Source organism: Cyrtonyx montezumae, unplaced genomic scaffold, assembly GCF_038088225.1.
Source record: "Cyrtonyx montezumae isolate F1298 unplaced genomic scaffold, pur_monq_1.0 scaffold_29, whole genome shotgun sequence".
Classification (NCBI taxonomy): domain Eukaryota; kingdom Metazoa; phylum Chordata; class Aves; order Galliformes; family Odontophoridae; genus Cyrtonyx; species Cyrtonyx montezumae.
The window spans coordinates 2,596,896-2,728,143 of record NW_027072033.1 but is presented as its reverse complement, the minus strand read 5'-3'; the positions used below and the strand labels follow the sequence as shown (position 1 = coordinate 2,728,143).

The following is a 131,248-nucleotide window of genomic DNA, read 5'->3' as shown; positions in this document are numbered from 1 at the left end:
AAGGCAAACAATTGTTCTCAATGCAGAATTTCTGAGAAAAACAAGACTGTTTACCCACTAAAGCTGAAACTGCAAGTTTTACCACTACCACTAATGGACTCCTTTTGCTAAACTAATACATTGGTTCTTAAACTAATGTACTAATCCCTATTGCTAAGCAAGCCAACATATATCATAACCACAGTTCTTTGTTTCCACAATGTGAGCTGTATTGATACAAAAGGCTGAAACAGTTAGCATTTAATGAATAGACCCCCTGATGCTCCAGACAGACAGAACACTGAGCAACCTGGTCTAGTACCAGATATGGAGGCTGGTGGCCCTGCCTGTGGCAGGGGAGTTGGAACTTGATGATCCTTGGGGTCCTTTCCAACAGGGAAGGCACCTAAGAGATATAAGAGATCGAAGTGCCAAAGATATAAGAGACAGAGGAGTGCCAAATGACAGCCTACAGGACTAGGTGACAAAGAGCTATCTGTGTACCACCTCATCAGTACCATCTTTGAACAAAATGAAAGGCCTCTTGCAAGAATCCTTCAACTGACAAATGCAGGTGCACCATTAGATTTAGTATGCATGAACTAGGTGGGAACTTTGTAGAAACAGTATGAATATTCATATGTTAAATATATATAATGAGGGTGATTTGGCTCTGAGTTATGGATGCTTTGTAGTGAGATCCCCGTGTGAACAGAGCTGTAACAAACCACAGTTGGCTTTCTGAACTATCATTTGGTTTGGAGAATTTTCTTGGTTACAGTTTTCAGTAAGGGTATCATGGGTGAATGTCTTCAGGGGGGTTGTGAGGAAGGCTGTTATGGTTCCTATCTGCTGGTTATACTGATCTCCCTTCTGTCCTTTTCATATTTGATAGGCAAACAAACAACAACCATAGCAACTCTCAATTTATATATGAAAGTAGCGTTTTTTAAAACATGTGTTATTGCAATATTTATGCTGGATGTTAAACCACCTAGCTTTAAAAGGCAGAGGACACATGCACATGTATCTTCCATTGACTTTCAAGAGAGATAGATGCCGTTATCTGATTCTGAACTGTGACAGATAAAAGTAGCTTGAGGATGCCCTTGCAAATAAGATCATTTACACAGAGGCTCACAAACAAGATGCCCTTGCTAATAGCATCGTTTACATAGAGACTTGTGAACGAGATGCCCTTGTATGCAAGTTGTGGTGCAGAAGCTTGCAATTTCCTTTCCACTTGACTTATGTACACTCCTGTCTTACAAAGGTCTATAAACAACTTGAACTTAGGAACTTTGGATTTACTGCAGGCCTAACAGGTCACATTCAAGGGGAAATGTATTTTAGGTGAACTGGGAACTCTATAATCTCTGAGTACCTCAACCAGTGAGGAAGGGAGGAAGGGACAATGCAATCAGGAAGTTAAGAGAAAAGGGAATGTGTGAAGTCCATTACTTTGAGACACTCCTCAGGGGTAAGTCACAGTGGACTCTCCCTTTATTTGAATAAAGAAACCTAAAGGCTGTGTCTTCTGGGGAATAAAGATAATCAAGCAAGCAAAACTTTCCCAACAATGACTGTTGCATTTGACTGATGTTTAAAGTGTTCCAAAAGATTGTTTTTGTGTATTATTTAGTAGTGTGTTATTTAGTCTGTTATATTACTCTGATGATTTTGTAGTGGGTTTTATGTGTCTTCATTCCATTCAAACGAATCAGCTCTAAATCTTGCAGAATCTTAGAGATTTAAGGCTCTAGTGAAATGTTTCATGCTCACAGAGGAGCTCTTGAAGGCCAGCAGAATAATGTAAAATCAGCTATGTAGGTGTGCTCTCAGAACTAAAATTTAAATGTGTATTAATACAGCTACATGGAAAACCTCAAATCTACATATGTGCATGATGCTTGATTATTCCTGTTAATCCCAATGTAACTGATTACTTAAACAGCAATTAAGTGAAATGGTGTACCATGTTACACATTGGTTACACATTCAAGTCATGCACATTAGTGAAAAGTAATCTTCTCAACATCCTGAAAGTTGTTCTGAAGTTACTGATGCACTTATAACTGTCATGAGTAGTTATTTAGGATAATGCAATCAACTGGCAATATACAGTAGGTGACCATACTTTTTGAAGAGGACTGAATATTGAAATGCTACTCTTATTCAAATATCACAATGAAATGTATTTTAATTGTGTAATTTAGGTGCTTATACACATTTTCAAAGTTTATAAGGCAGATTTAGGTATTAATTTTGCACATGATTTTACGCAGTAGCTTTCAGGAGTGTTCCCTAAGTTGAAAGTGAAGCATACTTGATTCAATTTGAGGGCAATTGTAATAAATGATTTCAGAAATTATTTCAGTCTTGCTAAATTTGATGTAGGGCAAATTAGTAAGCTGTAGAAACTATGCCATTACGAGATGATCTAGAAGTTTATGTACCTTTTCCAAAGCAAAGAAATTTCCTTGGATAGTTCAGGGATATAGATTACATTATGTGACTATATTGGGCAAGGTGTCAAAAATTTTGGAAATACTTTGATTGAGGTAATGCTTCTATGATGAGGACAGAGTAACATGTTTCTGTAGCTATCTAAAGTGATATAACAAACCTGTTCTATAAAGCTTGTATGAATGACTAAACACCATAAACTTTCAACTGAGATGCAATTAACCAGGTGTGAAATGAAACTAAGATCTTCATAGTCAGCTTTGCAGAATATGCCTGATGATCTTGGTTCATTTCTATGACCCTCAACTATTGTAACTTGTTATAGCTTTATAAGCAAGTTAAATCATAAAATGTCTTCGACAGGACCTTAAAGATCATCCATTTCATCATCCATTTCTTTGTTGTGCTGGGGTCCCCACACCTGGATGCAGTACTCCAGATGGGGCCTCACAGGAGAAAAGCAGAGGTGGATAGTCACTTCTTTCGCCCTGCTGGCCACCCCTCTTTTGATGCAGCCCAGGATACAATTGGCATTCACGGCTGCAAACGCATACCACTGGCTCATCACAGCTTTTCATCTACCAAGACCCCGAAGGCTGGGGGCTGATCTCAGTGAATTCTTCTACCTGAATGTACTCACATTTGTGATTGCCCCAACCTGGGCATCACCTTACACTTGGCCTTGCTGAACTTCATTTCGTTCGAGGTCCTGCATCTCCAGCTTGTCCATGTCCCTTTGGATGGTGTCTCTTAATTCTGTTGTATCCACTGCATAAATCAATAGCATTAATGCAAATTGAAGTATAATAGTTTGCATTAAAACCCCTCACAGTTGATACTAATTCTGTTTTGAGAGGCAGAACACAAGAGCACAGGAAAAAAATGAGTACAATAATCTTAGTGATGTTCCATTACTTAAGATGATTATTCTATGTAGATCATATTGCGCAGCCAATAGGAAAACAATTGCATCAACCCTGTCCTTGCTTTGCTTTTATTACACTGATCATTTCAAAATTTGATAGCCATGCAGAAATCAGACCATGTTTTTTTCAGAATGCAACAGAAAGTCATCCATCTTCAGATTTCTCAGTAATTTTCCCAATGTCAAAAAATGTGATCTGTGCATAGTTTATGCCTAGCAGTTATGCACACATAACTATGCCTGAAAAACACACATTTGTTTTTCAGGCAAGCAAGCAAAGATTCTAACTGTGTTACTTTAATACTCAGATATTGACATTTACTTCTTGTTTTGTTGCAAGGAAACTAATTCATATGAAAAAATTATCATAATGTATTGACTCAAAATTTTATCTGCCAGTACAAGGCTTCTACTACAATAAATTTCTCCATCATCTAACACCTCCAGAAATCAGTACAGTATTTAACTATAATCAGAAAAATAAAATAATAAAACTTCAAAGGATTCTGCAATTGCTTGTACTGCATTATTAGTGCTGCTGTCCAGTGCACCTTTCAAATGGTACTGAGAATGGCAGAATTTAGCAGCATCATTGCAGATTCTTCATCTAGTTCTGTGAAGCTTAAGTTCCATTTTAACTGAAAGAAAAAAGCAATTTGGGAAAAAGAATAGTATCTGAAGTTATTTGAAATACTGTTAGTACTTAATCTGTTTTCTTACTTAATCTGTTTTTAATCTGATTTCTCTGTAAATGCTAACCTCTGTTTTATGAAAGGTTCAGAATTATATATAGTAATTATATTATATATTACTGTAATATATAGTAATTATAAAGAGCTGTAATTGAGCTGCTGACTTCAGTCATTTGTAAAAGTTTACAAACATACAGAAATTGCAAGAAAACTTAAAACTATCCTCTCAGCAGTTTAACTGAGGCTTGCAATATTCATATTGTTAAAAAAGTTTCCGTGTACATTTAAAAAGTGTAATTTAATTCTGAAAACAGAGATAACAACTTAATGACAGAAAGTGTCATTCTTCCCTAGAGATCAAATTCTAGTGTGTATTTATAGCTTTACCCAAGCAGTTTATGCTACCCAGTAAGTTTATACTATTTATTTATTTATTTATTTTTGCTTGTTAACACTTCAGATCAAATGCAAGAAAGAAGGAAAAACAGAAGGAAGTAGAATTTTCTTTATGTAAGGGATCTCTCCAGGTGTTTAGCTTAGGGGATCTTATTACATGGCTGATGCTTCCCAGTTGCCATGGGAGAATGGTACCTGCCACTCACAGCAGTGAGACAGGGAAGGTGATCATTTGCCCTTCAGAGTTGATGATGGAAGTTCTATTATGCTCAAAAATAAAATCAAGATGACTCACAGCTGCATTGTAGTGATCAGGAAAAAAAAATTCATTGTTTTTATAGATTTTATCCAGAGATACTTAGGAAATGTCATACTTCCCTATGTTGTGCTAGCTCCGGCTCTGCTGATGTTCCAGCACTGTGCTGTGCCAGATCATAGGATTTTCCTTTGTGCTGAGGAGGGGCTTCCAGTGTGAGTCCCAGGCAGTTGTGGGACTGCAGCCTTCTGCAGCAGGCAGGAGAGTTGCACCCACTAGCTGCAAGGCTTTGGGCAGCAGTGCTACATCTGTGCTACATACAGGATGCTCTGGCTTCTTTTGAATTCATAAGGCTTGCTCTTGCTGGGAGAGTGGCTGGGGAATGGGTTAAGGTTGAGGGTGCTTGAGTGGCTCATCAAATACACTTGTTTTTGCAAATCTATGTCCAAAGCATTGCTAATGCCTGGAAAATTAGGGCAAGCTTTTTGCCTTGCTTTATGGCTTATGGGGTTGAGTGAGCAGAAGAAATCACTAAGCTTCTCTAAAGGAGGAGAGCAGAGCATAACTGGGTGTGCCTATCTTTGTTCCCCCTAAAAATCAATCATATATCACTGGTTGTGCACACAAGGGGTTGCTGACAACACAGGATAAGGTGAAGCTCAGGTGTTTGCAGGTGAGGTGAAGCACATGTACAGGAGTTGGAAGGGTCTGCTTGGATAGAGCTCTAACCTTCTCATGTACTGTTTTCTCCCCAAGCAAAGTACGTTTGTACTCTTCCCTTATGTGCTGCTTCTTGTAATACAAGTCTATAACGCATTCAACTCATGTTAATGCAATCCCTCTAGGCATAAGTACTGCAGAAGGAGCACTTGCCTTTTTTCTTTCCTTTTTCTTTTTTTAACTGATGCTAGGATTCTGAGCACAAAGTAGCTGTTATCAGCATGTGACACCTTGACTTCAGACTGAGGATTTGGGGTGTGAAGGGAAAGACAGCAGGGATGCTTTCTCACAAATGTACCTTCAAATGATTGCAACAAATACTTTTTTTCAAATTCTAGAGACACTAAATAGTAACATCTACTTTTTGTTATTGTGATTGTTAATATCTTTTTCTCTTCTAAAAACCTATCATTAAAACTCTGTTATGGAATTTATGTCTGCTAAGTGTGGCTGACATTTTGGGACTGTAGGTATCATGTTATTTCAGAACTTATTTCTGTTTGTCTATTACACATCAAATAGTGTTTCCAAGTTGCCTGAAGTCTTGATTTTTTTCCAGTGTCACTTAATACACCACTGCTGCTAATGGTTGTATCCAAAGTCTGCTCTCTACTTCCGTTTAAAGGAATTACTCCATCCTGTCAATTCTCAACATTGCTCTTCTGTTTGCTCTTTGCTAATTAATTACTCTAGTCCTAATCCCAACCTTAATGCTCTCCTTCAGGTTTCATTTATCCCCAGCCACTGTTCACATCCAGTACAATGAGCTAGATCAGTACCCACATTCACACTGAGATTCACACTTGGTGTGAAAAGGACAGGGCCATGCTGTCTTCAGCAGTGCCTAAGTTCAAGGACAAGAGGCTATAGGCACAAACTGGAACACAAGAGGCTCCATCTAAACTTCAGGAAACTGTGTGGGTGATGGAACTCAGGCATGGGCTGCACAGAGGTTGTGGAGTCGCCTCAGAGATATTTAGAAACCACCTGGATGTGGACCTGAGCAGCCTGCTCTGGGTATTCCTGCTGGAGCTGGAGTGGGACCAGGTGATCTAAAGGGCCCTGCCAGTCTTCCTAGACATAGCATAGGAGCTGCCACCAGTTTTAGACCAGTGACATTTTTGTTTTTAGTATTTTTTCAGTGTTTGTGCTGGTCTTGTCACTCTCTGTAATTTTCTTTACTCTCTCTTTCGTCAGCTCTTTGATTTGAACTGACCCTAGCCCTAAGTCCATACATGAGCCTTCTCCACACCATGTTTAAATTTAGCTTCATTCACTGTACTCACAGAGGTGTTCAGTATTATATGGCAATGCCTTCTGAATTTTTCTGTTGTTCTCGTTCACTTATGTTACAGTTGTGACTGAAAAATATGGTTAACAGTCTTCATCTAGCACAATCTATAATGCAGATTATGTCTCTGACCTTCCTCTGAACCAGCATGACTGCCCCCTCACCGTATAAACTCAAACGCTAGTTAGAGCCTTAACCTTTAATTGCTGCCAGTGACCTCAAGGTACAAGTGAAACTGATAGCAGCATTTGCCATACACTAGCTCAGGCTGCCCAGGGCCTCATCCAGCCTGGCCTTCAACACCCTCAGGGATGGGGCATCCACAGCTTCTCTGGACAGCCTGTGCCAGCATCTAACCATGCTCTGAGGAAAAAATTTCTTCCTAATATCTAACTAAATCTATCTTCCTTTAGTTAAAGCTGCTCCCCCTTGTCCTATCACTATCAGACCATGTAAAAAGTTGTTCCCCCTCCTGCTTGTAAATTTTCAAGTACAGGAAGGTTGCAGTGACCTCTCCCCAGAGCCTTCTCCTTTCCGAGCTAAATAAGCCCAACTCCCTCACCCTTTCTTCATGGGAGAGGTGCTTCAGCTCTTAGATCATCTTTGTGGTCCTCCTAGAGTCCTGCTCCAACAGCTCCTTCCTGTGTAGGGTACTCCAGGCTTGGACACAGTACTCCAGTTGGAACCCCGTGGGGGCAGAGTAGAGGGGGACAATCATATCCCTTGCCCTGCTGACCGTCCCTCTTTTGATGCAGCCGAGGATATTTTTGGCCTTCTGGGCTGCAAGTGCACACTGCTAGCTCTTGTTCAGCTTTTCATCCACCAGGACCCAGAAGTTCTTCTTGACTGGGCTGCTCTCAGTGAGTTCTTCTCCCAGCCTGTACTCATCTCAGATTGCCTCATCCCAAGTGCAATACCTTGCACGTGGCCTTGTTAAATCTCATTAGATTCTCATGTGCCCACTTTCTGAGAATGTCCAGGTCCTTCTGGATTGTGTTCCACCCTTCTACACCACTTCAGCAAACTTAGTCAGATTATACCACAGCCTATGTCGTTGGTAAGGATGTTGAAGAGCGCTTGTCACATGGCAAACCACTCGTGACCAGCCTCTATCTGGACATAGAGCTACTGACCACAACCCTCTGTTTATCACCATCCATACAATTCCTCAATCCACTGAACAGCCCAGCCTTCAAATCCATACCTTTACAGGCCTCACACAAGTCCTGATAGATGACATCAGTTGCTTTTCCTTGGTGCACCAATGCCATCACTCAATCATAGAAACTATCAGATTTGTCAGGAAAGATTTGCCCTTCGTGAAACCTTGAATCACCTCCACATCTCATGTGTGCCTTAACATCTCTTCCAGGAGTATTCAGTCCATAATTTTTCCAGGCACAGAGGTAAGTGAGGCTCACAAGCCTTTAGTTCCCTGAGTCTTCCCCTCTCTCCTTCTTGAATACAGGAGTGATGTTTCCCTTTTTTCCAGTCACTGAGAACTTCACCTGACAGCCACGACTTTTCAGATATGTTGAAGAGTGTCTTGGCAACAACATCAGCCAGCTCCTTCAGAACACTGTAATACATATAACCTGGTCCCATAGACTTGTACACATTCAGCATCATGAGGTGGTCTCAGACTTGATTGGCTCTTAAACTGGGAAGGATTTGTCTGCCTCAGCCCCTCCTTGGAAGTTCCAGGAGATGGGAGGTGTGAGAAGCCTGACTGGCCACGAAGACTGAGGCAAAGAACTTGTTAAGTATCTCAGGCTTCTCTATGTCTGAAGCGGCCAACTCTTCTTTTTCATTTATCAGAGGAGGTGCACTCTCCTTTCCCTGTCTCTTCTGCCCAATGTATCTAAAGAATCCCTTCTTGTTTTTCAACACACCTTGCCAAGTTCAATTCCATCTGTGCCTTGGCTCACCTGGTCCTGTCCCTGCAGAGAGGTTCATCTCTGCCCAACTCTTCAGTCTGTCCAGGTATCCCTGAATGGCAGCACAACCTTCTGCTGTGTCAGCCACTCCTCCCAGCTTTGTATCATCAGCAAACTTGCAGAGGGTGAACTCTGTCTTTATCCAGATTGCTGATGACAGTACTGAATGAGACCAGGCCTACCACTGACCTCTGGGGAGCACTGCTAGTTACAGGCTTCCAATGAGACTCTGCACAGCTGACCACAGCCCCCAGCGCTCTGCCAGTCAAACTGTTCCACCTCACTGTTCACGCTATAACATAACATCTATCTGTTATGTAAGACAGTGTCAGAAGCCCTTCTGAAGTCAAGGTACACAGCATATGCTGCTCTCCCCTCCTCTACCCAGCTGGTGATGACATCATAAATGTATACCAGGTTGGTTAAACAAAATTTCCTCTTGGTTAATCCATACTGACTATTTCTGATAACCTTTTTTTCTTCCAGCTGCTTAGAGATGACGTTATGTACAAGCGTATGGGAAGGTGACACTAAAGACACAACATTACCTCCATTGTTCTGTTTCTTAGTATTACATTACATTTTGGCCTAATATCACTGTCTGACCATCAGTATTTCATAGCATAGCCATTTATCCTACCAAGAATAAATATCTATGTTCTGACTATAAGTGAAAATCATTTCTTTTCTCCTTTTTAATGTCAGTTCAGCTCAGTAGTATGTAGACAACAGCGGTTTTTTTTTTTTTCCAGCTCACAATATGATATCTTCTATATCAGATTGGGAACCTTACTTGTTAAAACATTTCTGAAAAATGAGTTATTAATAGAATAAGAATTTCCTTGAACTTCTGAACATAATACCCTGCTTTGTTTCTTCAGTGTTTTTCTGTTCCTAAATTTAATTTAATGTCTGAATACTTTTAGGGTTACCTAGGGAGCCCTGGCAAACAAGAAGGCAATCACTGTGTTTCTTGACTAAAATACTTCCTGTCAGTGAGTTCTTCTCAGTTAATGTTGGCAGACACCAAAATGCTTTTCCGGAAACCCTTGCTCAAGCACAGGGACTGCAGATGTTGAAACCAGTGATAAGGTTGTTTTCTGGCTTTAATAAAATGAAAATTCTATGAGAATGTTCTTAGCAAACTCAAGCTTCAGAGATAGATTCCAAATGCACCTGTTAAGTATATCTTCTCTTTTATTCCTGTAGTGCTTAAAATGACAAGGTGATTACATTGCCCCTCTGCCCAGGGTCACATTGCTGATTAAGCTAAGATTCTGGAGGTGATTAATGACTCTGGAGCATGTGCTGGAAACCAGTCTCCTCCTCCAACAATTGAAGTACAACTATGATAAAATCAGCTGCTCTAAGAAATTGTTTACCTGTTCTACATGTTCTGGAGTTGTTGTGGGTCATAAGAACAAAGCTGAATTACTTGAACCTCCCCATCAATAAGACAACATCAGGCTTTTGCCTGCATAGCTAGAACTTTTCAAGACATTAATAAGTGTACTGGTTCAGATTAGGTCCAGTGATCTGTCACTGGCCAGTAACACAAATGGATATCCAGGGAAAGGTAAGAAAGGAGTTTGTACACATAATGCTTTCCTCAGTTTTCTTCCCCTCTTGGCTTCTATTTTTCACCTCAAGGGAAATCAAAAGTCTGTTATTTGGTTTGTTAGTAACTCTCCTAAGATTTCATTAAAAAGCCCTGAATTCTTCCACTGAACCCATATAAATTCTTTGAGATCTCTGCATATATATACAATGTGGTCTCTGATTTCTCTCTCTCTCTTGCTTCCCCCCTCCCCCCCCCCCCCCCCCGAAAGATTAGTAGCTTACTATTTGATGAGAGGAACAATATCCACTGAGGTTACACTGCATCTAGCTATTGGGTACTGGCTGTTCTTAGCTGCACAGAATTTCTGAAATTTAAATCTGCAACTTTGCATCATCTTCCATTCCTGGCTCATCCCTTTTTGTTAGGTCAGTGTATGTACCTACTCATGCAAATTGTGATGCACAAATGATCGGTTCTTGTTCACTCAATTGATTAGGAATCTTTTCTAACATCTTTCTAATTCTTGCAGTGCTTTTGGTTTATTTTGCTGGGGTTTTTTGTTTGTTTGTTTGTTTGTTTGTTTTTGCTGAAGTTGAAGTTGTTTAGAATGAGAACAGTTAAAGCAGAGCTAGAAATGGATCATTAGTGAGCAGTTTGATAATATTACCTGTTTGCTTCTATGGGGAAGAGGCCAAAATTTAATATTATTGGCATTTGCTAAATCTGTTGCAACATCATAACTTGCACAGAATTAAAGATGAGGTTCTGTATGCAGCTGAGTCCACAGAATCACAGAACTGTAGGGGTTAGAAGGGACCTCTAGTTCAGCCCCCTTGCCAAAGCAGCTCCCTAGCCCAGGTTGCACAGGTAGGCGTCCAGGCGGGTCTGAAATGTCTCCAGAGATGGAGACTCCACCACCTCTCTGTGCAGCTGTGCCACTGCTCCGTCACTGCACTGGGAAGAAGTTCCCATGCACATTTGTGTGGAACTTCCTATGCTTCAGTTTGTGGCCACTTCCCCTTATCCTATTGCCACACTGCAGAGAAGAGTCCAGCCTCATCCCTTGACCTCCCACAAGGGGACGTTCCTCACTCCTAACTTCATTAAATATTCCTTTTAGAAAATACAAACTCTACTCTCCTTTCATAAGAATGATTATATAAGACCACTTCAGGCTTGTGTAAGTCTGGATGAACTCTGGTTTTCCTAATTCCATCCCTGCACTCTTAGATTGTGCCTCAGAATTCCTTCTGGGTAATCAATCTGACCTTTCCTCTTCCTGTTGTGCACTTCTCTATTATGTCTGAGTTTTGTCAGGAGTTACTTGTTTATCCTATCTCTTCTTGATTTCCTACATGAGGGGATGGGTCACGCCCAGAATATCTAATAAAATAAGGTGTCTTTGGGGCAGAGACTAGAGGGGGCAAGGATGTGTAGAAGGAGAGAGTTAACTCCTTTAAGAATATCTGGTCAATAATCTTTTCTAAGAGTTAATAAGAAAGTACAGCAGTGATGGGAACCAAGTCTACTTAGTGACAGTAATTGATTGAGGGCATATTGTCTCCCTTCTATGATGGAGTGACAGCTTCGGTGGATGGGGGAAGAGCAATGGATGTGTTGAATGCACCCTCAACAAGTTTGTGGATGATACTGAGTGGTGCAGTTGATACATTGGAAGGAAAGGAAGCCATCCAGAGGGACCTGGACAGGCTGGAGAAACAGGCCCATGAAAACCTAATGAGGTTCAGTAAGGCCAAGTGCAGGGTACTGCACTTGGGTCAGGGCAACTCCAGGTATTTCTACAAACTGAGGGAAGATCTCCTTCAGAGCAGCCCTGAGGAGAAGGACTTGGGTGTCCTGGTGGATGGGAAGCTGCACATGAGCCAGCAGTGTGCACTTGCAGCCTGGAAGGCCAACTGTGTTCTGGGCTGCATTAAAAAAGGGATCGCCAGCAGGGAGAGGGAGGTGATTGTCCCCCTCTACTCAGCTCTTGTGAGGCCCCATCTGGAGTACTGAATCCAGGCCTGTGGGCCCCAGTACAGGAAGGACATGGAGCTCCTGGAGCAGATCCAGAGGAGGGCCACTAAGATAGTCAGAGGGCTGGAGCATCTCTCCTATGAGGAAAGGTCAAGGGAACTGGGCTTGTTCAGCTTAGGGAAGAGAAGGCTCCGGGGAGACCTCATTGCGGTCTTCCAGTACTTGAAGGAAGCTTATAAGCAGGAGGGAGAACACCTGTTTACAAGGGTGAATGGTTTTAAAAATGGTTTTAAAAGGGGGAATGGTTTTAAACTGAAACTGGGGAAGTTTAGGTTAGAGATTAAGAGGAAGTTTTTCACGCAGGGGGTGGTGGCACACTGGAACAGGTTGCCCAGGGAGGTCGTGGATGCCCCATCCCTGGATGCATTCAAGGCCAGGCTGGATGTGGTGCTGGGCAGCCTGCTCTAGTGGTTGGCGACCCTGCATATGGCAGGAGGTTTGAAACTAGATAATTGTTATGGTCCCTTTCAACCCAGGCCGTTCTATGATTCTATCAGGAAAGGTTTATTTCAATGGGAATCTTACTGAAGACTTCTAAGGTGGAATGACCAAATACACAGCTGGTCACATGTTCTAATTGAAAAGGGAAGAGATAGAATGTGGGAATGTTGACTCAAGCAAGTTGACTCAACTGTTTGAGTGAGGAGTTCTGGAGGGAGCTAATAAGAAGAAAAGAAGAGAGAATCATTAGCAAAATTCTGAGACACAGATCAGACAAAACTAAAATGGGGACAATGACAAGAAACAAACTTCCCAGTCTCACTAGTTGATGGGCTAACAAATTGTAGATGCCATTCCAGAAAGACCAATTTCTACTTTGCAACTGATAAAACCCTGAACCAGGAGGGTACCCTACAGAATCTGCAGAATTCTGAAAACCCACGGGGACGCGCGCAGGGCAGAAGGACAGCAGGAGGAACAAGGTGAGATAGGTAGAAAAGGGCATGAAAGGGATGGTCGTATGAAGAACAGGCTGGACAGTTAGTTTGTCTATGTTTGTCCTATGCTTGATCACCACAGCCTGTCCTATGTTTCTTCATTCAGTACTTTTAGCTTTCTCCTCTGTGCATATTTTCATACAGTTTCCTGTGTGTGCATACTGAAGTACTGACTACATGGCACCTGTTGGTGGAACCTTTATTATTCATTTGTTTGATTGTTTTTCTTTCTTTTTTTTTTAAGGCACTAAGAGACTGATCCCAAAGACTGGGATACAAATGAGATTCCATTGGACTCATGGAATTCGTGCTGGTATTCTTATTTAATGCAAGGAAATACAGACAAGTAATTCCTTCTCTTTTTCTATAGCTCAGAAATTTCAGTGCAAACATCAGTGAGCCCAGACTGCAACTTTGATTAAAAAAATGTGCATTTTCATGGCCTTTAGGTTTTTTTTGTTTTTTTTTTTTTCAGCAGACACAGCATTTAAATTTTCAGTTTCCATTGAAAATGTTGAATGCAGATTCACTTTCATTCCACTAAATATCTTTTCCTCTATACATACCAGGCTAAACGTATATTCAAGCTGTGAATAATAATGTGATATGTACAAAAACCAAAGTTTTTCAAATACAGCACACACTGTTGTATACTTTCTGGATTGAACCTGCTGAAACATGTAATTGTCAGTAGAATAAAATGAGGAATAGGACTATGCTGTCCAAACAGATTTCTTTATTCAGAGAATATAATATGGAGTGAAATGAAACATAATCAGCTTGAACACTTTATTAATTACAAAAAAGGTATTTATATAGGAATAAATCTCCAAGAAACTGTAGGTGGTGAGCTGCAGTTTCCAAGACAACAACTGCTTGAGATTGTCTCCTGGTTTTGTTGATCCACGTTATGCAGTGGATCACCTAAGCTTAAGGAACTAAAAGCTAAAAGCTGGAACAGTGCAATTATTTACCCCTTTAATAGTAAAACCAAAGTTGTAGTTGAAGTTGTATTATCTGATACCTGAAATATGTTAACATAACAAAGATCAGGCTTGGACAATTTCTGAAGCTTTTTCTGCCAAACAAACAAACATCTTTAGATTAGAATCACGGAGAACAGATTACAGTTCCACATAACCAGTATGCAGGTTTTAAATTCCTTCTTCCAACTTGTCTGCAGAAATCGTTTGCACTCACATGAATTCCAATTAATTAAACTACAGGAGAGAATAGGACCTTACCTGTTCGTTGTTTTACAGATGTGACTACATGTAATTGTTTTTCTTATATTCACTTCAAATGTGTACATAAAATAGTAGTTTAGTAAATATAAAGAAAATCAGTAAATGCAATAGACATGAAAGTCCGAAGTATCTGATTCCGTATTTGATTTGCATGAGATTGAATGAAAACACTGCTACTTTATGTGAAGAACTTCACACTTAAAAAAAAAGTACTTGTAAATAGATGCTTAAAATACCAGACAACACAAGCTCGGAATCACTCTGTACTGATCTAGCACCACCACCATTCTTTGCTGAAGATTAGCATCCACAGCATTATGGAACTATATTAGTTTTATCTCAGCTTCTTCATCTGAAATATCGAATATCAGTGGATTAATTTCAGACAATGGGGTGTTCTTCATCTTACTACTCCTTTGTGCTAAGAAAATATGTTTGAAAGCATATGGGGTAGTAAAATATTATGAAAGAGCTCTTGTTTTGTCTTTAACTGAGATGGGGGGACAGCTGTTCTGCTTTCATTTCTCAGATAGGTTGGACAGTGCTCAATTTCATTTCAAATCATTCGACTTGTAGAAAGAGTATTTAGTATTCTTTCCAGAAGAAAGAGATTAAAGGTTGCTCAAACAGAGATAGCATGTACGCTGCATTTTGTTTCTGTTAAATTCCAGTTTTATGCTCTCGTTTCTAAAAATGAAGAAGACGCTTTATGTCTGCTCCACTAGGGGCAGCAGATCTTACTACAGTTGGAGAAAAATAATGTAGTTTAGATATTAATCACATTTTTCAGTCTTTTTTGGGCTTGTGCTTGATTCTATTGTGGAGTTGTGGTTTTCATAGTGGCTCCTCCATGCTCATTTTCACATACAGTCATTCAACACTTAGATCATACAGTGGAAGTGCTAGCTATTTTAATACAGTTGTGAGAAAAGTAAAAAATAAGGTTTTTATGGTAGTAAGTGCTAGCGCTTCTTAAGTTTTTAATAACATTTTGATGTTAGCTGTGGCTGCTCCAGAATTACTTAAACTAAGAATGTTTGTAACAGAATCACTTCTGAAAAAACTTGTCTGTACTCAGACACAAGAGGGTGCACTAATACTTTATTGCTCATAACTCAGGGAGACAATAGAGCCTGCAGTACTATTCTTATGATGTCATCGTAATCGCTTTCAAATATTCATAATTTTTTATTTTCCTCCCTTCAGATAATGGGCACTAAAGATCTTTATGGTGCAAGATACCCAGCACTAAATAAAAGCAAAGGTTACAATAATGTTCAACATAGAACTGCTTTTTAATTTTGGTTATCTGCATGTATAAGTTTCACTTCCAGCACTGGAAAAAGAAGTAAAAATATGCTCATCTCCAAACTGTTTCCTACAGATTTGTATGCTAATGAGCATAGGTAAAATACCAAAGAGCTGTTAAACTGAAAACTTAGATACTAGAGCACAAGATATAGCTTGCAGAGAAAAGGTCAGTGTGCTTAGTTCACTCCTTTGTTACATCCACTTTCAATCTGCTTGTGCAGATGGAGTGTGAGCATAACTTGAATTTCATAACTGGGCTTCACCAGTCAGCTGATCTACTGCAACTCTTGTTGTAGCACCTTATAGTGCTTTACAAATAAAAGTGAGTTTCATTTTTCTTCTTTGCTTTCAAACGATATATTTCATTTTGGTAAATAGCTGTCAGTGTTCTCTTTGCATAGCATCTTGAATGTCTAAACCTACTGACTGAATATAATACTGAAGTATGTCTCTATGACTGAATGTGATACTGACAAATACTTGTGCTGGCCTAATGGTAAAAAAGACACTATGTTAGCTATGTATAACTAAAGCAGCATAAAGCAGACATAAATTAAAAATAACATGTAAGAATAATAGAAATTAATACTGCTATCTTTAAGTCTGAAAACACTATCTTAAATTTGGAGTAGCTACTGTTAGTGGCAAAACTAACACCTTATAGAAAATCTGGGATTTCTAATTTGTTTTGTGGTATTTGGCATGTTGGATACTTTAAATCTGGTGAAGTAATTAGTTATGCTCTGAGATTATTATTACTGTTTATTATATTTTTTTGTTCACAATGTACAGAAATGTCTCTTCTGAACATTTTATCATGATGTGGTATATCCCACTTTTGAAAGCAGAGTCACCCAGTGTGTGACTCCTTAGAATCAAAGAATCATAGGATCATTAAGTCTGAAAAGACCACTAAGATATCTAGTCCAACCATCAGCTCATGCCTCTGACATCTCTAAATCATGTCCCTCACTGCCACATCTAGCATTTTCTTGAATACCTCCATGGACAGTGATTCCACCCCTTCCCTGGGTATCCTGTTCCGATGTTCCACCACTCTTTCTGAGAAGCAATTTTTCCTAATATCCAACCTGAACATCCCCAGGCAAAACTTAAAACTACTACCTCTGGTTAAGCCACTACCTTACTTCCTCACCATTTGTGTACAGGGCTGTAACTTTCTGCTATCAGTAAATCTGGTAGCATACAGCTCTTTAAAGCACTGCTAATTTGTAAATTAAACTACATACTTATCATTAAAATGAGTCATTTAGGTGGTTCTCAATATAGAAGATTAACTCAATATGCAGGATTTTGAATGGATTTTGTGTTGAAACTCTCTTCTGCATGGATCAGGTGTCTGCCTTAAACAGTCTTTCATCTCCCTTTCTACTGTGGCTAATGCTGTATTGCTTACTTACCTCTAGCATTGTCCTTACCTTTCTTTCCTATCCTACCTCTCAGTCACCTGCAAATAATGAATTCTTAAATAAATCCAACAAGGAAACTAGGTAGTTAATAGCTCAAATTCATCTTGATATTGTATGTCAATGTGATTTCTCTTCCAAAGAACACTAAAGAATGCTTATGAAAATGAACTATGCCTTCTAAGGGAGAACCTAGCTAGTTTACTTCCAATAAATGAAGCGCAGGCAACTTTCTCAAAAATAAATTCATTATTGATCATCATCCTATACTAATATAAATAGTGATACAGTGAGTCAGAAAGAAGGGTGATTTTGGCAAGAAGCATACCATTTTTTTTAGTAACAAGTAGTTAAATGTCCCCAAAATCTGTAGCAAATCAAAAAGACTCATCACCACCTGATTTCCCACAGGCATAGAGAACTGGATCAGCTTGTTTATACTCAATCAGTTTTATGTCATCATTAATTTCCAGGTGAGTAGCAATGGCTAATAAATCCAGTGCTAAGCTACAGAAATGGAGAATCTGCAGTTCTCCCAGTCCTATGGGACTTTTTCTAGGTGTTTGCAATAAATCTTCCATCGGCAATCTGTTTCCACACAGTTCATTAACCAGATCATCTCCCTGGTTGGGAAACAGAAATTAGAATAATCTTTTGTAAATACAATTACTGTGCAGATTTTTTTTTATATATAATGAAAAAGATACTGTAAGGAGAGTGATTATAATGGTTCCAGTGTGTATAAAGAAATAAATGACAGGTGATTCACAATGTCATTGAAAATAAGAACTGTGTCCCTCTTGTCCTCTACTGTGCAATTTTTTAATAGGTGAATGTTGGAGGATATTTTTAAGCATGTCTGAAATTATATTTAAAACTCAGGATGTAAGAGGAAGCTTGCAGGACTGATAACGTCCAGGCTGTTGCATACGCCTGTTTAAAGTGGTTCCTTCTGGTACAACAGATGGTTGTAAATACGTTTTACTGGCCTAATGCCACCAGAAGCAAAGAGTCTGATACTAATTAAGAAGGTCAAATACTTGACCTTGTCTTCAGCAGTATCCCAAAGGAACTTTCTTATGAACTAAATCTTTTTTCAATGACCTATTTGAGCATTTTAGCTGTGCAGGTTTCATCATCTTGTAATAAGCTAATTGTCAAACCAAAAACAGAAAAGCAAGACTAGACCTGTGTGTAATTAAAAGGGGATAAATCAAACCTTCTACATCTTGCAAGAGTATATGCAAGAGAGGAAACTAATCCATTAAATAACATCCAGAACTTTATCTGGTATTTGTGAGGATGGGAGGAAAGTTTCTCCTGCACTGCATTCTTATGCAATACAAACATATTCTACCCACACAATTACATTTATGTCTAAATAAAAGCACTCCATGTACTGAGGCCCAGCAAACACTGGTGTTCATTTGAAAGCCTAAGTGGCAAAGGTTTTGCACTATCTTGACCTAAGCACTCAAATATATTTGTGCACTGCCTTATTAACAAAGAATCAAATTTTTAAAGCTTGAGGTAATGTTTTGAATCCACATCTGGAGTACTGGGTCCACTTCTAGATTCCCCAGTACAAGAGAGACACAGAACTGGACAGAGTCCAGGGAAGGTCCATAAACATAATAAAGAGCTGGGACAGCTCCCTGTTAAGGAAAGGCTGATTGAGTTGAGACTCCTTAGCCTTGAGAAGGTAAAGCTCAGGGGAGATCTTATCAGTGTACATAAATACCTGACAGGAGGCTGTAAAGAGTATGGAACTAGGTTCTTTCCAAGGGTGCTAAGTTACAGGACAAGAAGGAATGGGCAGAAACTGGAACACAAGAGGTTCCACTCAAACATCATGATATACTTTTCTGTGACTGGGGTTGCCCAGAGATGTTGTTGATTCTCCCTCTTTTGAGATATTCAAAAACCAGGGCAGCCTGGTAATGGTGATGGGCAACCTGCACTAGGTGGCCCTTACTTGAACAGGGAATTGGACCAGATGACCTCCAGAGGTACTTTCTCCAGAAGTTGTAAGGGGCACACAAAGATCTTCAAGTCCAACTCCTAGCTCCACACAGAACCACCCAAAATTCAAATCCTATGTCTGAGACCATACCCCAAAAGTTTATTGAACTCTGGCAGGTTTGGGCCATGACTACAGCCCTGGGGAGACTGTTTCAGCATCTCACCACCTCCTGGTGAAGAACATTTGCTTAACACATACCTGACCCTCCTCTGTTGCAGCCCCATGCCATTTTCATCATATCACATGACATCGTATCATTATCATAACATATCATGTGAGCCTTCTCTTCACCTATGAAGACCTGTAGTCTGCCATAAGGCCTTACCTCAGCCTTCTCTGCTCTGGGCTGAACAAGCCAAAGACCCTCAGCTACTCCTCATATGTCTTGCTCTCTAGGCTCTTCACTCTCTTTGTTGCCCTCCTTTGGATACTCTAGTAGTTTTGTGTCCTTACACTGCAGTGCTCAAAACTACACACAAAAGCGCTAGAGGTGAGATTACACACAGCAGAGCAGAGCGAGACAATCTCTTTCCTCGCTCACTGGCAGTGCTGAGGCTAGTACACCCCAGAACCCAGGTGGCCTTTTGGGTTTCCACGAAACATCAACCAGAACTCCCAGATCCCTTCCATGGGGCTGCTCTCCAGCCTCTCATCCCCAGGGCTGTGCGTATGTACAAGACTGTTCCGTTCCAGGTACAGAATCTGGCACTTGTTAAACTCTTGTGTGGTTTGAGGTTGCCCAATCCTCCATTTTGATCTTATCATAAAAAGAGATAAGTTTGTTGAAAAGGACTTTCCTCTCATGAAACTGTTCTGCAATGAACTTTAAGAATATTATACTTTATATGCTGCCTACATTATAATCTGAGATGACTATATTCTGTTGCGAACACCCAGCATAACAAGAACATTCATCAACTTGAATACTGCAAGGTCCATAAAGATGGTCACAGGACCAGGCCACAGAATCCAGGAGAGTCTGAGGTAGCTGGAGTTGATCAGCTTGGTGAGAAGGTATGTTTTGGGGACCAAATGACAGCCTTCCAGTGCCTGGGATGAGTTAAACAAGAAGACAATTGCACTCTTGCTGAGATGCACAGCAACATACATTGACTGTAAAAAAAAAACAAAAACAGAGTAGATTCCAATATAGGGAAAAAAGTCATTATGAGGAGGGAAAAAGAAGTGAAAGAATTCACCCTGAAAGATTGTGGCACCTCCAACTTATTAGGTACCCAAAACCAAAACGTAACTGAATACAGCTCTGAGCATTACTGGTGTACATTCAGTGTCAAAATTACTTTGTGTAGGAAGCTGGATAAAAGACCTACTGAGGTCCCTTTCATCCTGAGTGATTATATTTAGTCTGAAATAAGAGCAGAAAGGTTTATACAGACAGAAATATTTCATGCTCTCACACTCCTCTCTCCACAGTAAAAATCTGAGTGGCTAGAAATTTTTGCAAAAGTTTTAAAAGGCTTTCACTGTTTAATGATTAAGTCTGTGTACTACATTATTTTGTACCTCATAGAGTTCAAGTTTTATGTTGAAGTTAAATGTAATTTAAAAAGGAGCTGTGAGAAGTTTTAGGATTTATGAAAAAATTGTCATTGAAGCTGGTTATAACTGGCACATCCTTGCTTTTTTTTACTGTTGCCAATTCTCTACATTTCCAACTGCTACAGTTGTGGTAAGAATTTAATTTTCAGCTTGTCTTGTAGATCTCCTTTCAGCATTATAAGGGTAGGAATTGAAAAGACAAGTTGAATCAGTTCTTAGAGTCTGACAACAAATGAGTTAAAATTTACTTTGGCAGTAGTTCTTATACTGAGCAAAGTCTGTGGGATATATCTCTGAAGATAGCATTGATGTTTTTCTCTTAAAACTACAATGACATAGTGATTGAATGTCTTCAAAAGGTATAGAAGTAACTTCATGGAACTCAACAGAGATGCAAAGATGTATCTTAGCTAACGATCTGCAGACATAAAATATGTTCTAATTTGAATGCTGTCAAAATTTCACATTCTTGTTAACTAGAAAGTAGTCAATCTTCAATGTTCTGACCATCAGAAAACCACAGAGAACTGCAGATACTATTACAAAACCTATAAACAGTTGCTGCTTTTCACTAAATAGATACCTGTAAGAGCAGGCTACCTGTAGCTGTATCAGTCTGTAAGAACCACTAAGAAAATGCCTTATTAGGTTTCTCCAGCTTTAGGGCAACTACAGATCTTGTCTTGTGAAAAATTTTCAAAATGTATTTTTTGAGAACATATTAGCCTTCTTTTTGCTTCTCATAATGTCTCTATTTTCTTTCTTACTACTTTTTCCTATAGTCTCTGTATCATCAGAGAATCAGATTTGTGAAGTCAGGCAAGCCTGCTTTCTTTTTACTCTTCTGTCACATCTCCGAGACGGAGATAGTGAATCAAGGAAGTAAAGAGTAAAACCTTACTGCTCTTCCCCACAGCAGATGGAATCCTTTTAGGACTCCTCAGGAAGGTACTTTCTCAGTGTGTTTAGTGTCTTTAAAATACAGATCATAGAATCATAAAGTGGATTGGGTTGGAAGAGACATTAAACATCATCTAGTTCCAACACCTCTGCCATGGAGGAATAACTGCATGCACCAGTACAGGCTGGGGGATGAGCTGCTGGAGTGTAGCTCTGTAGAGAGGGACCTGGGTGCCCTGGTGGACGACAGGTTGACCATGAGCCAGCAGTGTGCTCTCGTGGCCAAGAGGGCCAATGGCATTCTGGGATGCATTAAAAAGAGCGTGGCCAGCAGGTCAAGGGAGGTTATCCTCCCCATCTACTCTGCCCTGGTGAGGCCTCATCTGGAGTACTGTGTCCAGTTCTGGGCTCCCCAGTATAAAAAAGACAGGGATCTCTTGGAAAGAGTCCAGAGGAGGGTCACAAAGATGGTGAAGGGCCTGGAGGATCCACCCTATAAAGAAAGGCTAAGTGAACTGGGTCTCTTTAGCCTTGAGAAAAGAAGACTGAGAGGGGACCTGATCCAGGTTTATAAATATCTGAGGTGTGGGGGCAAAGTGGTGAGGCCAGACTCTCTTCAGCAGTGTGTGGAGACAGGACAAGGGGGAACGGACAGAAGCTGAAGCACAGGAGGTTGCGCACGAATGTGCGCAAGAACTTCTTTATGGTGAGGGTGACGGAGCACTGGCGCAGGCTGCACAGGGGGGTTGTGGAGTCTCCTTCTCTGGAGATATCCAAGACCCATCTAGAAACCTACCTGTGCGACCTGGCGTAGGGAACCTGCTTTGGCAGGGGGTTGGACTCGATGATCTCTTGAGGTCCCTTCCAACCCCTGTGATTCTATGATTCTATGGGCAGGATTGCCACCCATCAGCTCAGGCTGCCCAGGGCCCCATCCAATCTGGCCTTGAGCACCCCCACAGATGGAGCATCTGCAGCTTCTCTGTGCAACCTGTGTCAGAGTCTTACCACCCTCTGAGTAAAGAATTATCATTTCCCCTCTTTTTGTTTGAAAGCATTCTCCTTTGTCCTGTTACCATCCGCTGATATAAAAAGTTGGTCTCTCTTGGTTTATAAGCTCCCATTAAGTACTGGAAGGACATGATGAGGTCTCCCCTGAGCCTTCTCTTCTCCAGGCTGAACAAGCTCAATTCCCTCAGCCCTTCTTTGCAGGAGAAGTACTCCAGCTTTCTGATCATCCTTCCTTCTCTGGACCTGTTCCAACAGTTCCACATCTATCTAGTGGTGGGAGCCATAGACTAGGACCAGATGGGGCTCACAAGGGCAGAGTAGAGTAGGACAGTCACCACCCTCTCCCTGCTGGGCACGCCTCTTCTGATGCAGTCTAGCATACTGCTGGGACTTCTGGGCTGCGAGCATGCGCTGCTGGCTCATGTCTGGGTTTTCATCCACCAGAACCACCAGGTTTCACTTTAAATGCTGTTAATAGTTTGGAATTTATTTTAGTTATCTGTAGCGTAGTCACATTTGGTATATTTGTGGATGGGATATACATTTCACATAATGTTTACTGTGTTTTAGAACTAGTCCAGCTATTGAAACAAATTGTTTCTGAAAGAAAGGAAATCAAGAATAGATAGAACACTTTTTGCTTCATCCTTCTTATTTTCGTACTTCTTCTGCAGTCTCTGTTCATGAGCAAAATTGAAGGTGTTTGAACTATCAGAGTTCAGATAGAGATCATGATAAGATATGTGAACAGCTTCTGTTGACTTTCTGGAGACTAAATGCAATATCTACAAATCATTGCAACTATTTTTCTGCAATATTCTTCTATATGTATGTATTCTTTTATAAGTGTAAGAAAATATGTCTTGGTGAGTTAGTGTAGACACATACTGAACTGTTTTATATCTCCACATGATTTTCAACAATTATCATCTCATGAAAACTGAACCATTCAAACTGTCATTTTTTTTTATGGCACACCTTGAAAATAAACCTCTACATGTAGAATGTACATTATATGTTCTTTTTTATTATTTACTTATTTTGAGAGTGGATACAGAAATGTTAAAAACCAAAAATTATGTGGGACCTGAATACATCTGGACTCAAGAGTTTAGATTTCTCCAAGGATATTTTGGGATCTTACATAGTAAGCCTTTCGTATTATCCCAAGTGGCTGTTGTTAGATGACTCTTGCTTTTGTCTCATATTATGTCAGCAACTGTGCTTTTGGTGCTTTTAGATCATTTTGTAAAGTTTTAAGCTGGTTTCTGCTTTGCAAACAGTGTAGAAAAGGAGGAAAAGAGTTAAAGGGAGTCTGCATACATGACTATACTTCATGTCAAGTACCAGAAGGGTGAGAATCAAACTCGTTTTTCTGTCACTGTCTTCTGTTCCTCACAAACAATGCAATATCCTAATCCTGCTGGAGCACTCTTTGAACAGAACTGACATGCATAATTCACACTGACAAAGCAAACACAGTAAGAGAAATAGCCAATGTTTCTGTTTCTGTAAAACTGCCTCTTGCAAAAATATGGAAGGCCATTTGAGAGCCAAATCTGGCATATCTGTTGCTTGGCAGTGACATATAGCAGTAGGAAGAAAGACAACAAACACTCAGGTTCGTCTTTGGAAAGCTTCTACTGCCTAACTTTTATTATTTCAATGGGAGTAAGGAAGGAAAAGATAGGTAAAGAATTTTAGTATCAGCCTTATTCTTGTTCCTTTAAAAGGCTTCAACAGAGTCAACTGCAGATCATGACAGTGCTTCACAAAATCCTGACTCTAGTGTTAATTTCAGCAATTCTTTGCAAAATAATGGCAGACTGTATATTTAAGGGAATTATGGCTCTTTCAATGAACATGTTTTAGCTGTGATCTAAGGACAAACAAGACAAAGTTAATGCACAGGATTGTGTCTTTACTTAGAACAAGTAATTTAGCTGCAGTTAGCTGATAATTATAGCAAGTAATGTGAGCATGTAAGCACTTTCTTCAGACAACTTCAGTTTGAGCAGAATTCGGGTTAGTAGATATTAGCATTTATAGGATTAGATGGTATACTTAGGAAACAAAAGAAAGTTTTCAGACACATGAGGTCTAAGAGAGAAGTAGCAGATTTCTGAATAAAATAATTTAGAATAGAATGTGGAATGTTTTTTTTCATCATCTATTCAAGCCTACTGATGGCCATGCTACTTCAGGGGCAGATATTCTTTGTTTATGTAACTGGAGTAGCAGATAGGCTTCTTTTTTCAACTTGAAGAAGATGAAATAGTTACTAATTATATTAATCAGCTAGATAGTAGGTAAAATTAAATTTCTGGAATGTGATGTTCTATGAGAGAGAAAGCTGAAGAAATTTAAAATTAGTATGTTAAACTGAGAAGTCAGCAGAGGATAGATACAGTTAGGAAAGACTGTAAAAGATCATAACAGAATCTTGGCTGAATCAGTGTGTTTGATTTCAGTAGAGCCCAGATTTTTTTAACCATCTCATCTTTCTATGTGTTTTCCTTGAAAATCAGTTTTAGAAATAAAAATGGATTGCTAGTATTGAGAGAATATTACATAGGATTAGGATATAATTATTTAAGTCTTCCACTGTTGTCAGTGAATACACAGTTGCTAAATGTACTGTAGTTTCAGATTTCCTACCATTCTTACTTTGAATATTTAATCTCTCTTCCATATATTTAGAATTTATCACATTAGAACATTCATGCTAGAATGGCACCTGTCAGTACATTGGTCTTTCAGTTACTGTTTCAGTAATGAAAGAAAACAAAGCAATAAACCCGATATGCTGAAGGGAGGAGCTGCCATCCAGATGGACCAAAACAAATTTGAGGGGTGGGTCTTTGCAGAAGACCCAGAAAAGATGAGGAGAGGATTTTTGTTAGGGACTGCAATGATAAGACAAAGAGTAATGATTAATTTTGGCTCTTTCAATAAAATAAAAATGGCTCTGACTTGATTTATTGTTTTGGTAAAAGAGAAATTCAAAAGCAAAAATTAATTTCAACTTTGATTTTCAATACAATCTCTCTTCTTCTTCTTTTTTTTTTTTCAAATTGTAGTTTACCATTCTCACTGTTCAAAATTTTCAGTACGTCTGCTGACCTTGCTGTTAACTTTCCTTATTTTTTCCCCACTAGAAAAAAACCTCATGGAGGTTCAAAAGGAAAAACATAAGAATTTTCAGTGACTTCAGAAAGCAATTATACTTTTTTTTTTTTCTAGCTCCAAGAAAATCCAAAGAACAAGGTTATTCAAATAGAGAATTTTTAAGTGGAAGAAGAAAGTACAAAAAGGAAATTGACTGCTAAAATCATGTGCTTTCTTTAACCAAAATTTAGCTCTCTCTCTTTCTACGCATAAGTAATCACAACATTTCTTTTTAAATTACTGCTTATCCAAGCTACTTTCATCTAGAGCACATAAAGATAAAGAAGCAGGGCCAAATTCTCATTCTAGGCCCATATATTAGTTATGACTATTTTGCGTGAGAAGAGTGGGAAAATGTTGTGAGTAGACTCTTCACTAGCTGCAGCTTGTTACTAAAAATAAACACTGCAAATGAGGTTATTTATTTGAACTGCAGGAGCTTGTAATCTGGATTAACATTTAATTTGCTCTCTTGAACTAATGAACAAAACATTTCAAAGAATTCCTGTTAAACTGGGAATTATTAACAACAGCAGTTCTATCAGTCAGAACATAGCTAGGAGGACATAAATACATTTTGAACTCAAACTGCTTTTATCTCCTTTTTCTTTGCAGCTCACAGAGAAGGTGTGGAAGGACTTCTACACCTGGGCCTCCCTGAGCCCTGCATTAGGCTGACAGCACGTGCAGCCGCAGCTTTTCCAGAAGAGCCCCCGGCAGGCAGAACTTCTTGAAGCTACAGTTGTATCCATTGTAACCCCTCTTCCCGTTTCATGTTTCTATTTCAGGCAGCGGGGTACAAAACAGAAAGAGCCCGCGCAGACGTTTGAAGTGGATTTCTATTTATCTGAGGCTGTTCAATTTGGGCACTTACTAGATAGGAACTCCTAATCCTGCTGTTACTTTTCACTCCAGAAAGCACTTTGTTTTGAAGGCCAAAGCTTATCTCTCAATGAAATACGCTACAGCTATTAAGCTATATTTGTGTTACAAGATACAAAATGTGCAGAACAAAACACTTCAGTGACAGTTTACCCTCTTCTTTGTGTCCCCATTATTTTTCCTTCTTAATAGTTTGAGAAAAAGTTGAAGCAAATTCATTACTTCAGTGACTTCTTTTACAGCAACAGAAGAATACTTTTTAATTTGCTGGGAAATTTTGAAAAAGGAGCAAGCCTTAAAAATGTTTCTCCAGATTGAAGTGCAAAGCTCTCTTTACTGTTCTTATGGTTTAATGATGTTCTTATGTTTAATGATGATCTTGCAGATACTTCATCTAGAGCACAATTCAACTACAATTAGAAACAAAAGAACACTAAATCTAAGAATTATCTGCTAATAGAACTCATGCAAAGTCCCAGACCACAGGAATGTGAGCAGAGACTTTTTATGTGGGTCACCATAACCTCACTGCAGGCATCTCAGATTCCTCTAGTATCTAAGATAATAATTACTTTGACATCTGGAAATAGTGACAAATAGAAACTTCAAAATTCTGGTATCTGACGTTTTTCACAGCTGCATCAATTAGCATGAAAGGCTGGAATGCTTCTCCTGATGAAGGCTATGGCTGCTGACGTAACTGGGCTCTTAACTGACTCATGAGGTGCCAGTGAGGAGAGCATGTTTTCCTGCTGTCCAAATACTGAATGAGCAATGTGTGCCTACGTATGGAGCAGGCCTTTCTGTGACAGGAGCAGAATGGTATAAGCAGCAGGTGGGTATGCTGTGCTTTTATGGGGACCATACCCTTCATGGCACACAAAATAGACCAGAACTATTGAGGTCTGCATCTGAGTAGGAAAAGACAAGCGTAACCTGGTGGCATCTGTTTGGCTGAAGTGGATGAATTATTCTTATAGACAGTGACTGCTCAGTGCAGACCTGTCATGCTGGTAATTTAGGCTTTGCTGAAGAAACTTGGTAAGAAAAATTCTTCCATCTAATGGTCCACAGGCCTGCAGCATATCCCCTGCCCAGCTGAGGCTGTTTGATTCCTCCCAGCACCCAGTGGTCGTATAGGACTGTATGTTCAGTGTTCACAGTGGAGGACACTGTGTCATCTCTCCAAAGCTGTGTTTCCCGAAGGTGCAAATTTTGGGATGCTTTACCAGCTTGGACAGTAGGAGCCTGAATCTCCATCTGCTTCATTGAGAGAACTTTGTGTATGAAAAAAAAAAAACCCAAAAACCATACAGTGCCTCTTCTTTGGTTTATTTGGACTGGATGATCTTGTAGGTCTTTTTCCAACCTTGGTGATTCTGTGATTCTATGATCTATGTACAGGGGTCCAAGAAGGCTGGTCAATATTCAAGGACCATCTCCTCCAAACCCAGGAGCAATGCATCCCAAGAAAGAGGAAGGCAGACAAGAATGCCAGGAGGCCTCCATGGATGAACAAGTAACTCCTGCACTTACTGGAGAGCAAAAAGAAAATATCTAGGTAGAGAAAGTAAGAACAGGTTAACAAGGAGGAATACAAAGAGGCCATCCAAAGAGCCAGAGACTGAGTTAGGAAAGCTACAGGTGGAGTTAAATCTAGCCAGGAACATAGAGGGGAACAAAAATAATGTCTACAGGTATATCGTGGGGAAGATGTGGGCCCTCAGGAGTGGGAAACTGGAGACCTTGTCACTTAGAGATGCAGAGAAAGCTGAGGTGCTCAGTGACTTCTTTGCCTCAGCCTTTGCCAGCAAGGGCTCTAGTCATACCACCTATATTACAGAAAACAAAGCTAAGAATTGGGAGAAGGAAGATCTGCCCATTGTACATGAAGATCAGATTTGAGACCATCTGAAGAGCGTGAAGATGCACAAATCCATGGACCTGTTGAGATCCATCCATGAGTTCTGAGGGAACTGGTGAATGAAGCTGCCAAGCTGCTATTCATTACATTTGAAAGGTCATGGCAGACTGGTGGAGTTCCCGCTGGCTGGAAAAGGGGAAGCATAACCCCCATTTTCAAGAAGAGAAAAAAATATGATTTGGGAAATTACAGGGCAGTCAGTCTCACCACTGTGCCTGGCAAGATCATGGAGCAGATCATCCTAAAGGCTCTACTAAAGCACATGGGAAATAAAGATGAGGTGATTGGTGGTAAACAACACAGCTTCACCAAGGGCAAATCATGCCTGACAAACCTGATGACTTTTTATGATGGAATTACACATCAGTGGATAAAAGTAACTGACAGTATCAACGTGGACTTCTGCAAAGCGTTTGACACTGTCCCACATAACGTCCGATGGTTTGTCATTCAGAATGTGTACATGCAAGCTTGCTCTGAGATGAGCAAGGGAAACTAGCTAAGAGCTAGGATATTTCACTCAGAGATCTTTACTAACAGCAGCACAAACATACAGCAGCATGTGTGGCCTCTCTTGGCCCATACAGTCCCAAGAGGCCAGTGCAAGCCTGTATGCCCTTCCCTTGAGCTAGGACATGGAGACCACATCACCAGTGTGACATTTCAGTAATTCTGTAGTGGCAGGGCGGCGTGCACACTGCCTTTAGGTTTTGTGCTTACTTTGAACTAAGAAGAAAATAGTATGCATGATCAGGACCACAGAGATTGGCATGGAGTAGGCTCAGGCTGCACAGACAGTGGTGCTGGTCCATAAGCTGCTGGACCTGAAACAGGCTAGATGAAGGCCAGTACTTGCCAGATGAACTCGAGGCTGTGGTTCTGCCCCTGAAGCAGGCGCCATGGACTGAAAATGCAATCGCTGCTGTGGCAGAAGTCTTGCTAAAAGTAGAATACATTTTCCCATAATTCTGCCTTGGTCTGGTCAGTCCCTGGGTTGTAGAAGAGAACCACATTCCTATTTTTATACCATAATTACAGAGCAGAGTCAGGCCCACAGCTGAATCTTCCTTTTCTTTGTTCTCTTCACTTTATAGCTGGGTTAGAAAAAAAGCCTTCTGCAATTTTCTCCCAAGATGTGTTCTGTGACAGGACAGTTCATGAGTTTATCTTAATAGTGGAACAGTAGTTCTTTATAGTGCTTGGACCAACTCACTCATTTTCTTGCACAGCTCTATTTAAACTGTAGAGGGACAGATAATCTATATCTTCTGATATAAGATGAATATCTGAAAACACTGCATCCAAAAAATGATCAAAGTTAGGGAACTCAGGTTACCTGTGTTCTTAGTGGACATGAAATTGTTATTTAGTTAAGAAGTCTGCACTATAGTGTGGTGTTCCCACTTAGCCCCCCTTGCCTGCTTGTTGTAAAAGACGAAGCTGATGGTGCTGAAAAGCACCTATGGGTTACAGGGAGATCATATGTTTGAATGGTTAATTGGGGAATTATGATGAGCTTTCTTGTTTGTTGATATTGCTGTTAAGGAAAAAGAAGATCACAAATCTGGATGTTCTTTCAGTTAATATTTACCATCTGCCCAACTTAGTCTACTTCTTTTCTGGCAGAACTTCTGCTTTTGTGGTTATTTTTCTTTTCTTTGTGATTATGAAGTGATCCCCAGTGGCATGTTAGAAATCACCACTGTAAATGCTGACAATTGTTCTGGGGTTAGCTTCAAAGGCTCGTAAAACCCACAATGTTAAATCTTTGTCTGGAGCTGGCACAGTCACTCTCTCCAAATGAGCAGTTTGTGTGCAAGTGGCCCTCAGCTGAGAGCAAGCACCCTGCAGATTCTTTGAACAGAGGAATGTTTGCCAAATGCAAGCCAAACACTGCCAGGACACCACATCTGCAGGGCTGGGGGCTAGCCCAGGATCCTGAGGAGCTCAGAGATGGAAGGGGACACAGTTCTCTGTGTCAGTAGATGGCTCTCCTGAGGACAATCAATTGCAGAAATTGTATAGCTGTCAAAGCTGTCCTCCAGCTGACTGCAAGGCAAGAGAAAAAGTGCCTAAAGCTGTTCTGTGGACAGATAAGCCTAAAAGACCTAGTTACTCCCATGTGTATTATTTTGCTTGTCTTGATTTAACAGGGATTTGCTATCATTTGTCTGACAGGATGGGGCTGGAATTTGACCCACTGCCTCAACCACACCTTTGGGTCACAAAGAGCATTTAAAAGAGTGTGTATAGGAACAGGAACTAGATTTAGGTCTGCATCCCTCTGAACTAACAGTTGCTTTGCCTGCAGCCAAAGTGATGCTCTGAATGTGAATGCAAATCTGCACACAACTGAGAGGGAAAGGAGAATTTTTACTCTAGTGATTTGGCTTTTCTAAAGATATACTAACAAATATGAATCTCAAACATATTTAGGAGGAAAGCACATGGGGATAAAGAAAGTAACCAATTCTCACATCAATGTATTTTTAAAATACATGTTTATTTATGTTTTGAAACCAGAAACCTTTATCCTCTGCTGTGATGTTAAGGATAAACTAAGGTGAATGCATTTCATAATAATTACAGTTAATTCCCTACCCATCCTGTGTCCTTCTTTGCAGACAATTCTCAGCTGTTCTGCTCAAAGTATTGTTTTTAAGCACAGCTTGCCCACAACAGGACTTCTGTTGAATTTCGTTGCCTTTTCAGTGTATTTATGTCAACTGTATGCTTTTCTGTTTTGCCTTTAGGTGATTATTAGCTTAAATTTGCTCCATCTGATACTGATTCCATGCAATCTTCTCATGATGTAGCTACAATGATTTTAATGTTGCTGGTTGTGATTTACAATGAAGTGTTCCCCTTTGGTCTGGTAAAATTCTTCAACAAATTTAAAACAGTTTTCAAAACAAATAGCTCCTAGGTTATTCACTTATTCCATTACTCATGACCCAGCCAGACTTTGAGATACAGAAAAAGGAGCACACTAAGCCAGGTTCTTCCTTTGCACAGTTTTGCTGAGCCACACACACATACACACAGAAAGGAAGGAAGGAAGAAGGAAGGAAAAGGAAGGAAGGAAGGAAGGGAGGAAGGGAGGAAGGGAGGGAGGGAGGGAGGAAGAGAAGAAAGAAAGAAAAAGAGAGACCAGGAGAGAGAAATGTGACTGTCTGGGTATAGTGGCAAATTAATGTTGGCCTGAAAAAAAGTGTGGTTTTTGAATGCACATCCACACTGCATAGTTTTCCCCCACAGATACTTCTTTCTACAATTTTGATTCATTTTTCCATCAGAAATGTGGCAAATAACTCAGCTCCCCAGAAGTATACTGGATTCTGCTGCTAAGAAACACAGAGAAAAAAAAATCAATAGCAAGTTTATTGGTGTGTTTAGATGTTCTAGTGGCTGACAACACTTTTGGTGCTGCTGCACTACCTTTCTATCTGTAATGACAAGTAGCAGTGAACAAAAGTACAGAAAGACAAAATGCTCTCTTTGTTTCCCATGAAGTTTTCCTAGTTATATATCTTTTCTGGTTGCTGCATTTCTAGGTGATTGAAGTCATTCACTTGTTTCCATTATTATCAATGGAAACTCTGTTCCTTCACTCAGCGTCTACATTAGATTATTAAATGCTTTTTTTTTTTTTAAATCAACATCTGATCTCGTTTTATTCTGTCATTTTTTTTTAATCATTATTTTTTTTTTCCTGTGGCTATTACTGGAATCAACTAGGGATTATTCTATTATTCTCTGGCCTTTTATGACCTTCATTTTCCAATTGCAGCATTTGATGCATTGCTTTGTCACACTGAAACTGTGGAAAGAATGACTTAATAATATTCAGAGGATATTACAAACAAAAGCAGGGAAATATGTCACTGTGAGACAGATTGATGCAGGTTGACTACATAGGTCTGCCTATGCCAACATTTTCAGAACAGTATTTCTTGCAACACCGGTGTTTTTCTCATTTCTGTTCTTCAAGGGTTTTTGAATCATCATCAAATTATACAGAAATGACTAATCTTATTTTAAAAAGCAGGAGACTGCATAAAAAGATAGTGCTAGACACAGCATATGATTGTAGCAAAGTGAAGTGTAATCAACTCACTAATCCTTGACAAGTTGTAGTAGGGTTTCTGCTATTTCAGCTCATCAGAATTCAGTTTCCCATTCTAAGATATTATAAGAACATGCAGTTCTAGTTCTGTTTTGAATTAGTAAAATTCAGGGCTTTCGGTTCTACTCTCATTTGGTAATAGCACTGGCAATTAAGGAGTAGGCACCAGCCACAAACAAAGAAGCAGTTCCGGCCTTAATGAGTTTGTGGTCTGAGTTCAGCAGCTCTCATGTTCCTCAGCTGTTTCACACCAATGTAATTGTTCTTCTTAAATTCTCCAGAGCTTCCTTCTGAAATGCTTTTCCACTGGCTGGCAGAGGCTTTCTCCTAGTTATCAAGAGTGTACTGGAGATTAGAATTAGGATCTTTACATGCTTTATTTTTTTTGTATGCACATTTATGAAGATTCATGTGCTGTATTTCTGTCTTTAAAGCAAAACGCTTCCATTATTTTCTCCCCAGAGAGGTCTCTGTCTCAGTTCTGATGGCCGTTTTAGAATTCCTCTGTTTGAAGAAAACCAGCACAAGTAGTTCTTCAGCATGAATGATCTCAGTGAAGGACTGTGCTGTGCATTTTGCATAATGTCTTTCCTATAAAAATGGTCTTACTTTATGATGGGTACCACATTTCCCCAAGTGACTGTAAAAAAGAACAGCTGCTGTTTCACACTCGTGTTGTGTTTGAAGCTGTCTGCAGCAATAATGAGAAGCTCCTGGCAGTACTACGTACAAGGACTCCAGGCAGGAAAGCTTTGTTGATCGTGGCATACCTTTTGGCATAGTTTTGCATGTCTTTTCCATCGAATTTCTGGCTTTTGCAAAATGAGACAGCTTGTCTCAGTAGAAGCACACTCACTTTGCATACTCACTGTAGCTTTTCATAACCATTTCACTTTACTGCCACGGCTTCCATGCCAAGTGCTAAACTAGCCATAATCTTTTCAGCTCAGCTCAGATTTGTCTGCATCTCTGCATGGCATTATATCATTAAACACTGCTCACTTTAACTCACTCCTTACTCTGGTAAACAGGACATTTAGTTTCTAGTTCTACATATTCTGCACTTAGTATGACCGAAGTCTGTAAGTGTTTATGGGGCTAATTATTGCAGTGAGCAATTACCACGGTGTCTCCTTCAATATACATAACCTAATAGGAAATCACAAGGCATATTCAGTCCATGACTTGAAAGTACTTCATTTTATGGAAGGAAAATCCAGCATGATGCAAAAAACAGGCCCTGCTATGACATTTTCTACCTCTGTATTTACAGCAGGAATGTGCTGCATTATTTCTGCTCAGGTGGAGCACACAAACTTCAGCCTATCTAGCAGTGAGATAATGGAATGGGATAATGTGGATATTTGGACATACAGAATCACAGAATTGTAGGAAAGCATTGATTTATGCTGGTTTACATTAAAATAGGCTGGTTTAGCAAGAGGGATCAGTATATTAGTTTAAGGACCAGTGTATTAGTTTAGCAAAAGGAATCAGCGAGTGCTAGTTCTAAAACCTTGCAGTTTAGCTTTGCTTGGTGTTTCAACAGCCTTGTTTTCCTCCACAATCCTCTGGAGTCACAATAGACTACTTCTATCTTTGTATCCACCAGGTGCAAGGATTTTCCTTGGATTTCACATATATTGTTTTAGGTTATAGTGCACTAAGATAGAAAACTGCACATTACGGCATAACAAGCAACAGAAATTTGCTAAACTGGGGGAAAACAGGTAAAGGTCACCCAAGGTCACTGTGATGACGGTGCTGATGGAAAAATGAGGAGGAAGTAAATGGTCTAAGACCACCATAAGCCCCTACCATTTTTGCCTAGAAGGACATCAGCATCTACTAATGAGTTATTGGGAAAGTATGAATATACATGCCAATGTATTGCATGCATATGTCTCAACTGTTTAAATATAGAATTTGAACTCTGGGAGTGCGTGCTTCATTTGTCAAGTTTCCTGGTACATATTGTGAGGAATAAAGGAATGCTGCTTTCTAACACCACATAGCAGTTAGAAAGTTTTCTTCTTGGATTTTAGATGGCAGCATCCAGATAGGTCTAGAATACCTCCAGAGAAGGAGACTCCACAACCTGTTTTGGCAGCCTGTGACAGTGCTCTGTCACCTGCGCAGTAAGTTCTTTCTCATGTTTGTATGGAATTTTGTGTATTCCAATTTGTGCCCATTGCCCTTGTTGCTGGACACCACTGAAAAGAGCATGTCTTCTATTCTTCAAGGAAATTTCTTACTTTGGGTTTTTCATTCCACTGACACTAAATTCTTAATATATTTTTTAATTTTTCCGTCCCTTGCACACCTGCTGTGTGCTTTCTAACTGTTAAGCAGGAACCACTGTCCAGCTCCAGCACCTCATGTGTTCTGATGTGTTCGTGGAAGCAAAATGGCCCATGGCTTTGACCAAAGAGGGGAAGTGGTACAAAGTGCTGCTCTGGCTTTGATTGTGTGACATTCTGATTACATGGCACCGTAGGAGAGATTCATTGCAAGCAACAGAGGCAGGGCCAAGCAGTCATGTCCTGAGGGCAATGAGGACAGTGGCACACAAGCATAAAGAAAGCTCAGACAGGACATGGTCACCCAGAATACCTTCAGGGACTCACACAGAGCCCTTGGTGTTCACACTCAGACACACAAAGATTATACGTATTAAAACCAAAATCCTGTGACAGTGTGGTTTTCCCTAGATCCCTAATGTTCCTTGAGAAATTAGGCCCTCCATAATTTCTAAGTATCCTTTTTATCTTCAGTGCAACTGAAAATGATCTTGTCTATAAAAAATAAACTTTATTGAAAAAGTACTTATTTTAACTTTGTAAAGAATTATTTTCATTTTACAAGAGCAACTGAAATAGAAGTTATTGAAATTATCCTTAAATTCCATAAATTATGGAACTATCCTTCAATGGATATGCCTAACATAAAAAGAAAATCAGGTCATCACATGTGTCATATCACTTCCTCTGGCAGTGAGTAACTTCTGACTGTCCTGGAGTTAATAATGTAGAAATAACTGGATATAGAAGTGCCAAACACCGTAAACACTTTAAAAACAAACTACATTTAATTGTATATCAAAGTAGCAGAGCAATAACAGTTTTCAAATGCACAGGGATGCCTGCAGTTATAGGATAGTACAATGCCTGTTTCTGAAACTACTTCAGAGATAACTGATATATTTTCCAGATTAGAAGGATTTGGTAATTGTACAAAAATCCTTTATATGCAATGAATTTCCCGTAAAATGGCCACGGGCTGCTCCTCTGAAGTGAGTTTGCCACTGAAAAGAGGAACACACCATTTTCTGTTTGAGTTCTTTTTTATTCAAAGAGCAGTGCTAACAAAGATCATGAGCTGCCTTTTTCTCCTAACCATCATGTTTGTGGTGGTTACTTATATTTGTCCGCAAGCCTTCTAGAGGCTGTTCAATTCTTAACCCCGAATAAAAATGATCCATCTACGATAATCAAAACTAAAGGAAACATCAATAGGAAGCCCTGAAATCTGAGAATAGCCAACTTTTGCCCTTGATGTAATGGTTATTCCAGTGCTGCCCCACGAAACTCATCTGGAGAAACAGTGCTGTAGCTGTGGTGGCCTAAGCACATGGGAAGGTCGATAAAAAATACATTTTTTTTTTTTCAGCTATATCCATTGGCCTAGCAGGAGAGAAGAATCAATCTCTCTGCTTGCACTTCCAGTACCCACAGAAACGCATGCTATGCAGACAAAAAAATAATACAGGATACACAAGTATCTGATGATTCTCCTGCTGCTGTTAACTTCAGCCACAGAAATATTAGCTGCATTTAAAACTAGGCACTCTTCACTTAGAATTTGCCAGGTATTGTCATCCTAAATACACGCAACACTTGAAATTAAAATAGTTCTCCCAAATAACAAACATATTTATGTAAGCACCAGAATTACCTTCAGCTGTAGATGTAAAAACATGGATCTTCAGTGGAGCAAATCAGGCACTGCATTTTGCTTATAGGCTGCTTTTTATTTTATGGAGCCATTTGTAACTGCCTTTTGCAAATTTTAAGTGGTGTCACCCTACATAATGAAACAACATAATAAAGTTTTTTTTTTTGAAGTGAATAGCATAGTCATGTGAAATGTAAAATTAACAGAGTGGTAGGAAAGAGAAAGAGGCAGCGAATATGCCGCAGCGGTAGGTGAGGCTGGCTGCAAAAGCTGTGGCAGATTATGAGGCTGTAAACATGAAGTTTGCACAGTACTCAGCAGGTAACTAAGGAGTGTTGATTTTTAAAGCCTGGCGTTGTTAAATGGCCCCTGTGGCTATCAGAGACAGTTAAGCGTCTGTTGGATGTCTGCAGGAAACGCGCCAGTCAGGAGTACTCTCCATCTGTTTTGACTCACTGCTGCTACCGGCTTGACACAGCTTGCAAGCTGCAGCTTTTCCATCAAGGAAGAAATATTGCAGTCTTCAAATTTGTTCAGAAGTCAATCTGTTTCTTTGCAAACATCATAACGCGCCGATTAACACAACAAGGGAAAATGAGGCTGTTACATGTGATTCAATCTCACAAAGAATAGTTTCAGCACAGACTTGGATTTCTTTGCTCCTGCAGCTGATCTTGTCTTCCTCTTCTGCCCCCACCCTTTCCTGTACAAGTTGGCCTCCCTACCTATTCTGCTAGTTCACGTTTCATCCTTTTTCTGGCTGTTTTCTTTCTGCTCCTTGCAATAATATCACCATAATGATATTGAATCAGGAATAATGAACAGTGTTATCACCCAAATTATGCAGATATCAGCTAAAAGGACAGAATGCTAGTACAAATCTAGGCTTAGCAGACATAAGCTCACAATGCTGGTACAAATCTAGGCTTAACCAGACATAAGCTCAGAACACTTACATAAAAAAAAATAGCTTAAGGATGGAATCTTGAAAGTAAAATGAGGAAACAAAATAGATGCCTCAGCAACACTGTAGAAGACAACAGTTTGGGTTCTAGCCCCCCCGAAAAGTCAGAAGTTTACAGTGAGGAAGACATTGAGTCCTCATGAAGATGACTACTAGCCCTCATCCAGCGACCACCAGATGGAGCCCAGAGACCCTCTCCACATTTCAGGATGCATACTCAGAGAGACGGGACAAATTCTCAGAAACACAAAGCATATGTAACACATTTCTCTGAATATAACAAGTACGTATGCATTGTGCCTTTAAATGTCATTGTTTCCCTCGGGGTGCTCAAGTTGTGCTCAAGTTCCTTTTCAGTTCCTTTTCAGTGTTTCCTGTTTCTGTCTACAGGAGGATCTGGGATTAAGTTGGGAAAAGTCATAGCTGTTTACTTATTGGCTATTACCTTTTTATTCTTAAAAGTGCTGTAAGTAATAAGGATGAGATAGAGGTTAACATGAGATACTTTCACAAGTGCCCCTTAACATTTTGTTATCCGCGGCAGTCAGGATAGCAAACAGGAGGAATTAGAGGTCTGTGTTGCAGGGCAGTGGTCTCACTACAGCTCAGTGACTGGAATGTTGTGATACATGCTCACTAGGAAAGTCAGGCAGGCAAGTGAGGAGGAAGAGTTTCCCTGTACACAAGACAACAGCAGAAATGCATGGAGCTAGATGAATCTGTGATCAAAATCATAGTATATTCCAAACTACAATTCACAGAAAGCCCTAGATTAGCTTATTCATAGAGAAATTGCGAGGAGGAATCCTGACGGATGAACAAAATTTAAAGTATGATTTGTTTAAGATTATGGCAACACCAGCTGCTAATGGGCTTCCCCAGCATGTGGTCCTCTCATTCTGCTTGCTAAAGTCTCTTCTGAGAAAGTATGAGAAACCTGATCTAAAGCACTTTGGCATGTGGTTCTTCCATCTATGGCTGAATAGGATTGACCTGCAACCATAGCAACAAAAGGCAGGTAGAATCCATGAAGGAGGAAAGGTAAGGGGTTTAATACTGATTCTGTTCTGAGAAGGTCCAGTACATGACTGGTGTCCTTCCTTCCATCTGTTGTGCACCTTGCAGTAGAAATAGTGGCAGTACAGGCTCCTGCCTGCTTTCCTGTCCAGTATGTCAGACCTAAACAGCAAGGAACATCTCTACAGCCCTTCCAGCCCATGGCTTCTCTGCTCTGTGGAGTGTGATTTTGGTTACAGTCAGCCAGCTGTCATACAGCTTAGAGTGATGAGTACCATCATTTCATACTGTTAAGAGCAAATGACTTCTTGTCAGTTAAGGTAAGGTTTTCCAGCCTGGACCACATCCATATAAAGAAATTCAGCAGAGATGGAGGTTACCATGCTGTTTTTATGTTGATAGAGCCCAGCTCCCACTTTTCATACTGCTGGATCTGGACAAAGAAGTGGATGCCTGACTGTTTTGGGTGATGTTTCCAGTCACACTGATGAAGCTGATGAAATTGTAGCTGTGTCAAATATGAGTGGAAACCCTTCTCTGTACCTCTGTTGAATCAGAATCATAGAATACCTTTGGGAAGGAAGCTTGATGATGATTCAGCTCTTGTTGACTCAATTATAACCAAGTATCTAATTATTTATTCTGTTTTGTTCCCCTGCTGGCTCCAGAAACTGGTACATCATAATGATAAATCTGTCTGTGAGCTTTAGCCTTGGGGATGATACTGGAGAAACAACAGAAAGATGCTGTTAAGGTTCCTCCGTGCCTGCGAGCTAGACAAAAATTTTAGAGAAGATCCACGCCAGAATGAAACTGAGGAGCAATTGATGCCTAGAAACTAATGAAAATAGGGAATCTGGCAGTTTGCCAGTTATTGAACCTACTTTGTCCTGAGGCTAGGAATAAAAAATGGAATAGCCCCAGTATGAGAGGAACACAATTCAAAGAGAAATATCCATATTGTATAAGCCAATCACAGGACTTAGTCCTAAAAAAATGCCTTTGGGGAAATCTCATTCCCAGTGTCATCAGTTTTCAGTCATTTTCCCCTGTGGACTTTGCCATTGGCTGTAACTGCCACTGCTTTTGTCTCTACAGAGTTGAAAGAAGCCATAGAACTGTCACTTTTTTGGCAACTGAGATGAACTTTGTTTACCACAGAACGAAGAACAAAACTCAGCATTTGATGCACTACCTGAATATATGATCAATTTTGCCTAGTGTGAGATGGCCAGCATGCATACATAGATTGTTTACAGACATGGATCAAACCAGCTGACAGTGCAAAACACAGCCACAAGAAGGGATGCCATTTAGGCTTTTTTTTTTTTTTGTCTATGTGAAAAAGTTTAGAAGAAATAGCCTCATCTGTCTGCTAGCTTTAAAAACAGGAAGAAGAGCCTCTTTAAAAGTTTCTAGACTTTTTTTGGCCTGTCTTTTTCGTTAAGAGATGATCAGTGTGACTCAGTCATGCCTTCTGCCAGAAAATGAGAATTCATAACGTCCGACAGTTGCCCCTAAGTAATTCCTAGGGAACAGATGTTTTAACCTGAGGAATTCCTTTTTGTCCTTTCAGATTTATACACTGGCAATGCTTCTTGGTTGGAAAGTGAGTGGGGGCTGACCAAAGCAGCGTTGTTTTTCTTCATGGAACTTGGCTTTTAAAGATGGGGCAGGACATACATAGATTTTTGTATCCCCCTAAGTTTAAGGTTTTTATGTCCCTTATTTGGTTTGTAGACTCTCTTATCTTGGGTTATATAATATTTCAAGATGAAAAACCTCACTCTCCTCACACCAACAGCAGGGTAAACCAGCAAGAGATTTGCTGAAGTATAAAACTGGGATATAAAATCCGATCAGGCTGTAAATGTTTAAATAAAGTTCAAAATATAAACATCTGTGTTTATTAGCATGCTTTCTTCTGCCTGAGAAATGAAATGGATTATTCCAAACAGTAATAAATAAAATATAGATAAATAATAATAAACAAAACCTCCTGCTCTCTCTTCTTTCTTCTTCTAACGATTTCCTGTCTCATGCCATTAGAATAACTGCCTTCTTAAAGATGCTATAACACTGCTTGAGTGCTGCAGAATTCACAGATCAAAAGAAATTGGTGTAGCAGGAAAACAAAGGGCCAGTTGTCACAGGGGAACAAGCAGAATGTTAGGATTGGTGGGTTGCACAGGAGCACTGCTGTGCTGCCATTCAGGTTTTTCAGTAATAGCAAGTAGCAAGTTGTGACTTGTAATCAAAGTAGGTGATACATTGCAGAAATTTTTCTTTGTTGTATGCAATCCGTTGAAATGCTGGCACATAACTCGAACAGGTCAGGAGGAACCCTGTGGCAGTACTTGCCTGTACAGCTTTAGGTTTAAGTATACGTTATGTTCTGTACATTCATGGTATGTGTCAAACTAAAAAAGAGGGAGCAGATGGGGCTGCCTAATTTGTTAAGTTTGTAGAAATGAAGCTGAACCTTCTGTAGTAATCAGTGACCTCCAGTGTATGCAAGTATCTCGATTTCCTTTCCAGTTGCAGTTAAATTATTATTTACTTCAACATGAATCTGTAACAATTCAGCCAATTCAGAGTTGGTCACGTTTATGCTTTTCCTTCATATACTTACTATCTGACGCTGCATCTGGAATTGTTGCTGTGGTCATTTCTTACCTTTTAATGCCTGTCCTTGCTCTGTCAGTACGCTTCAAAAGAAGATACGGTACCTATGCTAGCAAAGAAAAAGTTCTGACAAAGGAAGGAAGAGACACTCAGGTTAAGAGATTGATTGCAACATGACATCAAGCCATGCGAAACCTTAGCTCAGCAGCCAAGTAAGTGTAGTACCTTCCAGCTCCAGGACTGCAAAATACAAGGATAAAATGCGGACACTATCCGCCACAGCCTTGCTAACTCAGGAAAGAGAAAAGCTCTTGGCACAGCTGAACTGCTCCTGGAGGCTCTTCAATTGGGCAACCCTCCTCTGCAGAATTTCTGCACTGTGTTGGATAGTTATTTTTCCCCTGCTAGGCAGCTTTGTTATGGAACTTGCAGATCTACTTCACACAGTCTGAAAGAAATAGGGCCTAATGGTTTTAAACAGTACTGAACAAATCTTCCTTTTCTTCTGTCTCACTTCCTTTTTTTTTTTTTTTCCATTTTCCATCCCTGCACATCTCCTCATATTTGTCTTTCTCCTCTGTTTTCTTCTAAGTTCTGCAAAAGCACTGTCATCTGAGGGAGCAACTGACCACAGGGCATTTATTTGTACACAAATAATATTTTACCATGGCAACCTCATTTTTTTTCATTACACAGTTGATGTGTAATGATGATGAAGTTGCATTTGAAAAGATGGGCATTCCCCTGTTTCTTCTGCAGCTGGTATCTCAAAACTGTGTGCAGTTTGGTCACCACAATATAAGTAGGACACAGAACTATTAGAGAGCATCCAAAGGAGGTCTACAAAATGGTGAGGGGTCTAGGGAGTGGGACATATGAGAAGTGTCTGATTTACTCAGCACAGAGCAGGCTGAGGGGAGGCCTTGTGGTGGCCTATGGCTCCTCATGAGGGGAGCAGAAGGGCAGTGCTGAGCTCTCCTCTCTGGTGGCAGTGATGTGATAGGAGGAAACAGCCTGGAGCTGCATCAGAGGAATGTCAGGTTGGGGACTAGGAAAAGATTCTTCACCAACAGGATGGTCAGGCATGGAACGGGCTCCTGAGGGCAGTGATCACGGCACTGAGCTGCTAGAGTTCAAGAAACATTTGGATAAAGCTCTCAGACATAGGATTTGAATTTTGGGTGGTCTTCTGTGGAGCTAGGGATTGGACTTGGTCATTCATGGGTCTCTTCCAACTTGGGATATTCCATGGTTATATATCTTGTGTCCACCAGAACCTTTAAGTTATTCTCAGCAGAGCTACTCTTAGTTAGCTCTTCTCCCAGTTTCTACATGTCTGGAATTGCCTTCAACCAAGTGCAGCACCTTGCACTTGGTGTAGCTGAACCTCATTAGGTTCGTGTGGGTCCACTTCTCAAGCTTTGGATAGCATCTCTTCCTTCTATTACATTGACTGTACCACTCAGTTTAGTGTCATCTGCAGGTTTGCTGAGTGTGCAATCCTTCCCACAGTCTATGTCCTTGATAAAGTATGCCCCAAGATGGACCCCTGAGGGAGACCACACATCACAAGTTTCCACCTGCACATAGAGCTGCTGATCACAACACTCTGACTGCAATCATCTGAAAAATTTCTTACTCTCAGAACTGACCATGCTTCAGATCCACCCCTCTCCAATGTAGGAAGCATGTCAAAGGCCTTTGGGAAGTCCAGGTGGATGATATCAGATGGTTTTCTCTAGTCACTGACACACTTGTTTTGAAATTAATGTTTAGACTATACAACTGTTATAAATTTATAAATATTTGAGTCCATAAATTTATATACAGCATAAAGATTATCTTTTCATCTACATGTGACCTTCAATAACTTGTCACTTACAGTACAACTTGAATTGCATAATTTACTATTGTTCTTACATGTATATTAATATGTGAGTAGCTGAAATATCACTCAGTAGCATACCAGAATCTTAAAAGAGATCAATGACATAATTCATCACAGAAATTGATTGATACTTCCAGAATATAAATCAGAAGATGTGTTTAGAATCCTATACACTAAAGTGAATGGATACTGCACTGGAAGGAAGGTTTTAAGAATACGATTTCGGATGATTCCCTTACTCCCTATATCATCTTTGGAAATCCCATCAGATTTTCCACGCTTCATGCTCCTGTCTTAGAGTTAGGAAAAAAACATCATGCTTAAGTCAAAACTGTTTACTTCCCCAGCCCCTAGAATAGGGTGCTCTCCTCCCTAACAGTGACTAAGTACTGTCTAACAGTGACCAAGCATTTGTACAAAAAACCAAAACCAAAATAAGCCAACAAGTAAGTGGAAGCAATAACAGACAATGAGACTGTTAGTGGATGTCTTGGAAGATTGTTTTCTATTTTGAGGAAGTCAGGCTATCTTATGGATTTGTTAGTCGGTTTTCCATTGTACGTACCAGTACATTTTGAAATAACTGTATCAGCTTTTACAACCATAATGGTGCAGCTCAAACTAACTAAATTCCAAAATGGAGAAGCCAGATTTGGAATAGGATGATCACAAGATTTGTTTGGCCTAAAGGGAATGGATACAGTCTGGGCCTCATACTCTTTTCAGTCTAGGCTCATCAAGTTTGAGTCTGAGTCCATGAATCTTGTGAAGCAATTATTTTTAATGTTACTCTCTGATTTTGTCCAGGAACCAAAATATTTTTGAATATGGACTTTGGAATAATAGTATATTCTTCTATCAAAGTTCATTTTATAATTACTTATCTTTAGTAGAGCAGCTGATGAGTTCCTCCACCAAAGGCCGTCTCTTTGCCTGGTGAGACCAAATCTTTTGTTTTATCTTCTGTCAGATGACGTAGCCTGGATTTAAGTGAGGAAACTCCTTCAAATGTGTGCGTGCAGGATTATCTGCAGCCAGCTTATGCATAAAATTGTCCATCTCACTGCCTTCCTTATGGCCTGCTCTGCAATGTTGTGCTTCTGTGTCTGTGAACCCACTGTCTTCCTTTTCTCAGTGAGTGGGTCACAAGTCTTACAGCATGAAGATAGAGAAGGGATTCTCAGGCATAGATCAAGCATGGATATCAACTTCATACTCCTCCACCTGACTACTTATGTAACAGTGACTGGCACTCAGTGTGTTTACTGAAAACGATAGAATTGGCAGTTGGAAGCAGTGACCAATGCCTTCATCCTTTAGAGGCCAACAACTGGATAGGCTAGCAGGCCATTAACAAGGTTTGCAGCCAATGTTTAGGTATCTTACAGTCCAGTCATCCCTCTAGTTTAAAAAACACATGAAAATCAGACCTTACAGCTGTTATAAAACAGTAATTAGCTGTAAAACCGAGCATTTATGCTTTTTTCCACAGAGGAAGTTGCAGTTTGCTGGTGCCAGCAGAGCTTCTACAAACACTGAAACAAATCATTGGGATTTAGTTTGTTTAATAACCTCACATGCAGATGTCATTCTCAACTGTTTCTTTCACTCCGGGTCTCTGCATGGAATTTTTAGAGTAGTAATCACTGGAAGCAACATGGAAGAGTAGTTATCCTGAATGAAGACAAAATATGCAGGGACAATGTGTCAAAAGCATGTAATTTGTTAATACTAAGTTGTACCAGGCTGCTCAGGGTGGAGCCCACCTAAACTTCACACATAATCTGTTCAATAGAACGAAAACTATTCCACTCTAAGCTACTCCAAAAAGCACATGGATGTGTCTGCTGTGCTAATTTGCATGTGTGGCTCTTGCTATAGATGGCAGTGGTAGAAGCTTTCCACACTCCTTCAGTTTGTCAATTGCACTTTGCTGCTAATTGCACTTTGCTGCTAATAGAGCAACATGATATGAATCAGAAAAAAAAATCAAAACTGTCAGGACATTTTTCAATCTTTTCCTAAGCAACACAAAAGAGGAGTCCTTATTCACTTTGCTATATCTTTGTAGTTTAGTATCTTTAGAGAGAAGCAGGACTGTAAGCATTTTCTGCTTCACTTATGACATAGTTTAGCCCATAGGGTCTAATCATGACTGAGTCCCTGCGAACAATGTGTGTATTGTACACAAGGGCTGCAATAAGCCAGATATCAATGCTGAACTGGGCACAGCCGTGTGCCTCTGTTAATGTTTCCTGTGATATGGTTGTGTTCTAAGAAAGACACAGTAGACTCGTACCTTAGTCTGTGAGAAGCCCAGTGAAAACCAACAGAAATATCTCTACAGCATGAGATATTTCCAGAGAAGGGAGAAGTCAGTAGCCACAGAAACCAGCTCATAAAGCAGAATGGAAGCAATCTGAGTTGGGGAGTACTGGAGACAATAGACACAAGACACTGCAGGTACCTCAACCCATAGTTATATGGTTTAATTATGGTCATATAATCAGTTTAAGGGGCCTCAGCATTTTTTGTACTGCAGATAAATACAAAATAATGTATATGCAAGGCTTTCTGCTTAATTTGACTTGTGAAGTTCCATATGCAGTTACAGTACCATTAAGCCTATAAGGCATATTAATAACATCAGCACATGTATGTGAGGAGACCAAAATGTGAACACTGAACTGTGCTACAAGACCTCATTTCCTTGTTCAGTCCCAATGTCCTTTTCCAACTCAGAACAGTACTGGTGTCCAATGTCTGAGAACAAGTGGAAAGTCTGGATGTGCCTGGGCATGCAGTGAGACCTTTTTATGAAGTATATTTTCCAGGATTTCAGAACAAGCCCTGGAGAGTATCTGTAGCTTGAAGTGCTGAAAATATGGAAAAGCTCAGAATTTCTGCTTCTCTGCTGTGAATCTGGAAGCACAAAAGAAGTCAAATTAAGGTAAGATAGATTGAGGCCTGTTTATCAGATTTGTCTTCAAAGCAAGCTCACTTAATAATCAAGTTTTCAGAGAGATGTAATTGGCCTCCTATCTTATCCTGGATTTCTTCATTCTCCTGCCTCGAAAGACAATAAACACAAACGTGACCTGCCTGCACATTGCTGGCTGGTTGGGAGTGAACTGGGGAAGTGCAGATGGAATTAAACTCTGCCATTGGTAAAGCAGTTCTGAACACCTCAGAATCCCAGTAATCCAGCTCCCAATATTAATCCCTATTTACATTTCTGCTCAACTTTTTGCCTTTCATAACTTCCATCCCATCTACACACGTCATGGCCGTTACCTCTCTTCTTACTTCCCAGGCTCCTGAGAGGATGCAGCAACTGGACTTGCCTGATTAATAACCATTAATTAATAAAATGAGAGTTCTTCCTATGTCACTCTGCCACTCCTGCTAAGATCTTCACCTTCTACAGGAAGAGTGGTGAAATCATTCAAGGTGCTCTTCTTGGAGAGTGCAGATATTGGTGAGTCAACACAATCAGTTCCTAATTTGGGACACGAGCTCTTCAAAATTATACTGCACCACTATACCTGATTCTGTATGTTTATATCCTGTGTAAAAACAATAATAATTATATATATATATGTATATGTGGTTTTCAAACTGGAGATGTTCAGCTGATCAGCTGCCCTGGTATTGCCATTGATTCATGTCAGGTGCACATATTTAGCTTCAGAACAATTTGTCTTGCTCATGTTTAGCTCTTTTTGAATCGAGAATAAATCCATTTATTGTAAAAGATTAGGCAGAGGTATTAACCAGCCATCTGTCCAAATTACTTCACAGTTGATATGTCCTGAAATGAGATTATTTGAGACTCTGAAGATTTCAGCTATGAGAGTTTGGACCAGGAGAGGAACATAAATCAGAAGTGCATATGGCTTTGACTAGATATCTATCCTAGTTAAAGTCTTCTAACAGAGAAGGCAACAGATTGCTATTAAAATGAAATGCTGTATTTGGAAAAATTTTTGTACACGACAAGTCTGGTAAGTTAGCTATGTCTACAGACTGCGGAGACAAACAATGAAGAATTTCAGTATTTGCAATGTAACAAATGATGTGATCCTGATTTCTTTGTTATTCCTTATTGTTTGTGTATCACCATAGCAATTAGGAACCCTAGTCAAAGATTAGTACCTCTATTCAACTGCGCCCTGTGCAAAAATAGAAGAAAAAATCTTTTCCTCTCCCAGATGTTTTCTGCCTCAGGAAAGCGATTGTGGATAAACAGAGAGGTGGTAAATGTACTGGAACAACCCTGCTTAAGTTATGCTGGTCTTGGGATACCCATTTCCTTGTCAATCTCCTGTAGGTCAATCTCAATAAAACAAGCAAAATAACAACCCTAACAATCATCTTTTAAGAACAAACCTGAAGAATAAGAAAGAAACCAGGTGGGTGATTGTAGAGAGCTTCTTAGATGTGAGAGGTCCAAAGTGAGCAGAAGCTGATGTCAGTGTTTGAGAAAAACCTCTCTGGGAGGAGACTGTGAAAGGCTTTAAAAGTGAGAACGTTTCACTTTCAGCTTATGCTTAACAGCAGGAGAGATGAGAGCTGACACAGAGGTGGGAAGGGAGCTGTGCCTGGCTCAGAGTTCAGGGACTGACCACTGGTGTACCACTCAGAGCAGTTGTGACTGAAAGAAAAGACACACTCCCTCTCAGCTGACCAATTGGTATTACAGGAAACCTGCCACAACGGTACTGGAATGAAGGAAGAAAAATGTAAGCAAAATAATATAGGGAAGAAGCAAGACATTGCCATGCTACTGCCTTACTTCTAGCACGGAGTTTCTGCAAACATCACTCAAGAGTTGCTTTGAATCTGCTGCTGCATTACAATGAAACGTAATGGCATACAGTGTGTCAGTTATGTGTCTTTTTTTTCTGGGAGTGATAGGAAAATGCTTGGGTAATCTCACATGGACCATGTCATACGCAACTGGCAGCCATAGCAGAATAATAATCTAAAAAGCCTAAGTAATCATGATACTTCTGTTAAAAGAGAAAAATAAATTTAGTTGCCAGTTTTCTTTTTGGATTTGCCATTTTTCTGATCAAACGACCACTTTACCATAGTGCTACAGAACTAATTCTGATGATAAGCCATCTGGGAAATGCTGGAATGTGCTACATTTTGTTGTTGTTGTTTGGTTTGGTTTTAGCCTATAATTTCCTTGCCTTAAAGTTTGAACATTTGAGGGGGCTTTGCTTAAACTACAGTGGAGATGGCAAGGCAGAACAGGAAAAGGGACAGCTGCAAAAGCTGGAAAAGATGCTACACAGGCACCATTCACAGAATCACAGAATCACAGAATTGTATTTGTTGGAAGGGACCGCTAGAGATCATCTAGTCCAACTCCAACTCTTGAAGAGCTAACCAGATGCCAAAGCTGTCAGCTTCAAGCCTACCCCTGCCTGTACTCCTTTCTCAGACAAAGTTTAATTTACCAAAGGCAGAGCCATGAAGTGTGGACTTTTTGCATCCTACTAAGAACTCTTGTCTAGAATATCAAGAATAAATTAAACTAAGGAGTAGGATAGGAGCAAGTAGAAGTTACAGGAGGCAGGGAACGCCCTGAAAATAAGGTTAAGAATCCTGTATGAGGAACAGAGCCCTGAAAAAAAGTAGACAATTCTAAAGACTCTGGTTCTAAAACACATAGCATGCATAAGATGATGTTCTGCATACAGTAAAGAAAATGAGTTACAGGAATGTTAGGTTTTTAAACAGAGACTGCAAAGTGAGATAAAAGATCCATCAAATTTATGATTATCTTGTGTCTGAAGGGACAGTTTTGCATTCTGGGATTAGTTAAGTCCCTTAACTAATAAGGGACTTAATTCCCCTGTGTATAAATGCACAGATGAAAATATAAAAATAGTGGTTAAAGCAAGGCATAGCTTGAATTAAAACTGACCAGGTCCTGGATCTCATCAAGGCAGCAGGCTTCTTAAAGGAGGAGGTTCAGTGGGGAACTCTGACAAGAGAGGAAGATTTCAAGAGCATTCCCAAAAGGAATCTTTTGATTGGATGAGAAGTAATGGCCTGGAGTTGTTCCATGGGAGGTTCAGGTTGGGTATTAAGAAAAATTTTCTTCTCGGAAAGGGTGGTGATCCAATGGCACAGGCTGCCCAGGGAAGTGTTAGTGTCCCTGGAGGTTTTCAAGAAATGTGTAGATGTGGTACTAAGGGACATGGTTTGGTGGGCATGGTGGTGATGGGTTGATGGTTGGACTGGATAACCTTAGTGTTCTTTGCCAATGTTAATGATACTATGACTCTATTCTCTGATTTGCCAGAGCTCAGAGGGGAACTGTCAGAGATCTCTCTTCTGAGCTGATTATACTTCCCTGGAATAGCAACTAGGAGAGGCTGAAGTCATATTGGCAATAAATAAGTAAATAAATAACAGTATCCAAACAAACCGAAAGGTGAGGATACCTGTGCTGGTAAAGATTACTGTTTTTATTATATACCTGTATTAATTGAGCTAATTTCTGAAATGGGAAAATGTTTATACTGCTTGCAAAGAAGCATTCTGGAAGAAGCTTGTGACAGGTATTTTTGCCACTGATTTCTTTTATGCTTCCAGAGAGGCCTGGCAGATGTCCCTTGGAAAATCAGAGAATGTGCTGGTGGACATTCAGAAGATATATGCATACATGGCTGCCTCAAACTGCCAGGTGGGTTATTGTTCCTGTGAGAAGTGTTTGCTGGGAAATGCAATTCTGTTGTGGGTACTTAGGTCTCCAAGTGCACTGCCTCAGCCTGGGGCGCGGGTAGAGGGGTATGACTTGAAAGGATCTGAGAGAGTCCATGTGAATCTTAGGCTGCAAGGCAGAGCTAAATGAACAGCTGTGCGTGGTGTGTCATAGTGGTGCTGTATCACAGCATAATCTCTGCACAAGCAAGGCATGAGCTGTGTGGAGCTGGAGCAGTTGTGCATGGCTTTACCAGGGCTGTCAGCACGGCTGCCAGGATGTGGTGCTGTGTCAATCCAAGGTGAAGCATTCTAGATACCAGATGGGAATCATGAAGTGTATTAATGGGTTATGTTGCAGGGATTTAGGAATTCAAAAATTCACTGAGTTCAAGAGATATTTTCACTGTTTGCAAGTGACTTTGCTAGAAACCTTTTAAGGTTTGCGATGCATGCCTGAATTTACCAAAAGCAACAAAAATAAAGGCCAAATAGTTGAAGTGGAGAGTGTAGGCTGCAGTGTAGGCTGCATGATTCTCACAAGGGCTGGAGGAAGCCTTGTGTGGTTGCTCCTGGTCTTCTGCTACAGCTTCCCTAGATGGTCTAATACTGAAGCCAGTGACTTTACTTAGAAAACCGATTTCCACCAGAAGGAAATTTTCTTATAGGCTGTGGAGACAAAGTATGTGTGGTGAATTTACGTTGGACAGCAGAGTTTTCCCGGGTGAGAAACTGTGTTGCACAAATGCTGAAACAATTGAGAGGGGATGAGTCTAAGCCCACTGAACGGGAGTGCAGCGGTGGAGGGGGACGTGATGTGCTGGCTCCCGCATTGGGGGTTATTGAGCCCCGAAGGCCTGAGCCCAGCACCGTCTGTGCTTCGGTCAAAGCTCCCTCACCCTGCGGGGCAGGAGCCGCCGTGCGCGTGCGAGGCAAGCGCGTAACACCTCAGCGAGAAGCAGAGCACACAGAGCACGCCGCTCTCGCGGCGCCCCGGCAGAAGGAGGGCAGCGGGCGTAGGCCTCAGCCCCGCCGAGCCCCCGGCGGATCGTGGCAGGTTGCCCCACGCGGCCGCGCCGCCACTCCCCACGGAGCCGCCCGCGTCTCCGGGCCGGCTGTGGCCGCTCCCCCGCCCCTCCCGCGGCCGATGCTCCCTCCCCGCGCCCCGCCGGGGGTGCGCGGGGCCGCGTTCTGCCCCCGCTGTAGCCCCGGGCTCGGCGCGGCCGCGCCCCCGCGCTCCCTCCTTCCATCTCGCTCTCCCGCCCCGCCGCCGCCAGCCCCGGCTGCCCCGCGCGGAAGATGCTGCGGCTCTGCCTGCTCGCCCTGCACGGTAAGCGGGGACCGCGGGGGAGGCGCTGTCCGGGCGCCCGGCGGTGCGGCGACCGTGACCGTGACCGGGCTGGCTTTGTCCCCGCAGCTCTCTGGCTGGCTCGGGCCGCCCCGCTGTCTCCTGGGTCCTGCGCCTTTGAGGACAGCGCCTGCGGCTACGAGTGGGACTACGCGCATCTGCCCTGGGCGCTGCACGGCGAAGGTAAGGGCGCTGAGGGCCCGGGCGCGAGGAGCTGCCGAACCACCCCCGGAGCCCCGGAGCCCCGGCCCCGCAGTGTGTCTGTCACCTCTTACCGGTGCCTGCCGGTCGCCTCTAGGGCGCTGCTGTGCACCTCTACCCGCACAGGGTCCTCCGCACAGGTTTCTTTCTGCAGGATGCCCCAGAAACGTCCTCTTTAATGCTTTCATTTTCCTCTGGGCAAATCTGCTGTAGGAAATGTATGCTCTTCCTAGAAAAGCACTTGCCTGTCATATTCCTGCTAAGCAAAATTGCTTTTTCCTAACAATATTCCGGATCCGACTTCAGAAGTTGATGTGTGTTCAGTGTCTGTGAACGGTATCTACACAGTTTATTCAGCTAAGTCTTATTTCTGTTTTCTGGTACCTACAGTTCAGATGGAAGCACAAGTGTTAGTATTTCATCAGCTGTATTAGACTTCATTCAAAGAAACAAAATTTAGTAATGATATAGAAATTCCCCAAAACTCCCATCTGCCAAGTCTTAGTGTCAATGTGAACAAAAGAAAGACAAATATAAATGTAATGTAGTTATACTTGGGCATTTTAATATTATTATTATTTTCGATTGCATTATTTTCATAGCATTGTGTTCACACAGTGAAAGGGACTGTGGTCTTCAAAAGCATCTGAGCCCCAAAGCGGGCACTGAGAGTACCTACTTGAGTACAGGTACAAAAGGGACAGACAGCCTACATTGTTCCTCATCAGTGCACCGTTAAAAACAGGAAGGTGCAATTCATCATTCCACCTGTCACCTGGCTTATAATGAAGCTTCTAATGTTTTTAATGAAGCAAAGTAAGCCACCATAACCCATAATTCTCACATTGGTTGTGAGGGTTTGGGAATGCCCAGAGTGCCAAGTTAGAGCAGGTTGGGAGAATGTCGTGATTTCTTGTAAGAAGTGATTTACTCTTCTAATTTGTTTAAAGATGCATAGGTTCTCCTGTATTTTTGAAGGTACTGGTGAAAATCTAGTGACTATTTGCACTCCTTGCTGTGCCCTGTTGCACGCTGCCAGGCTGGGAAGCAGCGCTTCCCATTTGTGATTTATGGGCAGCACATGGCAGGAGCACTGATTCGCTATCCAGGAACTGTGTGATGCTGGAGTTACATTGCAGAGTTGTGCAAGCAAAGCATTGTTCCCATCCATGCCACAGTACTTCCAGAAACAGGGAGTTTTTGTCTGATTTGAATCAGCAGCGATTGGTATTCTTTGGCCCTGCAGAAGAGCATTTTAGCTGTAGTTTGCTACTTGCATGCTAGTAGTTAATAACTGCTGCTTAGCTTCTGTTGTAGGCCTTTCTTTTTCAAAGGTATGTATCTAAACTGAGAGGATACTGACTCTCAGTCAGTATAGTTCTGTCAGCATTTCCATTGTAAGCCCTTTTGTTTTCTGCAGTTCGCAATTTAGCCAGCATGTCATTCCAAACAAACACTTTGCAGGCAGGTTACAAGCTTCTTTGGAACTGCATTCATGGAACTGTGAAGCTACATCCAGTTGACAATATTTCATCCAAATCTACATGGCACATATGCCAAATCTATGTTCTGCAGATGCTTTTTTCCTCAGTAAAACTATGCTTCTGGTGGTAGTACCAGGCTTTGGGACTTGCAGTTCAGTGTGTGTGCATGTGGTAATTTGCTGATATAACAGAAGAAATTAAGAATGAGTGTGGCAGCTTAGCTTGCCACATCTCCATGCACTACTTTAAAACTTGTTGCTATTTTAAGATATTATTTGTAATATAGTTGTATCTGACTGGTAGTGTAAGTTCTTTTGTCTTATAAATCTCTTGGTAGTGTGATCTTGTGCCAGATTGTCAAGATGATGTAAATAGAACTACAATCCTGCCCAGAAATTTCCACTCCATACTTGAATGTCTTCTGCCCTGTTGCCAAGGAAGCCAGTATCTTCTGAAGGGCCAGATGCAGATAGGAAGCATGAGGCTGAATTTTACTTCTGTTTACTGCTGTGCATTCTCACTCTAACCAGTAGATTAAGATTCAGCTGCTTCTCAAAAGTATCTGTGGTTTCCTTTTAGTATTCTGGTAGTACTGCAAAAAGAGATATATTGTGTATTTATGCTCTCTGTGATTGACAGATCTTTTTTTTTAGCTTATGCTTTGATCCCTGTAATTGTCTGAGGTTTTAGCATTTTGACTGAACTCATTTTAGTCTGAGTGCAAAAAGAAAACCAGAACAAAACACTTAATACTGATATGGATAGCTGTTCTGATTCGCTCAGGAATGCAATGGATGAATGTGCATGTGTACAGTGGACAGTAAGCAGCTCTGCAGGCTTTTGGTAGTACAGGTAAACCAGCGTGTCAGTGCTCTAGATTCAGAGGTGTAGGCACTGCTCTCATTCTAGGATAAATGTTCCTACATTCATGAGGCCTCTGAACAGGAAATCTACGTAAAAAAAATCAGATATGTTGTAAGACATCAGACAAGCTCACTGGACTCAGTTAAGTGAAGAGAAACTTAGAAGAGAGAGATGTATTTATCACTACTGTGGTATTCGAAGACAGCTGAGGATCTGGAATACTGTGTTATTTAGCACTAACATTGGCGGGTAAATTTAGCATGAGTTCGTCCCCAGTTATTTTGGGGTATATAGCTTTGCAGATGCCAGTTTCCACAGGAATGTAATTCTATGTCAGCATAGTGGTGTGTTTTGTATGAAAGACAGTTAATTTTTATACGTAATGTACAACTTCATATGATGAGATCTTGAATAATCTTGAGCTCTTGTTGAAGCAGATCAAATATTATTTCAAGAGGCTCATGTCCTTGGTAAATATAACGATTTTCTTTACTAAGCAGGAGATAACTTTATACATTCAAGCAAAGGAACATACTGCATGTAGGCCATTATCCTGAGTAGTAGACCCACCTGAACTGAGAGTAAAAACTACTGTCTTCAGTCAGTTGCAGTCATTCTGCACGTTTGAATTTTTGCCTTTTTTACTTTCCTGTCAGCCCTGTCCAGCACATAGCCAGTCATAACCTGACTGTAAGAACATCCTACTCACAGCAATATTGTAAATAAGTTTCATTAGATACAGTTACTACAGCACATCTGTTTTTCTGACTCTGGAAAATCTGTTTACATTTCTTGCCAAGAATAGCTGCACAGCATTTTATGCGCCTGTGTCTGTGGGTATGTTTTATTTATTCTCAATCTCACATCATTTTAATGGAGACTGTTTTAATAAAGCAAGAAGTAATGTGTATTTGAGCTGTCAACACAGATTTGCCACAGTGAAATTTGTGCTGTATCTGTTTGCTTGGATTTAAGCATTAGATAAGAAATGTGGCTATTACCCCTACAAACTATAGAGATTAGTGTTCTTTTATCTTAGCACTGTGCTCTGAAAAGCAAATGATCTTTGTTAAATGTGCTCATGCGCTGCCAGCTGCGGTGAACATGGAGATATTTCAGTAGCAGTATCAGTAGACTGACTCTTTATCAGCTTTCCTCCCCTGCGGAGTGTTGTCAAACAGCTTTCATTGTTGACCTATGTAGGTCACTCTGGAAGTAATGCCTTGTGTTTATTTTCATGGAAACTACAACAGATAGAAAGAGCACAATAACACTACTTGATAGAGCACATTCTTAGCTACAAAATGCTATTTTTTCAACATAGTTACCACCATGAGCTATGCCTTTTCACCAGCAAAGAACAAGAGCCTGCATGCTGTGCTCATAAAAATGTGCACCAGCAGAGATGAGCCCTTGTTTTACAGCTGTAGTGATGGTGTTGCTCAGAAAATGTTGTCCATTTAGTCCATCTTTGATTGGCCCAAGCAGATGGAAGTCAGAAAGTACCAAATGTGAACTATGTGATGGTTGTTGTAGGACAAAGCAGCCAAGATTGGCTGTGTAATCTCTGATCTTCAAACTGGTATGGATCTTGATGTTACCATGTTCCAAGAGAAAAGTTCCTCTCTGTCCTGACTCTGGAGTTTTGAGCCTTCTGCTCAGTCACTCAAGATGTAGTGGTCAGAGTTGATGCTTATTTGGGTTGCAGGAAATCCAGGATTACCCTTTTCCTATTCTAAAAGTGCACATCATTTTACCTGCTGAAGGCTGCATCTTGAGCATTTACTTTGATGGGAAATTCAGATGTCACCAGCTGACGCTGGTTCCTAGTGGTGACACCGTGTCTTAGTAATAATGCAATGCAGGAAGCTGTCACCTTCAGTCTTATATTGATTCAATAGGTTCTGGCCAACTCACATATAGTGTTCTTTCTCTTTTTGTGTGTGCATTTGTGCTACCCACTTGATGCAAACTTTAACATTCCAGCATTGCTACCCTCATTTTCAACACACTTGAGGCTGATCTGATGTTCAGCTCTGTTCAGAGTTCCCTGGTTGTAATCTGATGATTTGAGCAGGTGAGCTTCATTTAGTGGTGTGACAGCTGTGCATGGCCATCTGGAACATCACCGTTGCCACTGCTGAAACACACCACCCACCACCTCACTGTGCTCACATCCATTGTTTGGTTTCCATAAATGTTCAGCCAGTGCCAGTGAATGCCAATGTGTGCCGTTTTCTTCCTCATGAAAAAATTCAGTGACTCACCTTTTCTTCATAACACACTTCCATGTCCGACGCCATTCTGTCAGACTGACCCTCTGCTGCCATCTGCCACGCATCAACAAAATATAATGGAATACTGGTAGGAAGGTTCAGCTTCTACTGCCTTACCACCAATATCCACCCTCGATGTCGTGGGCCAACATGATAAAATAGGAGGCATTACTTTCAGATCAGCCCTTGTAGAATGAGTTCTGTGGCACTGAAGTGCTGAAGCTTTAAATACTAGCTGATGCAGCTCTTATGTGCTAAATGCACAATTCTGTATGTTGCTTTCCTTCTAAAATTCTGGAACTTTGTGTAACTTAATATCTAATGTTTCAATGGATATATTTTTAGTAATGTGCATTTCAGAGTTTTAGAATACAGTTTTCTCTTTCTGCAGTGAAGAGAGTCCTATCATTTAAAGAAAATAGTTTTCATTCGGAAAAGTGATGTCGTAAATTGCAGTGTATTTTATAATAGCCTGATTTTCTTTTCGATAAACTGTATTTGTATTTTTCTTGACTAGTACAAGACTCTAATCTTGTGATTTATTCTAAATGAGCATCAGTCAGGTAATAACTCTTGATAAGCAGATAAACAAACAACAGTGAATCATAGATTTGCTGGATCACTGAATCCTAGAATTGCTTGGATTGGAAGAGACCTTAAAGACTGTAAAGCTCAAACTCCTTGCCATGGGCAGGGTTGCCATCCACCACATCAGGCTGCCCATGGTCCCATCTAAACTGGCCTTGAATGTCTCTATGGATGTAACCCTTATAGTGTCTCTGGGCAGCCTGAATAAACAATTACTCCTAATACCTAATGTAAATCTCCCCTCCTTTAGTTTAAAACCATTCTCCCATGACCAGCTGCTATCAGACTGTGTAAAATGTCGGCCTCCATCCTGATTATAAGCTCTCCTTGCGAACTGTAAAGAGACAGTGAGATCTCACCAGAACCTTCCTAGCGTTAACTCAGCTCTCTTGTCCTTTCTTTGTAAAAGAGGTGTTGCAGCCCTCTAGTCATTTTTGTGGCTCTTCTCTGGACCCACTCCAACAGCTCCACGTCTTTTTTGTACTTGAGATCCCAGGCTTGGACTCGGAACCCTGATGGAGACTCACAACAGAGTGAGATAGTCACCTCCCTCTCCCTGCTGGCCACTCCTCTTCTTGTGCAGCCCAGGATCCAGTTGGCCCTCCAGGCTGCAAACACACACTGCTGCCTCACATCCAGCTTTTCGACCATCAGGACTTACAAGTCGTTCTCTGCAGGGCTGTTCTCAATGAGTTCTCCTAATCTGTACATCTCTGGGATTTTCCAAACTTGAGAGTGACACTTTGCACTTGGCCTTGTTGAATCTCTTTAGGTTAGCACAGGTCAACTTCTCCAGCTTTCCCAAGTGCCTCTGGATGGTATCTCTTCCTTCTGTTGTACCAACTGCACCACTCATGATAATGTTATCAACAAAATTCCTGAGAGTACATTCTATGCCACTGCCTGAATTGTTGACGAGATGTTGAAAGGATCAGTTGCAGGACAAGGGCCTGGGAGACACTACTATGCACTGGCCTCCACCTACACCTAGAGGTACTGACTACAGCTCTCTGGCTGTGATCATCTATCCAATTCTTCTTTCATGGAAGAGTCCAGCCTTCAAATCTCTCCAATTTAGAGATTAAGGTGTGGTGTGGAACTATGTCAAAAGCCTTGCAGAAGTCCAAGAAGATGATGCCCTACCTATGTGCATCAGTGCCATTACTCCATCATAGAAGGACACCACCAGATTGGCCAGGCATACTCTGCTCTTGCTGAAGCCATGCTAACTATTTTGGATCCCCTCTTAGACTTGTTTGTGCCTTTGTATGGCTTCCAGGAGGCTCTGTTCCATAATCTTCCCGTTTAACTAATGTGAAGCTTGCTGACTTGTGGTTACGCTGGTCTTTCTCTCTTCCTTAGAAATGGAAGTGACATTTCCTTTTATCCAGCCACTGGAGACTTTTCCTGAGAGACTTTTCAAATAATTGAGAATGTCTTGGTGATTAGATCAGTCAGTTCCTTTAGGACCTTGGGACACACGTCATTAGGTGCCATAAACTTGCACATATTCAGTCTCATGATGTGATCTCTGACTTGTTCTAAAATAACTACCAACAGCGTCAGGAAACAGAAGCTTGACTTTTGGGATGTTCTTATCATATTACATGTCATACTTATCATATTTTTCATAGTTTAAAATGGCTTTAAAGTGGAAAATAATTTCATGAGGTAAAATGCTATCCCAGAGCATCAAATAAATCAGGAAGAAGGGCAGCAGTGTACGGAACCTCTTATCTAAATGTAGCTTGTCCTGCTGTGCCATTTGACTTAAAACCAACTTATTTTGTCCTGAACTTTGTTATAATATGTAGAATAATGAAACAGATGATCAGTAGTGGTCTTACATCTTGCCACTCAGCAAACATGGCATCTGATATACGTTCTCTCTTGCTCAGTTATAAGCCTTTGGGCATATCAGATATATTGGCATATCAGATGTCTCTGTTTTCTTTAGATCTACTGGCAATACTTTCCTGCATATAGAACAGTATGGAATTTTAAAACATCTCTGTAAAAATAATGCAGTATCGGTTGATTTATAGAGCTCTCAAATGAGATGTGTTCTTGAGTATTCATGATAACTGTGTAATTGGAAGAAAAGTAGAGGGGAATATAGATAGACTTACACAACTTTTTTACCTGACTGCAGCAGAACCAAGCTGGCATACCACCTGCTAGCTCATTGGCAAAGTTTACAGCTGACAAATCTGCCCTGCTATGTAAGTTTATCGATTTTGTGTTCCCTAAACGTACCTTGGGCATTTGTGCCCTGAGTACCCCAGAGTGGAGTGGAGAAGGCATTAGACCAGGCTCATGGTCTGTTTTACCTTGAGCTGATAATTGAAATATTTGACTTTCCAAAATAATTGTATTTTGAGTGACAGCTCTCCTCCACAGGCAGTCCTAAGGAGAAAAAAAGAAGACTGACTTTCTCATGCACTTTTTGGTAGACCACAGTGTCTCATTCTTATTTCTCCTTTGCCTCTGATGCCATGTCTCTTCTTTCAATGCTCAGCTGCTTCTCTTGTGTTTGAGATAGCTTGCTTTTGTTTTACAGTTTTCTTGTTCACATTGTCAGCAGTTTAATAATAGTACATATGAGAGTAGTCCCCCTTGTCCTGGTCTCACCCTTGTCTTATTGACAAGAGTAGGACATCTGACATTGTGCTTGCCCAAAGGGGGAACCCAAAGTTCCTGTCCTGGGCTTCAGAGTAGACATTCATATTAGATTATGTCTTAATTATGGTGATTAGCTTACTTTTTGCTCAGCTTGTGCGAAAAGACAGCCAAGTGCACTTCATATTCATGGAGGCCTTCATCAGCAGCTAGCTATGCATGAGACTTCATATAAGACTTGACTGTCTATTTATATCGGAGAACTAACGAATTCTGAGTTATTATCAGTGAATCACTGCATGGGAGATGAGTTTCAAAGCATTCCTCCTCCTCCACAGGATAGAAATGTCTTCAGAAGTGTATTTTCACTTACAGGTGCTAGTGATTCAGCACTTGCAGAATCAACAAACTATTTTAGTGCATTTTACACAGAGCTGTGTAAGACGGAGAGGACAGCTGTTAGAGAAATTCTTATCTGAATACCTCTGACTGCTCACAACAGGATGGACTTTATTTATCTTGTAAACAACTGAAGAGAGGTAATTTAGCACAAGAATTTGAAGAACCCCTCCAAAAAATAAACAACTATAGGAGTGCAAAAGAGTGTTTGGAAGAGGCGATGGAAGTTAAAGCAGCTCAATCAAACAAGCCACTGACATGCTACCCCAAGGGAAAACTGATTCCATCCAGGTAAAAGGTTTTTAATTCTAGGATGAAACAACTTGAACTACTGATGAAGCACCATAAAACACATTTACTATAAACTGGATTGCAGCTTCACATGTGCAGATGGTGCATGTAGACACGAAAAACTAGCTATGAATCTGTAGCAGTAACTCTTCATGAGATTTCAGCTCATACGGACATAACCTTGGCTAGCTTTGACTTGTCTTGCAATTGCATGTGTTGGTTGAGTTTATGCAGCCTGTCCAGAGATACCACTGTCACACCTTTCATGAACCAGCAAGGTGACTGTGCCTGAGGTTTGTGTGAATGCATCCAGGATCTGAGCCTGTCTCAGCCAAACAGTGGAGGGAGAGGTATGGCGTTGTGCCTGAAATAACAGCTGTTGTTGTTGACTGATGGGAAAGGACAGTGCCTAAAGTTAGGAGATCAGTTGAGCTTTGTGCTGTTCTGTTCTCCATTAATAAGATTATATTAGTAGAAATGTACAGTCAATGCCACTCCAGTCTTCAAAAAGGGCAAGGAGATATGGAGAATTGACAAGAAACTACAGACCAGTCGGCCTCACCACTGTCCCTGGAAAGGTGATATTCCTTGTTCTAAATACCCTCTTCAAGCAATTGGAAGAGAAGAAGTAGCCAACATGGATTAACCAAGGGAAAATCATGCTTGACCAACCTAGTAGCCTTCTGTGATGTCATCACTGGCTGGTTAGATGGAGAGAGCAGTGAATGTTGTGTTTTTTGACTTCAGCAAGGTGTTCGACACCATCTCCTGCAATGTCCTTGTTATGAAACTAGAAAGTGTGGAATAGATAAGTGGACGGTGAGGTGGACTAAGGACCGGCTGACTGACAGAACTCAGAGGGTTGTTATCAGTGGCTCAGAGTCTGGTTGGAGGTCTGTAATTAGTGGTGATCCTAAGGGGTTGGTGCTGGATCTCGTTCAACATTTTCATCAGTGACCTGGATGAAGGGATGGAGTCCAATCTCAGCAAGTTTGCTGATGATACAAAGCTGGGAGGAGTTGCTGACACACCAGAATGCTATGCTACCATTCATCAGATTGTGAAGTTGGGCATGAAGGAATCTGATTAGGTTTGAGCAAGTGCGGAGTCTTGCACCTGGGGAGGAATAACTGCATGCATTAGTACAGGTTAGGGGATGACCTGTTGGAGAGGAGCTCTGTTGAGAAGGACCTGGGTGTCCTGGTGGACAACAGGTTGACCATGAACCAGTAGTGTGCCCTTGTGGCCAAGAAGGTCAGTGCTATCTTGGGGTGCATCAAAATGAGCATAGGCAGCAGGTCTAGGGAGGTGATCCTTCTCCTGTACTCTGCCATAGTGAGGCCACCCTTATACTACTATGTCCAATTCTAGGCTCCCCAGTTCAAAAAAGAAAACAGTGATCTCCTAGAAGGAGTCCAGCAGAAGGCCACACATATGATAAAGGGCCTGAAATATTTCCCTTATGAGGAGGAGCTCAGTAAAATGCGTCTGGTCAGTCTCAGTAAAAGAAGACTAAAGGGGGATCTGGTTAATGTTTATAAATATCTAAAGGGTGGTGGGAAACAAGTGGATGAGGACAGGCTCTTCTCAATGATGTGTAGCAATAGGACAAGGAAGAGTGTCCTAAAACTTACACTAATGTGGAAGAATGTCTTTACTTATTTAAAGATGACAGGGCACTGGCACAGGTTACACAGGGAGGTTGTGGAGTCTCCTTCTGTGGGGTGATTCATGACCTGTCTGGTTGTCTACCGGTGCAACCCTGTGTAGGGTGTCTGCTTTAGCTGGGGTGTTGAATTTGATGATATCTTGAGCTCCCTTCAAATCCCTGCTATTCTGTGATTCTGTAATACATTTTCAGCTTCTGTTATACACTGGATGGATGTGGACCTTATTGTTGAAGTTAGCTAAGATACTTGTATAAATCTGCAAAATTATTTGTTGAAAACATCTAGAAAAGTCTTCAATTTTATGAAAAATGAAATATTTAAAGGTTTTGAACTAAAGTTTTCTTTCTATCGATTTCAGGATTCATGCAGAGCATGAATTCTTATGTGCAAGCAATGAATGAAACTGCTGACAAGCAGTCTAAACCACTTTGTGGTTGTTGAGCTCATTACTCTGTGTAGGTAATTATCCTGAAAAAGGAGAGCCAACTGTTTGACAGTTTGTCTTTCTGAAAGAAGTGGAAGAATAACTGTCTACTTCCACAATAAATTATGGAGTGTGGGTCAAGATCTGTACTGAGTGCAGAAAAAAAGTTCATGCATACATGAAGGGGTGACCACAGAAGTCTTAAGATGCATTTTTCTAGTAAAAAAAATCTTTATTTGTTCACTTTGTGTATGGTTCATGCCCTGTGCAGAGCTGTGTCAGAATCAGCCTGAAAATGTCCTTATAATTTTGTATATATAAATCATAGAATCACAGAATCCTTTGAGTTGGAAGGAACTGTTGTAGATCATCTAGTCTAACTCCCCTGCAACAATTAGGGACATCCACAGCTTGATTAGGTTGCTCAGAGAGTGACCCAGCCTGGCCATGAATGTCTCCATCCAGACATCGAACCATTGACTGTCGCTTTCTAGGTTCTGCAGCCAATTCTTCATCCATTATCATGGATGTGTGGCAGTAAGGGGCAGTAAGGGCAGTAAGGCTGTGGGAACTGTGGGATGTTCAGCTTGGTGTTGAAAGTGGTGATCTCAGAGGTCTTTTCCAATCTTAACAATTCTATGATGCTCTGATATCTTTACATTTTGTAGAGAAGGATGTTGTGAGGTACAGAGTTAAAGGACTTACTGAAGTATGACATCAGTGACTCTTCCCTTGTTCATGGATAGAGTTACACTATCATAGAAGGCAGCTAGGTTGGTCAGGCAGGTCTTGCCCCTGGTGAAACCATGCTGCTTCTCCCGTATCACTTCCCTGTCTTCTATATGCCTTAGTATAGATTCTAGGAGGATCTGCTCCATGATCTTTCCCAGCACAAAGGTGAGACGGACAGGTAGGCAGTTCCCAGGGTCATCCATTTTACCCTTCTTAAAAATAGGTGTGATATTGCCTTTTTTTCCAGTCATCAGGAACTTTACCTGATTGCCATGACTTTTCAAATATTATTGAGAGGGGCTTGGTGACTATAACTGCCAATTTGCTCAGGACTCTGGGATGCATCTCTTCAGGACTCATAGACTTGCTGATGTTCAGATTCCTCAGGTGGTCACGAACCTGATTTTTGCTCACAGTGGGAGAGATGTTGCTTCCTCAATCCCCTCCTTCTGAACAAATTGTTTGAGGACTGTGTGATGAACAGTTATCAGAGAAGATTGGGGCAAAAAAGTTGAGTACTTCGGCCTTCTTGTCTTTTGTTGCAAGCCTGCTTGTGTCACTCACTGGTGGGGAAGAAATGGGAATCTTTGAAAGCTTCTTAAAAAAAAAACCCAAAGCAGTTGCAATTAGTTGTCTTGCATTTCCCTTCCTTTTTTTTTTTTTTTTTTTTTTTTTGTAGTTCTGTCACTGTGTCACCTAAGAACTTTTATCCTTAGCCACCATTTGCAACAGCAGTACAGGTCACACTACGATTAGTTGGCTGACTAAATTTATCAAATCAGATCAAACCTCCTACTGCTAAATCTCAAGAGTATGTGCTTAAAATGAGATTCGCCTTTAATCTTTCAGCTTTTACTTATTAATATAACTTCATAACACCAAAGCAACAGAAGGCCAAATAAAAGGTCAGTCTAGTCATCGATGTAACTTCATACAGTGCTTTGATTGCTTAGAAGTCTCTGTATCATTTAAAAATATTTTATCACTCTCCTTTAAAAGAGAGGGCATCTTTTGCTCTCTCCCCATGATCCAGATTCAAGACCTAACTTGTATGATAATCAAGCCAAATATTCCTAAATTATTATGTAATAATATAGTGTCTGTTTCTATAAAAATGCTCTTTGCTAAACAGACTATTTCTTCTACACTATATAGCCGTTCCTACAGCATGTTTTCTTTTGGCAGAGATGGTTCCAGAATAATTCATTAGAAAACTCCAGTAGTCTGGGTAATTGTGTCGGTGTACTTTGAAAGTTGTTTTAAATAGATGTATTCTCTGATAAAGTATGAGCTGTGTGTTACTAATGCACTGCTCTGTACTGAAAACATTATGAGCCCTAGTATGGAAAGATCCATGAATCATGGTAATTATATTTCTGTGTGAAATATCAAAGTCTTAGGCCTTCACAGACTTCACAGTTGTCAATTAGTGAACTATTAAAACACTTTAAAGAGACTCTGCTCTGTCTGTATACATTTCTTTACGTTTGCTGGACCATTAGCAATATTTCATATTAAAAATGTCAGAAGAGCTACAGAAATGGAAGTGCAGATTACAGCTGTCGTATACCAAACTACAATGAGTTTTCAAAGGAAGTAATCTATCATCATTCAGATTCCTTTTATATGTATATTAAGTGTGAACCTGTCCACACCACGGGCTGCCAGTTTCCTCAGGAGAATACTGTGAGAGAAAATTGATATAAATTGACCATAACTGTTCTGTGAGTATGATTTTTGCCTTGTCTAGCACTCAAGTTAGATAAAAGTCAAAGCAGACGTTGTTGCGATAACACTGTGAGTGCTGCTGCATTCAATTTTGGATCAGATGCAAAAAGTCATGTCTAGAAGTTAAAAGGGCCAGACAGCTCTCCTGCTTTATCTGTGAATAAGTAGAGTATTTCATTATTTTCTGATAATAACATTAAAGATTGTGTTTTGATACTTTGTAAGAAACAAGCTCTAATTAACTTTAAGAGAACTTATTAATGATGAACAGATCAGATGTAGAGATGAATAAACTTAAGTTGTCCAGTGTCACCCTCTGATCAATTTGTAGATTTTGTGATGAAAACGTATCTCCTGTTTACAGGCCAGTTTTACGGTTGCTAAACCATGTTTCATCTTAGCAGAAAGATTTATTTTTTTTTGCAATTCAGGAGCTGTAATGAACGTGACCTGAGAAATCCATTAAAAATGTTGTCAACAGGTAGAATGAGTACTCTGTCCATAATGAAGGACTCTGAAGTATGAAAAGGATGCAAACACCATTGTAATCATTGGGATTTCACAGCTGTCTCTTCACCCAGTAGCAGGTGATGAGTTAGTGCCACGCTGTGAGAATCAAGGCTAGCCTCAAGTTTGTATAGGTAGCCGTAAGGCAAAGTCACTATTGAGTTACAGTCCTCAAGGCTCCTGCAAGGTTTGTGAGCCTTGGATAGTGCTTTGAGAGTGTAGTTCACGTTTTTTGTGCTGTGGTAAACTGAAGTATGCTAATTGTTTTCCAGTGTGTTGCAGAGAAATCATCAGGTTTTCTGGGCATAGTCTGAGAACAGCAAGGTAGAATGAAGTCATAAAACCTGGGTCTGTGATGGGAGGAACACATTGCATGGGGTAGAGTGAAGACAAGTCTGAGGAAGAGTGTGGAAAGGCTGAATGGATTTTACATATTTTTCTAAGATCGTTTGTCTATCATGTTGCATCATTAAACATCACAGGAGTCTCCTCACCTCAGAGGAGAGAATGTGCCTCAGTCTATCAGAGTTGAAACCAGTGAGTTCTGCCTTAGTTTTTCCTTCCTTTATATGTTTTTGCAAGAAGATGCTAATTTAGTCTGTGGCATATTTTCTTTGGAAATCAGTCATACTGACTTTCTTGGGAAGTTATAAATGACATTCTGACTTTTCTCAGACTTTGTTTCCCGTTTCAGATGCTGGCAGATGTTGGATGGCATAGCTTGTTTGCAGTGACTGGATATAATAGTATCTCAGCTAGAAAATTTTGTCCTGTGTTTGGATTTTTGAAGTGCCGCTGATAAGCTTTTTGTTTCAGAAAGTTCTTGTTTTTCGTAAGTTCACATAACATATGCATTAATACAGTGTTGGGTGTTAAGGGCTTCATGTAGAAAGTCTGAATGGAGGAAAATACCAAAGGAAAAGACATCAGGAAAATCTGCTTTATTTTCCTTTAAAGGAAGAGGCATGTCCCTTCTCATAAGTAAGGATTAAACTAGTGAACTTAATCAATGGGTTCTGTATTTAAAAATCTTTCTGAAGCAATGGTGATTATTATTTCTGTTTTTTTTTTTATTATTACTGATATTTGCAAGACTGTATTCTCAGAGTTATAGGTACAGGGAAAGCAACAAGAGCTGTAGCCAAGGTGTGGGTGATGTAGAAATATATAAATCTGCCTTGTGGCATGGCTGCTGCAAATGGACAGTAGAAATGTCCACTTTACAACTGCTTTCAAAGAGGAAAAAAGATTGTTTGTCTCTTTGGTATACTAAGGCACCTTAGTTTCAAACAATTTAGAAATGTAAAGTCTTGGCTTCTCTTGCTGGAAAACTAATTGGAAACTTAGCAGCTAAAGCCATGGTCTTGTAAGCAATGAGAAACTGTAAAACAGAAAAAGAGGGCTTCCAGTCTTAGTGTGACTCTTTTAAAATACTTTCAACACCTATTTACATTTCATGCCTCTGGAAGTACTGAAGGTTTTCATTTTATTGTTGCTGTTTGACTTTAAATAGCTGTAAGTTCCTCATAGAGAAGCTAGTGAATGTGAGTTGGGTGAGCATGGTGGATTGAAAACTGTCTGAATTTACAAGCTCAGAGGGTGGTGATCAGTGGCACAAACACCAGATGAAGGCCAGTAACTGGCACTGTGCATGAGGGGTCGATTCTGAGACTATTTGCCATCTTTACTAATGATCTTTGTAGGATGGGGTAAAGTGCACCCTCCGGAACTTTGCTGATTGCTCAAAACTGGGGAGAGTGTAGGCCAGAGGACAACGCTGCCATCCAGAAGGAACACAACAGGCTCGAAAAATGGGCTGACAAGAAGCTCATGCAGTTCAACAAAGGGAACTTCATGCAACTGGGGGGTGGACAGCCCTGGGCACTGATGCAAGCTGGAGGCTAACTAGCTGAAAGGCAGCATTGCAGAAAAGGTCTTCGGGGTGCTGCTGTACAGCAAGTAGAGCATGAGTCAGCAGTGTGTCCACTGGCATTCTGGGCTACAGTTGGTGAAATGCTGATTAGATGCTGAAGAAGGTGATCTACTCAGCACCAGTGGGGCTGCAGCTGGAGTACTGTAATCCAGTTCTGGGCTCCTCAACACAAGAAAGACATAAACACTGTCTCCTCCTAGGAGATCTTTAGAAGCTGCCTGGACATGGGCCTGAGCAGCCTGCTCTAGGTGTCCTGCTTGAGCAATGGAATTAGACCGGATGGACCCAGTGTTCCTTGCTATCCTTAGCCATTCTGTTACTCTGTGGTGTCTTCACTTTTCTGGGTGAAAGATAAGAAAAGCCTTGATTGAAGTGATACCTTATAGAGATCTCCACACACAGCTGGAAATTAGAGAATTTCTGATAGTTTCAAAGGTAACAATTAAACAGAATAATATGAATCAGAAATAGTGCTGCCAGCAGGAGCAGGGGGGTGATCAATCCCTGTACTCAGCTCTGGTGAGGCTGCACCTCAAGCACTGTGTTCAGTTTTGGGCCCCTCACTACAAGAAGGACATTGAGGCCCTGGAGCGTGTTCAGAGAAGGGCAACAAAACTGGTGAGGGGTCTGGAGCACAAGTCTTATGAGGGGCGGCTGAGGGAGCTGGATTGTTTAGTCTGGAGAAGAAGCCTAGGGGAGACTTATTGCTCTCTACAACTCCCAGAAAGGAGGTTGTATTGAGGTGGAGGGTTGACCTCTTCTCCTATAACTAGTGACAGGACTAGAGAGAATGGCCTGTAGTTGCTCCAGGGGAGATTCAGGTTGGATGTTAGGAAAAAAATAATTTCTCTGAAAGGGTAGTCAGATACTGGAATTGGCTGCCCAGAGAGGTGGTTGAGTCACCATCCCTGGAAGTTTTCAAGAAAAGTTTATATGTTATAATGAGGGACATAGTTTATTGGTGGTTAGACTGGATAATCCTGGGGGTTTTTCCCAACCTTGGTGATTCTGTGATTCTATGATTCTACTTGTGTCCACGTATTCATACATGTGTAAAAACTGCACCCTCATTCAAAAGAGAAAATGAATGTTTGTGCAGGAACCCTGTTGGACAAAGGATCTCCTGCTTGTCAGATGTGGAGAATCTGTTCTTTTTTAGTTTTTTCAGGTTTGATTGCTGTGTAGTTAAAATTGTCTGAGGATCATGACTGCAAGATTTCATAGGAAACAGATAAGCTAAGTTGTAGTGCACTCTGATGCATTCTTCAGGAGGGTCTGTCCTTCTTAATTCCTATTTTTTAGTAATTCCCATTTGAAGATTTCTTGATCTTGATGTGCTGTTTTATATATGGTTGTTATGCAGAGGAAGCTTTAGCAGAATATTTTGCCTGCATCTAATCAGTCTTGGCTGATATTTCTAAAAATGAATTTCCTTTTCTGAAAGTGTCATCTTGTAGCTGTTTAGTCAAGGTGAGCTGAGTTCATTTAAGGCCAAAGGATAGAGTTGACAGTAATTGGCATCAAAGTTTTGTGTAGGACAGCAGATGAATTAATGAGTGTGGGTTGCTCTCAGAAGATCAGGATAGGTTTAGGCAAGTGACAAAGCAGATAGGTTCATAAGTTTGGAAAGGACCTACAAGATCATCTAGTCCAACCATCCTCCTATCACTATCCCTACCCAACTACTAAATCAAATCCTTCAGCACCTCATCTAAACGCTTCTTGAACAGCACTAGGGATGGTGCCTCAACCACCTCCCTAGGCAGGCCATTCCAGTGCCTGACCACTCTTTCAGAAAAAAAAAATGTTTCCTCAGGTCTAATCTAAATCTTCCCCGGCGCAACTTATGGCCATTCCCTCTCATCCTGTCATTATTTATCAGGGAGAAGAGGCCCACACCCTCCTCACCACAACCCCCGTTCAGGAAGTGGTAGAGTGCAATAAGGTCTCCTCTGAGCCTCCTCTTCTCCAGACTAAACAATCCAGCTCCCTCAGCCGCTCCTCATAAGACTTGTGCTCCAGACCCCTCACCAGTTTTGTTGCCCTTCTCTGAACACGCTCCAGGGCCTCAATGTCCTTCTTGTAGTGAGGGGCCCAAAACTGAACACAGTACTCGAGGTGCGGCCGTACCAGAGCTGAGTACAGGGGGATGATCACCTCCCTGCTCCTGCTGGCTACACTATTTCTAATACAGGCCAGGATGCTGTTGGCCTTCTTGGCCACCTGGGCACACTGCCGGCTCATGTTGAGCCGAGCATCAACCAACACCCCCAGGTCCTTTTCCTCTCTACATTCTTCAAGCCATTCTGCCCCAAGCCTATAGCATTGCATGGGGTTATTGTGGCCAAAGTGCAGGACTCGGCACTTGGTCTTATTGAACCTCATCCCATTGAGCTCAGCCCAGCAGTTCAGCCTATCCAAATCCCTCTGAAGGGCCTCCCTACTCTCAGGCAGTTTGACACATCCTCCCAACTTGGTGTCATCTGCAAACTTACTGAGGGTACACTCGATTCCCTCATCTAGGTCATCAATAAAGATATTAAACAAGATGGGCCCCAAAACTGACCCTTGGGGGACACCACTTGTAACAGGACGCCAGCTGGACTTAACTCCATTAATCACTACCCTCTGGGCACAGCCCTCCAGCCAGTTCTCCACCCAGAGAAGAGTGAACCTGTCCACACCACGGGCTGCCAGTTTCCTCAGGAGAATACTGTGGGAGAAAGCAGATGTGGCTGTGCTGTCTGCCTTGCATCTGTTGTGTAAATAGAGGTCTTTGCTTTCCAAGGCCTTCTATCCCCAAGCAGACTTTCATTATCAGTATTTACTCGTTATCAATATTTATTATTATTGTCTGCTCTTAGTAAGTATGTTTTCTCCTTCCCCATGTGCCAGATGCCTAGCATACAGAGAAGTCTATTTCCTGCCTTTGGCATGTACTAGTGTCAAGCAGTCACAGAAATTTAAACTTTTTAAGTTAGTGCTGGAGTCAAAAGACCAAGGGCTTAAAGACATATTTCCATATGTCAAGCCACGCTTCATAAAATTAGTGTCTTAGTGACCAATATTTCTCTGTATCATCAGATGAATGCCCAAGTGTCAAGTAGTTATCAGTTCTGTCCGGTATGACTACAGTAGAAAAGCAATGAGAATTTTTATGAAGCTGAGATTATGCCATTGTTTTTATCTCTTGCCTCTACATGATGTGTAATTCGAGACCTCACTTAAGAGTACTGCATTCAGCTTCTGTAAGAAGGGCGTGCAGCTGTGGGAGCAGTTCCAGAGGAGGCCACAAGGATAATCTGAGGGCTGGAGCACCTCTTCTACAAAGAGAAGCTGAGACAGTTGAGCCTGTTCAGCCTGGATAGACCTCATAGCAATCTTCTAGTAACTAAGGAGGACCTATAAAGAAGATGAGTAGGGATGCTTTTATCAGAGGGTGTTGTGGGAGGACAAGGGGCAATGGCTTTAAACTAAAAGAGGTTAGATTTAGGTTAGTGTCACGCGCCAATATAAAGGAGTGAGGCGAGTCATGGAGGTTATCCTGCCGACTACGCCATTAAAAATGTCACGCTCCAATATAAAGGAGGGCGACGAAGGTTCTTAGATTATGTATATACCCAGCGTGAGATTAAGAAACAACGGTTCAGATGTTGGTCCGACCAGTTTATTACCACTATAAACCAGGGAGATGGGGAAGGCGGACACTGTTAGGGTGATGGGGAAGGGAAGGCGAGCGATAGGAAAGATAGGAAGGAAGCAAGGGCTTGTACAAAGCGGGGATAGTCACCAGCCAGGATCCCAGGGGCGGTCCTGTTGCAAGCGGCTCCGACGGTCCGAGGCAGAAGAGCAGGGGCGGCAGAAGCGGGGAGAACAGCAGCAGCGACGGGCAGCCCTGAGCAGCAAACAGTTGTCCGTAGAGGCAGCACCGAGTCAGCACAGGAGGAGGGGTGAGGGGTCAGCACGGGAGAAGCGGCGAGGGGTCAACCCCCGGAGGGGCAGCAGCAAACAGTGATCAGCTCGTGAGGTCTCTCCAAAGAGAAGGCCTCTCCAGGAAGCAGCAGGCAGTGATCAGCTCGGGAGGTCTCTCCTAAGAGAAAGCTTCTCCAAGAGAAAGCCACTCCAGAGAAAACCCTCCAACTTCGTGGCTGCAGGACCCCTCTATTTATCTCCCAGATTTCTCCAGTCTATGTGACGAACCCCTCGAACCTCTCCTGCTTGGGCGTCAGGCGGGTATCGCCTGAGATGGTTATCTCCCCCTGGAAATGAGTTCCACAAACGAGTGTTCTCTGGTCATTGAGCTGCAGCATCAGGGGAGTATCACCTGAGATGGTTATCTTCCCCTGGAGGTGAGTTCCACAAAAGAGTGTTCAATGGCCACTGAGCTGCAGCTTAGGCCGCCCCAGGACATGCCCATCAGCTTGTCCCTGAGACAAAGGATTTCACAACCCTTGCCCAGGACTAACTTGGACATGTTCGGACATGTTCATCAGCAACCTCTGAGGCAATGGTAAAAGATATTAGTCTCTTACAGTTAGACATTAGGAAGAAATTCTTTGCTCTAAGGGTAGTGAGGCACTGGCATAAGATGCCCAGGGAAGCTGAGGAAGCCCCATCACTGGAGATGTTCAAGGCCAGGTTGGATGGGACCCTGGGCAACGTGGTCTAGGCAGAGGGATTGGAGCTAGATGGTCATTAAGGTCCCTTTCTAAGCCATTCTTGAGTCTGTGAATATACTGTATACCCAAATTATGATCATCCTGATATCATATATGATATATGGTCTTACCCCTATGATATTCCAATATGGAGCTCTATCATTTGGTGCCCCCTTTAGGAGTTCAGTAGGGCAATTATTCAAAATAGCAAGAAAGGGAGCAAAATATGTGGAGTTTTTAGTACTGCTCAGTTTTTGAGATGCAGGAATATACTTCCATAGCTGTGAACAAAATTGAGCCTGCTGAACAAGTAGGGGATGGTTATGGTCTTCCCAAGTGTAAATTCATCTGTAGTTATTTTAATTTCTAAAGGTTTATAAGAGGAGGTGAAAGTTGCATTGAGTGTTACTGTACATACACAAGTGCAGACTGTGAATTCAGTCATCTACGTACCCAGATTTTTAAGGTATATCTAATACAGCAACAATTAGTATGTTTAAGAAACTTGATCATTTTGATACTTGATCATTTTCCCATAGAGATATCCCTTGGAGACATGAAAAAGTCCAGGATATATAAAGTGATAACACTGTTGACCTGAGAAGTAAAGTTTGTTTTCCAGTGTGTATCAGAACTGGCTTGCTTAGTGTCTGAATCTGCAGTTGCATATTCAGCTTCACAATACTTACTGCTAGCAAACCAGTTATTAAGGTATTCATATACATCCTTTAAAATTGACACTTAACTATATGAATGCTTCATTTTAAGCTGTTGCCTTGGCATTTCAATAACATAACATTTGAAACATACATCCAAACATACGGCTGTAGCTAGGAATGCTAATCAAAGCTGTTGCTTGTATAAGATTAGTTGATGTTTAGTAAAAAGCAGAATGTGTCCAAATCCATGAATCTTTACTAGTTCTTATCTAGTCATTGCTTTGCATTTTAATTCTTGAGGCCTTTTGCAGAGGAATTTGTTTCCTTGCCAAGAATATTATTGTGTGCTGAAGTGGAAACATGAGAGAATTTATATCAGTACCAGATTGTTCTCTAAATATAGCCACTTTTAGCACTTATTTTAAACTAAGTGTCAAGCTAGAGAGTTATTAGGGCAGTAACTGTAGTTTGTTTGAAAAAGGAGAACTTTGCGCTGTGAAGTTGTCATATATGGAAATAAGATGAGTGGTATGTGTAGCTTGGGCTATCACATGTAGGTAAAAAGTAATCAGTGTTTGTTTTTATATGTAAAAGCACTCAAATTTGGAATAGACTTCATAGCTAGTGGTAATTGAAGCCAAAAATAGTTACATGATCAGTCACCCTTTACTAGCAGAGTACTTCGAAGAGTTTCTTCACCCTGTGCTGGGTCAGCTAGATCTTTTCCTGTTGGTTAGCCTTTCCATATTGTTCAGTTTTGTGCTGTTTGTATTTGACAAATGATTTTGATTTTTCTGTTTTGTTATGCATCTAACAAGGAATTTCACTGCTCTGTTGTTAATCAAAGTGCAAGTTAATCAATTTATTATTGAGATAAATTTCTATTAGTAAGAGAAAGTGGGGGGAGAGGGAGAGCTCAAGCTAAAACCCAGAACGGTGAACGTTTCAGCCTGAAGTCCATGGTTTGAAAATATTCAGATTGTTCCATGGAAAGAACACAAAACCTAAATCTTTGTAACTCGGTGGAAAATGGAATTGCTGCCTGCTGGACAACTGCACTATCTGAGGCTTACCCTTGAGGGATTTCCTAACTGGTGATTGTATCATCCTACTTTGTATAGCATTTGTATGACCTGAACTGTACTACAAGAGGAGAAGTTATGCTTATAGTAATGCTTTGCTCTAGGCTGATGGATAAAGGCAGTCTGCCGGATCTTCTGGATATGATTGCAAGCTGGACCTGTATGGTGGGTCTGGGTGGAGTCTGTTCCACCTAAATAGCGTGGGGGAGGCTTTTTACTGATATTGCTGAGGAGGCTGAACCTGCTGTGGGGTTTTCATTAACTCTGCTATTGTCACTGTTATCCATTGGGCTACCTGAGGGCTTCAGGAAACACAGCCCTGCAGATGCATTGATGAGATTTAGATCAGAGCAAAATACATTAAAAGGGATGCAGAAGAAAAGATTTAGGTTAAAAAGGAACTGGTAGCTACTGTGAGGTTTCTATATTTATCTACAGCCATGGCTCCTTTAGCTCCTTCAACATGTTACGGATATGAACTGCCAAACAACAGACCTTAAAATTTTATCAGAAAGTTGAGAGAATTTTATACATTATTAAGTGCCAAGTGCTATATCCCAGCTGCATCTGCTACCCTGATAATGCAGGCTGATAATACAGGCTGGTGTCAGCAAGGTATATGCAAGCCTGCATAGCCAAAGAGCAATGAGCTGAGAGAGGGGATGGACCTATTCTATGACAATTTCAGGAAGCGTCAAAAACAAGTGTGAAATGAGATGCTAAGCTCCCAGCTGTTATTCTGCAGGTGAGAACATTAACTCAATTCTCTGTTTAGGTTCAAATCAAACTGACTAGATAGGTATTACTCCAAATAATTGTCTGTAGTTGTTAACTGCGATTGCATCTATTTTTAGTTTTACACTAAAATTCATTAAATTAATTGATTTTTAAAAGCCAACTGTAATGAAGTACTCTGTTTTAATGGCTGTTTTCTCTCCTACCTTGCCAATTTATTCTGCAATTGCATTCCCATTTAATTTCAAAGATTGTACACAGTATCTGAGAATTTTCAGAGGTTATTTAAGGCCTAAGGCTTATCTTGACTAGACTCTTAATTTTATATTTTATATTTGTTTATAGAATAGAATCATGGAATCACGAAGGCTGGAGATAGTCCAGTCATCAAGCTATCACCACCATGTCCACTAAATTATGTCCATCAGGGCCACATATATCCATTTCTTGAAAACCTTCAGGGATGGTGACCGTACTGTCTCTCTAGGCAGTCTGTTCCAATGCTTGACCACTCTTTCAGAAAAGAAATGTTTCCAAATATGTGACCTGAACATCCCTTGGAGCAACTTGAGGCCATTACCTCTCATTCTTTTGCTAATTGTTTGGGAGAAGAGGATGACACCCACCTCTCCACAGCCTCCTTTCAGGGAGTTGTGGAGAGTGATAGGGTCTTCCCTGAGCTTCCTCTTCTCTGGACTGAACAATTCCAGTTCCCTCAGCCACTCCTCGTAAGACTTGTGTCCAAAACCTTCCCCCAGCTTTATTGCCCTTCTCTGGACATGCTCCATGGCCTCAGTACCTTTTTGGTAGCGTGGGGCCCAAGACTGAAAGCAGTACTCAAGGTGCACCCTCGCCAGAGCTGAGTACAGGGTAGCAGTCACCTCCCTACTCCTGCTGGCTGCACTGTTTTTGATATGAGCCAGGATGCTGCTGGCTTTCTTGTCCATTGATACACTATTGGCTGGCATTCAGCCAGCTGTCAGCTGTCATCCCCAAGTCCTTTTCCTCCATACAGCTTTCCAGGCACACCACCCTAATCCTGTAGCATTGTCTGGAGCAGTTGTGACCAAAGTGCAGGACCCAGACTTGGTCTTGCTGAACCTCGTACAGTTGTCCTCTGCCCATCAATCCAACCTGTCCTGGTCCCTCTGCAGGGACTTTCTACCCTCTGGCAGATTGACACTATCTGCAAACTTACTGAGAGTATACTCCATCCCCTTGTCCAGATCATCAATAAAGATATTGAAAAGGACTGCTCAATACCAATACCCAGGGAACACCATTTGTGACCAGTTTAACTCCATTTGCCACCATGCTCTGGGCCCAGCCATCCAGCCAGCGTTTTATCAGCAAAGACTATACCTATCTAAGCCACGGACTTGCAGCTTCTCCAGGAGAGTGCTGCTGTTTCTTTTATAGCTGTCAAATAAATATATTACCACAGATCTGATTAATACAGTTTGATTGCTGTGGAAATTGCTTTCAGTTTGTTTACATACCTCATTATTAGGATTTTTGTCTGTTTGCATGGTCTGTTGCCTAGGTTTCCATATGTTACTGCCAACAGTTGCAGTTTTATGGCAGCACTTGTTCCCATACACGATATAAAAACTGGTATCGGAGTTTTAACTTTCCTGGAGCAGACAGTAAACTTCAGCTTTTTAATTAACATTTATCAAAAGGCTGCCCTGAAGATAAATTCTAGCAGCTGACTTTGCCTGAGCTATTGTAGAGGGGCATTCAAAAATGCGAGATGTGATCTGATTTGAAAATTATGCTTCTGCAGGAGAAAAATATGATAATATTAATGATAACATTAAGCAGGCACTGTCAAAATAGCCCTATTTTGTTAATTTGAAGTGATATAACCAGGAACTCACTCTTGAAGTCTCTTAGGGAGGGCAAACAATCTTGTACACGTTCCACATTTGCTTTTCTATAACGAGAACTTCCCAGGCTATTTTATTGCCCAATCAAAGTTCCATATACTTTTTTTTTTTTTTCTGAAAGGAAGTGATATAAATTTCAGAGGAAAAATGTATGTAAGAAGAAACAGAAATTTTGGTGTGAGGAGTTTTGTTTCTCCTGGAGATTGAGCAGATCAGTAAAGAAGGTGATCAACCTAATGCAGGTCGCACTAGTAACAGCAAGCTTGCTCACTGTCTTATGTAGATGTGTGCCTTCTAGGGAGTGCCATCATCAGCTGTAGCAACCACAGAAATTACTCAGTAGGGAGTGCATGTGTCTGCCTCAGATCCTGCCCTGGAGGACTCCTTTCCTGTCCATATGGGATTGCCAGCTGCTGTTTGTCACACATTTCCTCAATGCCAAAGAAAAGGTGTTAAATGCCAAGAGATCTGTGCAAAGATACGGAACATTTTGGTAGCTGCCTGCTTCCAGCCTGCCCGTGACCTGCACTATTGCAGATCTCTTCACTATACAATTATTTTTCATAGAATCATGGAGACTTAGAATGGTTTGAGTGAAAAGGACCTCAAAGATCATCTAGTTTCAGGCCCCCCTGCTGTAGGCAGGGGCACCTCCCTTTAGACCTAGTTGCTCAGTGTCCTATCCAGCCTGGCTTTGAATGTTTCCAGGGAGGGGACATCCAAAACCTCTCTGGGCAACCTGTTAACAGTGTCTCACCACCTTCGCAGTAAAGAATTTCTTCCTAATATCTAGTCTAGAACTACCCTCTTCTAGTTTAAAGTGATTTCCCCTTATCCTGCTGCTACCTACCCTTATAAAAGGTCCTTCCCCAGCTTTCTTTAGGCCCTCTTAAGATGTTGGAAGTCTCCTCAGGGCCTTTTCTTTCCAGGGCTGAAGAGCCCCAGCTTTCATAGTGCTCCAGCCCTCTGATCATCTCTGTGGCCCTCATCTGGGCTTGCTCCAGCAGCTCCATGTCCTTCTTGAATTGGAGGCTCCAGAACCGGACACAGTAGTCCATGTGGGGTCTCATGAGAGCAGAGAAGAGGGCACTCTGGACAACAGCCACAGCATAATGCAGGAGATAATTCAGCTTGTGCTAATAGTTTCTATTCAGTGGTCCATTGGGCCTTTGGCAGTAATTACATGAAATTGTAAGTTAATATCTTTACCATTCCACTCTTGTTATCTGATACAGATTTTAAGCCCTCGTGTCTTACTAAAATGTTTATGTAAGTTGATATAAAGAAGTAGCCGCAGTTTTATTCTCCCATGAAGTAGTTGTGTGATGGTTGAGTTATACATTTAGTTCTGTTTTCTTTGAGGCACTGCGGGTTTAATTCTCTCCTAATGCTTGGCACAGAAATGAAGAGGAAGAAGTCAGGTTTACAATTCCTTGTATTCTTTCCCTACTGGAACCAGTTTGCTTTCTCTTGAAAGAGCTTGCTTCATGGTATGGGGACAGCTGGAAAGCAGAGCTGCCTTCCTCCCTGGAGGATTGTAGAGACACACAGCATTTAACTCACAGAATCACAAACAACTGTGGGTATTCCTTAAGGCCAGTTTCCAGACTTAATAGTCCTATCCTTTGCTTCTGTGACAAGGAGTCTGAAGGATAACAAAGAAACTATATTCTTTTCAGATGTAAATATGTTGCAGATTCTGATTCTGCTTTCCAAAGCAGTTGTTGAAAATCCTATGAAAATAAATTCAGGTGTAAAAGGAACTAGAGCACTTTTAAAAGCAAGGAAGTAGTTCATGTATATGAATATCCCAGGGTGTGTGAGGATGTGTCTGTCGGGGGAGCATGTGTGCGGGTAATCTCAGCTTTTGAGGTTTGAAGAAGGAGCAGCAGCAGAAGGAGTTACTCCCTTTGTGTGTGGAGGTAGGTCTTTTCTCTCCATCTACCACAAAGGGGGGTGAGCAGTGTAAGGAAGTTGTACTCATAATGTGTTGACAAATATTACTTGTATGTGAGTTGTGGGCAAGCTGTAAATACTATTTGGGCATACAGCTTGGAGCAGTGACTGGAAAAGACAGTTCTACAACTTCTCTTGTGAGAGATGGCCTGTAGTAGGGATCTATATATACGTGAAATTTGAATGTGAAGTGAATATTAATAGAGTGAGACTAATCATTTATTAACATTAAATGAGGAGTAAATTACCTTCACAATCTCCAGGATGTCTGTTAATACTTCTTGGGCAAGTACAACTGCAATTTTTTTTTTCAGTAAACAGTGAGCTTTCTCTGCAGGCAGTAAATTTCTAACTCTGCAGGGCAACAGACAAAACCTTTTTCTTTTTTGGGATCAAATGCTGGGATAGTTTGAGACTTGGAAATCTGTTTATTGACACCAGAAACAAAGCAGTGAGTCACTGTCAGTGACGAGCCAGACACACCAGAGTTCCATCCGGCGTTGTCAAGTGCAGAAGGCAGTGTATTGGAGCACTTGCATGTAACAGACACTAGCTCTTGGCTTCACTTTCCCCCAACAGTCTGCTTGTTTGCAGAAAATACTTCTCCAGTACTGAATTCACTGTTCCTGGGGAGACTGTAAAAATAAAGAAAGTATGTTAGGACCAGTGATGACTGTGTCCATTTACACTTTATGAAGTTTTCTAACACCTTCAAACATTCCAGCCTTTGCCTTGTCTCAGATAACTTCGGAACTATGTTTTATGGCAATTAGAACACTCAGAAACCACCTTTCTGAAGAAAAACTGCACTATGAGCCATTTTTAAAAAGACTACACAAAACTTGGTACATCAACCAAAGTTATTTCTGCAGTATGTTATCTATGTAATTTATTTTATTTTATAATGCATACAAAGCACACGCTGCTAAATTGGGCTCATCTGTTGATACAGTTGATACCACAACTCAGCTTCAGGCTGAAAAATGGCTGAGACAGAGGGCACAGGGGAAGTATCTAAATATGCTTGTTTTGCACTTAGTTCTTTCCCAGCTGTCCATCGTAACAGCTGTCAGGTTCCAACACCAGACTGGGAAGATAGAGGGTCAAATGTACTGGAGTCATTTGAGGTTTTATTATGTTTTGAGCAATGAATTGGGGCACACACTTGTGAGAGAACTGCTCCCTGTGGGTAGTGTTCAGTGCCAAGTAAGTTTTGGCAGCACGAGTATACTAAGGTAAGTTCATCTGAATGGAGCTGTTTGGATCACCTCAACTTTGTTAATGCCTGCGTGATTACCCAAGGACGTCTAAGATGTAAAGTAGGTAGAATGAGGCTTAATAGCTTTAATAGTCAGACAGGGGTAAAGAAAAATAAAATGACCCATAAAATTTGCTAGTTTGGAAAGTCTACTTACTTTGGCAATGAAATAGGAGTCAGTGAGGATATTGTGAAGGAAGCAGTTTCATGAATTGGCAGAGTAAGACCGATAGATTTTTTCCACTGACCACTATATATCTCAGGTGTTATAAATGTGTGTTTCAGCTCAAACAACATATGATAAATACCATTGCAAGCACGTGCTTTAGGATAATTAGTACTGGATAGCCTTGGAGTGAAGTTGATGTAGGTGCATGCAAAAATTCATCAGGAATTTCAGCATTTCCCTAATAAAGTTATCTGGAAAGAAAGGAAATATTTTGGGCCTCTGTCAGAATAAAGGCTGAGCATCTGCAATGACAGATGTCCCTCAGCAGCTAGGGAAGTGCAAGAAATATGTGCCTGGAAGAATTTGCTCATGTGTCATCGCTGCACAAGAGGAAGCACAAGGGACACCATCATGTGACAGGTGCGTGAAGAGTGGAGGGGCCCACACAGATGTTAGAGCCTTGTGCTTATTCTAGGTGATGTCTGATGTGCTGAGAGGAACTCAGATACCAGGTGATTTATGAGTTGGATTCAGTACCAGTGAAGAATTTGATTGGCTGTGTAAATGTTGGAAACCTCTGTTGGTCAGCAGTAAGATACCTTGTGGAAAGCAAAACACCAGTGCTCTTCCTAAGTCTCCTAAATTCGTAAATGTTCATTGGCATCCATTTCTTCCTCAGACTAAGGCCTGCACAAGAGAGTCTTTTGATTTTGTTACCAGATGAATATCACAGATGTGACTCTGGGTATTTCAGATGGTTCACTGAGTGCTAAAGCTCCACGACCAAGTCACTTTATAGTGGTATCAGAGACTTGCAACTACATGAGAAGAGAAGAGGGAGCCATAGTGCACCAGCCTCCCTCACAGAAGGTCACAGCATCCTGTAAAATACATAGGGATCTTTTGGACCTTGAGACCAGCAGGGAATATATGATTATATACAGTCCCTGTAAAATTTAGAGTTGTTCTGGGGTTCACAATACATCCAAGTCTCTGGAAAAAAAAACAAAACAAAAAGCCCAAAACGTGGCAAGTTTTCTGTCTTGATGTGTAGTGATTTGTATTTTTAAAATTGTCTCAACAAAAAGGAAGAGGGTAATTCTTGAAGAATTAAAATCAAACGTTGCAGTAGTTTTGATTGAATTCCAGGCTTTTTGGGCTGCAAAGTCCACCTCCAGTTTAATTTTTTCCACTTTTAACAGTAGCTGTATCAGAGTACTTGGCCAGAAGCTGTTACTCATGTTCTTGGAAAAGAGCTCCCTTGCAGAAGTAGGGTTGTGATCAGAACCCCCATGTTCAGGTTCCGATAGGTGTAATCTACCATACAGCATGGATATGAATCTTTTGATGCAGGTTGCATATATCTGTATGAAAAATCCATTGATAAACATCTCTGGGCATAGGGGATTTGATACCTAATGAATGTAATTGTAAAGCGGGTTATATTTAAAGTTCAAATGGCAAATGTAGATGTCAGGATTAACTGTACAACTGCTGTCCATTCCCGTAAAATGTGCCTGAGATATTATAGAGATAACAATTATTTAACCTGAGGCTGTTTCGATAAACTCTTGAAAACCCTTTTTTTTTTTTTTTTTTTTTTTGTTTTGGTTTTTTTTTGTGTGTGTGTGTGGATTTTGGCTGTCTGTCTTTACAACTCCTCAGTTGCTACCAGCTGTCTGTCAGACAGGACCTGTGTACAGGATGGCAGGCATAGAGGCCTCCCTCATAAACCAGTGCCCCAGATGCTGATCTTTGAAGTGAAAGAACTGCTGGATACAGTTTTTAGAGCTCCAGGAAATACTAGCCATGGTCATAAGAGTTAGTTATGTTCCGCATCAATCAATGTGTCTGTCCCTTGCAGGTTTTGTAGCTGCAGATGCTGAATCTTCACTGTTACATGCTCCTAGGATGAAACTTGCTGGGACAGAAAATGAGTCACTGTGGTTGCTTTCTCACTTAGAGTGGATTACTCGAGAGTAGCCACTGAGTAAACATGGCAGCAACTAAGGGGCTGCCACACAGCAGCAGCTGGTAATAAACAAAACAAGAGCCAGTCACTGTCAGCAGCTTTTACAAAGCAGTGATGTGACTAGGCAGGCTTCTACCAAGTTACAGTTTGCACCCATCAGGATCTGATTAGCTCACCGTTAAGCAGTTTCTGTAGCCAACTGTTTTGAGGCCTGGATCTAAACACAAACCCGGTTTGGTAGTGTTTCTATGTGTGTTCTGTGATGTGAGATCAGTGATCTGTCCACTACTGTTATCCTAATGATCCTGGAATAAATTAAAAAAAATTTGAAACTTACAGAAAGCAGAAAACTGCACTCAGGATTTTTTGAAGGCAGTAAAACTAAATCATTATTCCAAATATTTCAAAACCAAATAATATTTCGGTCTTTGCAAGACTTAATACCCAGATGAACATCAAAGTAAATGCAGTTTGTCTGGGCCTGTCACATTTATGAATTTTCTTGGAGGGAAAAGACTTGTGAGCAGAGGATACATTTTATTAGTTGATCTGATGTAGCTGAGAGACAAGTATTTAGGCAGATGAGCTATTTTTTGTAGTGCAGTAGGCCAAGTGATTTGGCAAATGTGGAGAAAACATCTCTGTAGAAAAGCTTTGCTTTTGTAATCTCTTACAGAGCACATCACTGGTGGTTTGTAGAAGCACTCCGGGAGAGTTCCAGTTGGGAATTTTCCTTTCCCCAGGGGTTGTGATGCAGCCTTCTCAGGACCCCAGTGCATGTTTCAGCCCTGCACCCAAGCCAAGTCAGCCTGGGCAGGCTCTCAATCTGCTCTCCTGTAGGCACCAGCCTCAAGGCTCTCTTGTTCTCATTTGTTTTGGGCCACTGCTGTTTTGCTATTGCTTGCTTTGTGGGATAGGGACCAACAACTTGGCTTGAGTTGCAAGTCTGCTGGCTTCATCTTAAAAAAAAATCACTGTTGCATGCACGAGGGATTGGCTGGTTGGTTGTGGGCAGGCTGAGAGGTGGTCAGAGCAGAACGTGGAACAGAGCTAGTGACGTGCCATGGGCATACCCCAGCACGCCCACAGTGAACATCAGCAATGTTAACAAACAGCATAATTCAAGGGAACACTGTAGGACTGAATTTTTACCTTCTTTTGTTGAAGGAAGGCAGCCCTGCAGTGGTGAAAGAGCTGTTACATTACTTTGTTATGGTAATTGATAGGGGAAACAGATGGAGCTCGTAACAAGAAATGAATTCTGTGTGCATCTGCATGCCTGTTGGTTTTCTATTTTCCATAGTTCTTTTTTATATTCCTTGTCTACTGAAAACAACAGAACCTGTTTTGAGGAGCCAAATACTTTTCTACAGAAAAGTATCTTCTAAAATACTTATTTACAGTTCAAAAATCCACAGCAGAACATTCTGCGTCTCCAAGTCTTTCCTGTTTTCTGCTCAAGTGTCCACAGAATCACAGAATCACAGATATGGCCTTTTGAAAGAGCTCTTGCAAGTAAAATCAGAGATACCAGACAGGAATCTGGGATCCTTTATGTCAGCAGGTAAAGAGTTATCGAAGCAATATAATGAACAGAATGAAAAGGAGATGTGAGAGGTTTGAACAACTGCTTGCTGGAGCAGGTGGATAGTCTGCAAGTCCACGTAGTTGTGTTTGGAACAAGTGGAAAGAAAACTTGAAAAGTACATAAAAATCAGTGAGGTCATTGTGAATGAAAACAAGCCGACAAGGTTGTGCTTGGAACAAACGGAAAATCTAGTGTAATTGGTGCATGATGTCAGTATCTTTGCAGGGAGAGCAGGGAGATAACCCAGCTGCGGCCAAAAGCTCGTACATTTAAAGCATCCCCAGTGAGACTCCTGTAGTGGAGCTACTCCTCCAAATCAAAAACATAAAACAGCAGCAGAAGCTGAACCACTGCCAGGCGTTTGCAGCCACGCCAGTGGATCAAGGCAAGAAGGCACTGTCAGTATGGTAGTAACTGTGACCATGCTCCAGAGATACAGAGAGCTGCAGGATATTGTGTTACTTTGACAGTTTTTGACAGGCTCACTAACAACTGTCTTTCTGCATTTTCTAGGGAAGCAAAGGAGAATGCAGTGGGTGGGGCTGGTAGTTGATCCAAGGCCTCCATGTAGGAATGGTGTTGGTAACAAGCCTTTGAGAGCTTCTTTACCCTGACCCAGTTGGTATCCTTGACCACCGAAGGCCCCAAGTGATAGCTCAAACTTTTGGGAGAGAGCCTTGGTTTGTAAAGGCTGAAGGTGCCAGGAGCATCTCCTGCTGACAAGGCTGTCACTGCAGCAGAGGAAGGTTCATGATTGCTTGAAAGAGTTACCTGTATGCTTATCGCCCACAACTGTGTGCTGTTTTGTAAAATACTTTTTGTTTTGACTTAATATTGCTCAGCTTTGTGGAAGTTGCTTGGAAGCCCAGCTGTTCTTCCTGAAAAAGTGGAATAGTATTGAGATGAATTTAAGGAGATCTCCATTTACCTTCCTCAGTGGGTGGTAAATGGACTTCTGGTGACCAGAAAGGACCATGAGCTTTTGCTGTAGGCTTGAGTTGCCTCTGTAAACACACAGGAGTTGGTCACAGACAGCAGCAGGGCATGAGTACAGCCAACACTATCCACTTCTGTATCTCTATTCCTCAGCTGCTTTCTCAGAGCTGCTTTTACATAAGAGACAGGGAGGTTTAAAGACCAAAAGATTTTTTCTTATGACAACACAATTGGTCCCAGTGGATGCTGTGCATTTCTTCTGCAGTGAATCTAACAGTTTTCCATAAACAAGCTCCATCATGACTTAGCAGGAATGGAAAGACCAGGTATGTGCTGCCTTGTCAAGCAGATTTAATCATGGACATTTTAGGCATCAGGGACTGAGCTGCTACGTTCATGAATGTGGGCTAGACTTGGCTGGTCAGCCCAGTGCATGCTGTGCTTTCATCTGTCTGTACAGGCCAGAAATTGCTGCCATAGGTCCCCTGGGGACCAGGGGGAAGTAGTCAACAACTGACACTGCTGCTGCTCTCCCTCATCTGACAGCTGCGGCCAGCAAGGGGGATATGAAGCAGATGGGCAGACATCCTCTTCTTTCTCCCCCTCCTCTTCCTCCTCTTTCCTTCCCCCTGCTCTGTTTGGCTGACAGTGCTGTGAGACACTGCTTTTTGCTGCTGCTGGGGATATACTGCTGTGGAGGCCTTGCCCAGAGGTTCTGCTCTTGTGACAGGCCATGCTTTCTGGAGCTCGATGTACGGTGGCACCCTGACTGAAGCTTTTGTATGCTTGAATGGTTTGGAGGTTTATTTGACTTTCTTCATTGAATTGTAGAGGAAAAGGTTTTCTTCATATTGAAGTCACTTGCTCATGCAATTTTTTGCTTTCCCAAGATACTACCTAAAAGAATTTGGAAATTCTTCTCTTCCTGTTCCTCCTAAAAAGCCATACCAAAATGTGTTGTAACTATTCTTGGGAAGAAGAATATCCTCTGGAAAAAACTCAGCTGTTCCAAGTTAAAGCAAATTTAACAATGATGCACATGCTCCTCTATCTTTTCAGATAGCTGACAACAAATGAACAGAAAGTGCTATATTAGTTAAAAAAAAAATTCCTTTTCTCTAGAAAGAAACTGTACCAAAAGCAGAGTACTGAATGTGAAGTTTTGGTTTCCAGTTTCCATGAGCCTTCACCTTTTCAGCCAAAATCTCACTCAAATATATAGGAGAATTTGTGTGTTACTAACTCAAACTTTGAACCTTCATCTAAGCATAATCTGCTCCCAGGGATAGCCTCCAACTACAGACTCACTTTTCAAAATGACCATTGGTATTATTAGTATTTTTATCATTAGTGTTTTTAACCAACTTTAACCAGCTGTGGTGTAAGAATGAATTGCTTTGCTTCTGCTTCTGCTTCTGCTTCTTCTTTTTTTTTTAACCAGTAGAATATTTTCTCATTCTATATAGAAATCCAAACATAACTGGCATTACTTTTAAATTTTGCCTATAAATAAATGACTAATGTAAATTCCCAATCCTTTTCTACTTCATATATCCTTGCTAATGTTTCTTTTGGAACTAGCTATTTATATACATTTTTCTTGTAAGGCTGCACTGTTGCTGAGCTGAGCTAACAGCTGTGACAGATATAAAGCCCCCTGAAGGGTGTAATGTCTGTGGTTGTTTCCAAGTGTTTACAGGCTAAATACATCAGTAAAAAGATAGCTAGTAATTTTAGTAATCCCAATTGTTTGTTTTGATACATGTATATATATTTTCAGTTTCTTAATGGAGTGTGGTTTAGCTCATTAGCCTGTGACTGGCATTGTTCCTTGTTTGTGTTATTTACGGGGAGATCAATTGCTGTCATTCCCTTACAGTACTAGGGAAAAAGCAGAAAAGGCAGTATTGCCAGTTCCCTAAAAACCATTGTTGTAATCACTGCTGACTGATGCATAGATTCCTATTTAGTAAGTAAATAATACTGATGAGAAGGTTAAATATTGACTATGAAAATATGAGTGAATGGCTCTGTAAGGAACTGCTTATTAGAAAAGCAAGGTCATAGATGTGCTCTGAGGAGGATTTTAAAGGCTTTGTTTTGTAAGTACTGCTATGGTGCACATTTGCATTGAGTTTGGATTGGTTTGCAGCACTGGGACCTAAGTTACCCAGGGCTCAAGATTTCACTAGGCAGTGCAGGAAGGAGAACATGCTTGGTCCTGTTCAGAGTTTGATTCAGCTGTCAGGAAGAAAGCAGTGAGGGTACACGTTAGGTGAAAAATTATTTCAGAAAACTGGGTTGAGAAGTCTGTTACTTGCCAGCTGATGCAGTGAGTGCGTGGTAAGAGAAATACATGCAAGGCTCCCCTTTCTCCCATCTCTTCCCCTAGCTGCAAGTGTTTACCAACACCAGGAGACTGCTGACTGCCAGCACTTACAGGTAGTTAGCTGTCCCTGGTGCTGCTGTCACCTGTAAGGAAGCTTGTATGATGTCTTCACCATAGCAGCAAAAAAACATGCCCTTCCCTAAAAGGGGAAAGAATGTGCAGCTTTCTTTATTTACATACTCAGTTATGCTGGTGAGGGCTACACCTATCCCCTCGTTAAGTAACTGACAGGAATTGCAAGAAATTTTGCATTTGTATTCCTGCATCATCAGACTTGTACCAGCATTTTGTGTATTTCCAGTGATTTTCATGAGTAACACTCTTCTGATACCTCCAGAGTGACTTCTATTAAGTGCTTTTGGTGTCTGGAAGGAAGAGGATTTTAAGAAACAAAACAGCCTGGTATAGCATGCTCCAAAAAGAAGATGCCTGTTGCATTTTAAATGAGAAATTTCTGGGTACAGCAGCATGCTTTCATCCACTTCTTCATGGACTACTGAATATTCTTCTGTTACTCCCACAAACAAGTGTGGAAATTTGTCTGCTTCTTTACTCCAAGGAACCCTCTCTTTGCATTAATTTGCTCTCACAATCGCTCTGTGTCAGTCCTTGAGGTCAGCATTGTGAGACTTTCCTTTCTGCAGCAGTAGCATGTCATTGCTATTACTGAGATACAGTTTAGTATAAAGGCCATTTAGTCAATGCTTGCATTCATTTGGAAGAAGTTTAACATTAGCATTTTCTGTGCTTGATTCTGCAATGTGCCAGGCTCCGTAATCCTGATTAGCAAAGCATTTGAACGTACACATAAAACTCTCTATCAGTGATCCCATTGATTTCAGTCGAGTCAATCACGTATTTAACTTTCCAGAACAGGCTAAAATTATTATTAAATTGGGGTGAGAGCACTTATTTTCTGGAGACTTTAGCAGTTAAGTCAAATTAATCTTTAAAAAGAAAAGAACTAGGAGATCTCAGTCATAAAGAATGTTCATGATCTTTTCTTTCATGTCTGTGGGGATTCAGACCAATCCTGTCCGGAAACTCTGAAGAGGTTTTCTTCCTTTTTTAAATGACTACTTCTGTACAATTACTTTAGTCTACTTATAATTAACTCTTTAAGCCAGGCAGCCATTTGAACCTCACAGCTGGTTATTTGAGGTCTTCATGTGGATGGGTGTTCCTTTGTCAGTGCTAATTTATTCGGAAAAAAGGAGAATGTTATAAGAATGTTCTGGGTTTTTTTTTTGGTTTTTTTTTTTTTCTTGTGGGATTTCTCATGAAGTCTAGACAAAAATAGGGTTGAAATCTAAACTGAAATTTCCAGGCATGGATTCTGAATTGTAGGTTTCTTTTTAACCAAGATGTTCTAAATTCAGGCTAGCTCAAAAACAATGTCTGTTTCTGAACTGGATATCGCCACTTAAATAAACTCAAACCAAATATTATTTGAGGAAGGTCTGACTTCTGATAGAGCCTGTTAATATCCCTCTGTCTTCCATGCTTGTGAAAAGGTGTGCATTCCCTGAAATAGATCACAGCAGAAATGAATGCTGTGCAAACTGATGGAATAACTGTGTGCTGGTGGATGTTCTCTTGCACTCACATTGTAGGTAGTAGCAGTATTTGGCAGGCATATTTATATGCACATTTCTTCATTTATTTTTCTTTGCTATGCTGCTGTAGAAGCAAGTTACTTATAGTTTACTGGTGACTTTGTCTATTCCACCAGGAGTCTGAATCCTAGCGCAGCAAATAGAAGGACAAATTAAAATAAGAGGAAAAAGAAATTCAATTCCCTAAAAGTGAAATAAAGTACAGCTTTTCCACGTCCACATGTCCCTTATGCTGCTTAGGGCTGATTCTACCCTGTAAGTAAGTAGTGAATGGACAGTATAATTGGATTAGGTAATTTTCTGTACAGTATCCTTAGGGGATAGAGGGAGCATATGAAGTGGGAGGTTGTAACGTGCGCTGCCCAGGGAAACAGTTGTTGTCTGAGCTGCTGTCTGCTTATGGCATCTTTCCAAAGGCACTGAGGAGAGGGCTTCAGGACCTACATAGACCAGATCTGTGCCTGTAGTTTGCCTTATGAGGTGGTGACTGTCCATCTGAATGTCTTTTTTACAGTGGAAAGAATACTTGTGAATGTGAGAGGGCGATAGGAGAGCATCTAAGAATCAGTCTCAGGGTGGTTCAGTTGAGTTGGGGGATTCAGGCCAAACTTGGGAAAAGAGAGTTTGCCACAAAGGCAAACAGTACAAATATCATCACTCTGATTCTTGGTGTGTCCACCCTAAGCAAGTGCGTACACATGTAGAAACTGAGAATGGCTTCTCTGGTTGAGTAAAATGAGACTGAAGAAGAAATATACACTTGGTGGAAAGAAGGTAGGTGTGATATTCTGTTTTGTGAAAGACTGACATGACACAATCCTCACATGCTCTTGCAACTCTTGCATGTAGTCTGGCTGTTGAGAACTGGTACCAGTTCTTATTTGACTGATACTTGTGGCTGCCAGGTTAGGAGAATCATTTTCCAAATTATATTTCAGCCAAGGGTGCCTTAGCTTGTTTTTTGTTTGTTTGTCTCTTGAAATTCTGTTTCTGTTTCACTTGTTTCTGGCATTCAGTTCCAGCTTTTTGTGATTCCTGTATGCCGTTATGCGCTCCTGACCTTGATTTTGATGTGTTATTGAAGTCTGTTAAGACCAGACATCTGTTCCATGGTGATTTATTGTTGCCTCCTTTTTTTCACATGTTGTTTCTTTAGTATTTTTTTGTTTCATGCTTTCTTAACTTTTCATCACCAGTTCCTTTCATTTATTGTTTTTTTGTTATTTATTTACTTATTTATTTTTTGAAGTGAAGCTGATGTTTTAGGCTCTGCTTCTAAAATATCGATCTGGAGATTAATTTTGAAGTAGTCCCACTCCATTGACATTACTGATACTTTTAAATGTAGCACTACACTTAGCACTGTTTCTTAATCAGTGTATTTGCACCTGTTAGTACTTCTTAAGTGTCTTTTAATTTTCTTCTTTGAAATCAGGGATTCTTTACAAGATTGCTTTTAAATATCAAATAGAAAAACAAAGTAAGAAAATTTTGATCTGTAAATCTAACTAAACATTCCTGCAATATGTTCTTGTGTAGATTATCTTTTAATCAAATTGTTTGTCTATAGCTACCAGTTTTGGATGACAGTATTTAATTAAGAAGTCTGATGTGTGTCTGGTTTTATTTCTAGGACATTACATTTCTGTCGACACATCTTATGAGGGTGAGAAGGCTGTGCTCTTCAGTCCTGACCTATATTCTGAAGAGTGGAGCTGCATCAGACTGATTTATCAGATATCGACAGCTTCAGTGACTTCACTGGATCCTGCCAGGCTCAACTTGTATATGAGGAAAGAAGGAGAGAGCTTTGATAGTTTGCTGTGGTCAGCCAAGGAGCCTTCAGATAGTTGGCTCATAGCTAGTTTAGATTTAACAAACAGCACAAAGAAATACAAGGTAAGCATGATTTTCAAAGATAACCACCACAGGCTTTATTGTGTACACACTGGGGTGGATGAATTGCTTTTCAAACATTTCCACTCTTGGTCTTATTCTTCCTATTCTTGTTCCACGGAATGTGTGGTTTTCAGTGTACTCTTTCTAGATGGAACAGAGATGCACTCCATCATGCTGAGATGCTATGTGCTTGTTCTAAGGCATCTGGATGTGAGCTAGCAATGTATGAGTTACTTATCCTCTTCTATACATAAATCACCGAGTAATACTGTTTTGAGTCCGGCATTAAGTGCTCTTCCAAGCAAAGGCATTGTGGGCTCACTGGGAAGCAGAGCTGACTGAGACAGAGCAGCATGGACGCTGCATTTCTTGGTAGTTCAACACAGCTGCTGTTGTCCTGTGGCAGATATGTGATCTCTCAGGTACTAGGTCTGCCAGTGTGCTCTCTTTCCTGCCCTGTGCTATTCTGGAAGAGGTAAAGGTCAAAAGCTTAGAGGAGGAGAGTATATCTACCCAAACACTATTATACTCTGTTTGTTACAGTAACTCCCTATATAGGCAGTGCTGAGGAATCTATTTACATTCCTTTTTGCATTGAATGAAGTGCATGCCATTTTGGCGTTGTCTCATTTTTTTTTTGTTTTCTTTCAGTGTACTTTTTTTTTTTTTCTTCGAAGAAGGGCATTAACTTTGTCTTTAGTGCATTCCAACAAGCCTTTCAGCAAAAGTACCTCTCCTGACTGAAAGAGTGGTATTTCCCTACATAGGTTATTTCACCCATTTATCTGGTTTAAATGTCCAGGGTTGAAATGGGCATTCTGGTGCTCTAAAATCTACAATATGGTTTATGTTGTGCAGATTGTACTAGAAGCTGAAATGGGACAAGATAAATCTGCCAGTATAGCAGTTTTTGAAATAAAAATAACTCCTGGATATTGTATTGGTGAGTACTTTCTGCTCAGTTCCTCTTTTCTCTGAATAGAAGAAAATGTCTTGCTGGCTGTTTTAAAACTTGAATTAAAGGTTTCAATTTAGGAAAGAAAACAATAGTTTTTATCCTGTTGAGAAGTTAACTGTCATATTCAGTGTACATATTTCATTGGTTTTAATTTAAGACTGTGGACACTAATATGTGTTTGTATTTACTCATCCCTCTAGTAATATAAACATTTCAAATACAATGATTCATTCTGTTCTTGAGCTGCTTATTGTTTGAGCAGGACCAAATGTTATGCTTTTACAATACTAGACTTCTGCAAACATTAGACTTAACAGCTGTGATATAATTTTCACTGTCTGCCACCCCATGTTTCTTTACAAAGGCATGCTGCTGACTGTAGAGTAAAAGATGTGATATTTACACTGATTGCTATTTTCTCATGAAATTTGCCCAGAACTGCCATATTAAAAAATTTCAGTGCCTGAAAGGCCAAAAGTCCTTTCAGTTTCTGGGGAGCTCTGATTGAGTCCAACTGAACTGTTAACAATTTGTTGGGTCTGCAAAGGAAATAATCTTGTCACTGCTATGAAATACTATTTCTGCCCTACTTTCAGCCATCCTTGCTTTACAAATGAGATTTTTACTCTGGCTCTTCAGTAAGTACTAGAAGATGGAATGTTTAAAATATGTTTTATTTGGTTCTAAATTACAGCAGCTGTGTATTACCAAATAATGAACTGAGAGGTTGGACTGAACAAGATGAGAATGTGTGCTTTACAGCAGTGGTCAAGAATTGTCACTGTTTGCTTCTGTTTATTATAAACTTTTAACTGGTGTGTCTGTTTTTATAAATGTAGATGTTCTGTGCACTGCTGTATATAAACCAGCCAGTGCTTAGCAATGGCATTTATTCTAGCTTCTGCAAAGAAAATATGTGCATTGCGATGGTGTTTGCAATTGCAGAATGTGACTTTGAAGAAAATCATCTTTGTGGCTTCGTGAACCGCTGGAACCCCAATGTGAACTGGTTTGTTGGAGGTGGAAACATTCGCAATTCCCAGTCTATCCTTCCCAAAGACCACACACTTAACAGTGAATTGGGTAAGCAACGAATGTAAAACAGAAGTACAGAAGAAAAGTTGAATCTCTAACCCTTATGTGTCTCATATACTGCAAATTATATATATGTATTATTTCTTTTTTTTCTTGGAATTGAGTGCAGGAAGAATGATTGACAAAAGAGTGGATATCTTAATATTTGATGTAGTGTTGTATGAAATACTGCTGCAGATGAGACATGAGGAATCCAGCTTGCTGCAGTGCACTGTGCGCCTCAAACAATGTTGGGTTTTTGTTAATACAAGGAATTATATCATGAAAAGTGAGGCTGATACTTTTTCCTTAACTCATGCCGCTGTGCCTTTGTATTTTATTTCACAATTGTATGAGTTGAGTACAGAGTATCAGTCCAGCTCTGCATAACTGCTTAAATAATAGGAAAAATTTTCATGGAAGTTGAACTTACCAAAACTTCAACTATGGTACACATGGACCTTCAACATATTAAAAAGTATGGGTTTGCTAAAAAGTAAAAGGTTTGCTATGTCCGTACTGAAGCATCCCGTCATTTTAGCACTTTGTTTTACTTATATTTTCTACTTTGAAAAACTGTTTTTAAATTTATCAACCAGTATTGTATGATGCTATGTTCATAGGAGTGTAGAAAGGAAAATACTGTACATGTATGGCATTTTTGTAAACATGCATGTGTCCTGCTTAAATCAAGATAGATTTTCTAAAATCAGTTTGAGATTCTATACACTAAGCATCTGTGCGCACACCATATTGGCTGTTTTGAGTAAGGGATTTTACTTATCTGTGTATATATATACATATTTATGCTTCTCAATCTCTCTGTTAAAGAATCTCTCAGAAAAAATATTTTTTAAGGATTTTGCAAAGAAGATAAAACATTTAGAAACCAGACCTTAGGTAGGCCAAGTAGCTTTATACAGAGTGAGGAATGTGCAGAATTACAGGCTGTTTGTGAATTCATTACATTAAATGATCTGCTGAGCAAAACAAGTGAGTCTTGTTCATTTACTTAGTTTAGCTCAGTAGATGTCATGCTTGGATAAAGATTAAATACTGTACCAAACGTTTGGGAGTATTAGTTTTTACTGAAACTACTTTGGGTTGTATAGAGGAAGAAACAAGAAAGAAAAATCTTGGAGTTACTGATGTTTACTCAGAACTAACTGTTGTTTTCCAAGCAGTACAAATATATACCTAGTCCTTGCTCACCTCTTTATACTTCTTTTAATTGGTATCCTTTCAAATGTGTCCTTATTTTACGTTTCTTTTATACTTTTAGGTCACTACATGTATGTAGACTCTGTGTACGTCAAACATTTTCAGGAAGTGGCTCAGCTAATCTCACCAAAGACTACGGCTCCGATGTCTGGGTGCTTATCTTTTTATTATCAACTTAAGCAGGAGAGCAGCATTGTTTTTACTCTTTACTTGAGAGATATAAGTGGCTTCTATGAAGAGATCTGGAAAACAGACAGTGCCTCAACTGCAGACTGGGCATTAGCTGAAGTTGACTTCAGTGCGCCATACCCAATGGAGGTAAAACAGTCATTCCTGTACATTATTTCTGTATTTTAGTTTCATATTTCTGTCAACTGATAATCTGTTTTTGAGGAAACTGAGTATCATAACATACCTACTACCACAGAAGAAAAACACAGAAGAAAAGTGTGCGTTAAGTATCTAGGGTTCCAATCAGGGTGAAATATTAGAAGTGCACAAATACTTCCAATTAGTGAACTTGGAAAGCAAAGAAGTCAAATTTGTCTTGCATCTATGTGCACTGTGAGCAATTTGAGAGGAATTCCCACATTGCTGCCTTTCTTTACAAGTCAGAAATTGTCAAACCATCTTAGTATGTCAGTGGGTGTGTAAGTAAAAAAAAACGAACAGTTGAAGCTGAGCAGTTTTCCTGTGTTCAGAACTGCCTTCAGAGCTGCTACCCATGGCATCCTACCTGGCAGTTCCTTGAATGACTCAAAACCTGCCCTGCTGAAGCCCAAGGCCTGTGCTCTGCCATATGCCATCCTCCCTCATGCATCTAAGGAATCAGGTTCTGCTTTGTCATGGCCACTATAGCATAACTGGTGGCAAATTCTTTGATGATCTCTTAGACCTTGGAATTACTGTGGTTAGTTTTGTGAAAACATTACCTCAGTTCTTAATGGCAATCAAAAAACCACCTTGAGTGTTGGAAATTATACAGTAATAAGCAGCAAACCATAGGATGGATGAATGCACAGGGTGCCTATTGGCTGTGGTCAGTTGAGTCCACAGCTCCAATCTTTTCAGTTAAAAATGAGTATTACTGGAAATATGGGAAGGAAATGAGGATAAATAAGTTACATGAACAAAATAACAAGTCCTGGCCTCAAACTACAAAAAAATAAAACCAAAGTAGAATGTAGTAGAGGTTTACAAAAATCATAAATGACACAGAAAAAGCTTGACTGTTAACTGTTTCTCATACTTTGCATTGGTGTTCCAGATTCTTAATTATAAGCTAACAGTTTTAAAATAAACCAAAGGGAGAACATTGTCATACATACCATAACTAAACAGTAGAACTCAATCCCCCAGCATACTAGGGATACCATTATTTTGACCAGTTCAAAAGCTGATTAGACAAATTGAAGGAACAGACAGTCAATTAGGAATGCCATGTCAAGGAATAACGAAAAGCTTGTTAGCATCTACAGTTCTTTCTATAGGTGACCTCTGCTGAAAACAAATACTGGGCAAGATGGGCCTCTATTCTGCTTCAGAAATTTTTATGTAATCCAGTATCCTCATTAATTTAGAGATAATTTCATATGAATGAAATTAAACCTTGCTTTTATATATATATTTTTTTCGGTTCCTTCACAATAATTCTTTTCATCTGGCTAGAGGAAATCTTTCTGGTTTCTTACACAGCTCTCCTAGTTTGATTCCCATCTGTAGGCAACAAATTACAGACAGTGCTATCACACTGTGGAAGCATTTGTCCATATATCCGTATTTTGTCCTTGGGGTTGTGCAGTGATTCAGGCCTTTTCTCAGAGGTTTCCTGTAAGTTGGTGCTTTGATACTTAAGATAAATTTTAACACACTTCCTCAAGAGTTATGGACTATTCTCCCCTTACTTGAAGAAATGATGTCCCTTGGGAATGGCAGAATAGCCACAGTGTTTGATTTGTAGTAAACAAAGCAAGTAATAGCTTTTCTAGTTCTTAACTGATTTTTTAAAAGGAAAACTTCCATTCCAGCTGGTTCCAAGACATGGGATTCAATGCCTGAGGATGCTTAGAGAAAAGTTAATGCAGTAACAACAATTCATGCAGAGTAATACATGCAGTTTGGTTTTAGCTCTTGATCAAGATAGATACAGTAATAACTAGGCAGCTTTGGGATCACAGTCAATAAAGGCTGAATACTGGCTTGCTATGGTATCATTAGATTAGCCTTACTGCATGTTTAAAATTGAGGTTTCATATAGCAGCATCAGAGTTCTGTTCTTCAATTTCCCCATGACTTTGGATGGGCAGAGATTCGGTGGATGGGTCAGATTTGAATTTATATCATAAATAAGTCATTATAAATAAGTGATGTAATTCATTTTGTCCCCAGACCTGCAGTGCTGTCTGAGGTGCAGTAGAGTCTGTGTGGGAGATCCAGTCAGAATTCTATAAATGAAGATGTGTACCAAAATTATTGTTGTGTAGATACTAGATGAACAACAAATTATTATTATTTTCAGGTAGTATTTGAAGTTGCTTTCAACAGTGCCAATGGAGGCTATGTTGCTCTCGATGACATTTCTTTCTCTCCAGTTTACTGCAGCAATCAGACAGGTATGAGTTTTATTACTGTCTGCCATCCTTCTTTTCTCCCTTGCTTTGCTTCCTTGAACTGCCCGCGTCAGTCTTTGCAGTATTTGGTAGTTATGTGCAAATGCTGCCATCTTATCTGTCCAACGCCTGTTGGGCTTCTATTTCCCTGCTGACAGGACAGCACTGTAGGGCAGATAAAGACAACGCTGTCCACTTGATGAGCTAATCTGGAAACCAGTCCTTAGTGCTCCCTCTCTGGTGACAGTGCCTCCAGGTTCTGCAGCCAGTGTGTTGGACTCAGTGCTGGGGGAAGTCCTGGGGACTCCACAGCTGCTGTAGGATAAGGAGACAAATGTCATAGGGATTTCACTTTTACTGATGCAGGGAATATCTTCCTCCATCCACATGCCCTGTGGTGTTCTTCAGAGCCAAAACAGGAGCTGTTATGTCTATGCAATTCCAAGCGGTGTTATTTCCCACAAGGAGTGGCACATCTGTCAGGATGTTACTAGACTTTCACAGCAGCAGAATTCAGCTAAGTCCTCACAACCTCTGCAGTATGGGCGTATGAGACCAGCGACTGTCTCTTGTGAGTGCAGCCTCTTAACTCAGTCTGTTCTTGTTTTTTATTGCTACTGCTGATCAATTGTCAGAAGCAAATTAGTGGTTTTCCACTGAGCCCATTCATTCTTTTTGGTCATGAGCTTGAATTTTTGGCTAGTCTTTCTAAGTGATTGAGGAAAAAGAGATTATTGTGTTTTTTTATCACTTGGAGTCTGTTCTAGCTTTACCTGCATTGTTCAAATATCAATAGGAGGCATATTATGACATATTAAGTTATATATTTATTATATGTTATAATATATATTATAAATCATTCACTTTTGGCATAGTAAGTCTAGCTGTTTCATTATCTCTTCAATGTTTCTTCTGTTTTTGTTTTCCTTTGCAGCAAAAATCCCAACTTAGGTTTGCAGTATGCCATGGATTGGAGCTGTGTGCTAATCTCTGTTTTCCATTTTAAAGATAGCTAATGTGCAGTGAGCCGTGGAATATTACATTGTATTTTCTGCTCAACTCTGATTTTGTTGTGGTATAATAGCCCACTTGTAAATCCACTCAAACTAGTGAAGTTGATGAGCTTTGCTTAATAGCTCTGATTTGTATGTTTTTAATTTGTGGGTTGAAATGAATGTCAATCATTTCCATAATAGATTGCTGATAATACATTTAGGTACTGATTAATCCTTCAGACTTACTTCCTGTTTCAAATTACCTCAAGTAGAGATGTGAAAAATCAAGAAACCTTCTTTCTCCTTGTACCAAACCACAGAGGTGTATATTACAGCATTAAATTTTTCTTTAACTTTCCAAAAGTTTTGGTCAGTGAAGATCTCAATAATAGTCTGAGTGAAAGATACTAGAGTAGTATACTTGCTCAACAAAGGTTGAATCTAAAGATAAGCGCTCATGCTTTATGAGCCAGGTAGTGCTTCCACTGTGCACTTTCTCTGGTGATGAATGCAGGGGCAGGGCTGCCACCTATTTCTCTGTAGGCTGAGAAGGTCACCTAGGTAGCACATAGTTCTGGCTGAAGGCATCTCAAAATTTTGCTTATCCTGGAGCTGTTTGCCCATGTCCCTGTCACTTCCTCGGGATCCTGCTTTACCTCCATGCAGAGGAGCCATGCATGCTGCTATAGAGTGGTGTTCACAGGGTTCAGACTGCTGACCTAGCCAAAAGTTGCATGGTCGCTTTGGATTTGTCCCCTTCTTCACTCAGCACCTGCAGCAATCAACTGAAGAGGCATTAAAGAGGTAGAGAATAGTACCATTTTACTGCAGGTAAAGAGAGCTGTCCTCAGGTCTTCCAATAAACAGTGCAGCATTCTTTGCTGTAGAGCTAAAATGAATGAAGTCAATAGCCTTGAGGTGGTTCACAACCCAAAAGCTATTTGACTGATACACTCAAAGCATGTATATGCATGCACATTATGCATTACTACAAAGCAGTTTTGAGAGAGGTGCTGTTCAAGAAAATACTGAATGTTTATGTTGGAAAGTTATCCCATTGGGAACAGAAATGAAAATCTAACAGCGTGATATGCGTGCATACTCACAGTCCAAGTATCACTCACTGTCCAAATATATTCTGATTAAGGGAGCAGGATGAAAACAGATGTTTGAATGTCTTTGTGCATTATGTCCTGAAGGAGGAATCTTCTTTTTGTGTCTGTAATGTATTTATATTCTATAGGGACTGTCAGGAAGGTTTTTCTTTTTTTCCTCCAGCAAAAATGTAAGTAAATAGCATCCACTCGTGGTATAAAATGAATAGCTTGATGTCAGTGTGACTTTTCATCATATGCCTGTAACACTATTACATATTCTTCTGTAATGCAAAGAAAGATGAAACAGAGTATACTTTGTCACACTTCTTTTAATCTATGCTTGTTATACCATGCTCTTCATAAGAGGTCATATACATTTGTCTTTTAGGAATTCTCTTCAATCCTGCTGACGCAGGCTGCAATTTTGAGGAAGACCTGTGTAATTTTTACCAGGACCACAAGGATGTCCCAGGATGGAGCAGAGTGAAAGTGAAGCGCAATGTATATAGAGCAGGAGATCACACTACTGGGTTTGGTAAGTCAGAACTCCTTTCCACTGGAAGAGTCAAACTGGATATGAAAGTCAGTGAGTTGTTTAAATTGTCACATCTCAATAAGGTCATTGGCACGCTGGTTAGCTTACCTTGCTGTAAATACTTACCATGAAAAATCAGTGCATACCTCAACACTTTTAACCAGGACTCTGGCTGTGCCTGGGCCTGGATGCAAAGTGGGAATGTCACTGGTTGAAAGGTCATGCAGGCCATAAATCACAGAAGTGTCACTGAGCTGCACTGAGTTGCCTACACTATGACTCCACAAAAACATGCAGGCAAATATGCTAGTGGCTTAATGCATTGATTGTAACAAAGAGGAGAGCTGGGCTCTCAGTTCTTCCAGGCATAGAACAGTTGGTGTCTCTAAGGGAAGAATTTGAAACCACATATTGAAAAGCCTGCTGCTAAGTTCTGAAAACATCTTCTGCCACTTGATGTAGTGCTTTTCATACGTGCCCTAATATAGAGCATTTGTGGTTATTAATCCGTAGGATGAAGCCTCACCTGTTTCATGACATGCTCTGTGTCCCGTCCTTTATTCCTTTTTCTCAGAGGAGAACCTTTGAAATACTTGGACTTCTAGCAAGAGAATATTTCCATGTATATTTGAAGAGTGCTTATTTCTAGTAACTTACTCATGTACCAGTTTAGTTTGAAGTAGCAAGTGTGTTTTTAGGAAAAAAATCTTGTTTCCTTTCAATGTCTGTCTCCTGCCAGTAGAAACTTTCTACAACTAAAAATTGTTTCAGTAACTGGAAGGGCTTTAATAGCAAATAAGCTATGCTGATTGTTTGTTATATGAGAAATACTCATGAGTTGCACTGTCTTGCAGGTTATTACTTGCTGGCAAACACAAAGTTTACATCACAGCCTGGGTACATTGGACGTCTGTATGGCCCAACCCTTCCAGGAAACTTGCAATTTTGTCTGCGTTTTTATTACGCCTTGTATGGTTTTTTCAAAATGAGTGGCACCCTTGCTGTTTACATCTTCGAAGAGAATCATGTGGTTCAAGAGAAAATCTGGTCTGTCTTGGACTCTCCAAAGGGTGTTTGGACTCAAGCTGAAATCTCCTTCAAAAAACCTATGCCTTGCAAGGTAAGAGCCAGCTCTTCATATATGCAGCATTGTAGATGGAGTTTTTCCATGCCTTTTCCTTTCAGGGAACTCTCTTATCCAAGGAGTAAACCCAAGTGAGCCACACCTGCAACATGAAATAAAGTTCCTTAGACAGTATGGTTGAGGAGTGTTCTTCTTTGCAGACTCACTTCTACTAGCCCTGACCAGTAAAGCAGGTGCAGGGAAGTGCCTCTGTGTCCTGAAGGAAAGTCATAGTATTCACAGATACTTCACTGGGGAAGTGCAGTATCTTGGTTTCTAAGTGAGCTTTATGTTCATGCATTTTTGTTTATTTGTTTTGTATGTTATTCCAACTGAATTACAGACTGTAATTAAAAATTCTGTGCTACTCAAAGTTCTGTTCAGAATGGGAAGTGGATCCTACTTTTATAAATGAGCAACTGGGTTAAAATATGAAAACAGAAGTCAGTGTAACTTAGAACAGTAGACAGCATCTGGTTGGAGGGGCCATTTTGTTACCTTAGCGAGCAATAATCAGTGATTGGTTAGTAATCATACATTATTTAATATCACTTCCTGAATAAGTGCTCAAGCTGCTAATATTTGTCATCTGCACACTTGTTTCAAAGATTCACTTTTCTCAGGTGCCTCACACAAATTTGTGTAAGAGCTATTTCTGCAGTTATCCTGATTTCTGTGATGGTTTTTTGCTATCTTTGAGTCACCTGAGGAGAACCAGATGGATGGCTTCCTGAGACTACAAAGATAAATCCAGCTTTTTTTTCAGAATGTGATGATACTATGCCACAGACCAATGAAAGTTTTTGCTAGTAACTCTTCAAACAAAAGTATTTCTCAGTTATAAATATCTGAAGCATTTCCCCCACTGTAATTTTTGACATGACAGAAGTTACTTAGTGTAACTTTTTTTTTGAAAAAATTTGTCTGAAGATAAATGCACTGTCAAAAGAAAATTTAAGAGAAAAGTTGCTTCAGTGTGTTAGAAAGGAAATCTACACTGAAAATTCAAATCATAATTGTTGGGTAGTTTAGCTACTTGTTAAATTAAAAATAGATGATTTTTGAATTTTTCTATTTTTACACATAAAACATAACAGAATGTCTAATGCCCTTTCAAACCGTATAGAAAGAAACAATTTTAGGGTATTGTTACTTCCAAAAAACTTAGTAATAGAAAAGTCACCCCAAAATATTTGCAGAAAAGTGCATTTCTCTCTCCCTCTTTTTCTTAAAAACAAGAAGGAAAAACACGAAAAGATACTGGTTAAAAAGGCAAGTGTATAATATATAATATACTTTCGCTATTTACTGTTTCTGTATTTTTTAATCACTTCTAAAAAGCTTGGGTAGCTTAAACAGCGTACGCTATGTATGAGTAGTGATGACAGCTGAACATGACTTTTAAAACGTGATTTATAGTCTTGGAGGTGGCAGGTGTTCTTAGTGTATGACATTTACAGGAAAAATCTTTTCCAGTGTGGATTTATGAAGAACTATTTTTATGTTTTCCTAGAAATCAAAGTATCTGAAATACTTGTGAAGAAGCTTGCCTGGGATGGAAAGCTTTTAAACCTTTCTTTAAATTGCAGCTTTAATGTCTGTAGCTACTAGTGTGCCTATATGCAGTAGTAGATGGGGAGAGCATTGCGGGAGAGAAGAACGAAGTCAATGGAATACCCACTCTGCTTCTGAGACCAAAGGTTTGCAGAAGAGAAGAAACACCATGCTCTGCAGTAGTGGAGTACTTTGGCCTATGGCAAATCTCAAGAAAGTGCAGTGGGTTCTTCGGGTCTTGTGAGGAAAAAGCCTTCTTTACCACAGAAAGAAGATGCACAGTGTTTCTCTTAAGGTTTCATTCTTTGGGTATTACAAAAAGTGAGATTTATGAGGCTTAAGAGAACTCTAGATTTTGGCATATCATAATTTGGATACCTTTTAGCAGAATAACTGCATATTTTGGGGGATGAAGCCTTAGCCTGGGCTGAAGCCTGTTACCTTGCTGGGAGGATCATGGAACAGATCCTCTGGAAGCCATGCTAAGCATATGAAACAGGGTGGTGATATGGAGCAATCAGCATGACTTCAGCAAGGGCAAGTGCTGCCTCACCAACCTTGTGGCTTTTTATGGTAGTGTAACTGTATCCAGTGAACAAGGGAAGAGCCACTGATGTCATCCATTCAGACTTCAGTAAGGCCTTTGACACAGTCCCCCATTATATCCTTCATTTCACATTGGAAAGATACGAAGATATGGACTGCTTTGTTTGTTGGACAAGGGGCAGGTTGCGTAATTGTACCCAGACAGTAGTGGTCAATGGCTCTATGTCTGGGTGGACATCTGTGACAAGTGGTATCCCTCAGGGGTCAGTGCTGAGACTAATGCATTTTAATATTTTAGTCAATTACATCAACAGTGGAATTGAGTGCATTCTCATCAAGTTTGCAGATGACACCAAGTTGTGAGGTATGGTTGATGTGCCTGAGGGGTAGGATGCCATTCAGAGTGGCCAAGACAGAATTGAGGATTGGGCCTAGGTGAACTTCATGAGATTCAGCAAAGCCAAATGCAAGGTCTTGCATCTTGGTTGTGGCAACACCCACTATCAGTACAAGATGGGGAGCAAAAAGATAAGAGCTCAGCTCAGCTGAAAAGAACTTGGGGGTTCTGGTGGATGTCAAACAGATTACGAGAAAGCAGTGTGCCTTCACATCCAGAAAACCAACCTAATACGTGCATGACGAGTGCCTAATGAAATAGCTGACAAAGGATAGTCACTTCCCATTCTCACTGCAGGCCTGCGGTGGCGGTGCATCAGAGCACATTTTGCTTGGCTACGAGTACTAGTGTGAACCAGCAACTTGGGATTACACTTCTGGTCCTAGAGAGAGAAATGTCACGAGTCTCGTATCTGCTAAGTGATCTTAACATCTCTTGTCCTGTGTCCTCCAAGCTTCACTCTTGGTATCTCACATATACATCAGTCCTGTCTGGTAGGCGGCAACCCCCACTCACATTTTCTCTCTTGTCTGGTCCCTCCACCCGTTCCCTTTCTTGTCCAAATCCTTTCCATGTCCCAGTCTCTTTGCCCTGCCTGACCAGGTTCTAATAAATTGTAGTGATTTTTTTTTTTAATAACAAATTGAAAGAAAACAGTATTCTGGAATAGAGACCAAACCCTTAACACTTTTCATCCTTCTGCTTCAGTGTCTAGTAGTGCCCAAGCCAAAGAACTTTTGAAAGAGGGGCAAAATAATGCCTTTTTTTCCTAGCCTTATTCTTGGAAATGATGGAAGTGTTTTGGCTTAAATCTTCCAAAACAACCCTGAAGCAAGCACCCAGAATGGAAAATCTGAGCTGAAATCATTGCATCTTGGGATTGTTAGTAACAAGGGAAAATCTTTCCATGGGGTGAGGTGGCATTAAAACTAAGATGGAGCTACCACGTTTCCTGTGGGAGATGTAGTGGTTAATGTGGCTATCACACTGTTTTCTGAGGTGTATCAAGACTAGACTTATGTGTGCATGTGCAGTAGTTTATCTGGTCAAGTGCTTGGTTACTGGGTGCTACTTGCATATTGGCTCAGTGACTGTGGAAACAGTAAACAGTCTCCTGGCTGCTCCTTGATGGCTAGTGAGGTCAGCGAGGTAGCAGTTATGTTGCTTTGGCCAAAGAGTTCTGATGGTTGTAAAGCCAGAAAATACTTGAACATTTATGTCCTTCATCTTTCTTCTCCATATGAATATTACACCCAAGGCTTTCAAAACAGAGCTTTAAAATGCATCTGATATGCCTTAATTACGGTGGGTTTTTTTGGTTGTTTTTGTTTATTTGTTGTATCAGGCCAGTAAAACGGCTCAGATTTTCATCTTTTGGTTTGTGTAATGTTTTTTTTGCAAGTTCTTTTGGACTTAGCTAACTGCAGTCTGGCACAGAGTGTTGGCTTGAGTTCTGTGAGTAGGAAGCTTGAAGCTGGCCAGCAGACTTGTATTATGCCTTCAAAATACCATGTTGAAAAAGTTAGGTGGGTATGATCCAACTGAGCAAGTCATAAATGTTTATGCATATATTAAATATATGCATAAATACATACATTATGCAATATATGCAAATACATACGTTATATAAAAATGCTGAGAAGGGAAGACATTTAAAGTTCTGATTCATTTGTATCTGAGACTCTACATTTGAGTTAGTTTGCGCACCTATAAGAAGTGTTTTTGTGCCCTGTAATACCTAGAAAATAAATACGAGACAGAAAATCTTCCTAACAATTGTTAAAATAAATGAAACTTGCCTTACCTTATCTAACTCTGAAATGTGTAGATTCTTTTGACCTGTTTAAATTAACTGAAACTGATTTTCCAGGCTAATACAGGGCAAGGAAAGATCACTGCTAACTGAAAGACAAAATTCACATGTGCTATGCACAACATGGAGATATTCGCATGCACCCTGGAATGTAGATTTACTTTTTAATATTGTGTGTGTGCGTTCGTGGGGTCATATGCAGCCGTAGAAAGATCTTCCTTTTAAGCAACTAAGAATGAAGTTTAAATGCCTACATTAAAATGAAGTTTTGAGTGCAGGTTGATCTTCTCACATTAGTTCTGTTCATTTCTACTAGATTTGATTCAGCTTTCTGGTGCCTTGATTTTATAAAGTGAACATCTCATGTTGTTTATTCATTCAAGCAAATTTTTGTAGCGTTAACACACTGCTATAGAGTTTTGAAGAGTGTAGAAATGAATAATGAATCCTTAAGAAGATAGTTGGCATCAAAATAGTATATTTGCCCGAAGCTAGTTGTGGCAGTGTTTCTTGGACTTTTATTCTTTCGGTCTGCTTTTCTTCTCTGTTTGCTTGTTCTCATTCTCTTTCCTTGAGTTCATCTGTTTGTTTTCACCCATCCCATAACCTATTTTAGTTGCAGTTGTGAGAATGTGAGTCATATGAATGAGTGCTGCACTTCTATATTTATTTGTTTTAAAGGAGGCAAAAGGAAGGACTTTTAGGGAATCACTAGACATGGACAACCTTTGCCACAGGATGCTGTGGAGGCGAGGAATAGATTTTAAAAGGAATTAGGTAAATTCATGGAAAAAAGGCCTTGCAGAGACCAGTAAACACATGGTACAAGTTTGACTTCTGACAAATGCTTTAGATACCTAGGAACTGAACATATAGCAAGGTACAAATATCCTTATGATTGATTTGTTTGTTGTACTGTTTTCACTAAACATTAATTATCACCCACTCTCTGCCTTCCTGAGCCATGATAAGAGGATCTTTGGACCTTTGTTCTCCTTTTTTTATCTATGTCAATGCTCGTGAAATGTGTAGTATTTTTAATCTGTACTGATGAAATTAATTCTTAGATTTCTCTTTGCTGCTAATAAATGTCTGTCTTCTGTTCGTCCATCAAAGTCATAGGTAAGTGACAAATGCTAGATACCATAAGCACCTAGATTGCTGTGGCCAGCTCACCAGTATGAAGGACACAGTTTTCCAGTTTGATATAAAATGGAAGATTTTAGTCTTCACTCCCTCTTCCAAAAATCTCTCACTTGTGCCAAATAAAGGAGTTCTTTTCAAGTGCTGTTCTAACACAACTCTTGATCAGTACTTCACGATAAAGTAGTTTAAAGAGGCTGAAGTAGGCTGCATTTTGTATTTTGCCCTGCCTGTTCTGCATTCTCTGCATGCCTAAAACAAGATACTTCTTAAAGAGCAGTCACTAGAAAGGCTCCTTAAAGCTGACATTAAAGTCTGTAAAGTGCTTGCAAAATGTGAACCTCACTGTCTGTAGTGTTTAATATGTAGTAATAGAAATTACACTTGGAGAAAACAGTCTAAGACTTCATCAGGTTAGAAAGTATTAGGAAGTATTTCACAGCAGCTAAGCAAGAAGATACACTGAAATAGATATTACACCCTTTGCTATCTGCAGTACTTAACTGACATTTCCATTTCTTTGCTCAGATTTTGTTCTGGGTAACTAGTATTGTGATATGACCATGCCACACCGTCAGTAAGATTCTTCAGTCTGAAGGTGAGAACCTTTCTTTCCCTCTTAGAAGAAAGAGCCAAGGAGCCAGTTTTGTTGAAAAAGGAATAGAGCCATAGTAGGAGATTACAGGAGATCTTGGAGGGGACTGGGGGACAGTGCAGGATATCAGTGTCCCACATACACTTTGCAGGCAGTGTTCTCTGCTAAAAATGAGACAGATGTAGCATTAACACCATGTGGCCTTAGCCTCTTCTGTCAGGTGTATGTGGCTCTGTCACTGATTTATTCCTGCAAACCATTTGCCTTTGCGTAGGAAAGGTTTTAAAAAATATTTGTTCAGATATCAAGCTTATTACCAATGTTATTCTACTATATATATTGATATTTTCACAATCTGTTATTTTTCATGTGAAGTAAGGATAGATACTGACAGTATGTACATGGCAAGAAACTGAGATTGCAAGACAAGTGACATTTTAATTCAATTCATTTAAAATGACACAGGAAGTTGTAGACATTCTAACTTGGTCTTAGTAGCATAGTTTAGCTATTGATAAATGAGTCTGTTTCTGTTTAAGCCAAATAGAAACAAGCCATTTAAAATCTAGTTTAATCAGTCTTGTTAAAAATAATTTGGGCTACGTTGATAACATTTGTATGAAACAGCCCTGGGACAATCAGAACGATGCACTGATTCCATCTGCCAGGATTAGTTATGTGCAGTACTATAAATATCTGAAGAGTGAGACTCATTGTTGTGTGAAAACATCTTGACTGGTTCTTTGTGTTACGTCACACTTTTGTTTTGGATGCTCAAATTGTCTTTGGATTTCATAATGCAGAGTTTTGTATCACTCTGTGGAAGCTACAACAGTTAACTCCACACAAAAACAGACTCAGTCGACCAAAACATCGCTATAATTACCTCTCTTCTGGATTTTGGGTTAATCTAAATAAATGTCCAAGTGACAGATTGAGTTTTATATCTATACAGATAAACAGTATGTAGTTTAAGCCTAGGAATGTTCAGCAGGATAAAATCAGGTAAATTGATTTGCTGCAGAGGCTCGGCTTGGTTTTCAGACACCAGATTTGGCTGTTGTCCCAGCTTATCTTTTTAAAAACACATATTTTTCAGCTGGTCTGGTTTTCTGATTGAGCAACAGCCATGCTCTCTTGGGGTAAACAAGAAGGGATCTGGGAGCATTGTTTATCCTTTTGTCTTTTTCTCAGCCCAACTCCCTCCAAGCCTCTTTTTATACATCTCCAAATTTTCCCTTTAGTACTGTGCATGCCCTACTCTTTCTTCTCCTCCGAAAGAAGATTCATTTCATAATGCATACATTCAGCTCACCTCAACTTGTAGAGATGCAGAGAAGTAAGGGCTGGAAATCCTTTCCATCTAACTCTGTGTGTAAGGCACAACCTAACATGGCATAAAAGAAGTGAAAACTTGCTAATTCTACCAGTTCTCATTTGACATTACTCCTTACTGATACAGTGTAGGATAAATTGTAAGAATTGATCATTGATACTTATTGACTGTGTATGCCAGGAATATTGATTAAGCGCTGCAAAATAAACAGATCAGCCTCCAGAAATGAAGGCAGTGATTTGGAAGGAAATTAATAGCCTGGCTGTGTCTTCCTTCTGGAATGAGAAAAAGACATGAGAGGAAAACATTTGTTATTTTTTTCAGTAACACAGGCAACAACTGCCTGCATTTGATAATGTTTTTAGTTTAGCCTCCAAGATAGCGTGCAAGTCCAGAAAGATTTGTTACATTTTGAAACAGTTAGCATATTGTTCATTTGTCATTACTTATGAAAAAAGCCTGAGTGGAGCACAAAGATCCCCTTATTCTCTTCTCCGTGGTATGAGATAACTTCATAAAAGATTGTTTTTGGAAGAACTGACATAGTAAATATTCTAACATAAAACTTTGAGCAAATGTAAGGCACCATAATGCCATCAGGAGTATAGAAGGGATTCAGAAATCTGATGTGGGATGAAAATGAGTGGCTGAGTGAAAACTGAATTGATAGAATTTTGGGATGTGAAATTCACGTACCCCCAAACAGACATCTAAGACAAGAAAAATAAAAGGGGGAAAAAATAAGACATTTAAGATGAAAGAAAAGTTAATAGAACTAGTCTGTGAAGAAAAATATTTCCTTCCTCATCGCTCAAAACTACATCAAGAGCATAACAACAAAATAAGCCAAGTGCACATGAGCAATGTTAGTATGCAACACTTTTGCTAATATTGTAAATTCTGCATGCCCACACACTGGTTCCTCCTTGCCACCCCTGTGCAATTATAAAGTCTTCTCATGGGAGCGTGTCACCCAGTACTGTGACAAGGAAGCAAAGGACTCATAATGCTAATGCTGTGCATGGCAAAACCAAGCAAGTTTGCACACATCACTGAAGCAAACTGCTGCCTTCTACGAAGGGTATGCATCCAGTGGCCTTATGATAAAGCAAGTTATTGTTGTGGTGCTTTAAAAATGGAGCTCTTTCTGCAGGGTCCAGTGGGTAATTACATACCTGGTATGGAACAAATTATTGCAAGTTAAGAATAAAGAATTTGATACCGCTCCCAGTGATGTCAATAGGAAAACATCAGTTAGAACATGATTCCACAGTGCGGAAATGTTGTTTCACAAATGAGGGCTGACATCACCCTTTCAAGTGTGGTTTTTTGAAGATCGTTGGGTTTAGGACCGCAATCTGTCTTTAGTTTATTACAGTGTTCACCAGAATGTGTTTATTTACAGTCTAGTGAATGATGTCCATTCGACATAAGTATTGTATTCCTTGCCCCAGAAGATGCTACCATGATATTTAACAAATTATGCCTGCTTCTTGAGAGCGACCTTACAAATCAGGTAATGAGTTTTGTCGTGTTAAACGTTTTCACCAGGAGAGCTGATCAGCATGTAGGATCACTGTACAGAGCAGCTGTGCGTGCTGTGCCAGGGCAGTCCACAAGTCCATACAAGTCCATACTTCTAACAGTCTGCAGGATAGATAGTGCTCAATACTAGGATTTGTAGCACTGAATGTAAAATGGTTTTGAAAATTGCTCCGTGCTGGGCAGCATAGCTCATACACTCTTCTGTTTTATAAGTAGATAGGTAAGTAAATATGGATAAGCAAAGCAGTTTATAACAGTCCTGTATAATGACTATACTGAAGGTGTTACCAACCCTGCTAATAGAGGATATATCAGGTAATGTGTACAGTCATTTTTCATCAACATGAAACTGTCAATCACCATTCAACCTCAGGTAAGGTAGCTGAGATGTATTCAGTCATTCCAGAATATTAAAATCTCAGAAGGGACATTCATCTGTCACTAGCACAGCATGTCACCAGTCATTATCACAGACTTCATCACAAAGGAATTGGTCTGAAAAGTTCCACCCAAATTATGGTCATAACCTCAATGGCCAGACAGATGGTTTGCAGTACTTAGGCAAAGAAAACTGTTAGCAGTATTTTCACAAAATAAACCTTATTGTGTCTTGTGTAATTTGAACAGCCCTCTGTTACCGCTGGGAGAAGTGCAGCTGGGAACCTTACAGTTCTAGTGGTTTCTCTGCATTTTACTTTGCCATCCTATGAGTGATTTGTATTTTCCATGGCAGAATTAATGTGTGGTCAAATAAAACATCTTGGATACCATTCTTAATCTTCACAAACAACTGATAACTGTGAGTCATACTTAGCATTTTCAGCCTTCTGCTTTATGATATCATGGTCTTGTATCATTTCTGAAGAATCCCATTTTATGCAGTAGTTTCACCTCATTTCCTGGTGTTCTTTGCTTGCAGTTTGCCTGGGACATCCCTGTTGGCCATCACTCTACATTTCTCTTAGAAATTTGTCTTTCTGTGGGTAATACTTCCTGGTTATAAGGACAGGATGGCTGAGGACCATATGCTGTTAATACTGTTACGTTGGAGACATAAAAATAAGAAACAACTTTGTTCATGTATTGCAGGTTGTCTTTGTGAGTTGGTGTAAGAGCTTCTGGGACTGTGGACTTGTGGCACTGGATGATATATCACTGAGCCTGGGAAGCTGCCAGGCTGCTGGTAAGACCATTTATATTTGTCATCTTGACAGCTGCTACCTTACTCTTTTTAATAAGAACATATATTAAACCATCATTTTCCAGGCCTGTCCTACATCTGGCTTCATTTCACTATGTTGTTTTGTTGTTGTTGTTTGTGTGTTTGTTTTTCAGTAGGAATGGCATGAATCCTGTTTTTGGAGTATCATGCATAAAGTGAGGACCGGATTTTGTTAACTCCTAATTAACTTCACTGTCTCCAGTGCAGCTGTATATAAGGGATCACTCCTTTAAGACCATGCTTCTTTATAAAAAGCAGTCAAAGTGTCAGGAAAGTGGTTTCCAATTGCACTGGTAGATCAGAAATGCACACAAAAGCACAAATTTCAAAACACAACGTTGTACTTTTGACCCAGAAATGCAGTTGTGTGAGACCGAGATACAGTCCCTTTTCTGAGCTGAAGCTATGTAACGAATGCAGATAAAAGGAGTCCAACTCTCCACCTGTGATGGGAGGAATTCAGTGCTTCTGAGTGAGTCTTTACCTTCTGACATGCACAGGCTAACTCCTCTGAACTCACTCACACTCCCTCTTCTGGGGCTTTTAGAGGTTTGACAATACAACAATTGTATCCTAATTTAGAGGCGATTTTGATGAGGCGGGCACAATCCATAATCCCATTCACTTTTGGAATACAGCCATACCTTTGAAATGGTGGTAAGGCAGACTGACCAGGCCCTTTATACTGTCATGTCATAATAACTAATTAGTAACCAGGCAGCTAGTGCCATCACTGAAGAGGGGGATAAGTCACACATACAAAGCTACATAATTTTTTTCTAAAGTATGTCCAACAGTTGCCTGGTTTGTGTCTCTGTAGTTCCTATTCAGTTGCATACATGCTGGGAGTTGTCACTGGTGACAGCAAAAAAAAAAATACAAAACCCACCCTCAGTATATGAGGTGTGAATACACCCTCCCTCACCAAGAGGGAAGGCTGCTCATGGTGCCTGCTCCTGAAGCACAAATTCAAGTTGTAGCAGAACAGCTGGCAGAAACTTCTTTATTATCATACTGGCAAGCACTCGAATTCTTGACATACTTTCTTCTACATCATCTAATGGGGCTGTAACCTTGAAAATACTCTAGTAATTGCAGCTCTGCAGTCTGTTGCACATGGTGGTGGAATTGGATGCCAGGGCAACACAGCCGGGCTCAGCATGGCAGTTGATTTCAGGTCACAGAAACCTCCGTCTGTGGCAGGATCTGTTAATGCACGTTACACATGCTGGAGCTCATTAAACTGCCTCGAGTGCCACAGGGATGAAGGAAATGAAGCTGATAGAGCCCTTTTGGGGGAAGAGCTACTATAAACTGTATGATGTGTTTTAAAGGATGTTAGTAGGTGTTAATGAGACAGACAAAAGCACATATTTCCCCCAAACTGTGAAGAAAATGGAATTAGATCCTATATTTCAATTTGAAGCTGACTTTACAGGCTTATGACTAATCTGTTGCTAGGTAAACAAAAGTGATCTCAGTAGAAGCAATACATTGTTTGTGTTGTCTCTCCATACATCTATCTAATATATTTGCAGTTTTAAACAATAACATCTCATTATAGATCTCTTGCCACCCTCTCCTGGAGAGTGTACTTTTGAAAAAGATGAGTGTGTGTTTACCCAGAAGAAGAGAGGTCGTGGGAGCTGGCAAAGGAGGAGGGGTCCAACTCCCACCTCTTACACTGGACCAAAAGGGGACCACACTACCGGGGTAGGTGAGTTAAGCTTCACATTGAACTTTATGAACAGAGATTAAGAATTAATTAAAATAATTTGAGAGGGTAGCTTAGAACACAGAAAGTTTTTACTTCTCTATTCACAACAATTATTGATCAAATGGAGTAAGCAAGTTTCATTTGGTCCTTCCAGTGGTTTTGAGAATGTGATGTTTTATCTGCATGCCGAATAAAAAATTCAGTCTGCATGTCCCAAAGTAGCCCTTTAGGACAAAAAAGCATGGGGTGGCTTTCCTGGCCCTTCGAAAGAACCATCTCCCAACCCTTAACTTATGTGAACATTCCCTAAGACACAAATGCACAAAAGTTGGTAAACCTCAGCAATTCTGCATGAGCACCTTCCTAGTTGAACTTAGGAGAAAACATGGGTAATACAAGAGCAGTCCCATAGGCCCTTTGTCTTAACAATCTGTTCCATCACCCGATTTTACTCTTTGTACAGTGCCATTTTACTCTTTGAAGGATTTAAGTGAATGAGGTCCCCATTAGCATAAGTGAGATCATAGGAAACTGTATACAAGTTGCCCCCCGACTGTAATACCCAGAGACCTTTGCCAGTTACAAATAGCATTAGTATGTTGGGCACTTGTGTTCCTGCAGAAGACCTCAGCAATGCTTCCACTGGCTCTGGTATAAGATAAAGCTGCCCTAAGGCTTGTGAACTTAAAATGCTTACGTGTGTTTCAAAAGACTTAGGGTGCCCTGGACTTGCGCTCATCCACAAGGGACAACATTCATTCAACAAGGAACAAAGTCAGTGGCAGTCAAGCTGACTCACTCACTGGGGCTATCAGTCTGCTAAAAGTTTTATCTGGATTATTAAAGAGGTCTTCCTGTTCAAAATGCTGCCAAGAACTGCTATTACTCTGTCAACTGTGACTGAGTGTAAATCACATCCGGCATTATCAAGCATTGTTATTTCAGCAGTGCATCTGAAATATTGCTCTGTGCAAGCTTAATTGAAGAACCTGGAAAACAGCTGTTTCCAGTTAATTAAGAGTTTTGCCCTATTTTTGATCTCTTTACTTAAAAATGAGACTTTGTATGTATTCAGCAAAATGTACCTTTCCTATCTCCTAGCAAAATATCAACAGATAAAGCATTAGCTGCAACCTCAGCAGAGTATGGACATCAGCTACAGAGACAGATTTGTGATGTCTGGGGCTGTGCAGCCAAAATTATGCATGTGGACTTGAGAATGCAGATGGGAATGCTTTAGTTAGTATTGAAATTTCAGAGTACCAAGAAGTTGTGTATTTCCACTGTCAGTTACAAATAGTGAAGATTCTAGGTAGAAATATTTAGAATTTTATAGCTAAGTTTTAAAACTTGAAATTCCTCTTCCACGTTCTGAATTAAAATGGGAATCTTCACTTGAAATCCTGAGCACGTTCTGACCAGCTTTATTAGCAAAGTGATGCAAATGAAAAATGCAGTCTAAGTATGAAACAAGAACATTCTCCCAATAATGATACCTCAGTGCTGTGGAATGATTTTCAGGAGGGAATCTTGAAATTCTTGTCACTTTTCCAAAGCAATATTTAAGAACTGTCATATTTAGGAAGTGAACTAAATGACGAATTTTCTTTAAGTCTTTGTTGGACAGTGTGGTCCACCTATTCTACATCAAGTAGGTGGATAATAACAAATCTCTAAGTAAGGGAGAATCTTTTCTACTTGTTTCTGAAGTTTATTTGAGAGGGCTTTTTTCCATTGTGGGTGGCATTCTTGGAGAGGCCTATGTAGTCTGTGTTTGTACCACCTGCAGTCTCTTCTTCTTAATATAAACTAAAAGGATTTAAACCACATTAAAAATGTTGATGCACTGATCAGTTTTCATTGGTAGCTGAAACAGCTCTGTAAAGTGATCCAACATTCAGGTTTGCTTTTTTTTTTTTTTTTCCTGTGGATATTCCTTAGGTAATACCATTTTTCTTCATTCAAATACTCACTATTCTAGCTCTTCTGTTTCCAAAGACAGTATCTATCTCCTTGCAGGAGCAACACATAAAAAGAGTTTCTTGCTGATGAAAAGTAATGTGTTTCTCAATTTCTAAGACACAAACTGACTTCAGACTCATTTTCAGTTTATATATTTTACTAAGCATTCTGAGACTGGAGTGAAGCAAGAAAATCTTTTAAGCTTGGCCTGCGATGGGAAAACATGTTTACAGCAACGTAATCATTTATTCCTTGTATCATGCGTTTGTTTGCAGTGAAACGTGCCATAGAACTATATGGATTCAAATTCACAAGAAAAGAGCTAATATAGTCCTTCCAGCAGTTTATAATATGATTTGGGCCTTAGAAATAAAGGCAGGATATTCTTATTAAGCTGTAGTACGAGCTGTAGGTTTTGATTTTTAACTCAAACAACTCTCAAGCGTAGCCAAATACCAAAACTTGTGGAGTCATGTGCACTAGGTTTGGAATAAATAACCTGGGGAATCGTCCAGCACACCACACCAAATGGTCTTTTCTTTACAGATCTGCAGCTGCAGATAATCATTCTTTTCACCCTTTCTCTCTAGTGCTGCAGACCACCAAACTACAGCGCTGCCTAGAGGATGACTTCAGCATGGGTTTGCTTAGGTAACAGGGCTTTGAGGGTCCTGAGACAGATCTGCTGGCTGCTCTTGCTGTTCTCAGGCTTTCTCCCGCTTCACTGTTCCTCGGGATTCTCCTCCCTCCTGGGGTCTGTCTCTAGTCCTGCAGTCGCAGTGGCCGGAGGACAGCATTTCCTCTCCAACTGCTACCAATAGGGAGCAGTGGGCGGTAGGAAGGGTTGTTGTGAAGTCTGGATTCAGCACCTGCTGGTGGGTGTACGTCTCAGCACAGAATAGCTGCCATGTGCAGCAGGTGTGACGTGGGGATGTTTCTCAATCTTATGATACACCTCAGCTTGGGCCTTTCCTTAGCTGGAAATCATTAAATGAGGGATCTGAGGGAGGCAGGGGGAATAATTTGTCTGCCAGCAATTCATGACTAATTTTTCGAACGATCAGAATTCATGCCTATTTCTCACCCATTCATGGATTCTCGGTAATCCAATTTTACTCAGTCATGTCTTTGCATCTTTTTCACAGAAGGAAAATGTTATTGATGTCGTATGTGATTTAAAAGAGGTACTTCAATTCATTTGCTTTGTTAGTAGCACTGGCTTTGCACATGGCCTAAACAAGCATATTCCTGGTTTCAGAACAAACGTGGTTTGTTTTCTTTGCATTGCTTTCTCATGAGGATATAACATGGTTGGGTTCTTTCCTTAGTGTTCTTATATTAGCATTCACAAACATTTACTGCAATATACAACCATTACAGTATCATTAAGTACTGCAATTCACAAGCACAGCAAATAGTTTATAACATATTTTTCCTTCTCAAAAATGTCAGTCATGGGTTTTCGTGTAATGAGCACATTGTGCATAACAAATAGGGTGAGAGAATGTATTCTTCTTTATTAATATTTGATTGTTTGTCTTTTTAAGGATACTACATGTATATAGAGGCATCCAACATGGTCTATGGACAGAGAGCATACCTAATTTCAAGATCACTGAGAGGGACCTCTGGAAAACAATGCTTGACATTTTTCTATCACATGTATGGAGCTGGGACTGGATTATTAAGTGTTTATCTAAAAAGAGAAGGTGATGATGAAGAGATCCCTTTGTGGAGGAGGACAGGGGAACAAAGCATCTCGTGGCTAAGGGCACTGATAGAATATGAAAGTGACAGAGACTACCAGGTAAGAAAAAACAAACACAAAGTGGTCAAAACAGAAGGTAAAGCTGAACTACGTGCTAGAATCCAGGTTTTGAGTAGTATATAAAACTGTAGATGTAAAAATGTAGACAACATTGAATAAATGGACATCTGAACAAGCTGAAGTAATGCATAATTTTGGAATAGATAACAGGAGAATGGAACAGAACAAACCTACAAAGATCATTGATTCCAACTGCCTGACCGGTTCAGCGCTAACAAAAGTTAAAGGATGTCATTGTGGGCATTATCCAAATGCCTGTGATCCAGCATGAGGCTTCAGCCACCTCTCTAGGAAGCCTGGTAATAGAGTGAAATAAAATGTTAATTAATTAACTCAGAGTTACTTTATACTACTTAAGTGTTGTTTTTCCATCATTTCTTTTCAGTAGTGGTAGATAGTATTTATGTCAGTTGGGCAGGTTTTTTTCCTTTCACTGTCTAAAGCCTTGTACAAATTCGATATTGTCACCAAGTTGTGATAAAAAGGCTGCTTCTTGCAGCATAGTCTTCCAGGGTGGCACCAAAGGCAAGGAATGATGCAGAGAGAAAGCTGAACTGATACTGACTAAAATAGCATCGAGCAGAAGACTACTGAACTGTTACTAAAATGCAAGTTTAGCTTCATCAGGAAGACCACAACAGAATGTGTTTTTCTCACCTGGCTTTCATTTGGGTAACACATGAACATACATTTGAGCAGAAAAGGAAAATAGGCATATTAGACCATTGGAGTAAATTTGGCAGTGGTTTGTAATAAAGAAATATCCTACTGCATTGTGAGAACAAATCTGTTCCCTTCAGCATAATAAATCCCTGAAGTCTGTGAGCAAGGAAGTTAGTCTGCTAATGGAGCATGGAAGTGTTTTTCCAAGCAGCAGGCTTTCAGGACACACTGGATCCCTAAAAAGACTGCATGTTTTGGGAGGGGGACAGGTTCTTTTCAGTCCTTCCTTCTAGGTGGGATATCCGTGAAAAGTGGTGTCTTACCTTTTCAGATTATTTTTGAAGCAATCCGTGGGGTGTCGATGAGAAGTGACACAGCTATTGATGACATTCTGTTCCAAGCAGGACCCTGTTTAGGTAAGTTTAAGCTTACTTTTCTTTTCTTCAAAGGTTTTTGTTTGTACTTAAAAACAGGCAGTATGCCTATTCTTGAAGCCCCTCTGAATGGATCTGTATTTATTGTCATATTGCTGTTCTATTTAGGTCCAACATGGTAATTATATTCTGTCATATATGAAAAAATAAATATTTACAGTGTTTCTACATTTTTGTATTCTAGAAGTGGAAGAAATTCAATTCTCATCAGGCTATCCCGACAGCTTAAATGAAATTGAGTATTAAATACAGTCTGCTGAAAGGAGTGGAGTGCATAGAAAGCCTTTATGTGAGAAACTGCACAACTGCCTGTTTTAAAATGTGCTTTAAGTAAAGACTGGACTCATTTGGATACGCACCGAAGTATAAGAAAAACACAGAGCACTTGTGTTCCTCGCCTTTGCAATGAAATTATTGACTCAGGGCTTCTTAGACTGTTTTTTTGCATGAGTGTATCAGTTACTATATAAAGGCTTCCTGTTTTGCACAGATCATTCAACACAGTATTTTAGTGCTTTTTTTTCTTTTTTTGTGTGTGTAAATCTTTCAGGTATATAGGTAAAAAGAGGAAAGCAAAGGTGCACAATAAAAATCAAATATTGTGCTATCTTAAATCTGCATTCAGTGAATGTTTTGTGTTGGGTATAGAACGGCTGTACGTTAAGGAAATAATAAATACTTCAAGAGAATAAAGGAAAGACTGTTAGATACTACTAATATCCTACAGGCTAAGTGCAATTATTCATACGACAATTCTCTCTGGGAAACTCTTAACACTTTGCTGGTAACTTTTGTGTTTTTATACTCTTTTACTATAAGAAATATATTTGTCATCCTGAGCAATAAGAAGCTCACTTTTCACGTTTCAGTATAAATCAGTGTAACCTACTGCCAAATAAAACAATCTGTACACTCACAAAGAATGTACTCACATTTTACCCAACCGCAATGCCTTGCAGTTATATTAATAAGATATTGAATTCACACAACTTGTTAATTTTGGAGACTGTTTTTTTTTATATATTTGTTTAAAGGTTTGGGTTTTTTTTGGAAAATATTAAAACTTCCTAATAAAATATAACTTTGAAAATCATCTGCTTCAGTCTTCAGTTATTGGTGCAATGAAGAGCAACTGAACTTAAGACAATAGCCTTCATTTGTTGCTGTGAATGGGAAAAAATGAAGAGCATGGGTTGTGTAACACAGCTGATAGAAAGTTGATCTCCAAGTTCCTCACTGACCCATAGAGGCGATTCTCATATTCAAGCTGTTTCTGCAAGATAGGCACTGTGAAAAATGGAAGAGCCTTTGATCCTTCCAGAATAGAGGATGTGGCATTTCTAATTGGCTTTAAGCATCAACAGCACCTGTGACGTGCTAGATCAGGTTCCTTTTTTTTCTACAAAAAGTTTGGATTCCCTCCACCCAAAGTCTGTTACATGGAGAGGTACAGAGTGCATGTAGAAAAGAAAAAAAACAAACTACTTTAAAACTAGCCTGTTCAGCTTTTCCTTTTGATGGCACACACACAAGGAAAGTGTTGTTCAGTAAGAACCATTCAGTAATAGCAAATGTTTGCTTGCTGTTTGACATAAGTTGACGCAGTTTATTTTCCAGAGACTGAGAAATACCCCCAAAGAAGTGACATTTAACAGTCCTGCAGCCAGCTAGTTACCAACCATCGTTCTTGTTATTATGTTCTGAAAGTGAAACCAGGCAGAACCAGAGGACTGTTCCCTAGAGTTCACACAGTTAAAATTGTTCTATAAAGCTAATGTTTTGGTATCGACACTCATTCAGATCAAATTATTTGTAATAAAAACATGAAAGCGAAGTCACTAAAATCACCATGTTTGATGGTTCTCCTTACTTCTGATGGTACTTCTCAATAAAAGAAAATGGAGCAGAACATGTAATTGTTGTATTCCTGTCTCTAACATCTTCATGTAGCTCTGCTTCCTTCCAACAAAGTCATCAGTTTTAAACTGATACAAATGAGAGCATAAGCAAATTATTCTTTTCACAGTGGTTCTCTAGGAAACTCACTGGTGTAATGATTTTGAAGATATCAGTGAGTGTAATATTCATCCCACAGCAGCTTTCCACATATTTCTGCTTCTGCAAGAGTTAAAGAACAGAGGGAGAATTTGAAAAATGGCTTTAAATCACTATCAGTCCATGGAATAGAAAATTCTCAGTCAAGCCCCTTGAAGGAAGGGCTGTAATTAATCTGAAAAACAGAGGAGATGTACTCAGATTTCTTTACTGGCAAGTTTTATGGTGATGTAAAAACGCTCCCTTAGCTCTACCCCATCGCAAAACTCCCCATGCACCTGATTTCTGCCTTGGATCCATTTCTGTATACTTTCTGTTGTTCTCTCACTACAGCAGTAGCTGTACAGGGAGCACAAAAGGGCAAAGACCAGTTCTGATTCTGTTCTGCACTCAGCCTACTCACTCTGAACATTTCTTCAAGAGCAATTGGAGAGCCCACAAGTAATTGCTTTGAGCCCAGTTGTGGCACAGCCCATAGAACACTATGAAAACTTCAAAAGCTGCTAAAGCACTCCAGACACTAGAAAGCCTGTATTTGATTGCTGCAATTGCAGAGTTGTGCTGCAGTGGAAATGGACTTGTTCCAAAGCAGAAGAAGAGGTCTTTTAATACCCTCTCTTTTTTAAAATATTTTCCATTAGTTAACATGTTGCCGTTATCGTTACTAGTTTTTAAGAAGAGCACCAAATTCTGATCTTAGTTGCACCAGGGGAAATACAGAAAAACAACAAAACATATCACTCTTATTCTAGATTTTTATCAGTGTAAATCAAACTCTATTCTGGATGAATATTGTGTCACATCAAAATAAAAGTAATGTGAACTCAAGTTTACAATCGCGAAGCTTCAATAAGACAGCACAAACTGAATGCTAAATGCCTGGCATTTTGTTAGTCTGGATCTTAACACAGCTCAGAAGTGAGTGTGAGTACATGCTCAGGACACCTACTGCTCCAAAAGGACTACCATGTAAGGCACAACCATAAAGACAAGCTCCGCTTGTGGTATGATACGTGAGTCAAAAGGTTTGCTTCATCCCACTCAGTGGGTTGCAAGGAAGGTGAATTTTTGGAATTCCCCAAATAGGGCACTCCCTGGTTGGCAGGGGTAACAGAGTCAGACAAAGACCCGGAGGAATAATACAAAACAATTTCTTGAGCTTTACTATTGGTCAGCTACCTTGCGACAAAATTAGGTAACTTATTAACAACAAAAATCATTATGGATGAAGGGTACTTTGGAAGAGGTATTATTTCCTGGTCAACTACTTTAAGGCATATTTAGGTAACAGCTACTAAATAAATGAGTGAAAAGGGATCAAAAGGAAAAAGAGGATAAGAGGAGAATGAAAAAGAAAGAGTAAAGAGATAAGAAGAAAGTAGCTGAGTAATCATACATCCAACAATAGCTATGCTATCAAGAACACAAGACCAATTTACAAGGTTAGTCTGATTTGCACCAGTCATTTTCCCCACCCCATCTGTCCCAGAGACTATAAAATGTTGGAGAAACAGGATCTGAGCGAGAGTCCATGAGACCAGTCTTTTGGTTGGAGTGACTGGAACAGTTCAGAAGTCTGATCTGCAATTTCTTTCATCTTTGCGTGAGCTACAAGTGGTGGCATTATGGATAGTAATACAACATTCTTCTTTGTCTAAGTTTAACACTCAGCACAGTCCCTGTTCTTTATGTAAGGTATCAAGTGCAACTTAGTTTGTGATGATGTTTTTGTTACTTGTTGTACTTGTGAGTTTAATTCCCTAAAAGCCTATCATCTAGATTAATCTGAATAGACTTGCCAGGTCAAGTCTTGACAATTTCTAAGACAAATTGGTGTCTTTTTTATTGTAGCAGACAGGGCAACTATGTTTTCAAATAATAAAGAGATTACCTATCAGCTTTGTATATTGCCCACCTAGATCATGTGAAGGGGGATGTGGCTTGTTGATTAATCTGTTTCCAAGGTGCAGTATATTTCAACCCAGCATATTGCTCCAATGTTAAATACAAGTAAGATTTTCCATGTGGGGTTTGCTGCTCTGAAATAGCTTGATCTGAAAATGACCAGAGTACATGGAAAAGTACCGAAGTTACCATGTTGACAAAGGGAAAGTACCGAGAGCGTGGGACAACATCTGGATGCACCGCCAGAAGATTTATGAGAACATCTTGATGCTGATAACCAACAAAGAAGGGACTGAGTTGTGGATGTGGCGGTTTGCCAAGCAGGATCTGTGTTCCTGTAAAAGCATCCTGTAAACACTAATATGTATTAATATTTTATCCAATACTTGCTGTAATAACAATGAATTATGATAGTCAGATAATAGTTATATCATATATAGATATGTAGATATATATATATATATATATATATAGATAGATAGATAGATAGATAGATATCATATACAGTTATATCATATATATCATATCATATCATATAAAGAGACAAGTCTTGAATTAAAATTGGATGATCGCAGCATTCATATTGAGTGTATTGCCATCTCATTTCTTCGCCGCCTACATTTCTATATGAACATTCCCAAGCCAATCCAAATGGTGCAATATATATATATTCACTGATTTGGCAAGTCCATGTATTGTTAATAGTCTATACTATGAATTTATTTGATTCTGTGGAGGGAGGTAGACCTTTTAGAGGACAGTGTGTGTGGTGTGCCTGACAATATCAATGTCTGATTTGACACTGTTATACAGGAGCAAGACCATGAAATTCAGGCCACAACTGATATCAAAGGTATATTTTATATGGTTCCTCTTAGGGAAACAGACAGGGAATGTTTTGCTTTCACCTGGAAAGGTGTCCAGTACACCTTCACCTGCCTATCTCACACTTAGAAAGTGTAGGATTGCAGCTTTCCAGCCACTCGGCCCCAAACCTGTAGCACCGTATGAGGGCTGTTGTGACTGAAGTGCAAGACTTGGTAGCTAATCTTGTTGAAACATAACTTATATTTCAGCCTTTGTCATTTCTTTTTTCCAGTTCTTACATGTATCCATGCTCTCCAGACCCTTGAAAACGCCCAGGGAAAAGGAGATTGATTTAGCAGTCTCAGGCCAGATCACATTGAAATGGTTCCTTGATCTAATTCCTCCTTCCCTTTTGGTTCTAAGTGTTACTTCATGAGTTCAACTCTACCTGCTCTAACTACAAGCTTGCAATTTAACTGATTTAAGTGAGAAATTTTATCATGCAAAACATTACTGAAAATTAATTAATCAATTATCAATCCAAGTAAGAGGTACACCAGTGTTACACAAATATACAATTCTATCCTTTTGCACTCTCACTACACAGAATTATAAAGCTATTAATTATCTCACAATCGGTACACAAATATTTTTATTATCCTTCTCTTCCACACACAGACATCACTAGCACACACTGCTGTCATTTTGTCTTGAACATGGACCTGAAGGAGAGTCCTATGGCTGCTGAAGATAATTCACTCTTGAACTCAACCCAACTCTCACAGCTCCTTTCTTCCTCTCCTCGACTCCTTCCCTGTATCCTAAAAAACATTTTCACTGACTTTCAACTTTACATCTCTGAAGGAAACAAACTGCACTGACTAAGCTTTTGTGGGTACTCAGGGCTTGTCGCCTAGGCTGGCCTGCCGCTGCCACCTGGCGGCTCTGCCGCGGGCAGCACCCTCCCAGTGCGTGGAGTATAAAATACCCAAATCATACTGCAACCTGAATAGGGAAAATGTTATACCTGAAGATAACTGACTTCTCACTTCCACAGTGTAGGAGGATGCCACCCATAGGAATCAGATTTCCTTGATATGTATAAGGGTTTTTTATAAAGGTCTGGAGCCGTTGATCTGGATGACTTTCAGTTGTGTTATTATTATTTTAGTTCAAGGTTCCTCATATTTGCTTCCAAGAGGTTATATGGTGACATTAGAATAGTATTGTCATTTTTTTTCAAGCATTTCCCATTGCTTTCATGGCTGTTTCAGTTAAATGAAATATACTTCAGAAGTTCTTTGGAGCACTCAGTCTGGTTACTTAAATGACTGAACGTATTTTGTGATAACAACTCTATTTTGATCTGAATGCCTACATGGCAGCACTGTGTTGATGTTTTCATGTTTATATAGTTCTATACTATGAATATTAACACGTGCCAGTGTCTTTGGTTTGTATTGCCTTTGTTCACTTAACTTGTTCATCTCTGTGGATTTTCTGGCTATGATTTGTTTTGTTCTAAATGTTGAAATTGATCAGAAAATAACCTGAGAAGCAAGTTCTAATGCTGTAATTTAAAGAGGAAGTTAATAGCATCTTCCTTTATTTTTAGGTAATACACAGAAGAAAAATAAGGTTTTCAGTAACATATAACATCACAGCAACTCTATTGTACAAATGCATATTTTTATATGAGATTATATTCTAAAACAGTATATTTTTTGCAATAATAGTTTCTGTAATTCATTTTGTAGGTTGCTCTCTTCATAAAGCAGGGGTGCTTGAAAAGTCTAGTGGAAATTGAATTTTAAGTAGTAGATTTATAATTTCTCATGCATTTTTAATTGGGTTATTTCCCCACACACTGTATTACAAAGATGTAGAAAAAGAAAATAATTTACAGAGACCTTTCTATAAGCTGATGTGGTTTTTTTTCTTTCTTTTTTCTTTTTTCCCCTTTAACATTTTAGTCTTGAAAATATATAACTCAAAATGTAAGCAGTGATGGTTGGTCTTAATTTCACTTTCTGAAGTATTTTACCTTTTCTTTGTGCACAAAGAGTACATAGAAAAAGACTGATGTATATATAGTGTGTTCAGTTTTTGATGGTATGGAAGGCTGATGTGATTCACAGTCAGTACTGCCATCACAATATCATGTTTGGAAGTGATTTAAAAAGGATTTAAAAAAGGATATGGTCTAAATTCTATAACCAAGCATTCTGCCTTCACTTGTACCAGTAATACTGATACGAGTTCTTTTTTGTTCTTACTGAAAATATTACTTACTGAAACAAAACAGAAGGCAAAAGCTAGATCTGACAGTCTTCTAGGTAAGCTTACACAAGTTTTCTGAAATATAACTCAGAGATAGTCTGTAAAATTAGGTCATTAACTTAAATTTACTGACAATTATGAGATAATAGCACAGGATGCCTGTATTTAGCGGTGATCTAAGTGTAACCACAGTGAGCCTATCCTAACAGTTCCTCATTGGCAGCTCTGTGGTAGAGATTAACTTGATTCAGGAATAGTAACATGTTTTTTTTGTTTTCTGTTTTTTTTTTTTTTTTTGGTTGCTTGGTTGTTTTTTTTATTTATAATCCTTAGATCGGTGTGTTTGTCTACACAGAGTAATAGAACTAATCAGCTGATTCAAATCCATAGTTAATTTGTATAAAAATTGTCTGTTTTGATTAAAATGTATAAAATACGAAGTGTGTTAAGGAAAAGAAATGCTGGATCATGTCTTTGAAAAAAATCTTTTGACTTCTTTTCCTGTGGGAGTTGTCAAGTTGGTCATTCTTTGGAGATGTGGTGATGGGTCAAGAGGTAAGATATCTTTCTATTTGATGATACGATTTTTTCAGCATAGATACTAGATTGTTGTACAGTTTGACAATCCAAAGAGAGACTTTAATATGTTAAGATGCAACATTAGTGCAGTGGTTGCAGACTAATTCAAACTTTGTTTAGTTGGTGGGAGTTAATTAAAAGGAATGAGTATAGTGGAAGAACAGTCATGTAATTGCAGGGGTTGTCAGGGTCCCAGGGAAATCGTTGAGTCCAACACCCCTGCTAAAGCAGGTCCCCTGCAGTAGGTCTCACAGGTAGGCATCCAGATGTGTTTTGAATATCTCTGGAGAAGGAGACTTCACAGTCTCTGGGGAGCCAGTTTCAGTGCTCCATGATCCTTACTGTTACGAAATTCTTCCACAAGTTCTTCTTATATTTATGCAGAATCATGTGCACTTCCATTCATACACAGTACTTTAAAATACCAATCTTAGTATTTTGTGTGCAAAGACAAAGTGAATTCTTCAGAAGAAATGAAGCAAAATGAAGCAAAGCTGAACGATTCAAACAAGGTGCTGATAGATACCATGAATGCAGGCACCATCTACACCTAATTGATATGCTTCAGAGAAAAAGACCTTAGGTGGTAAGTTTTAATTTTCTACTCAGTGCTTCTCTTACCTAACCTAGTTTTCCTAATACAGGAATACTAGAACTAAGCTGTGTTAAAGGAAATAGTGTTAAATTAGGTTATAGCATCTTTCTTCAAATATTTTTCAAATGTATAGAAATAGGTATTGTGAAGAAGAAATTTTGACTGAATAGCCCAAGTAGATTTTTAATTAATCACATGTGTTTATAAGTAGATTAATTAAATAACTAAGACAAAGTGATGGCTGTAGTACTTCCACACTGATGGGCAACTAAACTTGGTCACACTGTTATCTCATTTCCCCTCCTCAGAAGAGCTGAGATAAGGACAGAGATCACTCAGCAGTTATTGGCAAAAACAGATTCAGCATAAAGGAGTTTTACGTAATGTACTCTCTACTGCTAACAGACTACAGCAGTGAGAAGCTGAAAGCAAACCCTAAGAGGCACAGAAGAATGGAGAGAGGGAGCTCATAACTCTTCATCTCTGCTGCTCCTCAGCTGTCATTCCCTTCCTCTGTTCCACATGTCCATTCCATGGAATGGCATCCTTACCAAACTCACCCTCTGTGGGCTTTCCACAGGATGCAGCTCCCCAAGCACTGCTCCAACATGGCTCCCTACCATGGGGGCCACCTTTAAGAAACTATTATTTTATACCATTGCCTCAAAGTTTGCTGATGAACATGTCTGAACATGTCCAAGCTAGTCCTGGGCAAGGGTTGAGAAATCCTTTGTCTAAGGGACAAGCAGATGGGCATGTCCTGGGGCAATGAGAGAGAGATCAGCTGCAGCTCAGTGGCCGCTGAACACTCTTTTGTGTGGTACTCATCTCCATGGGGAGATAGCCATCTCAGGAGAAGCTTGCCTGGCATGCTAGCAAGCAATTTGCCACATTGGCAAGAGAAATGGAGGATAAAAGAGGGATCGACCTCCAAGAGAGTTGATGTCAGTTCTCTTTGACTGTGACAGGTCAGGGGATCAGCCACTTCTCTGAGGGTATCTCCCTGGCTCCCTTCCCTCCAGCATGCCAGCAAATCACTCCACCAGTCCGTGTCCCGCTTGCACTCCCTGATGGTTCTTAGTTTCTGCACCTCAAACTTGTATACATCTTCTTACTTGCACACATACTGTTAGGAAAATCTGTGGGTAGATATATTGCATATTATTGGCATACTTAGCTGTCTTTGAGAAGCTGAAGCAATTTAAGCAATCTATTCTGTAAGTTAGAATGGTCACGTTTGATTTAAGTATGATCTTCAGTATCTTCAAGTAAATTCTTCAAAAGGCAAATAAAGTCATAGAATGTATGATAGATGTCACAGCATATTTTAGCTGAATAGATTTTAAATTATTGTGCTATGTATGACTGCATTACAGTACATCGTGCCTTAGGTGCTAATTAAGCATCCTTAATTTTATGACTTAACAATTAGGTAAGGAACAATTTTAGGTCACGGAATCAGCAATAAAACTGCTGGACAATGAGGACTGTAGTTAAATCTTTCTCTAACCTGACAAATAACAGCTTGTCATCTTACTATGCAAACCAAAGTTTAACCCTTTTCTTTGCTAAATTTTGTCATATTGATGCTAAATAAGACCGTCTTCAGATCTCTGAAGGCACTAGTATATCTTGACAGCTGTTAAAACCCATTTACAAGGCTGTGATCATGAGACCTGATTTCATGCCAGTTCATACTAATACTGATTTTATATGTAATACTGCAGTCATCCATGTAGGATCTCCAGATATTTTCTCTTTACTGAGATGAAGTTGTTTCAATTTTTTTTTTCCTGAAACTGGTTCATTTTTCAAAAATTGCTTTTGGGATTTCTTTTTTCAAACATTCTATAGTTGTTCTTCTATGTATCTAACCTTTTTTTCTGATTCAAAGTCAGTAATTGTCTAAACTGGATTTATTTTGAGGTTTGGAATTTTTCTACTTCTGTCGTCTTTTTTTTTTTTTTTTTTCTATCCGATCAAGTAGTGATTTACAGCTGTGATGAAAAGCTGGTTCAAGCTAACATAATAGTACTTGTTTATAACGTTCTGCATTTGTTTACTCTAGAACATAGTTTCTTAAGCATACTAACTATGCAGAGAGTATAGAATTAATTGGATGAGTATACCCAAACAGAATTTTCTGTCTTTCAATTTTAAATCTAACCAAGAAAAAGAGATGCTTTTTTTTTGTTGTAGTAGATTTTGGCATTTAGATTAAATTAAACTAGAATTTCTATACTATTTTTCCAGAAACTGGTGGGAATTTGGAGTTGTAAGATTCTGAGTAATATGTCCAATGCAAGCTAGCATTAATAAAACTCACCTTTTAGGAAAATAACTCTATATGTCTTACTTAAAACATGTACTTTTTTGATATCTTTTCCTCTCTTACCTGCAGATCATAATTTCTTTCTTTCCTCTCATTGCTGAAGACATTTATAGTATTAGTATTAGTATAGTATTAGTATTAGTATGAAGACATTTATAGTATTTAAATAATTTGCATTATTTAAAGTGTTTGTTTATCAGTTAATATAAATTGCTCTGTTTTTTCATCCCAGAACCTTCTGGTATCTTTGTGAAAATCATTACAAAAGGCAGCACTGTTGAACAAGATGGCAGAATCCATGTGGGAGATCAAATTATAGTTGTAAGCAAAGAAATGAAAATGATTGCAAAGCTCTATTCTTATACAAGTTGTTAAAAAATCCTCATATAATACTTGCTTAAAACGTTTAAGATTGTCACTTGAAATGTTAAATACCTTTTTAACTGAGCATTCAATTACATTAGCTTTCTTATTATGCTACATTTAAGGAAATATGCTCGTATACATGTATCTTATCAGTAGGACTGTCTGCATGGCTTTGTTGTGACAGGCACCCAAAGTACTTCTCCCCACTTTGCTGTGGGTTGGTAGCTAGCTATTGAGTGTTCAGTGAAAGTGGTTAGTATATTGAGTATTTGTATGTCTTCCAGGTTTTTGTTCTTGTTCTTCCACTTACTTTGTATTCTGACAGTCACTCAGCACTCACAGTACTGTTTTACTCTGGACATTTTATATCTTTCTACTAATAAGCTACTTAATCCTGCAGGTGGATGGAACAAATCTTCAGGGTTTTACTAACCAGCAAGCAGTTGACATTTTGTGACACACCGGACAAACAGTCTGGCTCCCTTTGATCAGAAGAGGCCTTAAGCAGGGAAATTATATTCAGCCCCAGATGGATTTCAGTGCTGCTGTTGAAAGGGATTTAATGTTACAAACAATGGACAGTGGCACAGCCAGAGGTAATAAAAACTGGCTTTGCTTTAAATTTGGCTTGAAATATTTTTTCTTCACAATTACAAAACTGGAAATAGGCTTGACTAGATTTCATTCTGGATAGCTGTACATGAGTGGAAAATTGATCTACAGATTTGTTAATCTTTTAGAAACAGTAATATTATTTGGTACATTTTCAAAGTAAATATTGGAAGCCGTACACTGCACTACCAGCTGAAGTCCTTCAAGGGTTAGATCCTGTAGACCTTTGAATAGCAGGAAAGTAGTGTTTTATTCATGCTAAAGGGTGATAGCAGCTTTGGAAAACAAGCGGAGATACTCTCCATACTGGTAAAAATGAGTCTTGCTTCCTTTTCCTTTTACATGTCTGTGTAACAGTCCTGAGGTATGACAGGAGTGGTTTAAATGTATAAGTTATTAATGATTGGATAGGTGATCAATTATATTTGTGTAATGAGCTCGAAAGGCATGGCGAATACTAGTTTTGCTCATGATGAGATGTAATTTGTGAAGCTTAATTTTACACTGTGCATACATTGAAGTACAGGCACCAGATCTTGGAAGTCCATGTGTATGACGTGTATGAAAGTCCATGGAGGCTGGGTGATGAACAGATTCTTTTCAGCTACTTAACTGTGGGCTGATATCACTAGACATGTACTACAGCTCATAGTCTGAAGCACAATACCCAACTTGCATAAGATTTTGAAAGCTGTAGTAATATATTCTATGTATGGCATCCTCTCATTCCTACCATTAGCAAAAATTATAGAGGAAGTGCTTAGAAAGTGCTGTTTCTCCAGTCTAGGGGCATTGTAGACAGCTGACAGACAGCAACATACCTAACAGAATTCTGCAGTGGGAGAGTTTTTCTACAAGTGAAAGCTTTTTCAGCTGTGAAGGATTACATTCCTTAAGTATATGCCATTTTCATTTTTCTGTGTTAGCTTCCTTCATGAGAAAAACAAAACAAAACAAAAAAACAACAAATAAGGTGATATAAGAGTGATAGAAGGGGGCACAGGGAGAAGGCAAAATATGAACAAAAGGTAGAATACCTTAAAAATAGAGTGTTTCTTCTGGGCACTGTATGCCATGTTCTGTGTGACAAACATGGATTCTCTGCTCACTGAAGAGAATGCCCTGGGATGTATCTGTGAAGCTGGTGAATGCATACAATAGGTCATTATTTTTTATTTCTTTTTCCAGGTAAAAGTGAAACAAAAGAGGGATCTCCATCACTGCCATGCAGGGACAATGTGTTAAATGACGGAGAGGACATTAAACAGCAGGAAACATGTTTCCATTGTTTGATATTTTATTCTGAGGAAGTGCTCTTGGCTGTGCTTATGTTAAGGCCTGGTGTTTTGTGTGTCCTGTCATGCGTACTATGAAACTGAGGATGTATATCTAGAATTTAATCGTATGTGAAAATATGTACTGCCTTTGTACTGTTGAGTGCTGTAAGTCAAATACTTTAACAACTATAAAATGTAGAGTCTGTCCAAAAAGAGCAGCATTCACAGTCACATCTGTACATATTTCAGTCATCCCACTGAATTAGTCTGATCAGCTCACACAAAGTCTGACTTCTATCTTTTAACCTTGCAGCTGACGGAGCACCACACAGTTGTTTACTTAACACCCCTCCTCCTCCTTCCCAGTGGGATGTGGGAGATAACTGAAAAAACGAAGTAGAACTTATGGATTGAGGAAAAAAAAATACCAAGCTAGAAAAAAAGAATAATTTAGACAATAACATATATGTATATAATGAGTGATGTGCAAGCAATTGCTCACCACCATCTGACCAATGGCCAGCTAACCCATGAGCAGCAGAAGAGGTATGAACTCCTGCCTCCTTCAAAACTCCTTCTGCATGAAGTCTTATGGTATGAAATACTTCTTTGGCCAGTTTATGTCAGCTGTCCTAATCCTGTTCCCTCCCAGCTCCTTGGCCATTTCCTAAGAATGGCTTTGGCTCTTTACAACACTGCTTAGCAGACCATAAACATTGGAGCATTATCAACATTGTTTTTCTCCTAGAACCAAAAGGTAGCAACGTACCAGACATGGAAGAAAACAATTCTGTCCTGGCTGAAACTAACACAAGTAATCACAAGTATCTTAGGTTATGGTGGATAATGTTTTGCGCATTTCCTGCCCTTGCGAGGTTAAGGTGTATTAGATAAAAACCAGTATACGAGGTAAACTTCAAGGCTCCCTTGATAAGCCAAAATTCTGTATCCACAGAAATAACCATTCCGTATACTGAACAAAATGTTCAATGTAGTGATAGAAAGAATGCCTAGGACATTTACTGTACATACAGATGAAGAGCAGTTTGAGTTTAGGACTTTATCACTTTGGCCTGAAGTTTTGAAATAGTCTCTGCAGAAATATGTGCAATTAAATACATAGTTGTTGTATATACTTCCCACTTGCTTGTGCTGAAGTAATGTATGTGATTAAAGATGCAGTTTTCACTGCAAGACTCTCATTTGCAAGACTCAAGCATTTTTCCTGTTATTAAACAAATGCAAATTTGAGTGTGCAGAGCCTCTTCCTGTTTTGCATGGGTCATATTGAATTGGACTGACTTTCAACTTGTATTCTTTTTTTTTTTTTTTTTCTTTTTTTTTCATGTTGTTTTTGCCTCGGAGTTTGAATCACCACATAAAGGCAGGTTAAAGAATGGGTCTGTGGTGCTCACTTCTTATCCACACATGAGGCAACATAGTCATGTTATTCCAAATAGGTTTTTATCTGTCATGATTCCTGGATTACACTGTCAATCCGTAATGGTAGTTTCCTTTCCACAACAGTCTAATAGCTTGTGATTGAATAAACTTCACTGAATGTGGCCTATAGATTTTTTTTTAAGGCCTAAAAATATTTAAAAATCTTGTGGATTTTTTTACCCTCTCATTGCTTTTAATTGTATTGGAAAATTTAAATTGGATTATTTCTTTTAATCTGTTGCTGCTATTTTTCAGCAGTGTTGTTGGAAAACCTAAACTAAGAAGTATACTTTTTTTCGCAGTAATAAAAGCCTGCATTAAAATGACAATACTTCTAGTTTCTCTTTTCTGAAGTAATGATTTCCCTGTATGTAAATTGCATCTGAAGTCTACCGATATGGTTAATATGGTTAATATACCGATATGGTTAATTGGCAAATATGTCCAAAGTAACCTTTTCTCTTTCTAGTCTCTTAGGTTGCTGCAGTTAGCAAATTCTGTGAGAATATTGTGCTAGGAATAAGGTTTGAAGCTACAGAGGGACATCATTTCATCAGATCAGTCTTACCAGAGGGGCCAGTTGGATGAAGTGACAGGCTTTTCAGTGATGATCAGCTTCTGGAAGTAAGAAAAAATTCTACTTTTTCTTGGTCTGCTTTTAGTAGGATTTTTGAGAAGTGATTTGCTTCTCACTGGCTACATTTTTGGGAATGTAGCATATCTGAACTTCATACAAGTCGTAACTGGAATTGTTTGAGCAGTCACTTTCTATGTACTTATCCATTTTTGTGTGACTACATGTGCTTAGTTGCATA

The 131,248-nt window shown here is 40.0% G+C and overlaps 1 protein-coding gene across 2 annotated transcripts; it reads left to right on the top strand.

The window, feature by feature from the left end:
• Positions 1-51,221: 51,221 nt before the first annotated feature.
• On the top strand, positions 51,222-116,620 carry MAMDC2 (MAM domain containing 2). 2 transcript variants are annotated; one of them, XM_065740595.1, is made up of 14 exons: positions 51,222-51,275; positions 51,363-51,476; positions 89,550-89,815; positions 90,674-90,758; positions 91,719-91,856; positions 93,130-93,386; positions 95,587-95,680; positions 98,158-98,304; positions 99,159-99,424; positions 109,446-109,539; positions 111,143-111,295; positions 114,805-115,064; positions 116,080-116,164; positions 116,367-116,620. In XM_065740595.1, exons 1-14 carry the CDS (start codon positions 51,245-51,247, stop codon positions 116,426-116,428), a joined length of 2,052 nt encoding a protein of 683 aa, XP_065596667.1. In that variant the 5' UTR covers positions 51,222-51,244; the 3' UTR covers positions 116,429-116,620. The 2 variants fall into 2 exon arrangements, with proteins under 2 accessions (XP_065596667.1, XP_065596668.1); XM_065740596.1 differs by lacking the exons at positions 116,080-116,164; positions 116,367-116,620 and having other exon boundaries at positions 111,143-111,291; positions 114,805-114,908.
• The last annotated feature ends 14,628 nt before the right edge of the window (positions 116,621-131,248 follow it).

Bases quoted from the DNA above. Each gene is read 5' to 3' on its own strand.
- MAMDC2 (XM_065740595.1), top strand. From the start codon at position 51,245: ATGCTGCGGCTCTGCCTGCTCGCCCTGCACG. The intron at 89,816-90,673 runs GTAAGCATGATT...TATGTTGTGCAG, and splicing joins ACAGCACAAAGAAATACAAG to ATTGTACTAGAAGCTGAAAT. The intron at 90,759-91,718 runs GTGAGTACTTTC...TTGCAATTGCAG, and splicing joins AACTCCTGGATATTGTATTG to AATGTGACTTTGAAGAAAAT.